We start from the raw sequence: 144,179 nt of genomic DNA, 5'->3' as shown, positions 1-144,179 counted from the left end.
TAGTTTGGAATGGAAAAAAAATTCAAATTAATCTAAATTAATCTATAATTAATCTAATCCTAATTCAAAAATTGATTTTAATTTGGAAAAAATTTGAATGGGCCCATTTTATATAATCAGATCAATTACTTTATCTATTTTTTATAAAGTGAATAAAAATATTTTTTTATACTAATATATACTGTATTTATAATAAAGATAAAAATAATTTTTAATAATAAATATTATGTTATTATAGGATGTATGTGATTACATGAACTGGAATTATTAGAACAATTTGGTAAAATTTGAAGGTGATAATTTTTTTATAATTATCATTTATATATTATTTTAATCATCCTTGATTATTTTAAAAAATATTATATTGTGAACAGGAATTGTTAGAACAATTTGATAAAATTTCAAGGAGATATTAGTATAATTTAATTACTGTAGTATTTTTTTTTTTATGATAATAAGGGGCTACAAGCCCAAATTTACTGTAGTATTTATATAATGTCACACTGACCGCACTGCATTGCTTTACGCAAGATAATCAATGCACAACATAAGCATATATTGTTGTGCATATGCATTAGAAAAAGAGTAAAGATGATATGAAAAATTTTCTGTAATTTTATTCATGAAGGAGAAATAGTGCTATCTTCAATATATATACAAGGGGAGACAATTAATCTAACAGAATTTATTATATATTGACCAATAAAAATAAAACAGTTATAGAGAAGAAAGAGAAAAGAATAAAAAGGAATTATCCTGATTGTAAAAGATTGTTACCCACTTTCTATGCACAAGATTGTAAAAGATTGTTGTGCACCCTCTACGCACATGATTGCAAAGGATTGTTACACACCTTTTATACACAAGATTGCAAAAGATTGTTACGCATCCCTACGCACAGAATTGTAAAAGATTGCTACGCACTCTCTAGAGTCTCCTCCTTTTTCTCTAATAATATGAAGTTAATATTTGATCAGAGGGAAAGAACAAAAGGAACCCATTTGCATATCTTGTGTGAATCTCTCTAATTTGACATTTTGACTTTGTTGTGTAAGTCTCAATCGTTGACTTTTTCCAAAGAAAGAAGATAAACTTACCAAACCTATTTTGTAATTAATTAAGCTGGTGGGGACTTTGAAAAAAGAAATGTGTATTAAATTTCACTGTTTTAAAATATTATGAAGCATGAAACATGTAAGTCCAAACATAAACCAAATTAAGAAAGCCTAATGACGGTCCTATATGGGAATAAGATACACAGTGTCCTAAATATGGACAAATTCTAGAATGACATCAAAGTCCTAATCACAGCTCATCTGAATCATTCTATATATCTATATATATAGGTAATAAATGAGCCTCTAAATGCTGCATTGAAAATTCATATTGATTTCTATATACATCTCTTCAGCTTTTTCCTCTGTAGGGGCACCTTTAATTAGTGTGGTGCATTTTCAAAGACCCTTACATCACACATGAAGAGTTAAGGAAAATATTAGAAGCGAGACTCTTCTAAACAGATTTCTACAAAAACTAGAGTTTGTCAATATTTTCATCATCAATAAACAACACCTATTTCTTGTAAACAGATTCCTACAAAAGTATAGAGTTTGACAATATTTTCTTCATCAATAAACAACGGCTATTTCTTGTAAGAATATTATTCATAACATATTTTTAGTGTTATCATTATTATTCTCTAATAGTGTGAAAACACTTGTAATCATTTGACACATCATTAAATATGACATCTATTTGTTAATACTGTAAGTAAATTTTTATAACTTATTGATAACTTTTTTAACTTTTATCTTAACTTTTCTTTTTCAAATGTTTTCTGATCCTTTTGAATATCCATACAAAATTTAAATAATTTTTTCTCAATTGAATTTTTTTAATAACTATTTTTTAATTTTTAAAATATTAATAATTTTTTTAAATAAAAATAGTTATTTAAAAAAATTAGGAGAAAATATCATTTTAAGAAAATAAATGATAAAGATAAGAACTAAAAAGAGTTATCAAGATTGTAAAATATTACAGTTGTAATTTTTATATGAGTTCAAAAGGAGAAAATATCATTTTTTAAAAAAATAAAGATAAAAATTTAAAGAATTATGGACATGTAAAGATTTTAAGTTTTAATTTAATAAATAAATAAACATTAAATGACACATTTACTATTTAATGATGTGTTAACTAATAGATAAATATATGTGGTATACATTGATGGATCAATAATAAGGAGGATACTTAAAAACATGTTTATATATGAAGAGAAATTCGTTTATTTTAAGAATAAATTTATTTAAATTTATTTTATTCAATAATTCATATTTAAAGATTCAGTCGATAAATTTAAAATTTTTAATGCATAAATCAAATCTATAAAAATTTAAATATTATTTAATATTTTGTTTTATTTATTCATATTAACATATAGTATTTTTATGATTCTTTGTTAATTTTAATCAATAAAACAAAATATCAAATAATTTATAAAAATTTTAAAAATTTATAAATTAATTTATATATTAAAAATTTTAAATTCAATGATTAAATCGTTAAAATTAGAAGAAAAATATAATTTATTAACGAAGTAAATTTAAATAAACTTATCTTCATAATAAACAAATCTTATATATATATATAAAGAAAAAGGAATAGACGAACAACATAAGGTAAAAATTGGTGAGCAATAGTGAAATCCTTGCACAGGTAACTGAAAACGCGAAAATCAATCTGAATCAAACCATTTTAGCTATAAAACAGAACGCTATAACCTAATGGTTGTTAAATGATTAAAAGTGGCTGACAAAAAGAAACATAAGTGAAGTAAAAAAAGATGAGAACATTCAGAAAGGTTGAGATTTTCCAGTAAAGCATGGAAATGTACTCAAAATACCAAAATTTCCAACTCTCAAAATACACAAAAATTAACAACTACTATTAACTATTTATCTTTAACATAAATAGTAGGTGTTTTAGCATATGACCATACTCAGATCTTTACTTTGTAAACGGGTTTTTATACCCTTGTACCAATTCAATATATATTAATCTTTCTTTATTGATTAAAAAAAACAAAAATCAAGAAGTCTCCCTTCCGAAAAAAAAAAGGATCTCAAAGGAAAACCCCACTTCTTTTGTTTGCTACATTTCATTTCCTTCTGCTTTTTTTTTTTTTTTTTTTGAGACTTCTCTTAACTCCTCTTGGCCATTGAAAAGAATGGTTTGCTTTACTTTTTTGTGCGACTTCTTTTTTTGAAACACTTTCTAGAATGAGCCTTGACCTTGTGGGAGAAGAAAACCAATCGTGGCAAAGCCCTGATCCACATTTTTAATTCTTTCCACTTTTGTGCTTTGATTCACTTTTTCCTTCCAATTAGAGATTTTGTCGTGACTATCAACTTTTAACTTTTAAACGTAGGGTATGGAGGTTGTGTGTTCCTTTGCAATGGCAGTGGATTACTTAGATACGCTTCAAATCTCCACACGTTAAGTAAAGGAGAACCATTTTACCTTGACCATGTGATGTGCCTTAATTCACATTAAAAAACAGTGCAAATTAAATCTTGTCTTGCATATAAGATGCTTGGGCTTCATCTCATGTTTGGCACAGGTTCAGTTATAAATTAATTGTGGGTCATGTTGGTCATTGGGTTTTCATAACTTTGTTGGGTAAATCACAATTTGGGCTGAATTTTCTTTTTACTTCCTTCAATTTTCTATTTCTTCTTTCATTTTATCAATTTCTTCATCATTTTAATAAGATTAAAATTGTTTTTTAATGATAATAAGACCAAATAAATACTCAGATAAAAAGTTTAATTCATATGACACAAGTGAATTCCATATTTAACTGACAAGAAGGTAGCAGGTACCACGGGGTGTGACGGACCGAAAAAAGTAGGATACGAGAGATATTTTGTCACATCTACTTTCAATGATTTTTAATTAATTTATAATAAATATTTAGAATATTAGTTATAAAATTATAAATATAATAAATTTTTATTTACATTTATCATTTTACATTTTTCAAATTACAAAATATGTAAATTTAAAATTTGTTATTTTATAAAAATTTAAAATAAAATTTTTATATCGTAAAAAAATATTATATTTTTATAAATATTTTATAAATAAGTTTTCAACTCACGTTATTAAGTAAGATCAAATATGATAAGATAGGACATGACAAATTGATGGAGTATGACATTTGGTTTTTGTCAATTCATAATTTTATTTGATATAATAAATATAATTCATATTTTTTTAGTTATTAGTTTATTAAGTTTTAAATTCAATTCCGTTATGAAATTTACATTTTTTTTTATAGATTCATAAACGCATTTGAACGCGTAATTAACAACGATTGGAGTTTTCTAATCACATTTTGATCGTTTTCAGCTTTGCATATGAAATAATTTTAATCAAAGTTGAGATCTGCGTAACTGCGTTGAATAGCTGATTTGTCTTTTTGTGAGAATGATATCCGCGAAGGTGTGGATAAAAAAGAATTGTACATATTGTATTAACCGATCTTATAATAATTAATAACAATATCTTTTTTTTTTTGGACCTTTTTAAAGAGAAAAAAACAAAATGAAGTGTTGTACTTCCAAAAATATGTCATGCACTCAGTTAAGAATTTGCTTAATAAATTTCTTCCTAAGTACCTACAAGAGAAAAATTAAGTTAAATTTTTTGAAAAAACCAAAATTAGCGATTTGTAAAAGTTTTTATATTAATTTTTTAGAATTTATTTTTAATTTTTATACTAATTAATTTTAGCTGATGACTTTTTTTTATTTCTTTTTCTTTTAGAACTACTTATAGAAAAAGAAGTTTCAAATAAATTCTAATTAAATTAAAAGGACAAAAATAATATGAAAATTCAAGTTTGATTTTAACAAGGTCAAAATCTATTAGCGAACACGTGAATTAAATGGTATAAGATTATCAATATTTAAGCAATAGTCCTAAGTTCAAATCTCAAATATGTATTTATCATAAATAATCAAAATAACTTTGACTCTCATAATAATATCTGACTCGAACGAAAATTTCTCTAATTATGCCTCTTAAACCTAGAAGCCTCCTCCTTTTAAATTTTCTTCTACCTTATCCTTCTTAGGTTGTTAACAATGTATTCATCGTGTTCTCCTATTTTCCCACATTGTTCTCGTTGTAAAAAATTAACTTCCATATTGGCCTTAAGAATTAGGATATACTGATTTGATAACTATTGTTATTATGACCCTAAAATCTTGCACCATATAATGTGTAGAACTAGGGATGACAAATAAGTTTATACTTGTAAGTAATGTATAAATCTATCTCAATTTTGATGAGGAATACCTGATTTGTATGTGTATTCAATTTATTAGATCCTGTAGGGGATGGATGTATACTTAACCCCCCCCCCCCACACACACACACTCATCCCAGCTTTAAATTTTTAGAAACTTAATTTAAATTTTTTTTATAATTTATTTGAGGTTTATGTAATTTTTACTCTATTTTTGAATTTATATTAGATAAAACTAAATTAATGTAATTTTATAATTGCTACTTTATTTTAGAATAATTATTTTTTTTTGTAATAAAAATATTTAATTAATTTTTTGGTAGGTACGGGATGGGGAAGGGTATGTCTGATACTTAGCAAGAATAAGATAAGACACAAATTTCATACTTATCAGATATCGATGATGAAAATGAGTGTAGCGTACAAACTCGTGGATAGGAACGTAGATATTGAAACCTGGACCTACCTCAATCACAACTCGTTGTCATCCTTGTGTAAAACATTCCATCTGCATATTTATCTAAATGCCATACACCTTCACATGTTGATGGAATGTTCTACGCAAGGATGATACAACCGATAAGTTTGAGACTACTTAGCGTACATTTAGTAAACAAGTGAGTTGTGTGTTCTTATTTGGAAAAATTGTACTCACTTTCTCTCAGATTTATTTAAATGACATACACCTTCTCTTTAGTTTTTAACAATCACTCACTTCCTTTAGAATAAGATCATTAGTTAAAGTGAGAGAAGGAGAAAAAAATAAAAAATAAAAATAAAAACCAAATTATATTTTGCCAATTGTATATGCATCTATCCCTTGTTTCTAAATAACGTATAATGTCTCATGTATGAAAATTTTTATTGTTATTCAATTTTGAAAATAATAATTTCTCAATCCAATCTTTGAAATTATTCTTTAAAGTTGATATATTTTTTAAATTACAACACATATCATATTTATGATATAATTTAAGAGTTAAAATTGAGTAAGAAATCAAGTTTCATTCAATTATTGAGACTTACATTAATAATTTATTTTCTTTTAACGGTGCACATATAATGTTATCTTATAAAATTTATATGTGTCACTTAAATAAATAAATAAAGAAATTAATATTCACTTAAAAAAAATTAGAGAAGTGCATATCATTTAAAAAGATTTGAAAGGTGAATGCAATTGTTTTTTAATCAAATTTGTAACTTTAATTCAAGAGGAGTTAAAAGCCAGAAAGAGTGAGATAATTGTCGAGAAGGTTTGATCGATTCCAATGTTCTTTAAAATATTCACAACCACCCACTAACATAGTAACTTGTAACATGATAAAAGAACAAGCAGAATTCAATTGGAAGCAGAAAATGCAACAGAAAAAGGGGGAACTATGTCTGTAAAATCAAAATTGGCTTTGTTATTACTAGACATTCAACTTTATCTTGTTCTTTTGGTGTACACCTACTGCTTTATCTTCAGTGCAAGCCAATACGTCCGATCCACCAACAGTTTGGTATTAATACATTAATCCAAATGATATAATATATACACTAAGTGATGTTTATTTATTAATATTTTTTGTACATAGCTCATTATCCGTACGTTTTGCCACTTAACACATAATATGTTATTCATTAATTCTAATTTGCATGCCTTTAATTTATTGCAGTAATATTTTATATTGCTTACCACATTAATGATAAACTCGTTAGTCATTAATCACATAATTATACTAACCTTCAAATTTTATGTCACTTTTAAAGGGAAATTTTTTAATCTATTATATTAATGTCATATAATACTACATGAATTTTTTTAATTATATTCTATGAAAAAAGAGAACAATATACTATATGAAATTTCAAAGTAATGTACAAAATAAGTAAAAGGATATATTAAGAAATTATAAATGATTTTAATAATAAATAAAAAAGATTAATTGTTTATTTTAATCTAGAGAAGAAACGAACTGAAACAGTGATGGAGTATCTCATGTTGTGTTATTTACATTCATTTACTGATTAATATATATGAATTAATGATGTGTATATAGCATAAGGGCATACGCAACAAAGGTTGATAATCAGAACACAAGCTATTTATCTCCATTTAAACAATTTATCACAACTTTCACCAAAGTCACCACGTTTTGTTAGAAAGAATCATCACTCATTCAACATCCATTTTTTTTTTCTCTTTTAAACCTTGATTTATAATAGCTTCAAGACAAAAGAATGACATAATAGGCATCGTACATTTTATGCAATTATAACGAAAACCTTTCTAATACTCAAATTTAGAAAATGCTATATATAGCTATATATATATATATATATATATATATATATATATATATATATATATATATATATATATATATAATATCTTCAGTAGATTAAGGATTTAAAAAAAATGTTTATTAACACGTATAACAATTGTAATTTTAATATACTTTTACTATAATTTTAGTAAAATTTTCAATTTATTAATATTTGGTCTCTAAAATATTGTTTTTTTTAGTTCATTTAATATTTTTGTCCCTAATTTAATTTTTGTCAATGATTTTAGTTTTGGGTGTTGAGATTATCAAGTGTTGACTAGTTCACCCAAATTACATAAGGTATCTATGTGATATTCATGTGGATGTGTCACGGGTCAATTACATAAGAAAGACTTATTAGAATTAACAATAAAAAAAATTATATATTTATAAAAGCTAAATGACAAGTTTTAGTTTTTTTTTCAATTAAGATTGTTTGCAGCTATTTAAAAACAACTACAAACAGTCCATTTTTTTTCAACTTAAGTAAACTAATCAGTAATTAATCTAAGTTAAATAAAATATTGGTTTCTATATATAAATATGCATATTTCTCATTTAGTCCAAATGTGAATGACTCATTTTGGTCTTAAATAACTATCGTGAGTATTTTTCACAGGACATTAATAAATTTATAAGCACTTTTTTTAAAAATAAATTTATTTGATACAAAATCTTATTTTAGGATTTTTTTCCCTTATATTTATAGAGTTTATTTAGTAAAATTAGTTAAAAATTTTTAAATTAGCTAAAAATTTATTAGTTATAAGTTAAGGTTTGAAAAGTTAAAAATTTATACACTAGTTGATTAAAACAAAAATGTTTGATAAAATTAGTTGATTAATTAACTAGTTGTAAAATGACATAAAATAGTTTTTACAAATGAGAGTGAGAAAACTACAACATAGATAAAATACTTTATAAATTAAAAAGGCAAAAAAAATATTCAAGTAACTTAATGATGATAAAAATGGAGAAAGAAAAAAAAACTTATAAATTGTAAATTATTTGAATTAGCTTATAAAAATAAGCTATAAATTTTTAAAATAAACTCATATAATTCTCGGATAAAATAATTTTATTTTGATTAAACTAACTTTTAAGTTAGTCAAAAAAAATTTATAAACTTTTGAAATGTTTTACTAAACACACTCATAAATTATTTGAAGACATTTATCTTATAAACTCTTATCTTTTTTCTTCTTTTTATCTTCATTAATTTACTTGTAATATTTCTTTTTTTTTTTTTTTTTAATTAGAAACCATTTATTAGATAGCTTATAAACTAAACTTATCAAATATTTTAAATTCAATAAACTAACTTATAAATTAATTTCACTAGCTAAAGACACCTCATAGTGTTTTTTTCGGCTAGTTTACATTCTAGTCATGAAACTTTGATTATATCATGATCTTCCTCTTAAAAAATTGTTTGCCCACGACCCTTGAGACAATTGGAAAATATTCCAAACCCGGAAATTGAACTCATGTCGACTCTTTATCAAACAGTATAACCAATAGCACTTGTGTATCACCATATGGTACCATACTAAAAACTTAATTTGTTATGGACTATGGATTGAATCCAACATGCATTATGCAATTCTTTGGTTATATCATTTTGTCTCTCAAAGAATGTTCGTGCTCAAACCATACATGATAAATAGTTGAAAACAAATTGAACTTATATAAAATATGAATTCATGTGGACATTGATACTAAATGATATGATCAAGTGCATTTACTATATGTGGGTAACAAAAACTTCTCGCGCACACAAAAAGAAATACAATTAAAAAATGGAAGAAAAAAAAAAGTTACCCAAATTTATTTAGGATGGCAATCTACACCGGAGACAGAGTGATTTTTCTGATTAAAAAAATCTCCATTTATTGACTTTGCATCATAATACTATAAGAGAAAGAAAATATATAAAATAAAAATAATATTTCTAATTCAAAACAACATCCTTAAAAGATATCATATCTGTACAAATTTAAACAATGTGTTAGATATTTAAAATTTGAAACAATATTCCAAAACTATCGTAAAAACGTAATCTATTAAAAGAGGCATAACGGGCCGTCACTTGGAGAATTGGGGTGTATTTGCTCATATAACATAATCAACCTACGCCCCAAGATAAACATGCTGAATATTTGGTTGAAAAATCATACTGTCACCTTAATTTTAATTGGCCCATATTAGTAACTTATCAAAAAAAGTTTGGACCAAATAAAAAACTCATTTATTCTCTAATTCTTTCTCCTTTTTCATTCATTTCTCCCTTTTCTATGATTGTTCTTTTTCCATTGATAGAGAGGGGAAAGAATGAATTGACAGGAGAGACAAATGAGTGAGTAATAAGGAGAAGAGAGAACGAGTTGGCAAAAACGAAAAATTAGTTAGTGATGAAAAGGAGAGAGAATGAGTGAATAAGAGAGAAAAATGATTTTTAAAAAAAAAATAATAAATTACTATAATATCTCTTAATTAAATTTATTGAAATAAAAGAGTTGATTGTTTTTTTTATTTAAAAGTTTTGATAGAAGTTAATATATTCCAACTAAAATTAATGTAAAAATATGTTAACAATTCATATATATATATATATATATATATATATATATATTATTTTTAAAAACTATATTGACACATTTTTTAATACATCCCATCCAACATACTATTTTTCATTAATTTAAAATTATAAAATTAAGATACAGATTAATTAAATAAAATGAGAGGCTTATAAATATTTTTAATAAAATTTTAACTAATTAAAAGGAATGCGTTCAAAAATTTATTTCAAATAATGTATTTCTCTTGATACTTTTTTTATTGTTAAATTATTTTGCAGAGCAAACTTGATTATTCTCCACTTGGACGTTGCTCATTAAATTCTTTTATAAAGTTTTATGGAGTTGCGATGATAATAGGATGAATTTAATTTGAAGGAACGGCTCAATCAAGGATTACTTTTGATTAGATATAATTCATCACGGCGAGTTAATCTCAAAATAAGCTAGCAGTTAAAACAACAAACTAATTGTACGAACACACGAGTTAAATAACAATGTGGATCTCAAAGTGATGTAATTAATCATAGATATTCCCATCTCTTGTCTATCATGAAGGTGGTTTTCAAGATATAAGCATCTCATGCATTTTCTTCATCCAAAACCATCCAAACCACATAATCCTTTTATGTTTCGTCAAAAGTTTTTAAATTTTGTTAAACTACATCCATGCTAGACTTGAATGAAATATAAACAAGATTTAATCGAGTTCAATATTAAACAAATAGATTGTTTTTTTTTCTTCTAATTTAATACATTGGATTGATTACACTTATTACGTGGCACTTACTCAATGCATCAAGGATATATTTATTTTGAAAGAAGAGTTAACAATACGTGTACTTGTTTAAATATACTTTTTTTAATAATTAAAATTCATTAGAGCTATAAAATCATAATTGAGCCATTAAATAAGATATAAGGTGTAAGAGTTATCGAATTTTGCAATTTCTTTTAGTAAATTTTAACATGTTGGTGTTGTAATAAATCTTAGATGGAACTAATGGCGGAACCAAAAGCCTATGCGCACTGTCTAAATGAACACAATGAAGACCAGCCATGTGATTAGGAATGAACACCAACCTTTCCAGTTTTATAAGTTCTTTGTCCTATAACATGCCTATGTCTTTTAGTGGCACTTGCAAGCATGCATGCACATGCTTATATCACCATCAACATGATTCCAATTAATTGGAAGCACGTCAGAAGCTGCAGAAGACAACACTTGCAAACTTGTCATCCTCTTTTGATTCTTAGACGAATTAATTGAAATCTAACTCCACTTACCAGAACCTTTCTGCAACTAATTGTGTCGATATTTCTAGAGTGTTAACCAAATATACAAAATGGTATTTGCTTCTCAAATTCTTCTATAGATTAAGCCGTAAAGGACAAACTATAAATTCTGAAAATATATACTCAAAGGCACTAATAAAGTAATGTTTATTTTGTTTTATATTAATTATAGGTTTCCTCGAGTGTTTTGTTTTGTTTTTTCAAAATATTTAATTTGTCATCTTTAAAAAATACGAAAATCTTAATTTTTTACATACCACTTTTATTTATTTATTTATTTATTTATTGATATTTCATGTAAATATTAATTAAACAAATTTATAATCATATTTTAACTTTTAATATAATAATAATAACTTTGTGAAATAAAGTTATTATTATTAATATTTAAAAAGTAAATAAATAAAAAAATTTAGTAGTAGTAAGTTATAACACGCAAGAAGACAAGTTCTACACTAGTACACCGATACTAAGGCATGTTAGTAGCAGAAGGGGAGGAGGGTGGAAATTGAGTATTGCCCCACGAAGACGCTTTTGGCACGTGTCAAGCGTGTGGTATTTGGAGAGGGTGACGTGGGAGTTAACTCTGGAATTTGCCTGGCGCATAAATACCCCTCTCTGGCTTCCACTAGTCGCAATTTGTGCAACACTCTCTTCATTAATTCCTCTAAAACATTAATTCTCTCATGTCTAATCATATACCTATAATAACCCAGACCCAAACACTTTGATTATAGAATTCTGCAGAATTCAATTGGACGCTGCCATACGCGTGGGTGTGGTGGTAGCGTTGGCTCATAAATAAGAATGAAGAAATTGTGCAATGTGGTGCAGGGCCTTAGGCCTGTGCTTCTAATGATAGTGGTGCAGATAGCATTTGCTGGGGTCAATATCTTCTATAAGATTGTCGTAAACGATGGCATGAGTTTGAGGATTATTGTTGCCTATCGTTTTTTATTCGCCACAGCTTTTGTCGCGCCACTTGCCCTTATTCTTGAAAGGTTCATTCATTCATTCATTAATCATCACTAACCTTGCTTAATTTAATTCTTGATTGTTATTACTCTTTCCTATACTACAACACTGGCACGTAATGTAATATTAAACACCAAATACCAAACTAACACACTTTTTTGATTGGCACTTGGCAGGAACAAGAGGACAAATTTGAACATGACTTGGACAGTACTGTTTCAGTCATTTCTTTGCGGTTTATTTGGGTACGTAATTAATTAATTAACACATGTCTTAATTAATTCTTTATTTACATGCTCTTCTTTCGGCTTAGTTTTAATCAATTTGGTAATTCTTCTGTACACATGGACTCTTAATTAAGCATGCGCGACTCTTTCTGCACCATCACCTACCTATACTTTCGTGATCTTTCTAGATCTACATTTTCAATATCAATCCATCTATGACGTCCCAACTTTTTAGGAATTTTCTACAAACAAAACGCTATTTATTATTACAATGTAAAATACAACAACATTTTCATAGGTTCAGATGTGCGCGTGGGATTTTGATAGTTCAAAGAGAATGTTATTTTCAAGTTCAAATTCTTTGTCATCTTTTAGGGTAATACTTTGTTTAATTGCGATTTTTTGATAAAAGAATTATTGAAATGGTTGATAAATAGAAAGTATATATATTAGAGATATGTATTTTATAAAATTCTATTTTTATTTCATAAATAAAATATAATTTTAGGTAATTACTACAATAATTTAAAAATATTTTGATATAGTCATAGTTTAATTTTTTCATTAATTCTAAATTAAAATTAACCTATTTTAAGGATTAAATATTTATTAAAACTTAACATAATACGGAGATCTTTTAAAATAGACAAGGAAATGTATTGAAATCAGTGTTTTGAAACCCGGACCGACCCGGCCGGTCGGACCGGTTGGACCGGGAACCGGTGGTCCAGCCGGTCCGAATCTGAAGTTGGATCGGTTATGCAGTCGACCCGTTTCAAACCGGATTGAACCGGTCAATTTTCCGGTTCAACCGGTGAACCGGTCGGTCAAACCGGTTCAACCACTTTTTTTAAATATTTTTTTTAAAATTTTTTTAAGGGACCATAAATCACAAAAATAATAATGAAAATTAAATCTCTTAATGAAAAAGCAAGAAGTCTTATTAAATATAACAATGACTACTTGTTCTAATATATTTGTTTGCAATATATACAACTTAAATAACTTTTATAGTATATTATTAATTTTAAATTATATATTTAATAATGCAATATCTATGTAAATATTACATATATTATTTTGTGATATTAATTGCAAGCATATTATATATGTACATATTGTTTATATTTTTAATTTGTATTAATATACTGTTTAACATGTAATTTTTTTATGTATTTTTTTACAAAATAAAAATAAAAATAATTTTAAATAATATAGAAAAATTAAAATTTAAAATAAGATATGAATTTATTAAAATTTATAAGTATAAAATATATTTAATATGAATATTTTTTAATAAAAATAAATAAAAATCGAGTCATGCGATTCAACCAGTGACCCACCGGTTCAACCTTTGACCCACTGACCCAGTACCTTAACCGGTTCGATGACCGGTCCGGTTTTTAAAACTATGATTGAAATAGTTAAAAGAATGTACCATAAAAATGATTAAGAAAGAAAATATATTAAAATAGTAAGGATAAAGTTACAAACTTATCAAACATTTGTAATATATTAGTAAATAGGTTTATATACTAAAGTAATGTATAAGTTATAAATAAATAAAACAAACTTTCTCACCGTGAAGATTTCGGACACATCAAATAAATGAAATAGTTTTTTAAAATTCAGAATTTCTCTTTATCTCTGTATTCTCGTAAATTATTTATATTTGATTTCTTCTGATCTATCTTAAGGAACCTCTAGAGTGTCTAATTTTAACATTCTTTTTTTCATTTTTTAACAGTGATTGAATTGTTTTGGTTATAATTTGTGTTGAACATTAATATGCAGGGGAACATTAGCTCAAAATTTCTACTTACAAGCCCTGTCTTTAACTTCCGCAACGTTTGCATCCGCAATGGCTAACCTTGTACCCGCCATAACCTTTATATTGGCCGTTTCCTTCGGGTATACCCTCCACCTCTTCCAATTTCTTTTCTGTTCATTTTTTTTTCTCTCAGTCCATTAAATAATAATTATAAGAAAAGAAAAAAAAAAACAAATTGAATGATTAAATAAAATAATTAAACTGTTTTGCAGTTTGGAAAGATTAAATTTGGGAACAGCAGCAGGGAAGGCGAAAATAGTAGGTACATTAATTGGAATCAGTGGTGCAATGGTACTTACTTTCGTTAAAGGAAAGGAAATCAATTTTGGGACCTTCCACTTAAACCTTTTGCATCACCAAAACGGTGCGCACACTGCAACAAGTTCTAAACACATCTTGGGTGCTCTATTCGCCCTAGCCAGTGGCATCAGCTATGCATTGTGGCTCATCACTCAGGTCCTTTTTGCTTTTGCTAATTTAACCCTCATTTTCTTACGCCTTCTCGTACATCTCATTTATTATTTATTTTTTCTTTCTCTTACTTATCTCACTACCTTCATTCGAGTGGCTGTTTGTCAGGTGTCATTGAAATAGTTTAATTTTGATAAACATATTTTATATTCATAATTAATATATATCTTGAATTATTTCTGCTCAGGCGAAGATGAGTGAAAGATACCCTTGTATTTACTCAAGTACGGCATTGATGTCACTGTGGGGAGCAATACAGTCCACTGTGTTCGCACTTTGCCTTGAGAGAGACTGGAGTCAGTGGAGGTTGGGTTGGAATATTAGACTTTTTACTGCAGCTTATTCGGTATATATATATATATATGTATATATAATTATATATGCTATTCACTATTATTCTATGACATTATATTTTTCCATGAATATAATTAAATAAATTTCACATGGTGTAGGGTGTGGTGGTTTCTGGGGTGATGGTGGTTGTGATTTCGTGGTGCATCAAGATGAGAGGCCCATTGTTTGCCTCTGTTTTTAACCCCCTAATGCTTGTCATGGTGGCCTTGGCTGGTACTACCATGTTGAACGAGAAGCTACACCTTGGAAGGTACTATATATATATATATATACGTTTCACAAATATAATTATCATATTGTAATAAGGTTTCTAAAGTGCATTATAACTTCAATATTTATCGCCCACAATCTGTAGTTAGGTAAGCTTGATAATTATTCATTTAATGCTGCTAAACGATCTAGTGACGCACAACTTAACACTGCATAAAATATCTTTAGTGTAACTTCAACTGAAGATGTGGGCCATATACACTAATTAATGTTCCGTATTACATATATATTACATAAAATATTCGTTTGTTGCTTAACTTAAACCAATTAACTTGTATGTTTTTGTTAATTTCAGCATCATTGGAGCAGTGCTGATTGTGAGTGGGTTATATGTGGTTATATGGGGCAAAAGTAAAGAGATGCAGAAGAAGAATCAATTAATGCCAGCAGAAAGTCCGAACGAATCTAATACGGTGGAAATAGTGGTTAGTTCTCAAGTAGAAGATAAAAGCAACAGAAACGAAACCCATGAAAATGGTGCACAAGTAGATAGGGATATTAACGACGATGGACACGAAGAGCATAATTCACATTGACACGATTAAGGAAACGAAGGAGGTGAAGAAGAAAATTCTAATCATACTTCACGTGCCTAAATTTTCAACATATTTGTGCTCTAACTTCTACAATAGATATTAGTTTAGATAAAACAACGTGCGACGGCCGTTTTTGGTAGCTAGTGCTGGAAAACTGAAAAGCACGTACGTTTTAGCAAGTTTAAGTGTCATCATTGCTCATATATGCACACTTGTTAGGTGCACTGACCCAAAAATATTCACACCTTTTTTTTTTCTTAAGGGGTTCAGTATTTTAGCAAGTTCAAATCTGTGGTTGTTACTAAATCTCAATACTAATATCTGACAAATACAATTACGAGTAGTTATGAGATTTCAGCTCTAAAAAAAGAATTTATTTACTCAATTCAAAATAATAAAAGCGTATTTTGCATAAGTGATAGCCTCATAGGCATATAAGTTAGAAGGTAGATAGTAGGTAAAAGACTTCGATATTAAGGTTATAACTTAACAAATTGAATTAAGTGTTTACTGAGATTAATTAATTAATACATTAGATAGCAAATGTAAATTAACAAAAAAATTATTATATATATATCGCTTTTAATAGTTGAATACATTTTTTATTAGTATTATTCTATTACAAAAAAATTATTTTTCTTAGTAATTTTTGAATTTTTTTTTTACCAATTTCTGTTTAGTAACAAAATCTTGAAAATAAACAATGCAATAATCAATAAAAAAAATGTTTTTCTTTTCATATGATGTTAATCGTATAATTTATTCCTAAATTATATTGCGGACATATTTAATATCCAAACCAAAAGAGAATTTAGAGAAAAAAGGAAGAAGAATACATGTGGGAGACAAATTTGGCACTTAAGTGACTTAAAATATGATATTGTTCAATTTGGTACCCGCTACTTTGTCAATTAAATATCGAATTCTCTTGTGCCATATGAATACTCAACTTTTTATCTAAGTATTTATTTCGTCTTATTATCATTTAAAAAATCAATTTTAATCTTATTAAAAATGAAGAGGAAATTGATAAATTAAAAAAAAAATACAAGAAAGAAGAAATAGAAAATTGAACGAAGTAAAAGGAAAATTCAGCCCAATTTCTGATTTAGGCAACAAAGTTGTCAAAACCCAATGACCAACATGACCCACAATTAATTTATGGTTGGTGATAAACACACCTCCATTTTTATATAAATACACCCTTTTTTTTTTAAATATATGAAATCCCTAAATTACCCTTATTTGCACCTATCTTCTTCTTTTTCCTTCATGCACCTCTCTTCTTTTTTTTCCTCCGCACCCACACCTCTCTTCATCCTCCTCCTCTGCTCACCTCTCTTCTTGTTTTTCCTCCACACGCGCACCTCTCTTCTTCTTTCTCCTCCGCGCACCTCCTCATAGACTAGAATATACTAGAATGTGAATTTAGGAGATGACAGCTGTTTCCTCATAGATTCAAAATCAAAATTGACCTGCGAAATTTCAATCATGGAGTAAGAAAGGATTCAATCAGTGGAAGCACTAGTGAACATATAACATTTGATTATCTATTAAAATCAAGATTGCTTGTAGTAAGAAGAACTGCCTCATATGCGACTCTAAACTGAATACTCCAGATGGAAAAGGCAGGAAAATCTATTAAAACACTTTTGCAGTTTGACCAATTTAAACATTTTCTTCCTTCAATGTTCTCCAGTTTTGCAGGTCAATTGGCATCATGACATGATATAAATAAATCCTCTTGCGTAAAACTTCTTTGCATAAATGCAGAGCGTAAGATAAAGTTGTAAAAAAGTCTTTTCATCAATTTAGTATAGTCACTTGTTGAATCAAAAACCTCAACATCAAATGGTCCTTCAGGGCCTGTAAAGTTTGTAATACCAGTTTTGGTGATATCGACCTGGGAAAACATACAGAATGGAGAAACAAGGTTTAGGTTGATGAAACACATTGCAGGCTTATCTAAAAACTGAAACAAGGTGGTAAAGAAAAGGGTAACATTTGTGGCCAGGTTACGAGCAGTACATCTGACAGATCTTCAACAATCAAGTACTCCTTAATTGTTGTTGTGAATTCATTTATCTTGTTACATCTGGCAGATCCTCAGCTACCTTTTGTAATTCCACCATAAAAGTATGGACTATCTACGAGGAAACAAACGAATTCTAAGCATGACAGAGAGAAGCAAGGACAACGAGAAGCAAACTGCAGAAAACAAGTTCTAATGGTTTGGAGAAGAAAGTGACGAAGAAGAGAAGAAGAGAAGAAGGGAGGTGCAGAAACAAGAAGGGAGGTGCGCGTGCGGAGGAGAAACAAGAAGAGAGTTGTGCGTGCGGAGGAGGAAGAAAAACAGAGGTGCGCGGAGGAGGAGGAAGAAGAGAGGTGTGCGTGCGGAGGAAAAAAAAAAAAGAAGAGAGGTGCAGAGAGGAAAAAGAAGAAAAGAGGTACAAACAAGGGTAATTTAGGAATTTCATATATTTAAAAAAAAAAGGAGGTGTATTTATATAAAAATGGAGGTGTGTTTATCACCAGCCTTAATTTATAACCGAACCTGTGCCGAACTTGAGATGAAGCCCAAGCAGCCCATATGCAAGACATGATTTAATTTGCACCGAGTTTTTTTATGTCAACAAGAACGACCCCGTACATTTACTCTCGGTTTTACGTATGTTAAAATAAATTTGTCTATAATTTTTATATTAAAATAATATAATTAATTATTTGATTTTTAAAAAGATATAGAAAAAATTTATGTTTGCATTTTATTTAAAAATAAAACTAAAACGAAAAAATATTATATTATAATTTCTTTAAAAAGATGGTAAGGTGATTACCAAAAGTTAGATTAAACTAAATTATTGTACAGATGAATTTAACTTAAATTTGACTAACGGATTCTAAGGTGGAAAAGTTAAGCATATCTTCCACCATGGGAAACATTTTGCAGCCATCAGATGTATTTCTTTAAACTTTGATGGTGTATAATCAACCACTCTATGTTCTATTTTTTTATTAATTTTTATTTTACGTGAATGATGTCAAATTGTCAATGCCGTACGTGCTACACTCTATGCATAAGAAAAAGTAAAGTAGGCACCAAAAAAAAGAGATTGCCTGTGCCAAATGTCAAAATGTAAAATTCTTTTATTAAATAAAAATAACGAATCAAGAATAATAAATTTTCATAATAAAATTTGCATGTAAAGAAAAGAAAGAAGTTATACTCTTTATATATACTATAGATAGAGATAGATATGTTCACATAAAAATTAGCATAAGAAGCAATTACTATTAGTGGTATTACTTTTTTTTTATTAACATAGATTACCTAGATATATAGTAACGTAGATTTGTTAGGATCTCTCCTTAATTGGAGAGGTTCTAGAAAATTCTAGAGCTTTCTAGAGAAGTATAGAATTTTCTAGAATATTCTAGAGAATTCTAGAGAATTGTAGAATTCTCTAGAAGCTTGTGGAATGTTGTGGAACCCTCTGGAACATTCTAGAGATGTGTGGAGCCTTCCGGAACCTTATGGAAGAGTATAGAAGGATATAGAAGGGAGTAGAAATTCCTGGAATGTGTGGAGCATTCTAGAGAACCAATCTCAACCCTTGATCCCCACCATTCATTTTGAAGGTGGAGTAGTATAAATAGGGGTAGGAGGCTTCATTCCTAACCAAGCCAAGAGTGAATCCACTTCTTAGAGTGAGAAAGTGAGAAAGCCTCTTTGTGAGAGAAGAGAGATAGTCTCAAGTTTGAGAGTGTCACCATAGAGTGAGTCAATTTTGTAATTACATTCTTGTAATCTTACTATTCTTTTGTATAGTGGAAGAATCTCCATATTGGAGAATTTAACTCGTGTGCTCCCATTACTACCTTTAATTTCTAAGTGCCTATCTTAACTTCACGAAGCAAGAAAGTCCGAGTTTTCCCAACAGTGGTATCAAGAGCCAGGTTCATCAAAAGCTGTCATTAGCTCGTGCAGTTCAAGATGGAGGACAACGTTGCTCATGATGAAGACATGTTCAAGCTTACTGCCAATAATTATTCATATTGGAAGCCAATGATGGAGGATCATTTATACTGCAAGGATTTGCATGAGCCCATCATCTATAAAGAGAAGGTGGAAGGCAAGAGCGATGCTCAGTGGGAGCTATTGAATCGGAAGGTCGTTGCTATGATCCGTAAGTACATCGACAAATCTCTCTTTGAGCATGTTTCTACATACACAAATGCTTATGAATTATGGGCAAAGCTTGAGTCCATGATTCAAAAGAAAACACCTCGTAACAAAGCCAATTTAGTTCGTCGATTGGTGAAGTTGGAGTATAAGGATGGTCATAGTATGATTGAGCACTTGAATAACTTCAAGGGGCTTGTAAATCAATTAACCAAAATTGAGATGAAGATTGATGATGAGTTGCAAGCCCTTCTACTCCTTAGTTCCTTACCGGAAAGCTGGGATACGCTAGTAGTTACACTTAGTAACTCTGCTCCTGAAGGAAAGCTCACTATGGATGCTGTCAGTGATAGCCTTCTTGGAGAAGAATCGAGGAGAATGGAACGAGGTGAGTCTATCCATCCCGAGGCTAATATCATTGAAAACCGGAGAAAGAAGGAGACTCGTGGACGTAGTAAGAGCCGAGATCAGTATCAATCTCGAGGTAGATCCAAATCACGCTCGAAGATTACATGCTATTACTGCGGAAGAATGGGTCATAGGAAAATGGAGTGTCGGTCTTTCAAAAGAGATCAGAAGGCAGGTATTGTAACATCCCAGTTTTCAAAATGGTTATTATTACTATTATTATTATTATTATTATTTAGTCATAATTTGGTGATTATATTTTACTTCAATTGTAACTAATTCACACTCCATTTATGCTTAATTATAGGCTTTAGAAACATATGTATATTGTTGGGCTTAATTAGATAGTTGTAAACTTTCTTTTTGTTAAAATCGTTTTCGCTGGGCTGACTGGCAAGCCTCGGTTTTTGGGGCATAACTCGGTCTGTGGTTGTCCAAATGATACAAACTTTATATCAATGGAAAGCTAAGATAAAATACTATAACTTTTATGAAGAAACCATTTTCAAATTCCTTCATCTACCATGTTGAATATTCTAAAAACCGCAACATATTTAACTCACGCTGGCAGCCTGACCCCTGTTCACTAAAACAGTCATATCTGGAGTTATAGATCTCCTTTTTCGGTGATTCCAAAACGATTGAAAAGATAACATCCTAAGCTACAACTTTCATGAAGACCTCGTGACCAAATTCAGTCGTCTAGAAGGTCAAAATGGGAGTGCCAAAGGACGTGTCCACTAAACTCCACTAACCATCCACCATCACCACTAACTCCTCCACTACCACCACTAACTCATCCACTAAACCTAATTTCCTTATATTTTAATGTCTTTTGAAGGCTATAAATAGCCCCTCAATTCTTCATTTCAGAACCTCCCTAAAACACTTCTCATTTCTCTTCTCTTGTAATTTTTCTCTCTACGTTCTGCTTAGACTGAAGGAGCCTAGGGGAAGAAGTTCTGCTCTAAGTTTTAGCGAGATTCTGCCCCAACATAATTTCTTAATAAGCATTAACTATATTAAAAAAATATATTAGAGTGATAATAAATATCATAAGGTAGAAGATGCACATTCGTAATTAACATTTATACCAAACTCAAGAAGTCATAATAAAACAAAGATTATAAATTAATCCCAGTAAAGGTGGCAGTGCCTCCTAGTTAGGAATCAATTTATAATCTTTTTTATATCATACAAATATATTTAAATTTCAAAAGAAGGAAAATAAAACATTATTATCCCAGAAAGAAGCCTAGCTAAGCCCGATGTCACATCCTATCAGAGCATGCCCACTTAAGCCTCTAGACTTCATTACCAACATCCTCATGATTAAGATTACCTGCAACATAAATTTAAACATATACAAGAATAACAAGAGGAGTGAGAAACTTCTCACTTAGTTGCAGGTATAGAAATAAAAGTTAAATAGCACACACACATACAATATAATCAATATCATATATATATATATATGTACATTTATAAATCATGCAATGATTTTATTGACTCGACTCACAAAATGCATGCATGTGGCGCCATACGGAAGTTTCAGAATTTATCACTGGTGACCCAAAGGTACACCTATCACTGGTGTTCATACACCTCGTTAGCATGTTACATCACTGGTGTCCCGAAGGCACACCTATCACTGGTGTTCATACACCTTGTTAGCATCACTGGTATGCGGCCTCAGCGGCACACCTGGAATAATATATGCATATGATGCATGTCATACATTCATAGACTCAACATTTAGCATATTACACATATAAGATTCATATTTCATAATTATGATTTATTTTATTAATCCAACTTTAATAGTCCAATAGTCCAACGGTCCAATGGTCCAATCAGTCCAATAGTCCTACGGTCCAATAGTTCAACAGTTCAATGGTCCATTCATGGATCATAGGTCACAAGTCATGAGTACATATTTCATACAGTCATATCCTCATAGGTCCGCACAGGTCTCATATATACTTCATATACTCAAGTCATAATAAGATCTTCATAAGTTCGTATAGGTATTTTTATTTTAAAACTTATTCATTTTTAACATCAATTACATATTTATTAATTAATAGGAGGCTTAGCCTTCCATATCTTTATTAATAAACAATTTATTTATTTTTCTTTTATAAAAATAGTATAGTTATTATTTACTACAGACAAGAAATCAAGTAATATAAAAAGCAAAGCACATTAATAACAATATTTCATACAAACAACAGACATAAGATCGGGAGCCAATCTACAAACAACTATTTAACGATTACTCCCACACCCCCAAGCGAGGTTTCCCACTCCCCCCCTTACCTGGATATACAGAAATTTGGGCAGAATCTCGCTAAAACTTAGAGCAGAACTTCTTCCCCTAGGCTCCTTCAGTCTAAGCAGAACGTAGAGAGAAAAATTACAAGAGAAGAGAAATGAGAAGTGTTTTAGGGAGGTTCTGAAATGAAGAATTGAGGGGCTATTTATAGCCTTCAAAAGACATTAAAATATAAGGAAATTAGGTTTAGTGGATGAGTTAGTGGTGGTAGTGGAGGAGTTAGTGGTGATGGTGGATGGTTAGTGGAGTTTAGTGGACACGTCCTTTGGCACTCCCATTTTGACCTTCTAGACGACTGAATTTGGTCACGAGGTCTTCATGAAAGTTGTAGCTTAGGATGTTATCTTTTCAATCGTTTTGGAATCACCGAAAAAGGAGATATATAACTCCAGATATGACTGTTTTAGTGAACAGGGGTCAGGCTGCCAGCGTGAGTTAAATATGTTGCGGTTTTTAGAATATTCAACATGGTAGATGAAGGAATTTGAAAATGGTTTCTTCATCAAAGTTATAGTATTTTATCTTAGCTTTCCATTGATATAAATTTTGTATCATTTGGACAACCACAGACCGAGTTATGCCCCAAAAACCGAGGCTTGCCAGTCAGCCCAGCGAAAACGATTTTAACAAAAAGAAAGTTTACAACTATCTAATTAAGCCCAACAATATACATATGTTTCTAAAGCCTATAATTAAGCATAAATGGAGTGTGAATTAGTTACAATTGAAGTAAAATATAATCACCAAATTATGACTAAATAATAATAATAATAATAATAGTAATAATAACCATTTTGAAAACTGGGATGTTACAAATTGTAACATCCCAGTTTTCAAAATGGTTATTATTACTATTATTATTATTATTATTATTATTTGGTCATAATTTTGTGATTATATTTTACTTCAATTGTAGCTAATTCACATTCCATTTATGCTTAATTATAGGCTTTAGAAACATATGTATATTGTTGGGCTTAATTAGATAGTTGTAAACTTTCTTTTTGTTAAAATCGTTTTCGCTGGGCTGACTGGCAAGCCTCGGTTTTTGGGGCATAACTCGGTCTGTGGTTGTCCAAATGATACAAACTTTATATCAATAGAAAGCTAAGATAAAGTAATATAACTTTTATGAAGAAACCATTTTGAAATTCCTTCATCTACCATGTTGAATATTCTAAAAACCGCAACATATTTAACTCACGCTGGCAGCCTGACCCCTGTTCACTAAAACAGTCATATCTGGAGTTATAGATCTCCTTTTTCGGTGATTCCAAAACGATTGAAAAGATAATATCCTAAGCTACAACTTTCATGAAGACCTCGTGACCAAATTCAGTCGTCTAGAAGGTCAAAATGGGAGTGCCAAAGGACGTGTCCACTAAACTCCACTAACCATCCACCATCACCACTAACTCCTCCACTACCACCACTAACTCCTCCACTACCACCACTAACTCATCCACTAAACCTAATTTCCTTATATTTTAATGTCTTTTGAAGGCTATAAATAGCCCCTCAATTCTTCATTTCAGAACCTCCCTAAAACACTTCTCATTTCTCTTCTCTTGTAATTTTTCTCTCTACGTTCTGCTTAGACTGAAGGAGCCTAGGGGAAGAAGTTCTGCTCTAAGTTTTAGCGAGATTCTGCCCAAATTTCTGTATATCCAGGTAAGGGGGGGGGAGTGGGAAACCTCGCTTGGGGGTGTGGGAGTAATCGTTAAATAGTTGTTTGTAGATTGGCTCCCGATCTTATGTCTGTTGTTTGTATGAAATATTGTTATTAATGTGCTTTGCTTTTTATATTACTTGATTTCTTGTCTGTAGTAAATAATAACTATACTATTTTTATAAAATAAAAATAAATAAATTGTTTATTAATAAAGATATGGAAGGCTAAGCCTCCTATTAATTAATAAATATGTAATTGATGTTAAAAATGAATAAGTTTTAAAATAAAAATACCTATACGAACTTATGAAGATCTTATTATGACTTGAGTATATGAAGTATATATGAGACCTGTGCGGACCTATGAGGATATGACTGTATGAAATATGTACTCATGACTTGTGACCTATGATCCATGAATGGACCATTGAACTGTTGAACTATTGGACCGTTGGACTATTGGACTGATTGGACCATTGGACCGTTGGACTATTGGACTATTAAAGTTGGATTAATAAAATAAATCATAATTATGAAATATGAATCTTATATGTGTAATATGCTAAATGTTGAGTCTATGAATGTATGACATGCATCATATGCATATATTATTCCAGGTGTGCCGCTGAGGCCGCATACCAGTGATGCTAACAAGGTGTATGAACACCAGTGATAGGTGTGCCTTCGGGACACCAGTGATGTAACATGCTAACGAGGTGTATGAACACCAGTGATAGGTGTACCTTTGGGTCACCAGTGATAAATTCTGAAACTTCCGTATGGCGCCACATGCATGCATTTTGTGAGTCGAGTCAATAAAATCATTGCATGATTTATAAATGTACATATATATATATATATGATATTGATTATATTGTATGTGTGTGTGCTATTTAACTTTTATTTCTATACCTGCAACTAAGTGAGAAGTTTCTCACTCCTCTTGTTATTCTTGTATATGTTTAAATTTATGTTGCAGGTAATCTTAATCATGAGGATGTTGGTAATGAAGTCTAGAGGCTTAAGTGAGCATGCTCTGATAGGATGTGACATCGGGCTTAGCTAGGCTTCTTTCTGGGATAATAATGTTTTATTTTCCTTCTTTTGAAATTTAAATATATTTGTATGATATAAACAAAAATTATAAATTGATTCCTAACTAGGAGGCACTGCCACCTTTACTGGGATTAATTTATAATCTTTGTTTTATTATGACTTCTTGAGTTTGGTATAAATGTTAATTACGAATGTGCATCTTCTACCTTATGATATTTATTATCACTCTAATATATTTTTTTAATATAGTTAATGCTTATTAAGTAATTATGTTGGGGTAGAGGGTGTCACATTTAGTTTACTAATTGAATTAGGTATCTCTCACTTAAGAACAACTTCTACCTTAGATAGCTCTATGTTATACCTTCGCAAGAAATTACATAGCCTAGAACACTCACCTCATACAATCAAAATCATAATCTAGCTAAGTTTATCTTAGATATATCTTCACACTTAACTCTAATATGATGGTATCACATCCTAAGGTCAAAACCTCTCATTAACACACAAATATCCACTAATTGATCCATAAGGTCACATACTTGCATATCAATTCATATTAGAATACCTCTTTCACATATATCATCCCTAAATATGTATGAATTTATCACCATGAACCAATCATATCATTTGAATCAACCTTTCAGTGACCAGACCTTAAAACATCATCAAATCTATTTTTATCCTTGTTATGCCTAAAATCTCAAAAATATCATGATAGCATATATCTACCTGACACACAGAGTTATACTCATCCAAACTCACTCCTTTCCACCTTAAACTCATATTCAAGCTTTCCATTACAATCCTAGACCAAAACAGCTCACATATTTAGTGCAAAGAACTTAGAGAATAATATTCACATATTACCTAAACCATAAAAGTTAACATGAAGCACCAATACTCAAGGAACGTTTCAACCTCTCATCAAAATATCAAAACTCCAATTCTCATATACAACCTCCTTGGATTCAATCGCTACTACTATAGATTCCTAAATTTCATTAATCGTAAACTTTTGACAAATTAATGTCTCTCCTAATTCTAAGGTCTCAATAGGCTTTATCCGTACTATTGGTACATAAGCTCACCATACGAGTGATACTACTCAACCACTACTTCTTACGTAAGCAAGAAGTATCAAACAAATAAGCAATTATGAAAAGAGCAATCAAAAATAGCATCATCAAATTATATCATGTCTATCAAACAAATCCTGAGAACACAATGCACACAACATAATCAATCATCATATTAGCACATCAATCAACTCATCACATTATTAATCTACCAAACAAGCATAGTAGACTCATAACTCACGGTCGATTAGATCGACCTGCTCTGATACCACTAAATGTGACACCCTCTACCCCAACATAATTACTTAATAAGCATTAACTATATTAAAAAAATATATTAGAGTGATAATAAATATCATAAGGTAGAAGATGCACATTCGTAATTAACATTTATACCAAACTCAAGAAGTCATAATAAAACAAAGATTATAAATTAATCCCAGTAAAGGTGGCAGTGCCTCCTAGTTAGGAATCAATTTATAATCTTTTTTATATCATACAAATATATTTAAATTTCAAAAGAAGGAAAATAAAACATTATTATCCCAGAAAGAAGCCTAGCTAAGCCCGATGTCACATCCTATCAGAGCATGCCCACTTAAGCCTCTAGACTTCATTACCAACATCCTCATGATTAAGATTACCTGCAACATAAATTTAAACATATACAAGAATAACAAGAGGAGTGAGAAACTTCTCACTTAGTTGCAGGTATAGAAATAAAAGTTAAATAGCACACACACATACAATATAATCAATATCATATATATATATATGTACATTTATAAATCATGCAATGATTTTATTGACTCGACTCACAAAATGCATGCATGTGGCGCCATACGGAAGTTTCAGAATTTATCACTGGTGACCCAAAGGTACACCTATCACTGGTGTTCATACACCTCGTTAGCATGTTACATCACTGGTGTCCCGAAGGCACACCTATCACTGGTGTTCATACACCTTGTTAGCATCACTGGTATGCGGTCTCAGCGGCACACCTGGAATAATATATGCATATGATGCATGTCATACATTCATAGACTCAACATTTAGCATATTACACATATAAGATTCATATTTCATAATTATGATTTATTTTATTAATCCAACTTTAATAGTCCAATAGTCCAACGGTCCAATGGTCCAATCAGTCCAATAGTCCTACGGTCCAATAGTTCAACAGTTCAATGGTCCATTCATGGATCATAGGTCACAAGTCATGAGTACATATTTCATACAGTCATATCCTCATAGGTCCGCACAGGTCTCATATATACTTCATATACTCAAGTCATAATAAGATCTTCATAAGTTCGTATAGGTATTTTTATTTTAAAACTTATTCATTTTTAACATCAATTACATATTTATTAATTAATAGGAGGCTTAGCCTTCCATATCTTTATTAATAAACAATTTATTTATTTTTCTTTTATAAAAATAGTATAGTTATTATTTACTACAGACAAGAAATCAAGTAATATAAAAAGCAAAGCACCTTAATAACAATATTTCATACAAACAACAGACATAAGATCGGGAGCCAATCTACAAACAACTATTTAACGATTACTCCCACACCCCCAAGCGAGGTTTCCCACTCCCCCCCCTTACCTGGATATACAGAAATTTGGGCAGAATCTCGCTAAAACTTAGAGCAGAACTTCTTCCCCTAGGCTCCTTCAGTCTAAGCAGAACGTAGAGAGAAAAATTACAAGAGAAGAGAAATGAGAAGTGTTTTTGGGAGGTTCTGAAATGAAGAATTGAGGGGCTATTTATAGCCTTCAAAAGACATTAAAATATAAGGAAATTAGGTTTAGTGGATGAGTTAGTGGTGGTAGTGGAGGAGTTAGTGGTGATGGTGGATGGTTAGTGGAGTTTAGTGGACACGTCCTTTGGCACTCCCATTTTGACCTTCTAGACGACTGAATGTGGTCACGAGGTCTTCATGAAAGTTGTATCTTAGGATGTTATCTTTTCAATCGTTTTGGAATCACCGAAAAAGGAGATCTATAACTCCAGATATGACTGTTTTAGTGAACAGGGGTCAGGCTGCCAGCGTGAGTTAAATATGTTGCGGTTTTTAGAATATTAAACATGGTAGATGAAGGAATTTGAAAATGGTTTCTTCATAAAAGTTATAGTATTTTATCTTAGCTTTCTATTGATATAAAGTTTGTATCATTTGGACAACCACAGACCGAGTTATGCCCCAAAAACCGAGGCTTGCCAGTCAGCCCAGCGAAAACGATTTTAACAAAAAGAAAGTTTACAACTATCTAATTAAGCCCAACAATATACATATGTTTCTAAAGCCTATAATTAAGCATAAATGGAGTGTGAATTAGTTACAATTGAAGTAAAATATAATCACCAAATTATGACTAAATAATAATAATAATAATAATAGTAATAATAACCATTTTGAAAACTGGGATGTTACAGGTATTGTCAAGCCAGACCAAGTCATCCCAATGAAGAAGCAAGAAGAAAAGACTACCACTGCCGTAGCATCTAAAGAAGATATGTTATATATCATTGGAGAAGGTAACATCCTAAACATTGCTTATAATGATAGCTTTTGGATTGTGGATTCTGGTGCTTCCTTCCATGTTACTCCTCATGGAAGTTTCTTCTCATCCTACCAAAGTGGTGACTTTGGTAGCGTTCAAATGGGAAATCAAGATAGAAGCAAGATTGTCGGGATAGGAGACATCATCCTGACAACGAGCACCGGATGTAGGCTAGTCTTGAAAGATGTGAGGCATGTCCCGGCCATGCGCCTCAATCTTATCTCTGCTGGAAAGTTAGATGATGCTGGTCTGATGAATTACTTTGGTGATGGAAAGTGGAAGCTCACCAAAGGTAGTCTAGTTATGGCTCGAGGAAAGAAAGAAGGATCCTTATACGTAATGCAAGCTAAGCTTTGCAAAGGAGAGGTAAACATAACCACTGATGACATAGAGGTTTGGCATAAACGACTTGGACACATCAGTGAGAAGGGTCTTCACATACTCACTAGTAAGCAACTCCTCTCTAATGTGAAAGGTAAATCACTTGATCCTTGTGCTCACTGTTTAGCTGGAAAACAACATAGAGTTACATTTCAAAGATCTTCTCCGCCCGCAAGGAGAAATAACATTCTCGACCTTGTACACACTGATGTGTGCTCAATGTCTGAGAAATCCATTGGGGGTGCACTGTACTTTGTGACCTTCATTGACGATCATTCAAGGAAGGTGTGGTTGCATTTGCTAAAATCAAAGGATCAAGTACTTGATGCCTTCAAGGAATTCCACGCTCTGGTAGAACGTGAGATTGGACGAAAGATCAAGTGTGTACGATCTGACAATGGAGGTGAATATAGAGGTCCATTTGAAACCTATTGCAAGAAACATGGCATTAGGTTAGAGAAGACTCCACCCAAGACACCGCAATTAAATGGGCTAGCTAAGAGAATGAATAGAACAATCGAAGAAAGAGTTCGCTGCGTGCTCTCTCATGCTAAGTTACCCAAGTCATTTTGGGGAGAAGCTATAATGGCTGTAGTTGACATTGTCAACCTCACACCATCAGTCCCTTTGGGTGGTACCATCCCAGACGAAGTTTGGATGGGCAAAAGAGCATCATACAATCATCTCAAAGTGTTCGAGTGCAGGGCATTTGTTCATATCCTCAAAGATGAGCGAGCAAAGCTTGATGCAAAGACGAAGGAGTGCATCTATCTCCGCTCACCCAAGGATGAATTCGGCTATCGGCTATGGGATCCAATAAATAAGAAGGTGGTCCGTAGTAGAGACGTTGTATTCTTTGAAGACCAAACAATCGAAGACATTAAAAACTCAGAGAAGCCAAGATTGAAAAAGAGTACCGAACTCACTCCAGTTCAACATGAGAATAATGAGACACATCAAGATAATGATCCTGAAGAAGATGAGCCTGTGTTAGAGCAAAACAACCAGGAGACTCATGATGAACCAGCTCAAGAAGATCCTCAATCTAGTTCTCTACCAGCACCAGAGCCGAGGCGTTCCTCAAGCGAAAGAAGACCATTCACTTGGTATAACACTGAGGAGTATGTTATGCTCACTGATGAGGGGGAGCCTCAAAGCTATAAAGAAGCAATCAAGGATATTCATAAAGAAGAGTGGAGGAAAGCCATGCAAGAAGAAATGCAATCCTTGCATGAGAATCACACTTATGAACTCGTAGAGCTGCCAAAGGGGAGAAGAGCCTTAAAGAACAAGTGGGTGTACCGGATCAAAACCGAAGATAACAACACAAAGCCTCGTTATAAAGCTCGGTTGGTCGTTAAAGGATTCAGTCAAGAAAAAAGTATTGACTTTGAAAAAATATTCTCACCCGTGGTAAAGATGTCATCCATTCGAGTTATCCTTGGCATAGCAGCAACTCAAGATTTAGAGATTGAACAACTCGATGTCAAGACGGCGTTCCTACATGGTGACCTAGAGGAAGAGATCTGCATGGAGCAACCCGAAGGATTCAAAGTTCCGGGCAAACAAAATTTGGTGTGTCGCCTCACGAAGAGTTTATATGGCCTTAAGCAAGCACCTAGGCAATGGTACAAGAAGTTTGAATTCTTCATGGCAGAACATGAATTCAAAAGGACAGAAAGCGATCATTGTGTATTCATAAAGAGGTATGCAAGTGGCGACTTCCTCATACTTCTACTCTATGTTGATGATATGTTGATTGTTGGACAAGATCGCATAAAGATAGATGCTTTGAAGAAAGATCTAAGCAAGAGTTTTGCCATGAAAGATTTGGGACCGGCTAAACAAATCCTTGGGATGAGAATAACTCGTGATAGATCAAAGAGACTGTTGTGGCTATCCCAAGAGAGATACATAGAGAAAGTGTTGGAACAATTTAACATGGACAAATGTAAGCCAATTAACACACCACTTGCTAGACACTTCAGGTTGAGTTCGAAGCAAAGTCCCACAAGTGAGAGAGAAATGGAGGAGATGAAGAAGATTCCATATTCATCTGTAGTAGGCAGTCTCATGTATGCGATGATATGCACAAGACCAGATATCGCCTATGCAGTTGGAGTCGTCAGCTGCTTCTTAGCCAACCCCGGGAATGAACATTGGCTAGCGGTCAAATGGATCCTTCGATACTTACGTGGAACTTCCAAAAGATGCTTATGCTTTAGAAAAGGGAAACATGTGTTAGAGGGATACACAGATGCAAACTTGGCTGGTGATATTGATTCAAGGAAATCAACATCTGGATACCTAACTACTTTTGTAGGGGGAGCCGTTTCTTGGCAATCAAAATTGCAAAAAGTGTGTCGCATTATCCACCACAGAGGCGGAGTACATTGCAGCTACTGAAGCTTGCAAAGAGATGCTGTGGATGAAGAACATGCTTCTTGAGCTAGGAGTAGATCAAGAAAGGTATGTGTTAAAGTGTGATAATCAAAGCGCAATATACTTAGCAAAGAACTCAACATTTCATTCCTGCACGAAGCATATTGACACAAGATATCATTGGATCCGAGAAGTCCTCGAGGAAAAGAAATTGCATCTTGACAAGGTTCACACAGACGAGAACTGGTCAGACATGATGACCAAGGTAATACCGACAAAGAAGTTTGAAGATTGCTGTCAAGGTGCAGGTCTACTACTGCCCCCCAATTAAGTCGGGAGGGGGAGATTTGTTAGGATCCCTCCTTAATTGGAGAGGTTCTAGAAAATTCTAGAGCTTTCTAGAGAAGTATAGAATTTTCTAGAACATTCTAGAGAATCCTAGAGAATTGTAGAATTCTCTAGAAGCTTGTGGAATGGTGTGGAACCCTCTGGAACATTCTAGAGATGTGTGGAGCCTTCCGGAACCTTATGGAAGAGTATAGAAGGATATAGAAGGGAGTAGAGATTCCTGGAATGTGTGGAGCATTCTAGAGAATTAATCTCAACCCTTGATCCCCATCATTCATTTTGAAGGTGGAGTAGTATAAATAGGGGTAGGAGGCTTCATTCCTAACCAAGCCAAGAGTGAATCCACTTCTTAGAGTGAGAAAGTGAGAAAGCCTCTTTGTGAGAGAAGAGAGATAGTCTCAAGTTTGAGAGTGTCACCATAGAGTGAGTCAATTTTGTAATTACATTCTTGTAATCCTACTATTCTTTTGTATAGTGGAAGAATCTCCATATTGGAGAATTTAACTCGTGTGCTCCCATTACTACCTTTAATTTCTAAGTGCCTATCTTAACTTCACGAAGCAGGAAAGTCCGAGTTTTCCCAACACTAACGTAGATTTTATATACTAACATTGTTTATTATGATAAGTTTTAAAATTAAATAAAAATAAGGAATTAAGAATAATGAATTTGAATAATAAAATTTAATGAATGATCTCTAAGCACAAAATGGAAAAATGAAACTCCATAATCCTTGACTAACAACATTTGAACGAGTTTCTCTTCCTTGATTTCAGGGTTTGCCTCCTCTACTGGGCTTGGGCCTTCAACTCCTTGGTCATGGCTGCCAGCCACATCGGCCACACCTTGCTCTTAAGTCTGTCCAAACATTATATACGAGAATCTCGTGACCAGAATATAAACTATTTTCATGCATTTGAAAATTAACAATTTGTAAAAAAAATCTATATTGATTTTTTAAAATGTATCTTTAATTTTTATATCAATTAATTTTAGCTTATGACTTTTTTTTTATAATTTTTTTTTCTTTTAGAACTATTTATAGAAAAAGAAGTTTCAAATAAATTCTAATTAAATTAAAAAGACAAAAATATTATGGGAATTCAAGTTTGATTTTAACAAAGTCAAAATCTACTACCAAACACGTCAATTAAATGGTATAAGATTATCAATATTTAATTAATGGTCCTAAGTTCAAATCTCAAATATAATTTATTTGATGTTTATGTAATTTAAAGTTGGGATAAGTATGGGAGAGTAAGTTCACACTCTTGAGTAATGTCTGAATTTATCTCAACTTTGATGAGGAATACTTGGTTTGTACGTGTATTTAGTTTATTATATTATGTATGGGATGGATATATACTTTCTCTCCCATACTTATCCCAACTTTAAATTTTATAAACTTAATTTACCTTTTTTTTATAATTTATTTGATGTTTATGTAATTTTTACTTTATTTTAAATTTATATTAGATAAAATTAAATTAATGTAATTTTATAATTGTTACTCTATTTTAGAATAATTGTTGTTTTTTTTGTAAAAAATATTTAATTAATTTTTGGGTGGGAATGGGATGGGGAAGGGTATGCCTAATATTTAGCAAGAATAGGATGAGACACAAATTTCTTACTTATCAGATATCGAGGATGAAAATGAGTAAAGGGTACAAACTCATGGATAGGAACGTAGATATTGAAACTTGGACCTACCCTAGTCACACCTCGTTGTCATCCTTGTGTAGAACATTTCATCAACATATTTATCTAAATGACATACACCTTCACATGCTGATGGAATGTTCTACACAAGGATGATACTACCGATAGGTTTGAGACTGTGTAGGGTACATTTAGTAAACAAGTGAGTTGTGTGTTCTTATTTGGAAAAATTGTACTCACCTCCTCTAAGATTTATTTAAATGATATACACCTTCTCTCTAGTTTTTAAAAATCACTCACCTCTTTTAGAATAAGATCATTAGTTAAAGTGAAAGAAAGAGAAAAAATAAAAGTCAAAAATTAAAAACCAAATTATATTTTGCTAATTGTATATGCATTTATCCCTGGTTTCTGAATCACGTACAATGTCTCATGTATGGAAATTTTTATTGTTCTTCAATTTTGAAAATAATAATTTCTCAATCCAATCTTTGAAATTATTCTTTAAAGTTGATATATTTTTTAAATTACAACACATCATATTTATGGTATAATTTACGAGTTAAAATTGAGTAAGAAATCAAGTTTCATTTAATTATTGAGACTTACATTAATAATTTGTTTTCTTTTAACGGTGCACACATAATGTTACCTTATAAAATTTATATGTATCACTTAAATAAATAAATAATGAGATTAGTGTTCACGAGTGCATATCATTTAAAAAGATTTGAAAGGTGAATGCAATTGTTTTTTAATCAAATTTGTAACTTTAATTCAAGAGGAGTTAAAAGCCAGAAAGAGTGAGATAATTGTCGAGAAGGTTTGATCGATTCCAATGTTCTTTAAAATATTCACAACCACCCACTAACATAGTAACTTGTAACATGATAAAAGAACAAGCAGAATTCAATTGGAAGCAGAAAATGCAACAGAAAAAGGGGGAACTATGTCTGTAAAATCAAAATTGGCTTTGTTATTACTAGACATTCAACTTTATCTTGTTCTTTTGGTGTACACCTACTGCTTTATCTTCAGTGCAAGCCAATACGTCCGATCCACCAATAGTTTGGTATTAATACATTAATCCAAATGATATAATATATACACTAATAAGTGATGTTTATTTATTAATATTTTTTGTACACAGCTCATTATCCGTACGTTTTGCCACTTAACACATAATATGTTATTCATTAATTCTAATTTGCAAGCCTTTAATTTGTTGCAGTAATATTTTATATTGCTTACCACACTAATGATAAACTCGTTAGTGATTAATCACATAATCACATAATAATATTTTAAAATAAATTATCAATAAATTAAAATATTCTTTTTACAATATAAACTATTTATCATAAATCTTAAATATTATTATATATTTAAAATATTTATGTGTATTAATTTTAAATATAATATATACATAATAAATATATATATATATATATATATAATTTATTATAAATGTTAATCAACTCCTATACTAAATACGACTAGAATATTTTTAAGGATTTTTGTTCGACGAGAGAATTTTTAGATTCGATTTTATTTAACCTAATTATTTATGAATTAAATTTTAATATTTTTAAAATATATTATAATTAAATAAAAATAATATTATGAAATAATATAAATTATTTATCATAAATCTTAACTATAATTTATACATCTAAAGTTATCTATTTATATAAATGTTAAATATGATTTATATATTTAAACATAATATTTATTTTTATATTTTATTTATTATAAAATTTAATACATATAATAAATATTTAACATGTGCATTGTACATGCTTAAATATTAGTTTGATTATAAATGGAAATGGAAAAACTAATATTTGTTTATATTCACTCTTCTATTTCTAAATAAAATAATCAATATAATAATTATTATATATGTTAATCAATTGCCTAATTAAGATAGTGCCTAAATAAAATAAAATAATTAAGATAGCACCTATATTTTTTGATTAATTATTTTAATATATTTTTATACAATAATGCAAATATACAATATAAAATAAATTATTATATTAAATAATATATACTAATATTATATTATTTATTTTATATTGCATTTTGTGTTATAGTTTATTTTAGATTATGTAACAAATATATTAAATAATAAATTAACCATATAACTAATTTATTTAAAAAGTATTATTTTTTTTCTTGAATAAATGTATTATTTATTTATTTAAACTGGATTAACATTAAATAAGTAATTTAAAAATAACAATTAATACGAGCAATAATGTTATATGTAATATACTATCAACCTATAATTATAAAGGCTAAGTAGTTTAGTCGTCTAAATTATTTTTTGTAATGATGATTCTGATTTCTAATTTTTATTAGGCCAATTTGTTTAATTATTTTCTAAACTATAATGTATGACTACTATGCAAATCAACATTAGCGTCACAATTTACTTGACAAAAGAGACTAAACTTGTATAATTTTAAAACTTGAAGGATTGAAATTACATAATTAACAAGAGTGAAACTAAAATTGTGGATAAAAGATTGTAAAGGAACCAAAAGTTTAATTATATATATATAGACAATTGGTTTAGTCATTTAGTACCCTGTGTTTTCTCGAGAGGTTGAGATGTATCTCCATCAAGGTCATTTTTTTCATTTCCAAACTATTAAATGATTTTAATAATGGCTTGTTCCTTCTTGGATATAATTTTAATATTAATTTAAAGTTTCTTTCTTTAAAAATAAATTTAGCAACCGAAAATTATTTGGTGCTAAATTTCAAATCTTGTTGCGATCGAATTAATATCGGTGGCTAATGTTGAATATTTTCGCTACTGAAATTATATTCAATCGTTATTAGACATAAAGTTCTTAATTCTGGTAACCGATTCGTCATTAGTCGCTAACCGCTTCTAAAAATTCATATTTAGCGATTGATATGATTTCGGTCGATACCTTATTTTTCAATTCAATCACATATTCGTTGCTATTTCGGTCACAAACTTTAATTCTGAATAAATAAATAAACAGTGACGAATTTAACGACTGAAGAAATTGTGACAGATTATTTCAGTTTCTATTTCAGATGCTAAAAAAATAAATGACCAAATTTCACATTGGTTGCTGATTAGAGACGGATTATTTTCGGTCGCTATTTTACATGAATCTTTTTAATTATGTTCTTTGAAAAAAGAGAACAATATAATATATGAAATTTCAAAGTAATATAAAAAATAAATAAAAGGATATATTAAGAAATTATAAATTATTTTAATAAAAAAAATTAAGAGTTTAATTATTTATTTTAATCTAGAGAAGAAACAAACTGAAACAGTGTTGGAGTATCTCATGTGTGTTATTTACATTCATTTACTAATTAATATATATATATAAATTAATGATGTGTATATAGCATAAGGGCATACGCAACAAAGTTTGATAATCAGAACACAAGCTATTTATCTCCATTTAAACAATTTATCACAACTTTCACCAAAGTCACCACGTTTTGTTAGAAAGAATCATCACTCATTCAGTCATTCAACATCCATTTTTTTTTTCTCTTTTAAACCTTGATTTATAATAGCTTCAAGACAAAAGAATGACATAACAGGCATCGTACATTTTATGCAATTATAACGAAAACCTTTCTAATACTCACATTTAGAAAATGCTATATATAGCTATAGCTATATAAAAAAAATATCTTTAGTAGATTAAGGATTTTTAAAAAATGTTTATTAATACGTACAACAATTGTAATTTTAATATACTTTTACTATAATTTTAGTAACTTTTTTAATTTATTAATTTTTGGCCTCTAAAATATTGTTTTTTTTTTTAATTTTAGTTCATTTAATATTTTTGTCCCTAATTTAATTATTATCAACGATTTTAGTTTTTGGTGTTGAAACTATCAAGTGTAGACTAGTTAACCAAAATTACATAAGGTATCTATGTGATATTCACGTGGATGTGCCATAGGTCAATTACATAAGAAATATTTATTAGAATTAACAATCAAAAAATTACATATTTATAAAAGCTAAATGACAAGTTTTAGTTTTTTTTTTTTTGAAATTAAGATTGTCTGCAGCTATTTAAAAACAACTACAAACAGTCCATTTTTTAAACTTAAGTAAACTAATCAGTAATTAATCTAAGTTAAATAAAATATTGGTTTCTATATATAAATATGCATATTTCTCATTTAGTCCAAATGTGAATGACTCATTTTGGTCTTAAATAACTATCGTGAGTATTTCTCACAGGACATTAATAAATTTATAAGCACTTTTATTAAAAATAAATTTATTTGATACAAAATCTTATTTTAGGATTTTTTTTTATATTTATAGAATGTATTTTTAAAATTAGTTAAAAGTTTTTAAATTAGCTAAAAATTTATTAGTTATAAGTTAAGGTTTGAAAAGTTAAAAATTTATACACTAGTTGATTAAAACAAAAGTGTTTGATAAAATTAGTTGATTAATTAACTAGTTGTAAAATGACATAAAATAGTTTTTACAAATGAGAGTGAGAAAACTACAACATAGATAAAATACTTTATAAATTAAAAAGGCAAAAAAATATTCAAGTAACTTAATGATGATAAAAATGAAGAAAGAAAAAAAACTTATAAATTGTAAATTATTTGAATTAGCTTATGAAAATAAGCTATAAATTTTTAAAATAAACTCATATGATTCTCGGATAAAATAATTTTATTTTGATTAAACTAACTTTTAAGTTAGTCAAAAAATTTTTATAAACTTTTGAAATGTTTTACTAAACACACTCATAAATTATTTGAAGACATTTATCTTATAAACTCTTATCTTTTTTCTTCTTTTTATCTTCATTAATTTACTTGTAATATTTCTTTCTTTCTTTTTTTTAATTAGAAACCATTTATTAGATAGCTTATAAACTAAACTTATCAAATATTTTAAATTCAATAAACTAACTTATAAATTAATTTCACTAGCTAAAAACACCTCATAGTGTTTTTTTTCGGCTAGTTTTACATTCTAGTCATGAAACTTTGATTATATCATGATCTTCCTCTTAAAAAATTGTTTGCCCACGACCCTTGAGACAATTGGAAAATATTCCAAACCCGGAAATTGAACTCATGTCGACTCTTTATCAAACAGTATAACCAATAGCACTTGTGTATCACCATATGGTACCATACTAAAAACTTAATTTGTTATGGACTATGGATTGAATCCAACATGCATTATGCAATTCTTTGGTTATATCATTTTGTCTCTCAAAGAATGTTCGTGCTCAAACCATACATGATAAATAGTTGAAAACAAATTGAACTTATATAAAATATGAATTCATGTGGACATTGATACTAAATGATATGATCAAGTGCATTTACTATATGTGGGTAACAAAAACTTCTCGCGCACACAAAAAGAAATACAATTAAAAAATGGAAGAAAAAAAAAAGTTACCCAAATTTATTTAGGATGGCAATCTACACCGGAGACAGAGTGATTTTTCTGATTTAAAAAATCTCCATTTATTGACTTTGCATCATAATATTATAAGAGAAAGAAAATATATAAAATAAAAATAATATTTCTAATTCAAAACAACATCCTTAAAAGATATCATATCTGTACAAATTTAAACAATGTGTTAGATATTTAAAATTTGAAACAATATTCCAAAACTATCGTAAAAACGTAATCTATTAAAAGAGGCATAACGGGCCGTCACTTGGAGAATTGGGGTGTATTTGCTCATAGGCAGATGATAAACACACATCCACTCTCGTATAAATACACCCTCTTTTTAAAAAAATATATATATATAATGTTTAAATTACCCTTAAAAAAAATAAAATTTCTAAATTTACACCCTCCTTCCCGCACCCCACAGCCCCTTCCCCGTACCCCCACACCCCACACCCCCTTCTTCCTAAAGCCCCCCTTCTTTGTAGTCCGCAATTCGCAATTGCACCCTCAAATTTTCTACAGTGGCCAGTCTCTATTGTTCCCAGAAGCACGAGGCCCCTCAATTGCGGCGAGCCTCGTGACTCAGAAGCTAGTGGTGTCGGTGGAAGCGTTCCCACTCTCATTCCGAGAGTTGCAGAGTAACTGAAGATCCACAACCGCGGAGTTCAGTGCGGTAATGTCTTGCTTAATAACCGCCGTAAGCTCTTGGATTTCCATGGTAGGGTCGTCAAAAATCGAAGTCCTCTTAGCCATTGCGAGATCAAAACGAATTAAAAGTTCAATATCGTATGATTCTAAAAATCAATTCAAATAGGTTTGTAATTCGCTTACACTTGGCGAGCTTGGCGAGTTTCTGAGACGTTTGGTGAATCCCGAAGCCGACCTTGGAAGCTCTTTTATTGAACTCTGGTTGATTTGCGATCGCGGATCGTTGTTCCTTGAATCTGGATGAGCTACTGCTTTGTCTATTTGGTGCTGGTACTGTCTGCTTTAGCCTCTCCGCAATGCTCTGGAATTCGTGCGTTCGATCTCGAAATGATGACTGCGCGCGATTTGATGTGCATTTTTCCGGAATGTTAGACGGTGATGCTAGATCCGTGAAGCCGGCGCCGGAAACTGGTGTTTTTTTTCCGGATTAACTTTTTCTGTGCAATGCGTGTGCCAGCAGCCACGCTCACCGCAATTGGGGCGGGCCTCATGCTTCTGGGGAACAATAGAGACCTGACCACTGTAGAGAAACTGGGAGTGCAATTACGGACTACAATGTTTGTCACTTTAGGAAGAAGGGGGGTGTGGGGTGTGGGGTGCGGGGAAGGGGGTGTGGAGTGCCGGGAAGGGGGTGTAAATTTAAGAATTTTATTTTTTTTAAGGGTAATTTAAACATTTTATATATTTTTTTTTAAAAAAGGGGTATGTTTATACAAGAATGGAGGTGTGTTTATCATCTGCCTTGCTCATATAACATAATCAACCTACGCCCCAAGATAAACATGCTGAATATTTGGTCCAAAAATCATACTGTCACCTTAATTTTAATTGGCCCATATTAGTAACTTATCAAAAAAAGTTTGGACCAAAACCCAATCAACTTTTTTTCTTTAATAAAATTACTTGAAGAATATTATAATAATTTATTATTTATTTATTTTTAAATGAAAAAACTCATTTATTCTTTAATTCTTTCTCTTTTTTCATTCATTTCTCCCTTTTCTTATTTTTAAGGTGATTGTTCTTTTTCCATTGATAGAGAGGGGAAAAAAAGAATTGACAGGAGAAACAAATGAGTGAGTAATAAGGAGAAGAGAGAACCAGTTGGCAAAAACGAAAAATTAGTAAGTGATGAAAAGAAGAGAGAATGAGTGAATAAGAGAGAAAAATGATTTTTTTTAAAAAGAAATAAGTAATAAGTTACTATAATATCCCTTAATTAAATTTATTAAAATAAAAGAGTTGATTGATTTTTTGATTTAAAAGTTTTGATAGAAGTTGTTAATATATTCCAACTAAAATTAATGTGAAAATATGTTAACAATTCATATATATATATATATATATATATATATATATATATATATATATATATTATTTTAAAAAACTATAGTGGCACATTTTTTAATACATCCCATCCAACATACTATTTTTCATTAATTTAAAATTATAAAATTAAGATAGAGATTAATTAAATAAAATGAGAGGCTTATAAATATTTTTAATAAATTTTTAACTAATTAAAAGGAATGCGTTCAAAAATTTATTTAAAATAATGTATTTCTCTTGATACTTTTTTTTATTGTTAAATTATTTTGCAGAGCAAACTTGATTATTCTCCACTTGGACGTTGCTCATCAAATTCTTTTATAAAGTTTCATGGAGTTGCGATGATAATAGGATGAATTTAATTTGAAGGAACGGCTCAATCAAGGATTACTTTTGATTAGATATAATTCATCACGGCGAGTTAATCTCAAAACAAGCTAGCAATTAAAACAACGAACTAATTGTACGAACACACGAGTTAAATAACAATGTGGATCTCAAAGTGATGTAATTAATCATAAATATTCCCATTTCTTGCATATCATGAAGGTGGTTTTCAAGATATAAACATCTCATGCATTTTCTTCATCCAAAACCTTCCAAACCACATAATCCTTTTATGTTTCGTCAAAAGTTTTTAAATTTTGTTAAACTACATCCATGTTAGACTTGAATGAAATATAAACAAGATTTAATCGAGCTCAATATTGAACAAATAGATTGTTTTTTTTTCTTCTAATTAAATACATTGGATTGATTACACTTATTACACGTGACACTTAGCTCGACGCATCAAGGATATATTTATTTTGAAAGGAGAGTTAACAATAAGTGTACTTGTTTAAATATATTTTTTTTAATAATTAAAATTCATTAGAGCTAAAAAATCATAATTGAGTCATTAAATAAGATATAAGGTGTAAGAGTTATCGAATTTTGCATCTTTTTTTAGTAAATTTTAACATGTTAGCGTTGTAATAAATCTAAGATGGAACTAATGGCGGAACCAAAAGCCTATGCGCACTGTCTAAATGAACACAATGAAGACCAGCCATGTGATTAGGAATGAACACCAACCTTTCCAGTTTTATACGTTTTGTGTCCTATAAACGCCTATGTCTTTTAGTGGCACTTGCAAGCATGCATACACATGTTAAGTCTCAATTATATCTCTTTTTGAATGAGACTTAGTGAACACTTCCACTCATCTTCTGAACTATTGCAATATAATTGTTCTCTTTTTGGTTCATTTTGTGTGCAGATATAACTAACCCAAATTTAGCTAACAATACCTTAATACACCTCATTTTTGTGCAGGTATTGAGCTAGAGATTTGAGGATTGAAGACCCATAGGATTTGAAACTAAAGAAGCTAAGGAGCAGAGAAGAGTGACTGCGCCGGGCGCAAGATGACCCGCGCCGGGCGTGACCGAAACAGAGTATCTCCTCTCTGCAAGTTATATTGCGCCGGGCGCAAAAGGAATTGCGCCGGGCTTGTGTTGAGGCAGAGAGTCTCTGAAAGACCCTGCGCCGGGCATGGAGACTTACGCGCCGAGCGCGAAACCCTAATCTGATCTCCTAGGCTCGTATTTGAAGTCATTTTCAGGGGAGAAACCCTCATTCACACATTGGGCGAACTCTAGGAGCTGTGGAAGGGATTCTCGGAGCTTGGAGCCATTCGTGTGTGGGTCTTTCCTTCGGTTCTTCATTTCTCCCTTCATCTCTATTTTGCTTTTACCCTCTTTGTTGAGTGGTTCCACCCATTTTGTGGGGTTAGATATAACCAATGAATTCTATTGTAATCTTACGTTTTTAATGATATATATGCATGTTGTTTCATTCATTGTTGTGTATGTTTCTATTCTTAATGCTTGCTTTGGATTGAATCTCATTGCATGATATAGGTTCCATTGGGTATTGGAAAATAACCTTTGAAACTAGCTCTGAAACAAATGCCTAGTGGGAAATGTATCTAGGAATGGAGCTTGGCCCATTAGTAGTCTTAAACTCTAGCCCGTAATGCGGGTGTAGATATTGGATACTCAAGGGATTGATATTCAATATCCGCATCTAGGCTCTTGCTCTAAGGGATTAGGTTTGAGTAAACTATTGGGTTGACTAAGCAATGAGTTTAACAATAGATTAAGGATTCATTAGTTGACGTTGGTGAAATCTGACCCCACAATCTCACAAAAACAAAAAATCATTTCTACCTTTTTCACTCTCAAACCAATATTTATTTATAGCTTTCATTCCAATAGTCTTAACTTTGAATTCACTTCACAAACTATGAAAATTGGAATTATTCTTTAATCACAAATAGTCATTAAATGCTTATGTTACCTTCTAATCCCTGTGGATACGATAATTTTACTACTTGAACGGCCGGTATACTTGTCGTGTTTGAGATCGTTAACAAAAAAAAATGGTAATTCAAAGTGATAACAAAAGTGACTTTAACGGAAAACTCAACAAGTTTTTGGCGCCGTTGCCGGGGATTAGCAAGGCAATTTAGTATTTATAACTATTTGTGATTTAATCCTTTATTGTTTTTGTTATTCTTTATGTTAGCAATGAATTGTTGAAGCTAACTTGTGTACTCTAGTCTTCAGCTTCCTCTTGTATGCAAGGTACTGTTCAAACTAGATTGACCAATCCTTCTGAGCCGTTGTTGAGCAATCATGGGGTTGAGCACGGGGCAAAGGGGAACAAGAGCTAGAGCTGTCAAAACGGGCCAACCCGGCCCATGTGGGCCGGCCCACCTTGACCCACTTTAAAAACGAGCCAACCCAACCCGGCCCACTTGTAATTTTTTCAAAAAAAATTTGGCCTGGCCCGGCCCACCACGGGTTGGTGGGTTATACGGGCCAACCCACCAACCCACCAAAAATTAAAAAAAAATTATTAACAAAATTCAAAATTTTAAATTAATTATAAATTAACATAATAGTCATAAAATTAACATCATTAATAGTTATAAGTCATAATTCATCATACAAAATTAAATACAAATCATGATAAAAGTTTAAAATAAAAATTTTCAATATATCATCATACAAAATAAACTACAAATCATATTCAAATTTTTATTGAAAAAAAAAATGGTGGGTTGGTGGGCCACCCGGCCCACCACGGGTTTAGCCCGGGTGGGCCGGGTTGAAATATACCCACCTACTATAAAACTTCAATTTTTTTGGCCCGGCCCGGCCCGTTTTCAAGGTGGGCCGGGTTGGCCCACGAGTCCCGGCCCACTTTGACAGCTCTAACAAGAGCAACAGGAGGAGTAGGAGAATCAGAGCACTTCAAGTTGGTCACTGTCAGGCTCGGGACAGTAAACAAGCGCTTCCTGGGAGGCAACCCAGAGATCTGAACTGTGTTTTAAATTTTGTGTTGCATGTTGTTCTGCACCATGTGTGTTGTTTTGTATTATGTGTTGTTTTGTGTTACATGTTATTTTGTGATATATGTTGTTTTGTGTTATGTGCTAATTGTTAGAATCATGCTTGAGTGGGTAAATATAGGGTATCTATCGTTGTGAGTGTGAGGAATGAGGTAACTCTGGTTCTGGGTAGAAATAAGGCCTTCCCTTAAAGAAAATTTAGGCAAATTGACACCACCACGCCGGACGCGTTTACTTCACGCCCGGCGCGATATCAGATTTTGCAACCTCGTGATTTTTACTGATACGAAGCCCGGCGCACCTATGTTGCGCCCGGCGCACACCACCCCTGATAACCAATATTTACCTGTTTTCAATCATGTTTCTTTGTGTCCTGTTTGTGTTGCATTGTCATCGTCCAATTCCGTGTGCATGCATGTTGTGCTTAATTTTGGTTTAAGGATATTCTCCATTTTGCTATATTTGCTTGGTCATCACTGTGTATAATTTTTGTGCTCATCATATTTTTTCATGATTATACTCCGCAACCACTTTTGGTTACCAGGACTTTCAGGCATATACTGGTTGGCCTGGGGACCAGGCTCCTAAGTTTGGGGGAGTAGAGCTACTGATGCTGACGGAGCTGATGATGGTGGAGCAGCTACTGATGATGATGACCAGACCCCATAGATGGAAGCAAATGGAGCTTACCTTAGTTTGCCTTAGTTTATTGCAATTTATTTTTCTGTATTTTATTTTCAGTATTTTAACTGTTTTATTATCTAGTTTCTTTTTGATGATTACTCTGGTTGGTTCAAATTTTTTGTGAATATTCTGCTTTAGCACGGTTTTCAATTTTGTTGATACTTGTTTTGCGGGTGATTGATTCTGGATTGTGGTTTGCTTGATGTTTATGGTGCGTGTACCTTAGACATTTTCAAGTCTCATTAGAACTTTAGTCCATGATTAGTTGCATACGTGTTTTAATGTTGATCATAGGACTGAGCTGAGTTTGATAATTTGTGGATGCATAGCTGGGTGAGGTTTGAGCCTAAATAGAGAAGAGTGAACTACGCTTATGTTGCATGATAACTTTGCTTGAGTTTCCCTGGTGGTTTGCTTATGTTGTGCATTTATATGACCAAGGCATTCATACTTTCCTTATTTTGTTAACCTTCTAAGCCAAAAAGCCATCTCCACTTTCACTTGACCCATACTTTCCTAAGCCTAAACACCACACCTTCCACTTGTCCCAAACCATGAAAAATTAACCATGACCTTTGCTTTGGTTAAGAGAGCAAATTGATGACATCAAATAAGTTTGGGGGAGTTGAAGAATGAGAAATTTTGGGAAAAAGAAAGTATGTGGTCAGCCATTCAAATTTAAAAAAAAAAAAAAAGAGCAAAACAAATGCAAAAATATTAAGATGCAAAAGTGTAAATATGCATCTCATAAAGGCTAATGGCTTGGATCCGGTTAAGGGCATGTGCTAATTTGTTGTTGGGGTGTAGAGAGGGATATCATTGTAGAAATCTCAATTGCTCTCTTAAGCCATAGCACCTTCAATTCTTGAAAAACCATAAGATTGCTACTGCTTGACCCTGCTTAACCCAGATTGCCCTAATAAAGACCTTGTGATAAGTGTTTGCATTAGTTTTACCATTGGTTCCAATTGAAAATGAAGAGCAAAGTTGAATCAGGTGGCGTGAGTAGTAGATATGAGAGAAACACTCACCCTGATACACTAGTGTGCATAGAGAGAAACACTTTCCTAGTGAGAATGCAATCACAGATAGTCATTAACTTTTCTCAGCTTTTTGATCTCTTTTGAAACCTTTGTTTGCACCTTGTCATGTTTTATTGCAATAATTGTGACTGGAAATCCATCTTAGATTCATGCTTGCGAAAAGAAAATACAAGTGAACTAGGATGTAGAATTTGACACACTTGCATTGCTTGTTATCTGCTAGATTAATTACCTTTTGCTTGAGGACAAGCAAGGTTCTAAGTTTGGGGGAGTTGTTAAGTCTCAATTATACCTCTTTTTGAATGAGACTTAGTGAACACTTCCGCTCATCTTCTGAACCATTGCAATATAATTGTTCTCTTTTTGGTTCATTTTGTGTGCAGATATAACTAACCCAAATTTAGCTAACAATACCTTAATACACCTCATTTTTGTGCAGGTATTGAGCTAGAGATTTGAGGATTGAAGACCCATAGGATTTGAAACTAAAGAAGCTAAGGAGCAGAGAAGAGTGACTGCGCCGGGCGCAAGATGACCCGCGCCGGGCGTGACCGAAACAGAGTATCTCCTCTCTGCAAGTTATATTGCGCCGGACGCAAAAGGAATTGCGCCGGGCTTGTGTTGAGGTAGAGAGTCTCTGAAAGACCCTGCGCCGGGCGTAGAGACTTACGCGTCGGGCGCGAAACCCTAATCTGATCTCCCAGGCTCGTATTTAAAGCCATTTTCGGGGGAGAAACCTTCATTCACACATTAGGCGAACTCTAGGAGCTGTGGAAGGGATTCTCGGAGCTTGGAGCCGTTCATGTGTGGGTCTTTTCTTCGGTTCTTCATTTCTCCCTTCATCTCTATTTTGCTTTTACCCTCTTTGTTGAGTGGTTCCACCCATTTTGTGGGGTTAGATGTAACCAATGAATTCTATTGTAATCTTACATTTTTAATGATATATATGCATGTTGTTTCATTCATTGTTGTGTATGTTTCTATTCTTAATGCTTGCTTTGGATTGAATCTCATTGCATGATATAGGTTCCATTGGGTATTGGAAAATAACCTTTGAAACTAGCTCTGAAACAAATGCCTAGTGGGAAATGTATCTAGGAATGGAGCTTGGCCCATTAGTAGTCTTAAACCCTAGTCCGTAATGCGGGTGTAGATATTGGATACTCAAGGGATTGATATTCAATATCCGCATCTAGGCTCTTGCTCTAAGGGATTAGGTTTGAGTAAACTATTGGGTTGACTAAGCAATGAGTTTAACAATAGATTAAGGATTCATTAGTTGACGTTGGTGAAATCTGACCCCACAATCTCACAAAAACAAAAAATCATTTCTACCTTTTCCACTCTCAAACCAATATTTATTTATAGCTTTCATTCTAATAGTCTTAACTTTGAATTCACTTCACAAACTATGAAAATTGGAATTATTCTTTAATCACAAATAGTCATTAAATGCTTATGTTACCTTCTAATTCCTGTGGATACGATAATTTTACTACTTGAACGGCCGGTATACTTGCCGTGTTTGAAACCGTTAACAAAAAAAAAATGGTAATTCAAAGTGATAACAAAAATGACTTTAACGGAAAATTCAACAATGCACATGCTTATATCATCATCCACATGATTCCAATTAATTGGAAGCACGTCAGAAGCTGCAGAAGACAACACTTCCAAACTTGCCATCCTCTTTTGATTCTTCGACGAATTAATTGAAATCTAACTCCACTAACCAGAACGTTTCTGCAACTATTTGTGTTGATATTTCTAGAGTGTCTTCATTGATGTTAACCAAATCTGTGTACATGACATCCAAAATGGTATTTGCTTCTCAAATTAAGTTGTAAAGGACAAACTATAAATTCTCAAAATACTCAAAGGCACTAATAAAGTAATGTTTATTTTGTTTTATATTAATTATAGGTTAATTTCCTCGAGTGTTTTGTTTTGTTTCAAAATATTTTTCATCTTTAAAAAATACGAAAATCTTAATTCTTTTACATATCACTTTTATTTATTTATTGATATTTCATGTAAATATTAATTAAACAAATTTATAATCATATTTTAACTTTTAAATAATAATAATAACTGTCAAATAAAGATATTTTACCATAATAATTTGTGTAAGATTTAAATATGTTTTTAGTTTTTATAAAATAAATAAAATTTAACTTTGATCTTTGTAATTTTTATTTATTTAATATTTGAAATTTACTAATTTAGTGTTACTATCGTTAATGTCTTTATATATTTATTACAAAGTTAATTGACTATCTTACATGACACTTTTTACTGTTTATAATATCATGTGGTATTTTTGAATTTGTTTGAAAAATTCATATTTTTCTATTACATTCATCAATAATTTTTTTAATATTTATAAAGTAAATATAATTTTTTATTAGTAATAAGTTGTAACACGCAAGAAGACAAGTTCTACACTAGTACACCGATAGGCATGTGAAACAGTAACTTGATATATTGAGAAAAAAAAACAGAACATATTACACGTAGCAGCAATAGGAACAGTGGAAGCTAGAGAAATTAGAATTCATTATCAGAAATAGCTACAAATTACGTTGAACCATGATCCATCATCCCGATCGTTCAGCAAACTGTTAAGAGAATAGAGAATACAGACAGAGAAGAATCAGGGAGAATTTTTCATACCACATGTATAATGACTATTTAGCAAAGCCGTATTCATCTTCCTCAGTCTAATACTTCTTCTCGTTTCTCTTTCATCCGATTCAATTGACATGTGACTCTTTGCATAACAAATTTTTTCATCTCTTTCACGTCATTTTGGCTCCATGTTACAGCATGTTAGTACATAGCAGAAGGGGAGGAGGGTGGAAATTAACCCAAGAAGACCAAGCGTGTGGTATTTGGAAAGGAGCATAGAGGGTGATACGTGAGAAACTCTGGAATTTGCCTCACCCATAAATACCCCCCTCTCACTTCCACTAGTCTGCAATTTGTGCAACTCAGTGGGTTACAAATAACAGAACAGAATTGGGTTTTGGATTGGGTTGTCCTCTTCTTCTTCCTTCCATTCGTCTTTCTGTATGCCCTCAGCCCCCTCTTCAGTTTCTCCCACTGCAGAAGACAACACTTCCAAACTTGCCATCCTCTTTTGATTCTTAGACGAATTAATTGAAATCTAACTCCACTAACCAGAACGTTTCTGCAACTATTTGTGTTGATATTTCTAGAGTGTCTTCATTGATGTTAACCAAATCTGTGTACATGACATCCAAAATGGTATTTGCTTCTCAAATTCTTCTATAGATTAGGTTAATATAAAATATTTTGAGTATATTACTTTATTACTTTATTAGTGCCTTTGAGTATTTTGAGAATTTATAGAGTTAATATAAAACATTTTGAGTATATTACTTTATTACTTTATTAGTGCCTTTGAGTATTTTGAGAATTTATAGTAAACATTTTGAGTATATTACTTTATTACTTTATTAGTGCCTTTGAGTATTTTGAGAATTTATAGTTTGTCCTTTACAACTTAATCTATAGAAGAATTTGAGAAGCAAATACCATTTTGGATGTCATGTACACAGATTTGGTTAACATCAATGAAGACACTCTAGAAATATCAACACAAATAGTTGCAGAAACGTTCTGGTTAGTGGAGTTAGATTTCAATTAATTCGTCTAAGAATCAAAAGAGGATGGCAAGTTTGGAAGTGTTGTCTTCTGCAGTGGGAGAAACTGAAGAGGGGGCTGAGGGCATACAGAAAGACGAATGGAAGGAAGAAGAAGAGGACAACCCAATCCAAAACCCAATTCTGTTCTGTTATTTGTAACCCACTGAGTTGCACAAATTGCAGACTAGTGGAAGTGAGAGGGGGTATTTATGGGTGAGGCAAATTCCAGAGTTTCTCACGTATCACCCTCTATGCTCCTTTCCAAATACCACACCCTTGGTCTTCTTGGGTTAATTTCCACCCTCCTCCCCTTCTGCTATGTACTAACATGCTGTAACATGGAGCCAAAATGACGTGAAAGAGATGAAAAAATTTGTTATGCAAAGAGTCACATGTCAATTGAATCGGATGAAAGAGAAACGAGAAGAAGTATTAGACTGAGGAAGATGAATACGGCTTTGCTAAATAGTCATTATACATGTGGTATGAAAAATTCTCCCTGATTCTTCTCTGTCTGTATTCTCTATTCTCTTAACAGTTTGCTGAACGATCGGGATGATGGATCATGGTTCAATGTAATTTGTAGCTATTTCTTTAAAAAGATGGTAAGGTGATTAGCAAAAGTTAGATTAAACTAAATTATTGTGCAGATGAATTTAACTTAAATTTGACTATAGAGAAACAAACAAGTTCAAACTCGCATGACAAGGGATTCTAAGGTGGAAAAGTTAAGCATATCTTCCACCATGGGAAACATTTTGCAGCCATCAGATGTATTTCTTTAAACTTTGATGGTGTATAATCAACCACTCTATGTTCTATTTTTTTATTAATTTTTATTTTACGTGAATGATGTCAAATTGTCAATGCCGTTCGTGCTACACTCTATGCATAAGAAAAAGTAAAGTAGGCACCAAAACAAAGAGATTGCCTGTGCCAAATGTCAAAATGTAAAATTCTTTTATTAAATAAAAATAACGAATCAAGAATAATAAATTTTCATAATAAAATTTGCATATAAAGAAAAGAAATAAGTTATACTCTTTATATATACTATAGATAGAGATAGATATGTTCACATAAAAATGAGCATAAGAAACAATTATAATTAGTGGTATCACTTTTTTTTTATTAACATAGATTACCTAGTTATATAGTAACGTAGATTTTATATACTAACATTGTTTATTATGATAAGTTTTAAAATTAAATAAAAATAAGGAATTAAGAATAATGAATTTGAATAATAAAATTTAATGAATGATCTCTAAGCACAAAATGGAAAAATGAAACTCCAGAATCCTTGACTAACAACATTTGAACGAGTTTCTCTTCCTTGATTTCAGGGTTTGCCTCCTCTACTGGGCTTTCTGTTCCTATTCCTTGCTCTTAATTCTGTGGAAACATTATATATGAGAATCTGGTGACATGAATATAAACTATTTTGATGCATTTGAAAATGAATGTGAATGATTAAAAAGATGCAAGTAATGTGAAATGTGCGTACCTCATTGAGCAAGGTGGCTAGAGAGTGGGTATGAGTGGAGACAGGGATTTCCTCTGTTGTGGGATGGTGAACCTCAACCTTGTTCTCTTGCTGCTCAACCTTCTGGGGCGCTGGCATCTCACCTTCATCGGTCTTAGGTGCGCTACCACAGTTTCCCATATTTTACTTTTTATTACAACTAGAATGGAAGAACAAAACAATGATTGTGTTGTTCTCCCTCCGAGCAACCAAGAGAATCACTTTCCATCTTAATTCCTACATCACTTTTGTAACCTTCATTTCGGTATTTTTGGCTCCTCCAATTCCTCTGGCATGCAAAATTTTAAGGACGCCCATTACTTTAATTCCTACCTTATATTTAGCAAATGCTATTCACTCTTTTTTTAATCAATCTCGTAAGTTGGAACCAAACGTTTATCTTATTTTATAATCATGATATTGATACAATTATTTATTAGTGTTCCGGTCAAAGAATAACGGTCAGATAAATCCTAGTGATACGAACTTTAAGAAAACTTAGCCGTTGTCCTGACCTAGAACATTTGATGCGTGTAATCTACCATTAGTAAAACCCTTCTTCCTTTATATATATGGGTGTCATATTTAAGGATACAAACTTTTTCTCCAATCTCAATCCTTTGAAATAAGCCTTCATTTTATTTCTCATAATGAGCCTATAAATAACATTTATAACCGTAATTAAATATATGCAAGAATCATGAAAATTACTGCTTTAATCAGTCTTAGAAAATCCGTGAGTGATCTTGAATTCGACCTGCTCGGTCGGATGGGGAGTTGGAGGATACATAACTTTCTAGGCTCGAGCGTCAAGAGCACGAAAAGTCTTTGCTCAGTCAATTCGATCAATTAGGAATTTGGAGGGTACAATTAGTATTTTTATTTAATTATATTTTTTTATACACAAGACATGTATCCAATATTTTATTTAAATAGATCGAATTCGGTACTACTTAAATTCACAATTTATTAATTAAATTTGCCTCGTTTGATCCGTGGAAATTAAACATGATACCAAAAAATAATTGTACGACAATCACAAGTCTATTCAACTAAATGAAATAAATCTCCTTAATGAGTTGGGAGATTAGTTATATGGTTTGGGTGAATTCTACCACTCAGGATTTGTAAATTAGTTATTAGCTATATTATTTGAATAATAGTACTTTTAAGGGTATTAAAAAAAATTTCTTTTTTTTTTTTCACTATATAATGGATCACACATTGATGCGTCTAATTCAATTAGTCAATCAGAGTTATTGTAAACCCTTAGCAGCTAGTTGAATGGATTAAAATAGAATTAAACAAATTGAGTTATATCTCTCTAGAGGCTAAGGTGATTTTGGGGGCTTGATCCAGTAATGCAAATTGAGTTATATCTTCAACCTATAATTGCAGCTTAATGAAGTATTAAAGGAAAAAAAAATGTCCTTCACCCATTTATTCTTTTCTCTGTAACTCCTTCGAATAAGCACAATGTTCTACCGAAACAAATGTTGTCCTGCTCAATTAACTGCCAAGAGGCCAATAATTTAACATATACATCTTAACAAATGAAAAGGCACATATAATTAGATTGAAAGAGAATATTCATGCACCATCTGCGGCATAAAGCTCTTTCATTTGCTCGATGTCATCGTAACTGCCAAGGAATATTGATGATCGTTCATGTATTTGTTTTGGAACCAAGTCAAGAGCCTGCAATTCGCAATCCATTCAGAAACAAGGAATGTATGCATAATGCTCCAATAGCTCCTAAGTAAGATTTGATTCTAGTTGCTTAAAAATCTTATTGTAAAGTAAAGGAAGAAGCAGAAATGCATGCAAGGAAACCTTTTTAAGTCACTTAGTTTTTGCCATTTGGGAGAAACTGTTGGTAACTTAATACATTACATTTTTCTAGAGTTAATGCAATAATAAAGCACGAATCAGATGAAAGAAAAAAGAAAATCATACCCGTTGTTTTCCTGTGAAAGCCTGACCTCCTGCTTGCTCCATCAAAAATGACATTGGAAAGACTTCGTAGAGAAGTCTGTTTTCACAGTGAAATTCCATAAATAAGTCACGAGAAATCTTAACAACACTTTTTCTAATACTTTTATTACTACTAATTCTACTATTAGTTAAATTTAAAAATTACAAATTTTAATGAATTTTATCATTAAATTAAGAGAGACTTGTTAAATAAATTGTAAAATTCATAAAATTTATGATTTCAGTTAATAACGATGAGAGTGTTAGAGAGAATTTCAATTATCATATAACTCAAAAATAAAAGTCATGAGATGAAAAATTTATGTCGTAGATGCTAATTCAAAGTACATCATACCGTAGCTTTCCGTTTGGACTCTTTATATCAGCAGGGTACATGAAGATACCACCATAAAGCAAAGTTCGATGGATATCAGCAACCATACTGCATCACTCGCCACTGTTAGAATTTAAATGAAGACATTTGAAAGAAAGCCAAGAACTACACCAAGTTCAGAATCAAAAAATACCTTCCGATGTACCTAAGAGATTTAGGTGGTAAACCATCTTGAGGAAACTTGCATTTTTGTACATATCTGGAGTGGAAAGTGTCAAGAACTTTGCCATTTATAAATTAAATCAATTATTTCACGTTCAATTAGATTCCAAAGACTAGGTAAGAGAATCCGCAAAATTACTTGGTGGTCGGTTCATCCCAGTTTTTGGCATTTCCTTCATTCACCGAATAAATCTTTCCTTTCCTTGGTATCTATGCAAGTAACACATTGTAATTAAACATAGCTGAAAGCTTGCTTTAATAGGGAAATGGATTCTCTCATGTAAGATGTTCATTGAATTCTCTCATATGAAAATTTTCACTATCAAAATCTCGTGTCTTCTTTTTTTAGTATTTAAATCTTCGTCTCTTACTTTTACTTAAAGACGGAGACTTCATTGAACAAAAATGACACATTAGAGAATCCAAACCCGTCTGCAGAGCAAGGGTATAGGACTCAAGGGTCACATCATGTACACACATTTAGATGCTACTATACGCCTGATTATTACATTGAACTATTGTAGAATATTTAGAATTTCCTGTAAAAAAATTCTAACAACTTGATATGCCAGTTTGAGTGCCACTAATGTATACCTTGATGTTTGGGTGAGTCAATATGAACTCCCCCAGGCTAGGATCAAGTGTAAAACCATTCACACCATTTCCTGTGCTAAGCACAAACTGCAATTCCAGAGTTTGTTTAATCAATCAGCATCAGATATTCGTGACTTGAAAAATAGACAACTTCCATTTTAAAAGAATTAGTTATATAAGACATGCTGAAATGTGTTTTTACCGTGCAAGAGCTTCCATACATGCAGTAACCAGCTGCTAACAATTTGTTCCCAGGTTGCAATGCATCTTCAAGACTAACTTTAGTCTCATCCTTCACCATGTAAATACCAAAGATCTATATGCAACAGGGAAAATGGTAGTAACTATTAAAATTTTCTGTTTTCAAGTTTTCAAGTTCAGCAATTATGTTTGGCAATTGAAATTGAAAATTCATACAGTTCCAATAGAAACCCCGCAGTCAATGTTTGAGGATCCATCCAAAGGATCAAACACAACAATGTATCTGCAAAATAATTATAAAAAAAAATGTTACTTTGATAAGAAAATGTATTTTAACAACCACTAAAGGATGGAGCGTTGGTTGGTTCTAGAGCCTCGAACTGACTTGCCACGATGTGATGGTGGCACAAATATAGCCTCTTCAACCTCTTCAGAAACAAGTAGGCACTGACAAGACAACAAATTGCATTTTACGATAATCAGGGAAGGATAGATGCCAAAAGGTGTTGCATAATGCTTATAAATCAAACTCATTCATATCAAGAAAAGGAGAACAAAGAAAGAAAAAAAACAACTACTAAAAACAGACTTACTGTGCGTCCACTGCTGATTAAGGCTTTCACAAATACTTCATTTGAAAGCACATCCAATTTCTTTTGCTCCTCACCCTACAAAATGTACTTTACTCCGAAGATTAAAAAACACCAAAAATACCAGTATAATTAAAAAAAAACAGATCATATTATTTTATAATCGGATCATCCAAAAAATGCTAGCTCAATAGATGAGAGTTACTCCTACTTGTATACACTGTTTTAGCCATATATCATTGGTCAATATGACATCATGAGTGTAAAATTTGTAAGTTTTAACATTTAAGAATATCCTAATAAACCTAATAATAATCACAAGAATAAACTCTGATATTATCTTAAAATTTGGGATTTGACCTTACTTGAAAGTAAGAATTGCCTCAGACTTATAAATATTATTTTAGCTATATCAAATAAAAACAGAACTCACTTGAACATTGGTGTCTCCAGCAAGTCCTAAGAGTTTTGCCAGTCCTGCCTGCCAATAAAAAAGGGTCATCAAAATATGAAAAAAATAATGACCCAAAAGGACAACTGGCAAAAAAACATAGCATGGTTTTCCATAGTCCAGTGTTTACGAAAATGATGTTTTGATGGGCATAGTGGAAGAATACCTTGTTAACAGCAGAACAAACGAATTTGCAGCCAAGAACGACATGACTGAGAAGGATGGTGAAATCGCCACGTGATTCAGGATACTTTGACTGTTCATTCAGAACAAAGCGTGTGATAGTCATCAAATCAGTCATGTTAGTGTCAGCTTCGTAATTCATTCTTCTTCCTGTGATTCTCTCTAATGTTCAAAGAAACTATGAATTCCCACTTGTCCTTCTTCTCTTCTGGGATCACCAGCAAAATATACAAATTCAAAGACAGAAAAAAGTTCCTTTTTTAAGACAAAGAATTTCTTAGAATGAAAGAAGATGATAAGAGTCTAACACTTATCCCAATATTTCGGGATTAAAAATTCTAATAGGTGCGTTTCTTAAGAAAACAGTGAACAAAGTGTGAATTTGGGAATAAGAATTTTTTGTCAACGAGATGATAGGGGTGGCACATGGTATCCAAACTGTTATGTACCAATTATTATTCTCATAAGATATTTTTACAATATCTTGTGGAATACTTTAATAATTTTAAAAATGAATATTAAATATTTTTATTTTTTAATATAATAAACAAATTTTTAATAAATATCTTCTATTTTTATTTTTTATCCAATTCTATCATCAGCATTTTTTTTAATTTCTATATTTTTTAAATATCGTATCTTTCTTTTGGAGTCTTGGACGTAAAAATAAACAACAAAAAAAAAAACAATATATTTTTATATAAATTAATTTTATTGTATAAAGGGTAATAAAATATTAATGATTATTTATTTTTCTAATTCTTCTTATAAAACAAATAAAAGAAAAGAGTTTTTCTTTTCAATTAAATAGCACTAAAGAAAGATAGTAAAACTTCTATGTATTTAGTATTTCCTATTCCAATTCAGGATGAGGATGACAACAACCTCGTCTTGTCTGACTCACCCCACTTTCATGAAAAAATTAAGGAAAAAAATTTGTTAGAATCTAACAAATCTCATAAGGAAAGGTTAGATGCTAGTTGATAAAAACATACATCAAATTTGAAGAAGTCAAAAAAAACACTCTTGTCATCTTACCCAAATCAACTTCCTTTTATCTGTTTATCATCTTCATTTATGTCCAAACTCTAACAGCCAATTTGTAAACATGTATTACACTAAAAAACAAACCAATAGTTCAGAAAAGCTTAGACTTACATTTGAAAAAAAAATGTGTACTTACGGAAAAGTAAATAAAAATAATATTAATTGAATTTTTTAAAATTAAAATTAGTATGAAAAATTAGGTGCGTAACTAATTTTAGTTTATGAAAAAAAGCTCAATTTGTTTATATTTTTTTTATTTGTTCTTCTATAAATATTCATGAAAAAAATTATTTCAACAGCCATAAACAAAATAATTTTCCCCTTTAATTTTAAGTTATTTATTTTACTGTTTTTTTTTTTTCAAGCAGCGCTACTGTAAGCCTCTAACATGTGTAGAGTGTTGTTCAAGGAATATTTGATATTTTCTTTGACAAAAAAATTACAAAATAATTTATCATTTCTTATGCCATCTTTTAAAAGTCATTTTCGATGTTCATAATGGTCTTCGATAGAGGCAGAGTCGGTCCTGCGGTTGTTTAGAGATGTAACTGTTTACAAGAGGAGTCTAATTTAATATATATATATATATATATATATATATATATATATATATATATATAAATAATGAGGATTATAATAATATTGATGTAACTTTTATTAAGTATTATTTCATTTAATAATTTTATATTAAATATGAATTTTGTAAATTTAGCCGTTAAATTGAAAGTTCTTTACTCTTAGATCATATATATAAAATTTTAAATTAATTCAAAATGATTTGATACTTTATTTTTATAAAACAAAATTGTCGTAATATATATTTGAAAATATACTAAAATATAAATACTTTGATTACTTTCAAGTTGTTGTTCAATTTTAACAAAATTTGATATAAATATATAAAGTGATATAAACTTTCAATCTAATAATTAGATTTAAAAAATTCACATTTAATATAAAGTTATTAAGCAGTGTAATATTTAGTAAAAGTTATACCGATATTATTATAATCCTCCTCTATATAAATATTAAAGACCTCAAATTTTATCGATAATAAACGAATCTCAAACATCAAGATTAAAGTATAAAAATATAAAAGATTAGGATCAAATTATAATTTGTTTAGTTTAAAAATTTTATAAAAATATAAGCACCAAATAATATATTAAATTTTAATTAAATCACACATGTATATATATATATATATATATAATTTTATGAATATTTATATATAGAGATTCACATTTATTATTTTGCTTATGATTTATTAAATGTCAGAATTACAAATTTTTTTTTAGTTTAGAGACCTAATCAAAATTTTCAAAAAAAATTAAAGGACTAAATGATATATTAAACTTTAATTAAATCACATGTTTTTGTGTGCACATCCTTATATATAGAGGCTAGGATGATAAATGGATGGACTAGATAATTTTTTAGGTGAATCATAATGGATCAGATAAAAATAATTCATCAATTCATTTAAACTCATTAAAAGATTAAAAAAAAATCAATCCATCCAATCCATTTAAATAAAAAAAAAATTCATTCAATTCATCCATTAATAATGTTTTCATAGATGGATATCTAATTCATCCATACAAGTAATATTTAAAAATAAATAATTTTTAAAATATTTTATTTCTTTCACTTTTTTTATAAGTTATTATATTCTTATATAGTCTTAAAATTAACGAAACATTCTTTTTTATGTTAAAATAGTCTTTTAAAAATTCAATTGATTAAATATCTCATATTGTAATTCAATGGATTGTAAAAAGTAATAGATGGATCACTAACCATCCATAAAATTAAATGGGTAGATTGGATCTGATCCATTATTTATTTTTATTGTAATTGATGAATTTGATGATCTACTTGTGGATGAATCAGATAGATAATGAATAAATGGATTTATTTATCACCCCTAATAAAGACCTATATTTATCATTTTGTCTAAGACCCATAAAATACTAATAAATATCATAACTAACTCTTGCATTTAATAACGAATATATGACATCACTTATTAAAAGTATAAAATATAAAATAAAATAATTTATATTGTATTTTTATATATAAAACTTAATTCATTAAGAAAATAATTTTTTCTATCTCACAATAATGACAGTTTTAATATTTTAAAAATGTCTCAAAATGAATGATGTTTTTTATTTTTTAATATAACATTATTATTTTTTCTAATTTGTCCATTCATAAATCATTCAACCACTATAATTAAAAGTAATACATTTATTAAAAGATTACATTATTTTAGTAAAAGTATATTAAAAAAATGATATATTTATTATTGTCTTTGATTTGTGTCTAAAAAGCTTAAAGTGTAGTTAGGGGACATAGTGAGTATTAACAATAAATTTATCCATCCTATTTTCGTATGGTATTTTTTTTCTTCTAAAATTATTTTTTTTCTTTTAATTAATAATAATATCTCCATCAATTAAAATATATGTCTTATATTACTCTTTTTTATTAATTAATATTATTTTCTCTTAATTAACTAAAATTTGTCTTTTAAAGAGTTTCTAATTAACATATTTCACCAAATTAATTAAACATATTTTAATTAAAAATATTTTAGTAAAAAATAATTAATATATAAAAAAGATAGGGTCGTTTTATATAAAGAAAAATGATTGTTCCAAATTAGACATTACATATAAAAAAAAATGGAAGTACCATCATTTTATAAAAGTTAAATTTTATCATTTAAATTGTTAAATTATGTTATAATATTCTAATGATTATAATATTTAAATTTAAATGATTAAAAAATTAGATGTTTACTTTAATAATAAAAAAATCATTCATATTTAAATATCATATTATTTAAGTAAAGTTATTATCTCCGGTAAAAAAAATAAAGTGATGCGTATCAATTAATTTATAAATCACTTTAAACTTACTAAGCGGATTTAGGATACGTTTTAAATAAATAACTTAATTACATGTTTATTGAATAAAGATTTATCTTTATGAATAAATTATTTTCATAATCGAAGAAAAATATGATTAAGCTATTTTTATACAAATTTTAGACTCTTTCCATAATTTTTTGTTGGCTGCTCATAATTTATCTTAAAGAGCTATTAAAGTAAGCTAATATAATGTTCAAACATCCTAAACTATTACACCTTACAGGATAAATTTAAATAAGCTTTAAATAAATTTTCTTGAATTTGTCCTTAATTTATTTTATTAGATCGACAAACAGTTGAATTGAAAGAAGAAGAAAAAAAGCAACTAATAATATTATTAATACGCCATTTTACAAAGTTTAACATTTATTATAATAATACATTGACAATGTAAATATTTTCTACACTATTATTTAATGTATGTACGATGACTTTATACTACTTTAATTTCTTATTGACGGCTTAAGATTTGTGCTAATAATCCATGAAAGTCTAATTCTTTAAGCAATGGAATTATATGATAAAAACATTAATATTTTCTATCAATATTCTCGGGACAATAAATTTGTACAATTTTTTTTAACACGACACTTCCGGAATAAACCCGACCGGATTATTCCCGACCGGATAATACGTCAGGCCTCAACAAATTAATTAAATTTTGCATGTGAATTAACTGCCGATCAAATTTTCTTTAATTCGGAAGCATTAAAAAAATAATTATGAATAAAGCCTAAAAATACATTTAACAAACGAAGCCCCATTCAAGTACATGTCACGGACGTATAACAAATAAAAATTGATTTCACCCATGGTGTATAAACGATTAATCATCTCGAACAATAAAAAGATTCTGAGAGTACTGCAAACATAAAAACCAATTAAGCATATAATAAATATAAACAGAAACTGACTCAAAAATCCCTCCTCTGGGAGAAAAGATGCTTAAACTTATGGTCCTCCTAACTCGATGCACCTAACTCATGACCACAGCATGAAAAAACGAATAAAAGGAAAATCAAGCCAAACAGAACCTACAAAGTTCCAATATCATCCGCCAATTGCATAAAATAGTCTGGCTTCCAAGGACCTAACGGAGAAACATAAAACATACTCAACTTACAAATCCATTCATTAAACTAGATATATCTATTAAAACCCAAAGCATCAAATAAGTCAACCAAACTTGACTGAAATATGGCACAGGACTGGGTGCATGAAGAACTTGATCACCATCCAGCTACAAGCTTGACCCAACTTAGAAGCACTTCCGGTGAACGATGGCTGGCCCAGATTCGTCATATTCACCCTTAGAGATCCACATCTGCAAATAAGAAAACAAAATAAATACCCAAAGACTTCGATAAACTGATCCATTATGCTGGTAATTAAACATAAGAGGGGGGAACTGTTGATTAGAGAAGAGCATCAGTATAAACCTGTTGAAAGGTGCTAAGTGATGCCAAGATAGAACCACCAATCCAGACACTGTACTTTCTCTCAGGGGGTGCAACAACCTTGATTTTCATGCTGCTTGGTGCAAGAGCACTAATTTCCTTGCTCATACGATCAGCAATTCCCGGAAACATAGTAGAACCTCCACTAAGCACGATGTTTCCATACAGATCCTTCCTAATATCAACATCACATTTCATGATGGAGTTGTACGTTGTTTCATGAATTCCAGTAGCCTCCATACCAATTAGTGAAGGCTGGAATAGTACTTCTGGGCAACGGAATCTCTCAGAGCCTATTGTAATAACCTGGCCATCAGGCAATTCATAACTCTTCTCCACGGCAGAACTACTCTTGGTAGTCTCCATTTCTTGTTCAAAATCAAGGGCAACATATGCTAATTTCTCCTTCACATCACGGACAATTTCCTTCTCGGCAGAGGTGCTGAAGGAATACCCTCTCTCAGTAAGGATTTTCACCAAGTACTCCGTTAAATCACGGCCAGCAAGGTCCAACCGAAGAATTGCGTGAGGAAGAGCATACCCTTCATATATGGGCACGGTGTGGCTCACACCATCACCGGAATCAAGCACAATACCTAAAATGTAACCAATAATTCAATACCAACATAACAAGAAATAAAAGAAGGAAATAATGCTAGTCATGAAGAATTAGTTTAGAAATGCATGTATCCCACCCTTGTCCATATGGAATTGTACCTGGTGTATATAATTCAACTAAACTTGGTATAAACAAAAGCAATGCACACAAAATTTCAATCAGCTTCCCAAAGTTTCCAACTAATGTGCCACATATAACATTGATGATTGCCCCCATAATCATCAAATCATCAGAACTTAGCCAACTTACAGCATTAGCCACATGATGATGTGAACTAATCAACTGAAGCCACGTGATCACAAAATTAGTTAATCCAAAATCAACCACAGAAACAAACCTGTAGTACGTCCACTGGCATACAGAGACAAGACAGCCTGAATTGCAACATACATGGCGGGCACATTGAAAGTCTCAAACATAATTTGAGTCATCTTCTCTCTGTTGGCCTTGGGATTGAGTGGTGCCTCGGTAAGAAGTACAGGGTGTTCTTCAGGAGCAACACGAAGCTCATTGTAAAACGTGTGATGCCAAATCTTCTCCATATCATCCCAGTTGCTGACTATGCCATGCTCTATGGGATACTTCAAGGTGAGTATACCCCTTTTTGACTGGGCTTCATCACCAACGTAAGCGTCCTTCTGACCCATCCCAACCATTACACCAGTATGGCGCGGTCGCCCAATAATACTGGGGAACACAGCCCTAGGAGCATCATCACCTGCAAAACCAGCCTGCAAACACCAGAAAAAACTATATAATAATATTATAGCAACGAATACTAAGCAAGCACTACGCAAATTGCGTTTTCAATAGCACATGAAACACTCAACAATTGGAAGAAGGAAAACATATTCTAACCTTGACCATTCCGGTTCCATTATCAACAACAAGAGGTTGAATGTCCTCGGCATCAGCCATCTTTTAAATCCTGTTGCGGAGAACGGGAAAGACATTGTTTAAGAAAACATAAAAAAAACAAAAACCAAAGAGAATAATATGCAACGATAACAAGTTTAAACTACTATAGAGGCATTTTCATAATCTTATTATTACTCAATTATGCAAAATTAATCAATTACTACGCACAATGATTTCATTTTCCGTACAATCAAGAAAAGAAAAAAGTAATTCCTTCATTTTCATGCAAACACAATGAAAATCATCAACAGAGGCAAAAGATCGGAAGCATGCATAGCATAAAAAATAATAAATAAAAAAAAGACACAGATATAATTAACACGCTAAGCAAGAGTATCATCCAAAAATATGATCACTTATAAATCGCATCAGAGCAAACAGAAAATCAAAACCGATGCATTAGAAACCATCTCACAACAAAATTAAGCAAAAGCCGAAACCTACACACACAAGACGCAGCTACGAAGTAGATCCAGATCAGCAAGAGCAAACGAAGTCAGAAAAATTCGATCCAGAAGACACAACAGAAGTTTATGGATCCAGTAACCAAAAACACCATGTAAACACAAAATTCATAAAAAAAAATCACATGAAAACACAAATCGCGGAAACGGTTGTCGAAACGCACCTTGTGCGAGCGAAACGCGGTTTGCAGGAGAAGTGGTTCGGAGGTGGAGCAACGGCAGAAGAAGCAGCAGCAACAGCAGCAGATGAAGTGTTTCGCGAAAGAACGTTAGAGAAGAAGCTTTATATTCAATGAAGAAAGCTAAATGACAGTGAAATGAAACTCAAATGCAAATGAAGTTTCGACTTGGACAACGCCGTTTCGGGTGCGTTTGGTTCGGGGATAATAAACTTATCCCGAGTAAAAATAAAGAATAAAAATATGCGAGACCATTGTGGAAAATGTTGGGAAAGAAAAACGGACTCTTCCGGACACCAAACAACGAACATAAAAACACTGCCGTGACTTTTTTCTGTATACACCGAATCATTGTTCTTGGACTTATTTGGAATACTAAAAATTAAGTATTTTAAAATTCAACTAAAATGTTTTAAATTATTAAATTAAATCGTTAAAAATTAAAATTTCATCAATTGATAATTAAAAATAATAATTGATATATTATTTTTATTTTAGTTTTATTTTTTATTATTATTCACCTTAAAATATTAATAATATTCTTTCTATTATATTTTAAATAAAAATGCATATATTTTTCTTTAACTTTATCATACCTAATGTAATAATTTTAAAAGATTACTTATAATGATACACAATTTTATGTGTTAAATTATTCAACGATAATGTCCACTAAGATTAGACTAATAGTTAAAAGAAAAAGAGTTGAAATAATCGAAGTGTGAAAACTAATAATTTTCAATTTTGATAGTGATTATTATTGTAATTATTTTTATTTTTTTTATAAAATTTATCAGTTGATAATACTAATCATATACACGATTCTATGACTAAAAATATTATTAGTACGTACACTCTTTTATAAATAAAAAAAAATTGTAATGTGTTTATTACTATCAAGTAACAAATTATGCACTTTTTTGGAATAATAAATTATGTTTATTTAATATTTTATTACATACATGATTATAAAGTATTGTTATATACTTCCACTACTTGTAAGTTGTGATGCAAATAGAGCTTGGGCATGTAATTTGACCTGAACGAATGTCTTAAATTTTGTATACGTCAAAGATTTAGTTATATGTTTTTTAATGTAAAATTTTTTATCATGTTATTGTTTATGATAAGTAAATATAATTTTCAATATTAAAGTTCAAGTAATTGTTAATTGAGTTTAATGGTTTAAATATTTTTTTTTACTGTCATTATAAATTTTCATTACACAAACCTATGAACCTGATTTACATTGTTAGTGTATTATCATTAATTTTTGATAAATTTTTGCATCATGTTAATTGACTTGATTAATTGTTAAATTAGAAAAAATGAAAAGTCATATAAAAAAACAATATAAAGTAAAAAATTGGTAATGGGAGGAAAGTTTTGGTATTTAAGTGAAATTAATACTATATTAAAAACTCAACTATACGGAACCATAGGACCAAGTTCTGAGCCGTCCATTGTTTGTGTGGTTCATTTGGACGGTGTGTTTGGTCTGCAGCCACGTTAGCATGGGTGGCTACGATGGGCTTGTGGACCCTATTAGTGCCGACCAATTCTTGAAACTTTTGCTGTGCCCATCAGATCTACCTCCTCCTTTATCAAACTATGATTCCACTCTCATATCCAATTATTCAAACCAAAATCAAATTTTGAAATTAAGAATAAACAACGGATTAATGTTGCATTGATAAATTCAGCACACGGGCTCGAAGAAGAAAGCAATAGTTAAAAAAAGGAAAACAGCATTGAATGAAATTGAAAAGGATTGAATTCCAAGTCCCACATGGAAATTTTTTCAAATCACAAGATCATTACAATTTCTTTACGTTTACTTCGCCTTTAAGATTAAAATTTTAAATAAGAAATCTCAATTTCTCGTATTTGATACTCATTTTAAAAAAATTATAAAAATATTATTTTTTATCTCATTTTATTATAAAAATATTTTCATGAGAAAGTATAAATTCATTTTTTTAAAGAGAAAAACTTAGTACATATAAGAAAAATTACAATATTTCTTTTTAAAATAAAATATCACACACATTCTCTCTCTTTTCCTTTCACTCCTCTCTTCTTTCTCTCTCTCCTCTATCTCACTTTCCTATATCTATTTCTTTCTCTTGTATTTCATTATCTCTTAAAATCTTTTTTGTTTCTATAATTTAATGATATTTATTAATATTTATTTATTTATTTGAATTATATTTTTATCTTTTTTAATTATTATATGGTATTTTTTAATTCTTTATTTAAATAATTTTAATTATAAGTTTTCAACTTTTTAAATAGTTTAGTATCATATTTATAATAAGATTTGGGGAAATAAATTTATCTAATGAAATTATTTTAATAAAATATATTTTTGTAAAGAGTATTTATATACTTAAGAATATACTATTATAACCAAACATAAAAATCTTTAATTCATAAAAATCTGATATAAATATTTTTCAGAAATTTTTATGAATAACCAAATATATTTTAGTTATTTTTAAGAATTGTAATTTTTAGAATTTGTAATTCTCAAAAATCATAATTATTGAATATGAAAAAACTCGTATCTAATTGTCTTAATGTCAGGCAGATTAATTTTTTCATTTGTTTCACTATAATCTTTATTGGAAAGATTTGCAAGAATGATAGATTTTTTTTTCCTTTTCTTATACAAGTTAAAAGTTGTTTTTTTAATTTGTGACACATGTAAATAGAAATAAAAAAAATATGAATTTCAATTATTGTCTTAGAAGTTTCTATAATAAAAATTATTCAAAAAGTACAACTTTGTAAGCACAATTTAAATATACAGTATCGTGTAAATACTTGAATCGTATTAAAATTATGTGCCGAGAGTATGATATTACTTAATAATAAGTTGTCTAGTAACTTTAATATTTATTTGTATTGTTCTCTTTGTATTCTGTTTTAATGTGTATTATACCCATAAATTACTTAAATTTTGTATTACTTTTGAGAGGGAACTTAGGAGACATGATCTGTGAGACCCGTGGCTGCCCCCTTTTTTCTCCCTCTCAACTCTCTATTTCCAACTCTCACTCTCTACTCACTCAAATCCTCTCTTCTCCTCACTAACCCTGCTGATTTTAGGGATTCTTTTTCTCTTCTTCAAATTGAAGTTGTGGGTGATCAAGGAGGTGCATTCTCTCCCACTTGAAGCTGTTCGAAGCAAGTCGTGTGCAGATCCTCTTTTCTTCTCCTTCCTCTTCCCGGAGCTCGGATTTCTTCACCGAGGTAAGGGAAGCTAGTTTCTTCGCTGTTTTTGGATGCCACTAAGTTCAAGTAACTCAATAGTTGTTGAAGAGATTGATTCTTGGCTATGATTGAAGGAAATTTTCGTTTTCGGGTTTCCGGGGTTTGGGTGCAAATCTTGGGGATTTCACTTGTTTGATGGTTGCATGTCAGAAATGAAGTGTTTTTCTTAATGCTTGATGAAAATGCTGGCTTTTGCTTGGTTTGCATGTTGGTTTCCTGGTGTTTTTCGTAGGTTTTGATGAAATTTTCGAAGTAGGTGAAGGTTCCTGTTTGAATTTGCGTCGGGCGCAGTTCTTCGCGCTGGGCGTGAGTTGAAATGGGAAATCCCTAGGTGAATCGCCGGGCATGGGGAGAACCACGCCGGGCGCAATAGACCTCTGTAGGTCTCTGGTTGAGAATTGCGCTGAGCTCGATTTTAACGCGCCGGGCGTGAATTTAATTTTCATAATTTGACTTTATAGCCTTCATGAAAGTTGTAGTCTTAGATGTTAGCTTTCCAATGACGCTGGAATCACTCAAAAAGGAGTTATATAACTCTAGATATGGCTGTTTTAGTGAAGAGGGGTCGAGTTGCTAGCTTTGTTTATAGCTGTTGCGGTTTTTATCATTTTTAACATGGTAGATGAAGGAATTAGGACTTGGTATCTTCATGAGAGTTGTAGGAAATCCTCTTATCTTTCATATGAGATAAGGATGAGTATGGTAGGAGTAGTATAACTCCTGATGCGTTGTTTCCTATGAAGGTTGCCATTTCACATTTAGTGATTTGGTTAAGTCGAAGTTGTTTTAGGTGCTTGGGTTGATTGGTGTTGTTTGGGTGGGTAATTTGACAAGATAGATGAGTTGTAAACAAGGTGGATGAGTCGTATTATGTGTAGAATATGTTGTATGTTGTATATGCTGCTAATGATGTAATGCTACGCTGTAATAGATATATATTGTTGTGCTGAGCTGGGCTGTCATGAATAATTTTCATGTTGAATTAAAAAATTATTGTACTATAGATTGTTGAGCTGAGTTGTGAGTAGTAAGTTGTGTTGTATACTACCTAGCTGTGCTGGATGCTGATATTGATGTGCTGCGCTGAGCGCGGCCCTTGTCGTGCTGGGCGTGAGGCTCCTTGGGAGTCTCTGCCTTGTGGGCGCTGGGCGCAATTTGAATTGCGTTGGGCGCGAGACCAAGGGGAGGCCTCTGCCTTCCCCGCGCTGGGCGCGGGTTTGGGAACGCCAGGCGCGTGAGACTCCTTGGAGTCTTTGTCTGGCAGGCGCTGGGCGCAATTGGTATTACGCTAGGTGTGGGTGAGCCTTGGGCTCTCTGGCTGAGTTCTGCCGGGCGCAGGCATGCCTGCACTGGGCGCGCTGGCCCCTTGGTGCTCTCGGGTTGCACTGCGCTGGGCGCAACTACGAGTGCGCCGGGCGCGGAGATGAGAAATTATTATGTACTGATTTATGTTGTTTTATGCTGAGTTGAGTTGAAATGGATGAATATAACGTGATGACTAGTAGATGATGTTGCAAGTTGATGTTGAGTTGTATAGTTGTGTTGTGTTGCAAGTTGATGTTGAGTTGTATAGTTGTGTTGTGTTGCAAGTTGATATGTTGAGTTGTATAGTTGTGTTGTGTTGCAAGTTGATGTTGAGTTGTATAGTTGTGTTGTGTTGCAAGTTGATGTTGAGTTGTACAGTTGTGTTGTGTTGCAAGTTTATATGTTGAGTTGTAAAAGTTGTGTTGTGTTGAATGTTGATTGTTGTAGGCCATAATGGCTGAGTTGTTGTAGGTCATAATGGCTGAGTTGCTGTAGGAGATCTTCGAGTTGATATGCGTGACGACGCATTAATTGCCAAAGTGCTGGTGTGTTGTACAATCGATAAAATGTTGACTGATGATGTGTTGATAGTTGTAGTTGTTTATATTACTTAAATTTTGTTGCCCGTTGATTAATTTTTATATACTAGCTTACCCTTTGTTGTTTTCATGTGGTTGGACTGCTATGATCGTATTATGTACGGGAGCAGAGCAGGGATAGGATGGGTGGCTAGTGGTGAGTCTGCAGCTGGCAGGCGGTGTTGACCTTTGTAGATGTTTTGTTGATTCAGCTACTTGGTGTAGCATTTTATGATGTATTTTGTTGTTTTTGCACACTCTAACTCTAGTCGGATTGAGACTTTGTATATATTTATATTCTATATCCTATAATTATATACTCGTTCTTTCTGCCTGGTGTTTCCGGTGTACAGTAGTGTGTGTAGTGACCTGTCGGGTCGTTACATGATCACACAATGTAAGTACCAAAATATTAGGTTATAAAAAGATATCTCATTTCTTTTTACTTTAAAGAAACATTACATATAAGTTATTTAAAATTGAGAAAAATATTGACTATATCAATTTGACTATTGATTCAAAGGAGGCACAAAATTTAATTAAGGTTGGCTAAACATATGTCTACTAATAATAATCACTAATTATGTGTTCGAATGAGAACTTTTAGAATTTTAAAGAATTTAAAATTTTTGTATTGGAATTATTTTGATTTTAATTTTTATTATTTTAAAAATATTTTATTTAATTAAGTCAATTCAAAATTTTTAAATTTTTAAATTTTAATTTGGATATGGTAATTTGATTCTATCATGATAAAATTGATTTTAAAAATATATTCATATGTTAAAATTTTTAAATTTAATTTAATAAAAATAAATATTAACCAAATTTTAAATATTTGATTATTTTAAAAATATTATATAATATTTAAAATTTTAAAAATTATTTTTAAATATTTAGTAATTAAAAATATGAACAAATAAGATAAAAATATAAATAAAATTAAAAAAATCAAAATCTTACTTTTTCTTTTTAAAGAATTTAAAATTAATTTCAAAAATACTTAAATTTATAATTCTTTTATAAATTTTATCCAAATAAAATATTTCACTTTTAAAATTTTAAAATTTTTAAATAAATAAATTACTCTATTTAAATTTTGATACAAACATACTCTGTGCACGTTGGTGGATTGACATTTCGTCTGGGCTTGTTTTATTGGGCTTTTATCACCCTTCGTAACATCAAAAAAGTGAAAGTTTGAGAAAATCGTCATGCATGTTTTTTTTCTTCTTTCCTTTTCTCCAAAAGGATGTGGACCAGATTCAATTTTCACTTCTTTTTCCTTTATATTTAATTAAATAAAGAAAATGGAAAATAAATAAAGATTCGGATAAAATTAAAATGTTAAAAATAATTTAAGTTATCAATTTAATGCATCATTACTTTCATTTTTTTGATATATCACTTCTAAAGAATGTTTCTATTTTTAGTTATGTGTAGTTTTAAAATTTTAAGATGACATTAATTACTGTTATTTAAATTATATCATTTTTACGGAAATTACATCCTTATTAAAAAAGAGGAAAACTGGCAATATTGAATGAAATGTCAAAATAATAAAAATTGAAAAACAAATGACATACTAAGAAATTATAAGTAAAATTAATAAAAACTAAGAAATTAATCAATTTTTATTAATTTATGTGATGTATTTTTAAGCAATAGATAAAGGAAAAACTTAGTATATCTTGTGAATATTAATTATGTTGAAAATTATGATAAGAATATATCAATAATATTTCTAATTAAATTTTTTATTATTTAATTACAATGCTATAAGAGTTAATCACTTATATACTGTCAGTGTAAAATTTTTTCACTGAAAATTAATTATATCTCTTAATTGTATCATATCACTTTAAACACATTTATTTTTAACAGTGATATGACACAATTAAGAGATATAGAATAAAAAAAATTTATACTGAGAGTATATAAGTAATTAACTCATATCATAATACATTTGTTTGTATTTCCCTTATCCAAATTATTATCTTCCCTTTGAAACAGAAAACTTCCAAAATCAAGTCATGCCGTGATCGGGTCCCATATGGACCATATATACCGTGGAAATGAGTAACGACAAATCTATAGCTACATATGTAAGGTTGAGTTTTAAATAGTGTTTTTCAAAGGAAATATATATATGTATATATAGAAGGGAGGAATTTACTTACTTAAAAAAAAGTTTATTTAGATTTATTTTATGATCTATATTAAATTTTAATTATTCAACTGTTAAAATTAAAAGATTTTAAATTAAATTTATATAATTTTTTAAAATTTAAAAGTTATTTGATTCTATATTATCAATTCAAATTAAAAAATAATCATAAAATATTTTATTTATTGATTAAAATTAATAAAATTGAGTATTAAATAATTTTAAAATTTTAAAAATTTTATAAACTTGATTTATATATTAAAAAAATTATTTAATAATTAAATTATTAAAATTTAATATAAAACTGTTCCGGCCAAGGGGTGGATTAGGGTTTCTTACTAGATCAAGTCTCAAAGCCAGAGCATTCAAAAGTGTAATCTGCCTTCTCAACTTTAGGGTTTTAAGTTTTATAGTTTCTTGTTCGTGGGCCTCGTGGGCCCCGAGAATGTAGGAATTTCCTTAACCGTTCTTATTCGTAAGACACTTGATGAACAAAGGTGGGGCCGTACCCTTGCCATGGGATGGTATCTATGTAGGGAGACCGGATCGGTTCTCGACCGACTAGAGCCATTCGGGGGGCCTAGTCGGTTATTGACCGAATAGGTTGTTAGGCGGGCGGGATCGGTATATGACCGGCCAGGCTCCTGTGGAGAGTGCCAGTCGGACGTAGGCCAAATGCCTCTAAAAGAGGGAGTCGGTCTGGGTTCTAATCGATCTGTCGTATGCGGTGAGGTCAGGTCGGACTATGTTCACCAGTCGGATCCCGACCGGGACGGTCCAAAAACATAATTATTAAGTGAAATAAATTTTGATAAACTTATTTTTAAACTAAATAGATTTTTCCGTATATATATATATACACTTTATCTAAAAATTTATTTCACTTAATAATTTATATTTTACATCAAATTTTAACGATCAAATTAATTATTAAATAAAAATTTATTAATACATAAGTTAAGTCTATAAATTTTTTAAAATTTAAAAATTTAATAAAAATTATTTGATACTTCATTTCATTTATTCAAATTAACGGATAGTCAAAAAAATATTTTACATGTTGATTCGAATTTATATAACGAAATATTATATGATTTTCAATTTTTTAAAAAATTTACAAACTTAATATATATATTAAAAAATTTAATTAAATAATTAAATAATTAAAATTTAATATAAAATATAAATTATTGAATATAATAAACCTATCAAAATTTACTCTTAAAATAAGAAAATAATATTATTTCATAAACAAACATTATATTTTGTTAAAAAAAATAATATTTAAACATTATATCATATTATCATCTTATAATTTTCAAAATTAAAAAATAATATCATTTCAAAAACAGACAACATTATGTTATATTTTCGTAAATTTTAAACGGTAAAATGTGTTGATAATGACTTTTTGGTTCAGCATAGCCAAACAGTGTGATTACCGGGGCCCAGGTATTGAAATCGTGTTGCCTGTTTCTCGCTAAAAGTTAAAAGCTATTATTTGGTACATCATGCGCCCATGGAGTGGTCATCGTTATCCTTTCCTTTCTGGAAGACTCCAAGTCTCCAAAACCGCAAGTTCAGTTACATTATCCTTCCATTACCATATATACACGTAAGTCCTTAAATGTAGTAGCTAGGTGCCTTCATCTGTCATCTGTGTATACATTATTTTTGTTTTCACGGTTTCTCCTAGTCCTAGGACGTCATGGAGGAGCTTCAAAATCAAAACCACAACACTTTCTCCATGTACTTCATCACCTCCATTCTCTTTTTTCTCTTGGTGTTCTTGAAATTAGTTCAACGATCAGGCTCCAACAAGAATTTACCCCCAGGACCAAGGCCACTTCCTCTCATAGGGAACATACACCAGTTACTTGGGTCACTTCCTCAAGTATGCTTAAAAAAATTGGCAGACAAATATGGTCCACTGATGCATCTAAAACTAGGAGAGGTATCCAACATCATAGTCACTTCACCAGAAACAGCCCAGCAGATTATGAAAACACACGGCCTCAACTTCTCCGACAGACCAAACCTATTATCATCCAGAATAGTTTCTTACAACGGCGCTGACATTGCCTTCTCTCAACTCGGAGACTACTGGAGGCAACTCCGAAAGATATGCACCGTAGAGCTACTCACAACAAAGCGCGTGCAATCTTTTCGGTCCATACGAGAAGGAGAGGTGTCGGAGCTGGTTGAAAAAATAAGGGCAAGTGAAGGCTCCGTTTTCAACCTCTCTCACCACATTTACCTCATGACTTTCGGCATAGCGGCACGTGCGGCTTTTGGTAAGAAGAGCCGATACCAGCAAGTGTTCGTGGCGAAGATTAAGGAACAGTTGAAGCTTCTAGGAGGGTTTTCTTTGGCTGATCTGTATCCTTCTAGCCGAGTGCTTCAGCTGATGGCCAAGGGCAAAATTGAAAAGGTGCATGGAGAGATTGATAGGCTCTTGCAAGACATCATCCAGGAACACAGGAATAGAGAGGGTGTTGAAGCACTGGAAGATCTAGTCGATGTTCTTCTCAAGTTTCAACGGGAAAATGAATCGGAATTTTCCTTGACCGATGAAAACATTAAAGCAGTTATCCAGGTTAGTACTACTATAAATTCAACATCTATATTAAGAAACTGGTCTTTTTTTCGGATCCAAAAGTGAAAACAAAAATAACAAGTTCTCTATATCAAACTAGTAATTTATGCATTAGTTACGACTAAAATTTTAGCCATCATAAAAAGAAGAGGAAATTAAATGACATTCACCCACCACCACCCACAAGGCCATTCGCCACCAAATAAACAGTGATAAGCTTAATTTTTCTCTTTCTTTCATTACACATCACGCTAGTCACATGTCACTATTTGTTTGAGGAGATATTTTTTTTGTCTGAGGAGATATTTTATAAGAGTTATTTTTTTTAGGCTAAAAATCTATTTTAATCCCTTATAATAATTGTTTATTTCAATTTAGTCACAGTTTTATTTTTTGTCTCAATTTGGTCCCTAATAAATTAATTAGTTTCAATGTGGGACCTCCGTCTAAATTATTTAAACGGAGTTAACTGTAGGCCACGTAACATGCACGTGGATGCCACGTAGATGCATAAGTGGATGCCAATTTTTTAAAAACACCTGGAACCAGAACGGCCCGTTCTGAAACCAGAACAGGCCGTTCTGGGTGCACTCTTGGTGTGTTAATTTTGCATCCGGAACGGCCCGTTCCAGGTGCAAAATTAACACACTAAAAGTGCAACCAGAACGGGCCGTTCTGGTTCCAGACTGTTAAACACAAACTGTCAATGATTATAGTTCACGGTTGTGAATCGTCGAAGGAAAAAGACCCAAGGTACAAAACATTTCAAACACTGGATTTGGTATAATATTGTCAATGAAAATTGATAACTTCAATTGCTAAATAGTTGGACTATACAGTGTATCATTAAGAACAATGCAGTGTATCACTAAAGACAATGTAACAAATTTTATTTCATTGTTAGTCAAACTAGAGTGAACCACTTACTACCAAATTGACACTATACAGAAAAGGATGAAACGACATGGTATTTTTTCTTGAAGTTAATAACGATATACCCCAACAACAACAACCTGTTCTTGAAGAGGTAGAACCTGAAGTAAAGGAAGAGGATACACAAGATTAACATTTCACCACACAACCACATGCAGGGACGGATCTAAGTTAATCATAATGGGGGCACTTGCCCCCACTAAAATTGTTTTCATTCTTTTTTTATATATAAAATATTAATAATTTTATAAAATATATATTATTAATTATATTTTAATTATCTTGTTATATCTAATATAATAAATACATTAATATATTTTTTTATATTTTATTTTATTGTTTAATTATTTTTTATTTTGTCGTAAAATTATCTTCATTTTTAATAAAGAAAAAATTTACTTACTTCAAGATTAAGTCCACTTGGCGGGAACCACTAACTTTAACTTTACACCTACTACTACTAGGAAAACAAATTGGGAAAGATTATTGCTTTTTAATGGTGATTTGTGACTTTGTATAGAATATCAAATAATTTATTATGACTAGATTATGTGGAAGAAATTGTATAGCACTCTAGATAAACAATATTAATCCATTAATTTGCAGGACATATTCATTGGTGGAGGCGAAACATCATCTTCTGTTGTGGAATGGGGGATGTCAGAATTGATAAGAAACCCAAGAGTGATGGAAGAAGCACAAGCTGAGGTGAGAAGGGTGTTTGATAGCAGGGGATATGTGGATGAGACAGAATTGCACCAATTGACATACTTAAAGTGTATCATCAAAGAAACCATGAGATTACACCCACCTGTGCCATTGTTGATTCCTAGAGAAGGTAGAGAGAGGTGCCAAATCAATGGATATGAGATACCAGCTAAGACCAGGGTCATTATCAATGCTTGGGCAATTGGAAGGGATCCTAAGTATTGGCCTGAAGCTGAGAGTTTTAAACCTGAAAGGTTTCTTAATAACTCCATTGATTTCAAGGGCTCAGACTTTGAATTTATCCCATTTGGTGCTGGAAGGAGAATATGTCCAGGCATTTCATTTGCCATACCCAACATAGAGTTGCCACTTGCTCAATTGCTTTACCATTTTGATTGGAAGCTTCCTAACATCATAAAAAATGAAGAACTTGACATGACTGACTCACATGGAATTACTTCAACAAGAAAAAATGATCTCTGCTTGATTGCCATTACTCGCAAGCCTTAAAATCTATTTGCCTAAATAATCCATGTTTTAAACTATTTCTCTTTTATCCTTCACTACTTTCAGCATTCTATAACTGGACAATGGCTATAGGCTATATAAAAATAAATAAAGTGCTTGTGTTATTTATTTATTTTTCTTCTGAATAAGTGCTTATGGGATAGAATATTCATGCATCTTATAGGATCATGTATTGATTTTCATCTCCTTCATATTCACTTATTTCATATGGATTAAGTACATCGTTAAAAAAATTTGAGTTGTTGAGATTTTTTTTTTCATCTTTTGTTAATTACTTTCTATATATATATAAACTTTTGTCTTATGTAAAAATATTTTTAGAAACTTTTTTTTAACGAGATGGTTTGTAGAATTTTCTTTATATATTAAACATAAACCTCTAAAATATTTTTAAAGACTTTTCTCTCATTAGAAAATTTTTATAAATTTTTATCTAGTTCAATTTTTATTTATCTTATTACTTATAAATTATATTTTAATATTTTTAAAATAAATTATCAATAAATAAAAATAATATTATATTATAATATAAATTAATTATTATAAATATGAAAATATAATTTATGTATTTATACAAATTTTAAATATAATTTATGTATTCAACATAATATTTATTTATATATTTTATTTATTATAAAATTTAATATACATAATAAATATTTAATATATACATTGCAAATGTTAAAATACTAATTGTAAAAAACATTTAAATTGTATCTTCAATTCGGAACAATCGACGTATTTTCCTCAAATTTTAAAACTAGTTTGTACTTCAAATTTATCCAAAAGTTATAAATAAATAAAAAAGTAAAAAATGCGAATTTTTTACACAAATATTATTATTTTTTAAAAAATTACTGAATTAACCACTGTGCAACTTTATTTACAGGGATAGAACCATTCACTGTTTAAGCTCATAATTCGGTTCCCGGGGAACCGAATTCTGAGCACCAACATGTATTTTTTTTTATTTTTTCAACTCAGAATTCGGTTCAATTCGGTTCCCTTGGAACCGAATTCTGAGTTGTTTTTATATTTTTTTTTTCGTGTTTGCAGGGGAGACGTGAGCAGATGTTGGAAGCGGAACGGCCCGTTCCGAAATCAGAACGGGTCGTTCTGCTTAAAGGAACAGAGTGGTATTTGTTAAAGTAAAACGGGCCAAGAACGGGCCGTTCCAACGTTAAGAATTAACGTTGAAATAGATGTTGGAAGCGGCCCGTTTTAAACAAATTTTTTGGTAGTTTTTTTTAACGTGGAACGAGCCGTTCTTGTTTTAGAACAGCCCGTTCCAAAATAGAAATTTACACATTTTTTTACTCCTGGAATGGCCTCGGAACGGCCCGTTCCAGGAGCTGTTTTAACAAAGGGTTTGTGATTCGGAACGGGCCGTTCTGGTTTTGGAACGGCCCGTTCTGGGTAAACAGTAAAACTTGCGTTTTTCTATAAATAGACCCCCTCCCCTTCATTTTTTAATGCAATTTCAGCTGAGTTTGTCTCCTTTACTCCTTTCCTGTACTGCTTCTGATTCACCTTGATAGTAAGAAAATTTTTTTTTGTTCAATTTTCATTAACTAAATATCAAAAATGTTGTTGTGGAAGCAAAATGAGCATAGGTCTACTTTCATTGGTAGAACGGTAAGTTTAACACTTTCGTTATTTACTTTAAATTTCAATTAACTTGTAACAAATTAGTACTAATTTTGGTAATTATTGCAGGAGACTGAGAATATTATTTGTTCTTACTGTCATTCAATGCCAGAACCTCACCCTCTAATTGTTCCTATACTAGAGGAAGTGGGTTTTTCTGGGGTTGCAAAGCTCAGACATCTAAAAGTGGATCACGCATTAATCACAGCTTTGGTTGAAAGATGGAGACCTGAGACTCATACATTCCATTTTCCAACTGGAGAGTGCACCATAACACTGGAGGATGTTGCACTTCAACTTGGCTTAAGAGTTGATGGTTTACCAGTCATTGGCCCAACATTATATGACTGGGAGGAAATGTGCTCCACCTATCTCGGAATCATGCCAGTTAAAGGTGAGTCACTAATTGGCTCTATGATTAAGTTAAAGTGGTTAAGAGATAATATGTTAGAATTACCAGAGGAGCCATCTCAAGAACAACTTGATGCACATTGTAGATCATATATATTAGGTTTAATAGGAGGTGTTTTGATGCCTGACAAAACAGGCAATAAGGTACATCTTATGTATTTATCTTTATTAATAAATCTTAGAAGAACAAGACGATATAGTTGGGGGTCGGCTTGTTTAGCTATGTTATATAGGGAAATGTGTAGAGCTACAAATGTTAGTAGCAAAATAATGGGTGGTTGTGCATCTCTGTTACAATCTTGGGCATGGCATCGCATGCCATATATTGCGCCTATTTCCAGGTTACCAGCATCATTCCCTCTAGTCTGTAAATGGAGCGGGGGCAGAGTTTTAAACTTTCAAAATATACCTCATAATGATGTTGTTGGATATAGATCAAGGTTTGATCACATTCAGAATGATCAGGTAACTCTTTAAAATCAAAGTTTTATTATTTTTTTTATTTTCTTTTGTTTAGCATAATATGTTAACTAAAGAAGTTTAATTTTTTTTGTAGTTTTTATGGGCGTCATATGGAGTATTGCAAACAGCAATACCGATGCAAGCATATAGAGATGCTCTGCTATGGACATCATGCACCTCCATTATTTGTTTTGCAATTGTTGAATGACACCAATCTGATAGAGTGAAATTGCAATTTCGTCTCTTCCAGGATGTCCCTTCTCCACCGAATAATTTGGATAACCTACACAACATTGACATGAGGGGAAGACAAGATGAAAATTGGGTTACAAGACATGCTCAGTGGATCAACATATGGAACAATAGACGTGAGCACACATTGATGGGTCATCCAATGCAAGGCCCACTGTTTCACACACGAGAATACATGGAATGGTACATGGCCAATTCCATCTATTTTTTATCTGTGCCACGACTACTACAAGATTCAAGGACCCATCAACAACGAAGGACTTCCACAACATTTGAGACTGGTCGAACTTCCATGCGATCGCATGAAGAGACTGGTCAGCATGTATCAAATCCTCAGTACGTCACTCCTGAACAAAACATAATTGACAGACGACATTCATTTGCAACAACTTCAGAGGATTTTTTTACAAATTTATTTGGAGTAGATTTTAGAACTCCATCTTCAGCACAATCATACATGCAATCTCTTTACCGTCCACAATTCGGTAATGAACCTGGAAGTTCTTCAGCACCATTTCAACATCCGGTGGTTGATGATGAAGCAAATCCTTCTGAGCAACAACCTTCACGGCGTAATCCAGGCCGTAATAGACGTCGCCCTCATTGTGGAACTGGACACCATTACGGAGATTGAAAAATGTATATAAATCACTCTATGTTAATGTTATTGTTTTTTTTATTCTAATGTACTATGTGTCTTTATCAATGTAATATGAATTTTAATATTATGCATTTTTACATTTACTGCACTAAGAAGGTTATAAACTATTATAATTATAAGTATTGTAGCGAACACAATATACAATTTCAACACAAACACAACGTACTATCCGATACTAACACAAAGTAATTAACTTTAATATTACATAACTAAATAAATTTATTACAACTGATTACAACAATAATGATCATTGGTGGCGGGAACTACATCCATGACTAATATTCGGACATGTCTTCCTAGTTTGACCAGGAGTGTGACAATAAGAACAATTTTTTACATGAGTATGTTGTTCTCTAATATCCATCTCTGTTCTAATCCTGGTGGACTTTGGTCGACCCTTCGAAGTTCTCTTCAGTTCTGGATTTGGCCACAAAGTTAGACCAGTGTGAGTAGGCCAATAATCTTCATGTCGAAGCTCTCCAAACTGTCCTTCGTATACCTTTGCAACTTGTTGTAAGGTATATATGGGAGATATGTACCTTTCATAGTCATGATGTGCATGTAAGCATGAAGCAAGCACATGTGAGCAAGGGATATGAACTTTTTGGAACTTGCCACAATCACACCACAATTCATCAAGCCTTACCGCAAATCTCCCAACTGGTCGAACTTCTCTCGAATGTTGCGTTTCTTCCACTAGAAATCTACTGCTTGATCTGTCAAAGCTGATAACTCTATGAGTATTTGCCTTATATTGTGCATCTTGAATAGTTTTATTTGCAATTTTCGAATAGACATGTCCTGCATTAATCATTGCGCCCACTTCCGTACCTCTTTGAACGAAAAACTTGTTGCAACGAGTGTATGTGGCCATTACCATGGAACATTGACTCAGCTAGGTTTGTTGTCATGTGTCCCCAACGTCGTCCATTGTCCCATGCTAGTGGCCATTTTTCCCTAGGAATGTTGTCTAATCATTGAGCTGCTTCAACATTAGTATCTCTTACTATGTTGTAATAGTAAAAGAATTTAGGTTCAGTCATCCCGTAGGCTGCAAAAAAAAAATATTAAATAATTAAAAGTAATAATCAAATGCTTTAAAAAAAGTAATGATAAACTTACCCATATTGACGACATCCTTCTTTAGTGCTGCATTTTTGAATCGTCGCATGAAATTTTGTGCAATATGTCGAATACAATAGACATGAACAGAATTGTCTTCTGTCCAGCCACTTCCATTCCTTGAGTATGCACTTCGAATAGCTTCATGACGATCAGAAATAAGGCACAACTCATCTTGCGGTGTTACATACCGCCTCAAGTTCTTCAGAAAAAAAAAAACATGCATCGCTAGTTTCACCTTCAACAACAGCAAATGCAATAGGAATTATGTTGTTGCGACCATCTTGCGCAACTGCGACCAATAGTGTACCTTTGTATCTCCCATATAAAAAGGTACCATCCACTTGTACAATTGGTTTGCAGAAGGCAAAACCATCAATGCATGGTTTAAAGATTTATTTTAATTAATAATTAATATTCTATATCAAATTTTTAAAATTTAATTGTTAAATTAAAAAGCTTTTCAGATATAGGTCAAATTTATAAATTTTTTTAAAAAATTAAAAATCATGATACTTCGTTAAATTAATTCAAAATAACATATAAAATATTTTTGTTTTAAATGAGTGTAAAAATTTATAGGACACTAAAATAAAACAAATTAATAATTTTATTATGTTTATCCTATTAATTTTTATCATTTTATTCCTCTAATTTTAAATAAGTTGCAAAAAATTATTAAGTGACACTTAAATATTTATTTAGACAGAAAGAGAAAAAGGAAAAGTTATCACTATTTTATTTTATAAAAATAAGTAATTTTAAAATTTTTATAATAAAAAAATACTTTTCAAAATTATTATAGTTTTGGAACGGGTTGTTCTTCATCCAGAACAGCCCGTTTTGAAACCAGAACGGGCCGTTCTTTTGTACTCGTGGTGTGTTAATTTTGCATATGGAACGACCCATTTTAGATGCAAAATTAACACACCAAGTGTGCACCTAGAACGGCCCGTTCTGGTTTCAGAATGGGCCGTTCTGGTTCAAGGTATTTTCAATAAATCTGGCATCCACGTGGCCAAAAGTTAACTCCGTTTAAATAATTTTGACGGAAGTCCCACATTGAAACCAATTAATTTATTAGGGACCAAATTAAGACAAAAAATAAAAGTGGGACTAAATTGAAACAAACAATTATTATAAGGGACTAAAATAGGTTTTTAGCCTTTTTTTTATAAGGTTATTATACAAGCATACCCCACAATGATGAGATATTGTCCGTTTTGGGCCTAAGCCCTCGCGGTTTTGCTTTTGGTCATCACCCAAAAAGTCTCTCAATCGTTGAAGTATGTTTGTGCTATATAAGTTATTATTTCTTGTCTTATTTTATCGATGTGGGACTTGTTATTATTTCTTGTCTTATTTTATCGTTTTATCGATGTAGGACTCTAATACTCTGAGGGGATTTTTATAAGGGTTATGATTATTACACAAGCATACTATTGTCGGCTTTAGACCTAAGTCCTCACGGTTTTGCTTTTGGTCATCACTCAAAAGGTCTCTAAATCATTGAAGTATGTTTGTGCTATATAAGTTGTTATTTCTTGTCTTATTTTATCGATGTGGGACTTGTTTATATCCCAACACTTGCATGGTTAATGATGCAATGCAATGTATCCATATAATACACTATTTCAAGATAAATAAGGATAAAGTAAATGGTAAAGAAAAAAATACAATCAAAATATATACTTTTCACTATTTATTAAAGAGGGAAAATAAGAAGGATTTTTCCTCGAATATGCAAGAAAAAAACTCCGCCCTAGATTGGCATGAAATGGGAAGATAGGGGATCTCTCTCTTTTTCATTTTTTTTATTCTCTAAAAAATAAAAAAAACTTTTTAAAATAAAAATAATAAATAATTTATTGTTAAAGAAAAAATAACAATATAAAAATTAGTTTGCTGGGTTAAATTTATATTTTAATCAAGTAAAATATTTTTATACAATTTATTTATTCCTTTATATTGTTTCTTTCACCCATTCAAACAAGTGGAGAGAATTTTTTTTCTTCTTCTATTTCTTCTTATTTCTATTCATTTAAATAACGCATTTTATATTTCATTTCTATATTTATTATTTTTACTTTGTGTTTTCAATATAAATCTCGCTATCAAAGAATTAATTAATTGATAATTAAAAATGTTTATATAGTTTAATGAATAATATTTTTCACAAAATAGACAAGTTGAATTGAAGGCATGGATGGCTCGACCTTAATTAGCAAAGAATTATTAGCTAGATTCCATAAAGTTAAACTCAGTGTACCCAATACTTTGTTTTATATATGCAGGGAAGATAACACTCCCCTCGTCCAATAATTCACCTTGGTAAGCCGGTTGCGTATTTAATTTCCAAATAAAACCTGGAACATACATTTGCATTACTTGCAACATACCTGGTAATTTGTTGTACGACTCCTCCCAGTTTCCAAAGATATTCTCAATGGCATGTTGCTTGGCCAACCATCCCTTTCTGTAACTAATTGTATAACCCATGGTGGACTTGATGTGGGCTATGATGGTTGAAATGGATGCCGATGGATCAACCTCAATAATTTCACCAATGCTTTGAGCAATCATTTGTGATCCCAATTTATTATGATATTGGGAGATAAGTGGGGAAACACATGTGTGGGGGCCCTCAAGGATCATGATTTCCCAATGTTGTTCCCTGGTGCGCAATATACCACGACATCTCCAAGAACAGTCGTGGTGAACGCATTCCGTAACAAGCCTACTACTGCTTGAGTTTTTAACCTTGTAAGTGCAATGGTTGACAATGTGAAATCTATTTATGACATCCTGCATTTGTTCTTTTGTTTGGAAGCGTTGGCCAACAAATAGTGTTCCAGGTGGATACACAACCATATCACGCTCCAACAAATGGCTATACTCACTGTCTTGTTGGATTTCATTGGGAAACTCTAAAAAGTGTGGAGGTGGGTTGTATATGGCTACTGGTTGTGGTTGTAGTGGTGGATTATTTGGAATTGGGAGGGTTTCTTCATCATCATGTTCATGTGCAGAGAGAATTTCGTCTTCGTCCTCGCTAAAAGGATCAAAGACATTTTCTGTTGGGAGACCAACAACAACATCATCTTCAATGTTGGTTTCAACATTGGGTTGAGAAGCAGAAGGTCTAGCTTGCTCAAATGGCTGAGAAGGTATTTGATTAAGGTCCATGATTGGACCACTTAAAAGTTGTGTGTATGACTCAATATTGTAGTTGGAGGGGATATCATAAGAAGGGCTAGATGGGTTAGTGTACTGATAACTTTGATAAACTTCGTAAGGTGAACGTGAAGGTGAAACTTGTGGTGCATGTGATTCAACTGTAGTAAATGTAGCATATAATTCAATACCTGATTGAAGTTGATTAGAATCGTGAACATTGAAAAGTGCCTCAACGTCTTCATCATTCGTCAACTCAACACAGGTATAGTTACTAACCCCTGGGCCAAGTCTAATAGGGTACCGAAAATGTATGCTAGTCACCCTCTCAGAATCTTGTCGATGTAGCTTTCTGTGGATGACTCTTTGAAGCCTTTCTAGAGTAATTCCTCTGTTGATACGAACTAATTTTGCAGATGGAGAAGAGAAGGTGATTCCTTCATTCGGACATTGGTTAATGGAACCATCAGAATGAACAATAACGTAGATTGAAGAAGTCATTTTATGAAAGGTTTAAAGGAAATGAACGTGATTCTAAGAAACTGATTCAAAAGGGGTACACGGAAGGAATAAAGGAGAGAAGCTAATCTGAAATCGTGTGAAAAAAATGAAGGGGAGAGGGTCTATTTATAGAAAAACGCAAGTTTTTACTGTTTACCCAGAACGGGCCGTTCCAAAACCAGAACAGCCCGTTCCAAATCAAAAAAACTTTGTAAAAACAGCTCCTGGAACGGGCCGTTCCGAAGCCGTTCCAAGAGTAAAATAATGTGTAAATTTCTATTTTGGAACGGGCAGTTCTAAAACAAAAACGGCCCGTTCCACGTTAAAAAAATTACCACAAAAATTTGTTTAAAACGGGCCGCTTCCAACATCTATTTCAACGTTAATTCTTAACGTCGGAACGGCCTATTCTTGGCCCGTTTCACTTTAACAAATGCCACTCTGTTCCTTTAAGCAGAACGGCCCGTTCTGATTTCGGAACGGGCTGTTCCGCTTCCAACATCTGCCCACGTCACCCCTGCAAACGCGAAAAAAAAAAAAAAATATTAAAGCAACTCAGAATTCGGTTCCCGGGGAACCGAATTCTGAGTTGAAAAAACAAAAAAAAATACATGTTGGTGCTCATAATTCGGTTTCCCGGAAACCGAATTCTGAGCTTAAACAGTAAATGGTTCTATCCCTGTAAATAAAGTTGCACAGTGGTTAATTTAGTAATTTTTTTAAAAAAAAATAATATGTGTAAAAAATTCAAAAAATGCCCGTCCCATGAACTTGGGTACATCACAGCACAGAGCAAAATTCCGTAAAGTGGGCCTCAACAGTGTGAGAAGATTTCGAGTCCAGATAGTCAATAAGCTTTGACTTTGGACGATTAATATTTAATGTTTAAATTTGAGGTGATCTATATTTAAAACAATTTAAATAACTCTGGGATCAAATCATTTGTTGATAAGAATCTATAGGAGAATTTGCTTGTGGAATCTGATTAGCAATTGAGTTCCTAAATGAAAAATGTTACAGGGGTCATATAGTTTATGCACTTGTTACCATAATTAAACAGTCGGTGCAGGTTGCACATGGATTTCTGAAGCAAGCTCTCATGTCTTAGGAAATCTCAATAGTCTTTAATAGAACTCCCCTTAGACTCAGTTTTGTTGGTTGATATTTCTTTTTTTTTTTTTTTTTTTTTGGTTTTAGTTTGAGCTCTTAACATTATCTTTATATATATATATATATATATATATATATATATATATATATATAATAGTATAAATTAAAATAATTATTTTGAACGAAAATAATTTTAGAAATTATTCTTCAGTAAGAACATTCTTAACTATTTTTCTTTAATAAAAATCATTTTGAAAATTTTATTTTAAACTCTGATGTTTTTAATTTATTATTTTATTTTTTTATAAATTAAACTTAAATATTTTCAAATAATTTATCAATAATTAAAATACTTTCCTACAATAATACAAAAATATTTACTTAATATTACTTTTAGTTGATATATTCATATGCTAAAAATATTTATTATAAATTTTGAGTGCATGAAATAAACATTTTTCATGTTCAAAAATTTTAAATTTGGTTTTCATTATAATATATAACCAGTTTTTAAATAAAATCGATAATAAAAAAAATTATAGTTAATAACCATTTAATATATATGATTAATTTTTATAATTATTTTTAAAATAATCAATTATTAAAAAATCGGTTTTTTTTATAATTTTTTAGTTATTGTTGTTTTGATCATCTCTAGTTCTTACGTTTACCTTATTCCAAGACAATGACTCATTTTTAGTTTCTATTAATTTATGTCATTTATTTATTTATTTATATTTTTAAGCACGCTAATCAAATGACTTATTTTGAAAAGAGAATGTGAATTGATGCTTGCTTTTGCACTTTTCTTTTTTACTTATGCGCTTCTCTTTCCGCTTGTTTTTTCCAAACATTTTTTTAAATTTGTTTTTGGGACATTTTTTTATTTTTTTATTAGCAAAAAATATTTTCTATTGAGGATAATTTTTTTCAAAAGTTTGATAAATACTAAATACATCAATATTTTCTCTTAACTTAAATTTTTTATATTCGTATGAATCAATATTCAGATTGTGATCACTTAATTAAATAATATAAATTTTTCATTATTCATGTCAACCTAAATTGATATATTTTTTATTATTTATATAACTTTTAGAAAATACGTTCTAAATACTAATTTTTGAATTATTAGAATTAAATCTAATGAGTTTTGATAAGAGTTATTACTTATAAGATGATATAAGTAGTGTGAGAGATGGACACAAGAATAGAGTGATAAAAAAGGTGTGTTTTCAAATCATCCAACTATCATAACTTACTAACATTTATCTATAAAAAGAAATTGAGTTTTCATAAATTTTTTATTTCTTTGGATTATTTGAAGTGTCTACTTTTATCCATAGCCAAATTAGATTAAAAAATAAAAATATATGTTTATAATCAAATTACAGTGAATAATAAAGAAAATTGGTCATGATAAAATGATTTTTTATGTTTGAATATATTAACTGAAATTAATATAAATTCAATAAAAATTACTTTTAAATAATAAAATATTTAAAGTTATGAAATAATATTTGCAAATAACATTTGGTGTTTCATTTTAATAAAATTCCAGGGATGGATTTGTAAAATTCTCTCACAATGTAAACCAATCCACAATATTATGAGAAAAGTGCTAATTTTTTTTTAGTGTTTTCCTAGTGGAAGAAATTATAATATTTGATTATAAGCATTTTGATCCATTGTAGATTTTAAAATAATTCTCAAAAGGATTTTTTTAAAATAACATAAAATAATAATAAATAAAAAAATATACAAGGTGAACCACCGTAACTCACCTTGAATTATAAGTGAATCGGGTCAAGTTTTTCTTTTAATTAGAATGGATCAAAATTTTTCTAGTCTAACCCAACTCAAATTCATGATAGACCAAATTAACTTTTGAATTTTGATTCACTTTGACAACTCTAATGTTTTATTGTTAATTTTGTAGAAAATTTCTTATGTTTTCAATTTTTAAATTTAATTTTTATTTAAATTTTAAATTAAATAATATTCATAATTAATAAATTTGTATAATTAGTAATTAGTAATGAAACGTAAATATAACATTCATTAATATTTAATTATATTAAAAATATTAAATACATATTTTTATCTAATTCTTTAGTTATTTACTTTTTAAAATAAAATGTTTAATTTTATATGTTTTAACGAAAAATTATGGAGAGAAAAAAGATTGTGACAAAACTATACGTACGTTTTGCATATTTTAAAAATGATATTAAATATACTAAATATATTAATTTGTTGTATAAATCTACAATAATTTACATGTTAAAAATAGTAAATATAAATTCATAATAATTTATATAAAATTTCTTATTTACATTTTTGAAATCATATATATTTTTAAAATAGACATAAAAATATAAATATTTTAGAAGAATATGATTTAATTAACATAAAATTTTAAAGGTAGTTTTTGAGAAAAAATTTTAATGGAAGAAGTTGTTCGATTTTTAGAGGAAAAAAATTGTTCCCTTTTTGTTGGAGGAAAGTTCTAATTGAAAACTATTTCTACAAAACTTATTCCCATTTATTTATATATATAGAGATATTTGTAATTCACGGTTCACAACACCCGGTTTAAAAAAACCCGACACCAAATTTTTTTGACGAGACAAAGTGAGCAGGGAGATGCTAAAGCAGTAAAGGTTGGAGTGGACAGAACTTAAGAATCTGTCTCTTATTTCTTTATTAGATTATCATTATCATATAACGCATTCATAATTTCCGTATAGTACACTCCCTCAGCTTTTTTTTTTTTTTTTTTTTTTTAAAGTCGTTTTCACACTATTTTTTTCTCTTTTTTTATTGTTATTTTTTTTAAATCAATAATTTTTTTTTCATCCTTAATAATTAATATGTATTTATTGTATAATGTATTTATTCATTTTTAATATACATATTTTTTTGTCTAATTACCTAAAGGTATAATAAAAAATAAGTAATAAATAATTTTAAAAATTAAAATATTAATCATTTTCTTAATTATTATATATAATTATTGAATATTAAAAAATAAAAAAAGGAGTACCTATTGTAGTTCGGTTCTTCCTTCCAACATCCAAATATGAACGTATTAGATTCGAAACTTACTTTAATTTGTCCCACCTGTCAGCCACTAGCCTATAAATTTCTTTATCCGAAGGCGTGTGTCCTCCACACTCCCATTTTCCATCTCTTGCTTTTGCCATGGCACACAATTATATTCAACCATGCCATGACCCTGATGAAGCCAAAAACCCTTCAAAGACGCCAAGCTTGGACGTGGAAGCACAAAGAGAGGAGAAGGGTTTTGACTATGCGAAGAGGGCACAGTGGCTTAGAGCTGCGGTTTTGGGTGCCAATGATGGGTTGCTCTCAACAGCGTCTCTCATGATGGGAGTTGGAGCTGTGAGTAAAGATGTCAAGACCATGATGCTCACTGGCGTTGCAGGCTTGGTGGCTGGAGCTTGCAGCATGGCCATAGGAGAGTTTGTTTCTGTGTACTCACAGTATGATATTGAGTTGAGTCAGATGAAGAGAGAGGGAAGGATGGATGAGAGAGAGAAATTGCCTAACCCTTAGTACGCTGCTTTTGCCTCTGCCCTTGCGTTTGCCCTTGGGGCAGGGGTCCCTCTTCTTGGTGCTGCCTTTGTCAAGAGTTATAAGCTGAGGTTGGGGGTGCTGCTGGCTGTTGTCACCCTTGCCTTGCTTCTCTTTGGAGATTTGGCTGCTATTTTAGGGAAAGCACCAAGGGTGAAGTCTACTTTGAGGGTCTTGATTGGAGGCTGGATGGCCATGGCAATTACTTTTGGTTTAACAAAGCTTGTCGATCATGTTGGTGTTTGATCTCATATATATATCCATATCATTTCTTTTTTCTTTTTTTTTTAGCCTCTGACTTGTTTGGTTGATCTGGTTTAATTAATCAGATAACCTTTTACTTTTCCTTCTGTTACATATATATGTATGTTTATGAAATATGATGATTGGTCGTCTCAACTAAGCATATATACAAGAAAGTGATATCGTTATGATTTTCATCAAACAATACTTGCACTCCAGTTGTTCAACTTTGGTATATATGCCTTAGATTCCATTTTCCAAATAATACGTACATGCATGTTTTGTTTATCTTTAGTTGAACTTCAAATGAGGCCAGGGAAGGCTAGTAAAAGAATGTACTTTTATTTTCTTTCTTTCTCATTTTTATCTTATGTTAATATCATTTTTCTCTCCCATTTTCACACGAATCTATCCAAAAATGAAGGGAATGAATATCGATACTAACTAGACCCCGTAAAAAGAAAACTCGCACCAACCACTCCATTCCTATGGGAGAAACACGTACAGTACGTAGCTTTTTTAGCAAGTTTTTTCTAAATAATTTTTTTACTCTTGTATTTGACAAAGTCACAAAATATTGTAATAAGCAGTTTTTAAAACAAAGAAGCGCATGCAATTTAAAATTGCACATTGTTGGCTAAAGAAAAAGGTGGGTGGCATGTCAGAACTAAAAAAAGATAATTTGCTAATAGTTTTGAGAACCGTCAATTTAACAAAATAACCCATAGAATAATGAATAATCTCCTGGGGCGCGAGTCTGTGTGATCCAGGCCGCTCCTGGGATCGCTTTCAGGTGTGTCACTATATGCATGGTTAAAAGATTCAAAAAATTTTAAATAAATATATAATTATAGGATAATTTTTATATTGTTTTATATTTCTTTAAAATAATTTATTATTTCTTAAATATTTTTATATTTATATATAAAACCGTGATATGATTATAAAGTCATTATTTTTATTATAATTTTTTATGTATTATATTCATATATAAAAAAGGTAAATATGTTTTTTGTCTGTTTTGAATTTTTAAAATTTGATTTTAGTCTTTCAAAAAATTTATCTTATGTTGGTCCTTCAAATTTTGGCATGCTCCAATTTTAGTGTTCATAGGTATTTATATAGTACTTTATAATAAGCGACAATATAAAAGTAAATTCAAAGAAAAATATGATACATGTTTTTGAGAATTGTTAAAGTTGTGTTAATATATTATTTAATATAATAAACATGTTATTTTCAACTAAATCATGCATTTATTTGTATGTTATTAATTTTATATTTTTTAAATGTTTATATATAATGACTCATACGTAAGAAGTTGTTAGTTTGAATATTGATACTTGAATGGTAATGAATTTAATACTCTTAAGGTACTAATGTAACTAGTCAAATTTTATAATAAAAATTAGTTACTGACGAAATCAATGGTACTTCTTACTTATAACTTTGTTATAAAAAAAAGTATATAAAAACTCATTTAGCGTTTCATTCTAGGGTCCAAAAAATGTTAGGTCTCATCCTGGGTGATGATAACATTTTTCTTCATTTCTTAATCAGAATAAATAACTCATGCGATTGGTTCTTTTATTTATACATGCATATTAATTTTTTTTGATTCATTGCTATATTGATTTGCGTAAAATAATCTCGTTGGATGATAGCTAGTTATGTTATTAAAAAAATATATTAACAGATAAATTACTGTCCCTATAATCAAAGCTTTTACCAAAAATTCTTTGCTCATTTAAAAACTAACGACGGTTTGTAAATTCATTTGTTTTTAGATCATAAATGTCTTTCATAAAATATTTGTGCTTGAATCGGATAAGATATTATGGAAGAAAAAGGTTTTCTCTTCAAAAAATTAACTAACTACACAGTTATAGAACTCAAACTCAACAATCCAACATCACGTTGATATGTTACATTAGTGGATGATAAATATCACTGCTTTAAAATGATGAAATTTAATGTCTTCCATAAGTTTGTACAAGAGGTGATATACCATTTAGTTCGAAGAAGGATTTTCAATTTTTTCTTTAAATTTTTTTTATCTTATTTTATAATAGTGAATAATTTTTTTAATATGTTAAGGTAAACACAGCAAGTGATGTCAAACCACGTAAATTCCATTTGCTGTATTTCTCTGTGTTCTCATTCAATACTTTGTATGCCCTTTTAAGTAACAACTTACAATGTGTTTTCACATACTACTATATGAAATAACACATTATATATGATTCATTACGTTCCTATTTTTATCCTCAACATTTTAATAAATTTTTTTATGAATATTACACTCTATCCCAACTCAATCTGTTTTTTTTGTTTGTTTGTTAAGTTAGCCTCCTAAATATTTCCATTTTTAATATTACACTAGTTATTTTAAATATATATATTATATCATTTACTTTATATTTTAGACAAAACAGTTGATCTTTAGAGGTAAAAAAAAAAATATTGTTATTTCAATAATCAGAAAAATATATGATTTTTCTAATGTGTTTTTGTTTCTATCATATAAAATCATATAGTGTGTGTATAAGATTGAAAAATAAATGTAAATTACTTTTATGTATTGTCTCTCTTTTATATAAAAAAACAATAAAATTGAAGAAATTTTTTTTATTAATATTACGACGTAGCATATCAGTAAATTTGTAATAATATACATGTCAATTAATCAAACCCCTAATCTTTAAAAGTGAAAAAAAAAAAAAGTTTGTGACTATGGACGGAGCCAGATCACGTCGCAAGAGCCAAAATAAAAAAATCATTTTAATAAAAACAAATTTATAAATTTACTAAAAAAATTATCTATAAATAAAATATATATTAATATATTATTAAAAAATAACGCATAATATATATTATTAAATATTATTTAAAATTAATATTAAAATTATGTATAATTATATGTCAAATAAATTTATATACACATATATATATATTGATAAGACTTCTTTTGTAACATTTCTTAAATGAGTATATTAATTATGTTTATAAATAATTATTAAATCCAATAAATTATGATATTCAATAAATTATCTTTTGCCGCAATAATAGTTAATAGCCATTGAAAAAGAATTTAACTTTATTATTAGACAATGGAAGAAGAAAGATATTGTATCATTTGATTAAATTTGACAAATATGATACGAGAAATACCGATAATATTGAAAAAAAATGGTATAAAAACATAAATATGATATTTATTTTAATAAGGAAAAAGAATGTTATTAATTATTTTCACAATAAAAACTATAAATAAAATAGCTTTATATCTTAGATAAATAATAATTAAATGTTTTTATTTTCACGACTAAACCTTTAAGCTCTTCTTAAAAATAGTAATCTTTCATAAAACATATATAATAATAAAATAATAATAATTCTTAAAAAAGTATAATAACATTGATGCAAATTTTTAAGGGGGAAGGCCCCCACTCACACAAGTTGGTCCATTCGGGTTTGTGGCGATAAATAATAATTATAATAGTATAAGCACTCTAAAAAAACAAATAGGTTATATTTGCAGAGGGATAAGTGATTTCTTCTTTTTATCAAGGAATCCGGCGAGATGAAAAAAAATTATATATATAACCTTATATTAAAAAGGAAATTAAAGATAATCGAAAGAAAAAGTTTTATACAATTGCCTTGAAAATATATTCTTCTTTGGTGGTGGAGTGTCCAAAGTGCCTTTTCACAAAATAAATAACACGGGAGCCCACAATAAACTTATTTTTACACTTCTTTTTCTTTTTCTTTTTTTTTTTTTGTGTGTGAAAAGTAATGCTAACTTTAAAGGTTACTGCTTATAAAACTGCTCAACAAGCACTTTTTTTTCTTCCTATATCATTGTGCGAAAAGTAATGGCAAATTAATTCCATTTATATATAAAAAAATATATAATAAAAAAAAACCTGTTTTTCTTCATTATTGTGATTGGATGAACCTCTGTTTATAAGTATGACTAACCATATTTATACATAACAAAAATGGGAAATTAATCCCATTTGATGTGCTTTCTATAAGTATTACTTATTAAATGTGGTTTTTGAGGAAGATGATGAGGAATTTGGAATAGAGGCAATAACAAAAGAAAGGAATATGCACAGGGAACCACAAGCCATTGTGTTAAATAATTAAGATATTGATCTGTATCGTCAGAGTCTGTCAAAATATAATGGTATAATTAATGACAGAAACAACAGTTGTATATAGTAGGTATAATTGGGGAGGAAGGTATATGGGGAAAATTAGATTAATATGATTTACGTTTCTTAAGATTAAGGTAGGAATTAGTCTACTTGTTTACTCTTATTTATATATGGGCATTTAAGCCTAGTTACAAATCATGACATATGTGTATTTTACTAGTTATTGTATTGATAAATTTTAGAATCTTGTTAGATCTAAGATAGAAAAGGAAGATGTTGATGTTGAGAGTAAAAATATAAACTATACAGATGAAAGTGGAATAAATAGTAAATTTTTTGATAAAGGACTTTAATTTAGAGTTAGAGTTTAAGTATTATCTTAAATTATCATTAAGAGAATCACGATTCTCATAGGATAGATTATTTATTTGCGTGTGATATGATTGAAATTTATTTGTTTTGGTATTTTTTTTGGTTTAAACTTGAATGAAGGGCACTTAAAAGGGAAAAAAAATAGTTTTTTTTATTTAATGGTATATTTGATTTGCTAAAATTTATGGTATTAGATATGAAAAAAATAATTATTTTGTATTTGATTTAGAAAAAAGTCATTGGATACGATAAAAAAAGATAAAGAATAATAGAAGAAAAAAAATATATTTTATTGTCATTCACCGCTATATTCTTATTATTATTGTTAGTTAGGTTTATGGTTTATGATTTAGAGTTTTATTTAAGATAATAACAATTTATTATTATTAAAGGTATCAAATTGAACTTCAACTTGGTGAATCAACTTAACTCATCTATCATGAGTCTATGTCAGGTCATGTTATAAAATAAAAATTTGTATCATTTTTTGTTAAATTTCAACTTGATTTACTTAACTCGTGAGCCACTCAAGTGAGTCGGATTAACTCACTTACATCCCTATTTATGATGATCAATATTAAAAAGATATTGTAATGAATTTAATATTATTTTATTTATGTTGTCCATCATTTATCAAATAATGTACAAAATAAAAAGTTGTCTAGTGACTTTAGCATGTATCCTATGTTATTTTTCTTGCTCTATATCTTAATGTGTATCAAACTCACCTTAAGAGAAACAAAATTTTGGAGTAGTAATAATTTATTAGATTATTTAATTTTTTAATATTATTTTTAGGATATTTTATGACTTATTCCGTAGTCAATATATGATAGGGAAAAACTATCTTTAATGTTATAATTAGTTATTTGGTGCACCAAAAAAATATGCCACTTTTCGTATGCCCTATTCTGTATTATTCTATCATATCCTATTGATAAAATATATTTCTTATCCTAAGAAAAACTATAGATGAATTTTAAATATTAAAATGAAATTTATCTTATATATACCTCATTAATTAGCTATATTTTTGTTATTCTTATACATTGAGATTGAGTCTAATTTTAGACTAATTGTTATATTATTTTAATAATTTCACCTAAATTCGAGGTGTGTGTGCAAGATATAAATGCTAAAAAAACTCATTAAAAAAACCCAAAATTAAGTCATCCAAAAAGAACATTTAAGACAAAAGCTCGAATGTGCTAACTAAAGCATAATTGTGCTAGATGATAAAGAGGTCTAAATCAGACATGCAAGATGACACGATTGTACTCAAATCTCAAAGCTATGTATCATAAAAAAAAAAAGAATGATCATGCTTAAACAAGCATAATATATTGTGTTCTAAAATTAGATTTTCGCACTGAATTGATAAGCATTTTGTGCTTAATACAAGAATGGTCCTGGTCAATATCAATCCACATCCAATACTTGTAGAAAAAAGGGTTGTCACATTACCTATCATCGAGTTTTGACATTTTTTTTCTTCTTTTTAGTTCAAGACTCCTTTTTTAACTTTGAATGACCTTTTTGGCTCAAACTTCAAATATTAACATCTTGGATCATGAGTATAACACCTCGTTGACCCATTGTAAAGCATTTTATACACTTTAAAGTTTTTATTGTTATTATTATATATTTTCTAATGTAAGCGATTTCCTCTTTTAAGATGAGATACCAATTTATTAGTCTAAGATTGTGATAATCATGTATTATTGAGATGAAATTTTGACTTAATTATTGATTGTTGTTTTATTTATTTATTTATTAATTGAACTATCATTCTACACTTATTTTTAATTGAGGTATGATGAATTTTTTTTTTTATCTTAATTAGTTAGTGATCATAATACAATTAACTATTAGACCTAAAAGACATTTGAAGTTAATGAATGTTGAATGACCAAACAACTAAATTATTCTTTTAACCCTTTAAATTTCACAAAACTTGTTCTTTTTTCCTAAAATAAATCTCTATGTGATCAATTAGGGGCTGTTTTAGGGAAAAAAGTTTTTATGCATGACTAAACTTTGAAAACACTAAGGATGAATTTGTGATTTTTAACTAAAATTTCAATTAATAATTGAATTTGAGAAAAAGTGATTAAATACATAGATGAATTATAATTACTGCTTATTTTAAATCTCTTTTTGCATTGCCAAAAACCAAATGCTTATTTTAATTCTCTTGTTTTTTTTCATTCCTAAAATCCAAATAATTATTCTGTTTTGACTACGACGTAAGAAAGTTACTACAACTGATTATTTGGGTTCGATATCCTGACTCAGTCCTTCATTTGGTTGCATTTATGATGAAATTTTATTTTTACCAGTGAGAAAGAGGCACAAAGTGCCTGTTAATATTTTAAATTAAAAATAAATAAATAAAAAATGCTTGAGTGAGTGGCTGTGGCCTTCTGAGTGATTGTTCATAGAGCCTGAAAAGTTTTAATGTGAAAAAAAAATTTAATTTTAATTTTTTTTTTAATTTTTTTATTAACAATTAAAGAGTATAATAATATGTTAACCTATATTTTTGTTTCCTCAATTTTTATTAATTCATAATTTTGATTCTTATATTTTAAAATAGAAATATTTAATCTCTATAATTTTAAAAATAAGAAATTTTAATCATTTCATCAAATTAATATTAATCATACTTAAATAATGTATCGTTCACTAACATGTTACCAAAAAAAAATAATCTCCTTATATATAATATAGATTTAAAAAATATATTTAAATATTATATAATGACACAAATTTCAAAAAGTAAAAAACAAAAAATTTGTCCAAAAGTTAAAAAGCAATTTAAAAAGTTATATCATATTTGAAAAAATAAAAAATAAAAACACTCCTTAAAGCTCAATTAAACAAATATTTCGTACTACACTGATATATACAAAAATACTTAAATTTACACACATTAAAAAATAGTTAAATTTATTTAATTTTATTATTTTCAAATAAAAAATAAACCTTACTTCTTAAACTACTTTTAATAATATTTTTTAAAACAATAATTACATTTAATTTAATTATAATTTATCAAATAATAAAATTATATAGAATGAAGTAAATTAAAATTTGTTATATTTAAATTTAAAAAAATTATATTTATTTTTTGTTTATATATAAATTTAGAAGCAGTACTATGTTGTAATAAAAAGACGAAGAGGAGTAAGATGCATCTTTTTTTAATTCAAAGCTATATATATATATATATATATATATATATATATATATATATATGTTATTTTATTTTATTTTTTTCTTTCTGGGCTATCTATTTTATTTGATGAGCATGAAAGCTATTGTAATCGAATCAAATAATTAAAAGTAAAATTAAAAAAAAAAAAGGCACAAAAATGTAATTGTGCTGTAATTTGACCAACACTGGGAAGGTGGATGGAACCCTAATTTAATAGAATGGAAGGAGGGTGGGACTCGAACAACTATTTGATCCGAAATACAAGCTTTTGAAAAAGCCCAAAACAACAACATCAACACCACTGCCCAACACCACCTCCAACGCTCTGCAACCTCTCTGCAATGTACGTCTCCAACCTTCTCTCCTTCTTTCATTTCTCATCTGCTAGATCTATTCTTGCAAACCCATCTTTTATGCCCCCGCTTTTTAAATCTAGGGTTTCGAAACTTCGCTGCAATTCATTTCATTTTTATTTGGGGCTTTCATTTGGAAAGCGCATGGAGAACCGATTGCGATAATGAGATTCTTAGCACACGCTTGATTGCCGCAGAAATTTTGGGGATTGGAATGTGATTTGGGGTTTCTCTTTGAATTTGATGCAGAAGTTCGATTTTTTTTTATGCTGGGTTTATTGGGGTATTGTGCGAATTCAAAATGGGGGTTGTTGGTTTCCAGCATTACTGTCGTGATCCCTTGAGAGATTGGGATCATCCAATGCTAGAATTTTTTTTTTTGGGGTGTTTGTTAGCTGTATGTCACTAACTAATTATGTTTGATGCTACTTTGATAGTGATAAATACTCCATATTCAGTGTTGGTGTTGAAATGATTGCTTCCGTTTCGAGTTGCCTTGTGTTCTGTTATGTGTGAGATAAATTACTTCGAAAATGATGTTTTGAATGAATTTGATGATGGACTTGTGCTCGATTTATTAAACAGAATCACTAAGGACCCATATAAGTATGTGCTGTTTTAGCCCTTTTTTCGTTTATAGGTTTCGTTTTATCATTTTGATATGCCTGGTTCCCTTCACTTCGTTGCGAAAGCTTTCAGTTTTTTCTTTATATTAATGGCTTTGCTAGTGCTGATTTTAATTTGCCTCATTAATCAAGGTGTCATAATGTTAGCTTGGCTGCTTTTGAAAATTGTAGAGTATGGCGTATATTAGAATTTGGTTTGTTTTTATTTAGTAATTCAGTATAATTGTGGTGTTAGGTGTTTCTGAGCTTTTCTGCTTGTTTTTTTCATTTCATTTTATTTTTTCTTCTATTTATTGCATTTCATTTATCTTTGAATTTTATTATGAATTTAGGGCTGACGAGGAACCTGTTGATCAGAAGAGATATCTTGAAGAGTCTTGCAAACCAAAATGTGTAAAACCATTACTGGAATATCAGGTGTGTTTTCTTAAAGTGTAGAATTGTAACCTGGAACATTTGAAGATGAGATTTATTCTTAATTTAGTGTGTTTGGTTTCCCGTTGAAAACACATGTAATCATAATTTTCACATCAAAAGTATACAAAGACAGAAGCTACTTCTATTGGCTTCAGAGGGACTATCATCAATCTTCATTCAACGTGCTCCCAAATGCCATCTAGATTTTGAAATCAATAATAGATTTGCTCTGTAAATGAATTTTAGAGTTATTGGTTAATTATATTGTCCCTTATGGACCAGTAAAATTTATGACATGATCCACTAAACTTACTAAAGTTTATAAATAGAGAGTAAACAATTCTATAGTGATGAGTGTATAAGAAAAAAAACGATGAAGCGGGGTGCTAGCAAGAGTCAAGAAATGAAGAGAGGGGTGGACTTGTCAAAGCCAACTCCAGACAAGTGGCCAAAAGGCATAGGTCCTAGGCAGAGAGTTGACAGGCTCATCTCACTTGTGTGCCTTGTTGGAATAGACTGACATCTAGGGAAAGTGTACTTTATTTCTATTCCTCTCTTTCCTAGAACAAAGAAATGCCATGTAGTGAAGAAAATATTGGAATTTTCTGGTGTCTTTGGCCAAGGTTTTATGATCTTATTATCTGAATGTTTTATAGTTAATGAGTGGGTCAGATAGTGACGAAACTGGGCTATTGTGTTAAGCTACACAATGATAATCCAGCTACTTTTCCTTTACTCTCGTGTTTTGCACTTCACTCGTACTCTATTGAGAATGGCACAATTATGCTGTAGTCTTTAGTAGGAGCGGATGTTTTTGGGGTTCATTCCAAGTGAAGAAAGTTTGTACAGAACTGCTAGTTGATGGATTACTAGCTTAGCATGTGAATAAGTATTTGCACGTACTGTTGGAGAGTTGACACAATAACAAAAGGAACTTCATGAGGAACAAACGCCTCAAACTCACAGTCTTAAGGACTCAGGCTAGGGTGAAGACCTTTAGCTCACATGAGTGTGGACTTCCTCTTACATCCCCTCCCCTCTTTCTAGTTGAGAGAACAAATGCTCGTATATTTCTGGGCACCTTAGATTTTGATTTGTTAGTTGAATAGATACTCAAAAGTCAGTGTTAACTTGGCATATTTTTGTTCTGCCTCATTTTTTATTCCTTCAAATTAAGTTCTTGCTTGGCCAAGAAAAGTAATGTTTAAAATTGCTACAGGCATGCATTAAAAGGATACACGGTGACGAGTCTGGGCAGAAACACTGCACTGGACAATATTTTGATTATTGGTCTTGTATTGACAAATGTGTAAGTATCACTGTTTAGTAGTAATTAAGAGTCGTATGGTTTGCTTGTGTATTCTCTGATTGATCATGATCCTGTGATGCAGGTTGCACCGAAGCTATTCACCAAACTGAAGTAATAGGAAGAATTTGATGGCTTATTATCATTGCATTCTGTTCTATTTTCATTCCCAAATAACTTCTTCTAAACATTCGATGTTATAATAACCAGATTATATGCCCTGTATGGTTAGTATTGTGTTTATTGTGAAGTTTTGAGCCTATGGAGACCATAGATTGTGATTAATAAGAAACATTATGCCAAATTTTAACTGAGATTTGGTAGGATGTATTTTGGAGAATGGATCGAGCATTTTTATTCAGTTTTGAAATGTTTTGATGTGCCCTGCACCGAAAATAGTCTTCCTTTATATCAAATCTAATCAATGTTTAGGTGGCATTCATCTGATATTCTGATTGCCTCATTAATTTTTTCCAAAATAATTTGCCTTTTTGGAATTCTCGTTCTGTAATGACTAATATGTATTCGTGGTGCATGTGGGAGTTTGAAGATTTCAGCTCGGGTTATTTCAGTTTTTTTTTAACGTCAAAGGAGATTATTGGATTTCCAATCTTAACAGAAAAAAAAAGGGAATCAAACACATAATTAAGTGGGCAACCAAATTTTATAGTCGATATCGTAGACGCATAAAATTCTGTTGAAAGCCGTAAATTATTAAATGTTTAGTATTAATAACATGGTTATAAAAAAAGTTAATTTTCTAATTCAATAAAGAAACTTTTTTTTTTCATTTTAGATTGTTACAGCGAAGAAATTTTCTTCTAATTAGTACTCACTACCTATTTTAAATTTTTTTTATAATTATGTTTTTATCTTCAAGTATTGCAATTTTGTGAATTTAATTTTTTAAGCTTTTTTTTAGTTTTTTTTAGATGGTCTCTAAAGTTTTGATTGATCAATGTTAGTTCCTTTAAGTATTGCAGTTATTTTTTTTTTTTTAATTTTAATTAAATAATTTTAATTTATAAAGTGTTATAATTATACAATTTTAGTCCTCTCAATTAAAGTCTAATAATTTTAAAAAATTATATTAGAATATAAATGTATTAGAAGAAAATATATATTAATTTACTTTCACTAAAATATAAATATATTAGATAAGATAATATAAATGTATTAGACGAAAATTAATTATAAATATTCGGTATATCATGTTACTCCTTAGTTTTAAATCAACAAAAATTATTAAATTTATAATGAAAGAAATTAAAATCAACAAAAGTTATTAAATTTATAATGAAAGAAATTAAAATCGTATAATGATAATACTTGAAAAATTAGAATTATTCAATTAAAAATTGATAAACTAATATTATATAATTTTAATATTTGAAGAATTAAAATTATTCAATTAAAATTTTGAATCTAAAATCGAATAAGTACTATATTGGAGGACATAAATGCAAGAAAAAAATTAGGATGAGAATGTTAATAAGCGCTAAGAACACTAAAATTTCTTTTACCAAAACAAAAGACTAAAGAATTAAAAATGTTTTTTTTTTATATGTGAAAATACCGCTAACACCCTCCAAAATCCTCGTCATTTCTAATGCGATTCCATCCGTAACTTTTAATAATAAGAATGTTCTGTAAGTTTTGATAAATAAAAAAAAAATCTATTACCAATTTCTTCACGTTTAGACCAACAAACCCCTTTCAAAAACATCACACTTCCGGATTTTAAAATGTATTGCCAAAAGAAAATTGTGAAATAATAAAAACTTACAGGTCTGTGGCCTCCGTAAGAATAATTTTGGTTGGGGAAAACTTATTAACATGTGTTGAATTTAAAAAAAAAAAAAAAAACGTGCTAAAAAGTTTCAATATCTCAATAATACTGCAATACCACTGCATATACAAGTTATAGAATGGAACCCAAGAGACAAGATATTATAACAAGTTCTAATAAGATTTTCTCGTCTTTATAGTTGCTTTTTCTGATTTAAAAACAGGAAAGGAAACGAGATAAATCAGAGCACATCATCATCTACGACGCAAGCCTTCTTTTCGCAAATTTTCATCCGTTTGTTTTAGCATACTTTGGGAACAATTGCTTTCAATCGGGAAATCGAACAATACGTTAATAACAAGCAAATTAGTGGGGCAAAATAATAGCAATAAAGCAAGTGAACATGGACAGCAAAGAAGATTCTAAATGTTATTAACTGCATCAAAATCCTGATAGAACTTAGTCACGTACACTGCATAATAAACACTCCAAAAACCAACTAGAGCGGTAAACTCGAGATTGGATGCTACAATTACTTATGCAAAGCACAAAGACAATTCTTTTCACCTACATCTGATGCTATACAATAAGGTTGATCCTTTCCATCTTGAAACCAGGTAGTACGCTTCTGCAGAAGCTCGTTCAGAAAATCATCAAGCTTCTCAATAGTGATGTTTGGCATCACCACCACATGTGCGATATTCCCCTTGCATGCCAACTGCCACTTGCGTATAAATTCCTCATCATGTGGCCTCTCAAACACAACCGTGCTGCTCAGCTCATTAAGCATTGCACCAATCCCTGCGTCAACAAGGCGGTCTTTGAAGTAGTGTGCATTTCGCAAGCATTTCTGTACTTCTTTCTGAAAACCTCTATATCCTTTCCGATTCAAGGTATACCAAAGGAATATGGGAGCATGGCCATTCCGACTACCCATGATTGTGGCATCCCTAGAAGCAAGGTATTCCACATCCCTAGCGAGAGCATTAACATATTCCAATCTTGTTATCTGCACACCACAAGGCATGGGACACCCTACAAATTTGTGGCCAGAAACGCTGACACTGCCAATAGGCTTCTTAAAAGTGACTTTTGGAGCCTGAAAGCAAATACAAAATAATATAGAATATGGTCAGGTTCACATAACTACAGGAATAGCTCTCAAATTCTTATTTTACCAACTGCTCAGATAAATTGTCCAGCAAAAGATGAGATGGCCAAGAAGCATGGAATTTTAACATTAAATATAACCAGTTTATAACAAAAGTAACATTCCCAGACTGAAATTGGAAGAAAAAAAAAGTGGTCCAGTTTCATGGGCATGTAAATGATCAATGATAGTTAAGTGTATACTTGACATAAAGTGGGTTGATGAACAACCATCAAAACACACGTTTCTACTATCATTTAAAAATTACTTTATAGCAAGCAAGCAAATAAATGACAAAATGAGCCACCATAAAATTGACAGGTTATGCATGGAAGAACCAAAATGATGTTTGCTAATTCAAAATTTACACAACCAGAACAAAATTGGAACAAATGAAGATAGCAGATTAAAATTTCATCATTCTATCTCATACAAGTTAAACGAGTCTGGTCACATTTGCACATACTTTTTTCACGAAAGGCATCATGAGACCAAACAATGCCCCATCACAATGGATGTAGAATCTGTCTTGCGAAAATCCAGCTTCTTCAAGTTTCTTTATGACCATATCAAGATCATCCACAGCTCCTTTCACAGTTGTACCTGCAATTGTTTCAGTTGTATGAGCAAGAATCAACAAAGTGAAGAGGAGGGGGGCCACAAGATGTGTGAGAGAAACAGTGAAGAAACTTACCAATGTTCACATTTATAATTGCTGGCTTATCCTTGTGCCTAAGAAGCTTGGCCTCAAAATCATCACAATCAATCTCTCCAGACCAAAGAGTATCAATCTTCACACATTCCATTCTGTACATTCGAGCAGCTTTAAAAATAGAATAATGTGACTCCCGTGAGGCATACAAAATCCCATCTGGAAAGACCTCTCTCCTGTACAAGTCATATAACCATATTAGATGTTCTTTAAAGGCTTACGAAATGTTGAAGTTGAACTAAATAAGACTAGCTGAAACTAACCCAACTAGGATGCCATGGAGATTTCCCTCTGTACCACAGTTTGTTATATAGCCCCAGTACTCATTTTTCTCCAGTTCCCACAATCGGGCAAACCAATCCAAAACACCAACTTCAAACTGCCGGGAATGGACACCATAGTTGCTTTCGATAAATGGATCTCCCAGGTTGTTAATGGAAAAGTGCTGAAGTTGTGAGAGCGCACCATAATCAAAATCCAAATTATAGGGGTACCCTGGAATAAATTTTTCATAAATTAAATTCAATAATTGAAGAAATACGTTGGCATAAAACATTATGCAAAATCCTGATAAACTCATTCTAAGCTTAAGATAAGAAAATAATAAGCAAGGACAGAGTCTATTAAAAGTGTCAAATGCATCACTTGGTGTCAACAAGGAGACTTCAAAATCAGGTGCTATTCAGCTCCAGAAGAATCTAGATTGCTTAGTAATGAAGGCACAAAAAGTATCAAAGACTGCAATTTCACGCAGACACAACCAAGCTTCGTTCCTAGAACTTGGAAATCAAAGATTATTGACCCAGGTATAAAATGATGAGGGAAATAAAAATGTGAGTGAAAGATCAAACTAAATTGATATGCATCCATGAAACTGGAATCTTCTATCCAAATATCTCCCACAAATTGAAAAAACAGGATTTGAATTTATGTCCATGCATTGAAAGCTCTCCTAAATTGCATTGATTTAAACAAAATATTTTATTGGTTTACATATGTTTTTAGTCCCCCAAATTTAGGATAAATTTGATTTTGGTTCCTCAAATTTAAAATTACTGTTTTTAGTCCTTGTAATTTTCAAAAATCTTGTTTTAGTCCCTTAGATCACCATATTTGAAACTAATAATTTGAGACAGTTATACAATATCCACCAGGTTTAATGTGATGATTTTATTGACAAGGACACTAGTAGTAGATTCTATACAATATTTAATAAATTTCTTAACAAAATTTGAGTATAAAGACTAAAACAAGATTTTTTGAAATTACAGAAATTAAAAAGACCAATTTTAAATTTGAGGAACTAAAAACAAATTTACCTAAAATTTGAGGAATTAAAAATTTATTTAAGCCTATTTTATTTCAATTCAAATTTGAAGGGTTACAAAACCATGACGGCCATCAGCAGTTTTGGATTTTCAAAGTCAGGACCAACAGGTAAGTCCAGATTCCAGAACACACATTAGGAGTTTGGTTGAGATGACTCTAATTCTAAGGGGATCCTTTTCGTGGTTATGCCAATTACCACGAAATTTCTAGTACAAAATTGTTTTTTATGGACTAGCATATTGTGAGTTGTAGCATATTTTAATAGGTGAAAACAGAAACACATACTTTATTCAGCGTTATAAATATTTTTTAATGCTTATACAATAGATTTTAGATTTGTTATATTTACCCACCTTGAATTATGCAGGTAGGTTAAATGCGTCCCACAAAGTTACAACCAAAACTTGCTGGGGTTCACACAACAAATATAGGAGGAACATGAGTCAAACAGAAGATGACAGTGATGTGGGTGAGCTAAAGAATGAAGAACAAGTGCAATGCTAAGTGGTAAGTGCTGGTGCTGAGTTCGGTAACTTGGGTTGACACAACCAATGCAGCATAGCAATTATGAAAAATCCCAAGGGAAGAAATAAAAGCAGTATCATGATCTGAATAATTTGGTTGACTTCCCGCATACAACACAACAAGATTAAACAAGCAAATATTGTCAAACCTAAATGATGCTTTGTCCTTTCAGTCAAAGCTCTTTTGTATCTGGCCAACACACTTGCCATATGAGCTTCCCGATCCCCAGTAACCTCGTCATCTGCTTCAGGCTCCGTGACTTCTAGACACATGGTATGAATATTTCTTCCCAGTACTATTTCCCTTTTCGCTTTGTCCTTGATCCGCGCCTCCTCCTTGACAATGCCTATGTCTGCAACTGCAGCAGGCACGGGATCTATGATTACAGCAGTTGCATCAAAATCCTCGGGCAACGGCTCAACTCCGTTGATTCTCAACTCCTCATTTAAAGCCTCAACACTTCCATCCATTTTGTTACCAGCAACACAAGAACAGCTGGCATAGATGGATTGCAAGAGTGAATCATCAAAATAGAAACCCAGCCACCGGGTAAATTTAAGAAGCACAACACGCACACATACAAAAAAAAAAAAATGCACAATTATTTTCGCCATTTTATCAAATACTTTGCGTGCACGCGAGACTACACAAAAGGAAACAACACCTCGGCCGGAAACAGCACTTCACACACAGATCCATTTAATTTTCCTTTAAATCTATATTTATTTATATTAAATTAGTTCATCATATGAACTCAGCCACCAAAAAACAAAGATCTAGTTCAGAAAGCTAAATTTGCAGAAGAAAAAGTAAGGATCCTCATTCTACAGCCAAAACCAGAGCAGTTAGTATTCCTCAAGCACGTGCAAGAAAATATCGATGCGTTTTCGCAATAACATAAGATACGAATGACATGCACAAAATACGTATCAATGTTAAGAGAAGTGCGACCTAAGCAACGAGATGCAGCGAAATCCACAAGTACGAAAAGAAGAATAAGTTATGCATAATAATTATCGATGGAACCTGGTTGAAAGACAGATCTGAAGGAATAGGAAGAAGAGAAGCTAACCGCTAGAAGTAGCGTTTGAATCGACGAAGGAAAGAGAGTGAGGGCGAAAGACTCGGCCTCTGGCACGAGAGAGATGCAACAAATGGGGAAAAGAGAATGGCGGAACTGAACATGCCTCCTTTTATAGGAGCGTCAGATTCCATCACGCGCTTAAGCAAAAGAAATATTCACACACGGAACATGTGATGTGATTGTGATTCCATGAGGTGGAACGATCCTCCGCCGCAGAGCAGTCCCCACAAAGATTTCGGAATCTAGAAAACTCACGTAGAATCTCTTACCTTTCTCTCTGTAAATAATAATGATATAGTAATAAAATAATGTGGAGAGATCGAATTCTTCGGGAAGATTTAATTTATTCAACAACTTATTTTTTTAATGCGTAAATTCTACAAATTAAAAAATAAATAAATATTATTTTATACTTTATTTTACTAATTTTGAATTAATAAACAACCATAAAAATATTTTAACCGCTAAATTTAACCTAATGATTAGAGATTATAATAGAATACACAAAATTTTATGTTTAACCCTTATGTCCTCATAATTAATGTATAATTAATGTAATGTCATCATAGTTAATGTAAGGAAAAATATAAAAGAACAAATAACTTTGAAGTAATTTACTTTTAAATTTAATGTAAACTAGTAATTAACCTTTTTTAATATATATGTTATATTATAGTTAACATCTACAATAAATACAAATATTTCAAATTTATAATGAACAACCTATATTATAGAATAAAATAATATTTATTTAATAGTAACATTTAATAAAATATTATAATTTAATTCAAAAAATAATAAAAAAAAAATTATTAGGTTATAAGATAGTCAAATAAGACCAAACATGCATAACAATTTAATCTGTGATATAAAAGTAAGAAAGGTAAGTAAATTTGTATACACGAAACCTGTCATAATTTTGATAAAAAATATCTAGTTTGATTAGACATGAGTGTGAATAATATCCAAATTATTAAATTGGATATAGAGGTGGGGATAAATATATATACTCGTCTCGTATCCATACTTGTTTTAAATTTTTATAAATTTAATTTATTTTAAAAAAAAATTATTTGACATTTATATAACTTTACTCTATTTTAAATTTATGACAAATAAAACTTAATTAATGTAATTTTATAAATATTAATTTATGCCAAAATTATTATTTTTAATATATTTTTTAAAAATATTCATTTAATTTTTGTTAAAATACGAGACAAGTACATATATACTTGATATCTGATGAGGACAAAAATAGAAACACAAATTTTATACCCATATGATATAAAGATAATAATAGGTATAGGATATGAGAACGAGGACATAGACAAAAATAATAAAATTCATATCCATTCCATCTTGTTACCATTCTTGCATAAAAGATAGTATAAAATGCTCTTTCAATGAAAAGAAAGGAAAAATTATTAAGAATATACAGGTCAAATAGAGTAAAAATATATACAAATAAATGTACCAATGATTTGATGTAAAAATATTTTTTAATTCTTTTAATCAACAGTAGACTACTAAGTATAATAATATTGTTGACTTTAATAATAAAAAGAATGTTATACATTTCGACACTAAATTAAAAAAAAAACCAACAAAATTGTGATTTTAAATAAATTTTAGACAAAACAAAGATGAAAAAAAGTATTAGAGAGTGTAACTAATAACTTTATTATGATAATTACATGAAAAACATTACACCCGTATTAGTTTCTAATTGGTTGATTGGCTATTTTTTTTACCCTAATAATGCCTATAAATTCAAATTTTTGGTTTTCTAATTTTAATATTTTTAGTTTTAATAACAGTTTAAAAAATATTTTATTAACCAAATTATCATTTTAAAACCTAAACATAAAAACATATATATTAGTAAATTTCATAGACATTTGCTAACTTACGTACAATTTTTTTTTAAATGAGTAAGTTAATAAGTTACACTTAGATGCATTTAAACAAAAATTATAGTTGTAACTTATTAACTCACTTTTTTTTTTAAAATAAGTAAATTTGCAAATATCATATTCACTTTATTTATTATATTATAAATGAATCAAAATAATAAAAAAAATTAATTTGGTTTAAATTTGAAGATACTTGCAATAATATTTTCAAGACAACAACATTTTAACTTAAAATAATTAAATATAATAATAATAATAGTTATATTTTAAGTAAAATATAATTTAAAATTAAATTCATAAATAATAGCACACTAATAATATTAACTTAATATTATAAAAAAAACCCTCACTTTCTTAGGTGATGTGGATAATCATATAGTTAATTTAATGGTCAGGGAAGAAGAAGTTTTGGTAGTAAAAGCAATGTGAACCTAAATTTGATTTTAATGTAACTATTTCTGTAATATTCTTATACTTTTAAAAAAATATAAAGAGAAAAAGGATACTCCCTTTAATTCTGAATATAAACAAAAAAAAATCTCATATTTTTTTCCTAAAATATATGTAAATTTAAGTTAATTTCATTTTATTTAATGTTGTCATCTCAATATTATTTCATTTAATTTAGATTATATTTTTAATATATTTTTTTTCATTCTGGATTTTGAGTTTAAAGAAATAATAGTTTAGAAAAATAAATTATTTTTTATATAATATTAAAAAGATTAAATAATGTTAACAAGTTTTTTTAGCTAACGTGAAATGCTTTTTTATCCCCCTAATATTCAGAATTAGAGATAGTAATGTAAAAAGTGAATTAATCGAAAGAGTGACGAGAGACTATTTTTTAATAATAATAGTTATATGTATAATTTTAATTTTACTTAAAATATATATTATAAATTTCAATCATAAATGAAAAAATATTATTAATTTAGTGGTTTATGGTCATGTATCCCGTCAATAAAAAAAATTAACATTTTTTTTTTACAGAAGAATCAAAATCATATATTTGTATCAAGGAGATTTCTTTATTTAGTAGAGTACGGTGCATGTCACTTGTAGAAGTAATTAATTATATACAATAGTAGCTAGACCTTATTTGGTCCGAGTGGGCTGCTCCTATTTTATTTTATTTTATTTTATTTATAATAATTACAGTATTTATACGAATTATGTACTATCAAAAGTGCTTATTATTTTTTATTAAAGACAATAAATATATATAAGATAAATATGTTTTTAATATAATTCATTTTATTTAATGTCGATTAAAAGTTGTTAGCATATATAGAATAAATATAACTTTCTCAATATAATATATTTTATATTTAGGATCAAAATTATAATTTTAGAAATCCACTTAAAAAATATAAATTACTATCACTCATGTTGATATTGATTACTTATTATTTTAATTATGCTGGACTTTAAATTATTTTTGAAAAAGATCCTAGTTTTTTTATCCAGTAAAATATTATACTATTTCATTCTTATAAATATTTTTAATACTTTATAAAAAATATTAAATAATATTCTCTATCTAATACTAAATAAGAGGATTAGCAGGAAGATTTAACAAGAGAGTTTAAAATTAAAATTAATTATCAATATACTGTTAATATAAATTTTTTTACATTAATAATCAATCATATTTTTTAAATTATTTTATTTTATTTTTATTTAATTAAATAAATAAATGACATGTTATTATTAAAAAATATGATTAATTATTAATATTAATTGTATCTTTTAAATTATTTTATTTTTATTTAATTAAATAAATAAATAATATATTATTATTAAAAAATATGATTGATTGTTAATATAAAAATATTTTTGGATTAACTCTTAAAATTATTTAAAAAAGATAAAACACATAAATACATCTAAATGTGGTACTCGCAATGCTAGCGCGTAGCCTTTGAACGAGAATACCGAAGGAAGTCCCAAATGTCCAAAATGTGAAAACCCTTGACATTTGATCTTCCAAATCAAAAGGTTGAATCGGCGATGAAGGTCCTCGAATCCAAGAAGGTGACAGAGGCACGGGAAGAGTCACCGGAAAAGCCTTTGCAGAAGAAAACTAGGGATTTGCCCAACCTAACCGAATGTCACGCCTGTGATTTCAAATTCGACGTCTGCACAGGTAAGAACAGACTCCGACCCCTTTATAGCGAATGGCGCGTTGTTCTTCTTTGCAAAAATTGTTTTTCTTCAGTCCAATCTTCCCAAATTTGCTCCTATTGTTTTTCCGGAGCGTCTGCCGAATCATTTCGTTGCAGTCAGTGTCACCATTCTGTGCACAAATCTTGTTTCTTCAAGCACAGAAACGCCCCTCCGTGGTCCTATGCTTCTGACTTTTCTGTCTGTGTCGATTGTTGGATTCCTAAACACGTGGCAATTTCAAGAAGAAGAAAATCAAAACTTAAGGGTGGGGAAAATGGTAGGGTTATGTTAGAGAAGGGAAATTCTAGGGTTTTGCAGTCAATGGAGGAGAATGTTGAGGTTGCTGCTAGGGCTAGAGAGGGGGCAACGAAGAATGCTTTGAGTTTAGTAACAAATAGGGAAGAGCCTTTCAAGATTGATGCTGTTAAAGTTCTTGATGGTTCTGAGTTGACTTTTGAGTTGCATCCACGTTTGAATAGCTTGCCCAAGAGTTGCTGCATAAGTTACTTGGATACTCCAAGGAGGGGTGCTTCTACTTCGAGTGTCAACTCAAGGAATGATGGTGGTGGTCATCAACATAATAATACTTGTAAATATGTAGGATCTCTGGATAGTGGTTCTTCAACTGATCTGAATCTTCTCTGCATTGGCATAAGTGACATGGAAACTGGTTCAAAAGATGGAGAAGAGCCGGTGAAGGAAGGGGAGGGAAGCTGTTCTGGTCGTCTGATAAACTTCACTGAAGATAATAGTGTGGAACTTAATCGCAAGCAAGCAGATTCTGCATTGCATAGGGAAGAACAACGATGCAAGGATCGCTATTTCTTCAAGTATAGTAGGAGAAATTCCAGTTTGAAACCAAATCTAGGTAGTAAGCCCAAAGGCTGTTAGAAAGAATTTATCTTGAGTTAGGATTTAGAACTCGATTTTTGGGATTGCATATCAATGCTTGTTTGCAAGCATCAGCTTATTTTCTCTTCTGCTTTCTGTTTTATCTATGGATGAATGAATAAAGTTCTTCTAAAAGAAAAATAAAGTTATGTAGACCGGAAACAGGAATAATGTTAAGAAAGTATTACTAATAATTTCATTGATTAAAATGATAAGCTATACTGGCTTTCTATAATGCTGGAGGCAGTTTTTCATATTGCTCCTGTTCACAAATTTACAGGCATTTGAAAGACTCAATTCCATGACGAGTTATTCTCTTGATTTTATCTATCCTATTGAAGTTTGATTCTATGATCTATCAAATCTTTTATTTATGTTTTTACTTGTTTTAATGCTTGGGAAATATTTCAGACTTTACCCTGTAATAGCCTTCTGGGCAACCTTATAAATGTCCAGGTTGGATTTTAGATGGATAAGGCTCAAGGTGATTGCAATGTGTTAGAAGTTGTATCATTTTTGATTGGTAGTTTTACGATATATAGAAGTGGTTTAGTAGTTCTTCTGTAGCCTGTTTGTTGTAAGGTGATATCTTCATCTTTAGAAGTTTTCATCTTGCTAGGAACAGAATGCTTCACATTTAATGAGATCTTCATAGCATAATTTATTTTTGTAAACTCTTTGGCTTCCCTTCCCAGTTACGGTAACTGCATTACGTTTTATCCCACGAACTTCTTTGGCTTCTCCTTCCTCTCTAATATGCTTGCATTATTTATTTTTCTCAAGTTTGATTTTTGACTGTGTTAAACTAATGTTTGGTCTTTAATAAAACTAAAATCATATATTGTTGAGTGGAAGCATTTCACATATCTTGAACATGGCTACAGCTCTCGATAAAATGGATTTGCACCACCACCTGTCAATGGGAATCTGAAAAAGCCAAAATAGCAAAAAGACAAGGCAAACTAGAGTCTGAAAAACTAGACTCTCGTTGCACCTCCAAGCAAATAATTTGACTCCTCAAACACAGGTCAGAGGTTCCAACAACACTACCAAGTGTGTATATATGTAAACTGCAGGAGATGCAACGGTAACTCTTTTGCAACAACGTGGTGGTTCCCCTTTCGCAGCATGTGATCTTCTACACCATCCATCTTCGAATTGAACGTAACTCATCATCAAAGTGATGGCAAGAAGTCACTTTCTTATGCACTGATCCAACAGTGTTGTTTGAGTCAGAATAGCAACCAAAGTTACGACGAGACCTACGATATCAGCACATTTACAATCTTTTGTGCAATGCCAGAATTTTTCAAGTAGTGATCAATTTACCCATAAGCCAAAAGTTTGCGGGAAAAACGTTTCAGCAGTAGAACAATTATCGTAACACAGAAGGAAGGCCAAAGAGTTTACGAAAACAAAAGTTTCACAAAAGTTAAACAGTGCATGAGGTGGCAAGATCAGGGCCATTTATGTAATCTAACCGTGTATTTTACTTAAACTGGCCACTTCTCAGTTACGTTAAACTTGAGAGTATTCGTTTCCAATTTGAAGAGTAACAAGATGTCAAAATTAAAAGTACAAAGAAAAAGACAAAATCTCCTCATTTATAGCAGCAGGAACGTAAAAATAAGATGAAGGAAGAAAAAAATCAACCTTAATTAGGGTCCTCTATTCTATATTGTAACCAAACATTCACATTAAAGAAAGACGAAGAGAAAGAGAGTCTACAAATGAATTTTCATTTTCATTTTCCTTTTTGTTTATTCGGTAATAATTTTTTTCGTATGATTTGCAAAGCCAGTAGTAGTTGTAAGATCAAGAAGGTATAATATGAGTGGTCTTGGTGTCATAAGTTTTAACACACCCTACCCTCTTATTCATCAAATTTATTAAAATTTGCAAAATCAAAAAGTTAAATAGAGTGATAGACTTCCAAGTTCTGAAGTTTTAAAATTTTCAATAAACTTGACTCCGAATATGTTGAAAAGAATATTTTTCTAACTTTTCTCATTTCATACACACAATTTCCATAAGCAGTTACTCTTCATATATATATATATATATATATATATATATATATATATATATATATATATATATATATATATATATATATTCAAATTCAAACATTACAAGGGAATAACCATTGATTTATTTCGACTTCGAAATCTCTGTCTTTAATTATTATTTATTTACAAGTATTACAATGATTTTTATCAGTATTTTTAATCGATAACTATATTTAAACATAATTTTATATATATATTAAACTCTTACTACTAGATTAAACTCGGTAGTTATTTATCATCACTCAATCATGCCTACGACATGAAAGGCTTTAAACTAAATTTACTGTGTCCCCGTTATTATTGTTTCAAATTCATGAAATAGTGTACAAAAAAAAAATCGTTGAATAATAATTCATAATATTTTTATAACAAAAACTGTGAATATTATTTCGGAATATTTCAATTAAATAGGTATAACAAAGTATAGTTATTCTAGAAGTTAGATGTGATGTAGCTAAAATGCAAAGTGATCCGTGCTTGCAAGTAAAATTATCCTTTTCAAAATTTTTTAAGTATTCAACTTGAAAATGATATTCTTTTTAGGATTAAGTATGTTTTTAGTTTTTGAATTTTTGTTTTTAGTTTTTGAACAAATTTTATTTAATTTTAGTTCCTAAACATTTTCCACATAAGCAAAAAAATTTGTTGATAGAAACCAAAATGTTGACAAAAAAAATTCAAGGACTAAAAGTGAAAATTAATAAAATTTAAGAAAATAAAAGTTATAAAAAAAAATTTGTTCAGGACTAAAAATAAAAATTGACAAAAATTTAAAAATTTAAAATATATTTAATTTTTAATTTTTTTTTATCATGTTAAATCATAAATATAACCGTTCTAATTACATATCAGTTAAAGTTAGTTTTTTCTTTTTTGAAAATTCATTTAGTAGTTTAAGCATCCTTAATTCCTCAAACATATATAACACACTCATCAAAGTTAAAACAAATTGTTTTTTTTCTTCTAAATTTTTTGTAAGTGTTATAATTAATGAATGACACAAATCTTCCTTATTATTTTTAATAAGAAAAATTCATACACACATGCATTTCTTTTATTGAATTATATATATTTGAAAGTGCAGAAGAATTGGAATTTTTTACCTAAATATTATTTTTTTAAAAAAAAAATACCCAAATAACCACTGTGCAGGTTTATTTACACAGATAGAACTATTCACTGTTCAAGCTCAGAATTCGGTTCCCGGGGAACCGAATTCTGAGCACCAAAATGTATTTTTTTTTTATTTTTCAACTCAGAATTCGATTCCCGGGGAACCGAATTCTGAGTTGCTTTTATATATATTTTTTTTTTCGTGTTTGCAGGGGAGATGTGGGCTGACGTTGGAAGCGGAACGGCCCGTTCTGAAATCAGAACGGGCCGTTCTGCTTAAAGAAACAGAGTGGCATTTGTTAACGTGAAACGGGACAAGAACGGGCCGTTCCGACGTTAAGAATTAACGTTGAAATAGATGTTGGAAGCGGCCCGTTTTAAACAAATTGTTGTGGCAATTTTTTTAACGTGGAACGGGCCGTTTTTGTTTTAGAACAGCCCGTTCCAAGATAGATATTTACACATTTTTTTAACTCCTGGAACGGCTTAGGAACGGCCCGTTCCAGGAGCTGTTTTTACAAAGGTTTTTTGATTTGGAACGGGCCGTTCCAAAACCAGAACGGCCCGTTCTAGGTAAACAGTAAAAACTTGCGTTTTTCTATAAATAGTCCCCCTCCCCTTCATTTTTTGATGCGATTTGTACTGCTTCTGATTCACCTTGATAGTAAGAAAATTTTTTTTTCTTCAATTTTTATTAACTATATCAAAAATGTTGTTGTGGAAGCAAAATGAGCATAGGTCTGCTTTCATTGGTAGAACTGTAAGTTCAGCACTTTCGTTATATACTTTAAATTTCAATTAACTTGTAACAAATTAGTACTAATTTTGGTAATTATTATTGCAGGAGACTGAGAATATTATTTGTTCTTACTGTCATTCAATGCCAGAACCTCACCCTCTAATTGTTCCTATACTAGAGGAAGTGGGTTTTTCTGGGGTTGCAAAGCTCAGACATCTAAAAGTGGATCACGCATTAATCACAGCTTTGGTTGAAAGATGGAGACCTGAGACTCATACATTCCATTTTCCAACTGGAGAGTGCACCATAACACTGGAGGATGTTGCACTTCAACTTGGCTTAAGAGTTGATGGTTTACCAGTCATTGGCCCAACATTATATGACTGGGAGGAAATGTGCTCCACCTATCTCGGAATCATGCCAGTTAAAGGTGAGTCACTAATTGGCTCTATGATTAAGTTAAAGTGGTTAAGAGATAATATGTTAGAATTACCAGAGGAGCCATCTCAAGAACAACTTGATGCACATTGTAGATCATATATATTAGGGTTAATAGGAGGTGTTTTGATGCCTGACAAAACAGGCAATAAGGTACATCTTATGTATTTATCTTTATTAATAAATCTTAGAAGAACAAGACGATATAGTTGGGGGTCGGCTTGTTTAGCTATGTTATATAGGGAAATGTGTAGAGCTACAAATGTTAGTAGCAAAACAATGGGTGGTTGTGCATCTCTGTTACAATCTTGGGCATGACATCGCATGCCATATATTGCGCCTATTTCCAGGTTACCAGCATCATTCCCTCTAGTCTGTAAATGGAGCGGGGGCAGAGTTTTAAACTTTCAAAATGTACCTCATAATGATGTTGTTGGATATAGATCAAGGTTTGATCACATTCAGAATGATCAGGTAACTCTTTAAAATCAAAGTTTTATTTATTTTTTCTTTTGTTTAGCATAATATGTTAACTAAAGAAGTTTAATTTTTTTTGTAGTTTTTATGGGCGCCATATGGAGTATTGCAAACAGCAATACCGATGCAAGCATATAGAGATGCTCTGCTATGGACATCATGCACCTCCATTATTTGTTTTGCAATTGTTGAATGGCACCAATCTGATAGAGTGAAATTGCAATTTCGTCTCTTCCAGGATGTCCCTTCTCCACCGAATAATTTGGATAACCTGCACAACATTGACATGAGGGGAAGACAAGATGAAAATTGGGTTACAAGACATGCTCAGTGGATCGACATATGGAACAATAGACGTGAGCACACATTGATGGGTCATCCAATGCAAGGCCCACTGTTTCACACACGAGAATACATGGAATGGTACATGGCCAATTCCATCTATTTTTTATCTGTGCCACGACTACTACAAGATCCAAGGACCCATCAACAACGAAGGACTTCCACAACATTTGAGACTGGTCGAACTTCCATGCGATCGCATGAAGAGACTGGTCAACATGTATCAAATCCTCAGTACGTCACTCCTGAACAAAACATAATTGACAGACGACATTCATTTGCAACAACTTCAGAGGATTTTTTTACAAATTTATTTGGAGTAGATTTTAGAACTCCATCTTCAGCACAATCATACATGCAATCTCTTTACCGTCCACAATTCGGTAATGAACCTGGAAGTTCTTCAGCACCATTTCAACATCCGGTGGTTGATGATGAAGCAAATCCTTCTGAGCAACAACCTCCACGGCGTAATCCAGGCCGTAATAGACGTCGCCCTCGTTGTGGAACTGGACACCATTACGGAGATTGAAAAATGTATATAAATCACTCTATGTTAATGTTATTGTTTTTTTATTCTAATGTACTATGTGTCTTTATCAATGTAATATGAATTTTAATATTATGCATTTTTACATGCGATCTAGACTAAGAAGGTTATAAACTATTATAATTATAAGTATTGTTGCGAACATAATATACGATTTCAACACAATATACGATTTCAACACAATATACGATTTCAACACAATATACGATTTCAACACAATATACGATTTCAACACAATATACGATTTTAACACAATATACGATTTTAACACAAACACAACTGATTACAACAATATTGATCATTGGTGGCGGGAACTACATCCATGACTAATATTCGGACATGTCTTCCTAGTGTGACCAGGAGTGTGACAATAAGAACAATTTTTGACATGAGTATGTTGTTCTCTAATATCCATCTCTGTTCTAATCCTGGTGGACTTTGGTCGACCCTTCGAAGTTCTCTTCAGTTCTGGATTTGGCCACAAAGTTGGACCAGTGTAAGTAGGCCAATAATCTTCATGTCGAAGCTCTCCAAACTGTCCTTCGTATACCTTTGCAACTTGTTGTAAGGTATATATGGGAGATATGTACCTTTCATAGTCATGATGTGCATGTAAGCATGAAGCAAGCACATGTGAGCAAGGGATATGAACTTTTTGGAACTTGCCACAATCACACCACAATTCATCAAGCCTTACCGCAAATCTCCCAGCTGGTCGAACTTCTCTCGAATGTTGCGTTTCTTCCACTAGAAATCTATTGCTTGATCTGTCAAAGCTGATAACTCTATGAGTATTTGCCTTAGACTGTGCATCTTGAATAGTTTTATTTGCAATTTCCGAGTAGACATGTCCTGCATTAATCATTGCGCCCACTTCCGTACCTCTTTGAACGAAAAACTTGTTGCAACGAGTGTATGTGGCCATTACCATGGAACAAATTGGCAAATTTCGTGTTTTCTTCAATACGGAATTAATTGACTCAGCTAGGTTTGTTGTCATGTGTCCCCAACGTCGTCCATTGTCCCATGCTAGTGTCCATTTTTCTCTAGGAATGTTGTCTAACCATTGAGCTGCTTCAACATTAGTATCTCTTACTATGTTGTAATAGTAAAAGAATCTAGGTTCAGTCATCCCGTAGGCTGCAAAATAATGAAATTATTAAATAATTAAAAGTAATAATCAAATGCTTTAAAAAAAGTAATGATAAACTTACCCATATTGACGACATCCTTCTTTAGTGCTGCATTTTTGAACCGTCGCATGAAATTTTGTGCAATATGTCGAATACAATAGACATGAACAGAATTATTTTCCGTCCAGCCACTTCCATTTCTTGAGTATGCACTTCGAATAGCTTCATGACGATCAGAAATAAGGCACAACCCATCTTGCGGTGTTACATACCGCCTCAAGTTCTTCAGAAAAAAAAACCATGCATCACTAGTTTCACCTTCAACAACAGCAAATGCAATAGGAATTATGTTGTTGCGACCATCTTGCGCAACTGCAACCAATAGTGTACCTTTATATCTCCCATATAAAAATGTAACCATCCACTTGTACAATTGGTTTGCAGAAGGCAAAACCATCAATGCATGGTTTAAAGGTCCAAAATAACCTTTTGAAGATAACACTCCCCTCGTCCAATAATTCACCTTGGTAAGCCGGTTGCGTATTTAATTTCCAAATAAAACCTGGAACATACATTTGCATTGCTTGCAACATACCTGGTAATTTGTTGTACGACTCCTCCCAGTTTCCAAAGATATTCTCAATGGCATGTTGCTTGGCTAACCATCCCTTTCTGTAACTAATTGTATAACCCATGGTGGACTTGATGTGGGCTATGATGGTTGAAATGGATGCCGATGGATCAACCTCAATAATTTCACCAATGCTTTGAGCAATCATTTGTGATCCCAATTTATTATGATCTTGGGAGATAAGTGGGGAAACACATGTGTGGGGGCCCTCAAGGATCATGATTTCCCAATGTTGTTCCCTGGTTCGCAATATACCACGACATCTCCAGGCACAGTTGTGGTGAACGCATTCCATAACAAGCCTACTACTGCTTGAATTTTTAACCTTGTAACTGCAATGGTTGACAATGTGAAATCTATTTATGGCATCCTGCATTTGTTCTTTTGTTTGGAAGCGTTGGCCAACAAATAGTGTTCCAGGTGGATACACAACCATATCACGCTCCAACAAATGGCTATACTCACTGTCTTGTTGGATTTCATTGGGAAACTCTCAAAAAGTGTGGAGGTGGGTTGTATATGGCTACTGGTTGTGGTTGTAGTGGTGGATTATTTGGAATTGGGAGGGTTTCTTCATCATCATGTTCATGTGCAGAGAGAATTTCGTCTTCGTCCTCGCTAAAAGGATCAAAGACATTTTCTGTTGGGAGACCAACAACAACATCATCTTCAATGTTGGTTTCAACATTGGGTTGAGAAGCAGAAGGTCTAGCTTGCTCAAATGGCTGAGAAGGTATTTGATTAAGGTCCATGATTGGACCACTTAAAAGCTGTGTGTATGACTCAATGTTGTAGTTGGAGGGGATATCATAAGAAGGGCCAGATGGGTTAGTGTACTGGTAACTTTGATAAACTTCGTAAGGTGAACGTGAAGGTGAAACTTGTGGTGCATGTGATTCAACTGTAGTAAATGTAGCATATAATTCAATACCTGATTGAAGTTGATTAGAATCGTGAACATTGAAAACTGCCTCAACGTCTTCATCATCCGTCAACTCAACACAGGTATAGTTACTAACCCCTGGGCCAAGTCTAATAGGGTACCGAAAATGTATGCTAGCCACCCTCTCAGAATCTTGTCGATGTAGCTTTCTGTGGATGACTCTTTGAAGCCTTTCTAGAGTAATTCCTCTGTTGATACGAACTAATTTTGCAGATGGAGAAGAGAAGGTGATTCCTTCATTCGGACATTGGTTAATGGAACCATCAGAATGAACAATAACGAACATTGAAGAAGCCATTTTATGAAAGGTTTAAAGGAAATTAACGTGATTCTAAGAAACTGATTCAAAAGGAGTACACGGAAGGAATAAAGGAGATAAGCTAATCTGAAATCGTGTGAAAAAAATGAAGGGGAGAGGGTCTATTTATAGAAAAACGCAAGTTTTTACTGTTTACCTAGAACGGGCCGTTCCAAAACCAGAACGGCCCGTTCCAAATCAAAAAACCTTTGTAAAAACAGCTCCTGGAACGGGCCGTTCCTAAGCCGTTCCAGGAGTAAAAAATATGTGTAAATTTCTATCTTGGAACGGGCTGTTCTAAAACAAAAACGGCCCGTTCCAGGTTAAAAAAATGGCCACAACAATTTGTTTAAAACGGGCCGCTTCCAACATCTATTTCAACGTTAATTCTTAACGTCGGAACGGCCCGTTCTTGTCCCGTTTCACGTTAACAAATGCCACTCTGTTTCTTTAAGCAGAACGGCCCGTTCTGATTTCGGAACGGGCCGTTCCGCTTCCAACGTCAGCCCACATCTCCCCTGCAAACACGAAAAAAAAAAATATATATAAAAGCAACTCAGAATTCGGTTCCCCGGGAACCGAATTCTGAGTTGAAAAATAAAAAAAAAATACATTTTGGTGCTCAGAATTCGGTTCCCCGGGAACCGAATTCTGAGCTTGAACAGTGAATAGTTCTATCTGTGTAAATAAACCTGCACAGTGGTTATTTGGGTATTTTTTTTTAAAAAAAATAATATTTAGGTAAAAAATTCGAAGAATTGTCGTAATACTTTTTTAATTTTGTTGTGATTTTTCTTTAACCCTTAATTTGAAAGGAAATTATCATTTCTTTAACTAATTATAATGTATACTAAATCTCCCGAAGACATTATTTGAGCTTATTTGGATAAAAAAATATTCACATAAAAGTACTCAAAAGAAAATATGAAAAAAAAATAAATTTTCAACTTAAAGTAAAGTAATGCATCTCATTCGGCAAAGCCGAATATCCTGGTGAGGCCAAATGTTATGGCCATAGCCATCTAACACAGGATTTGGTGACACAAGTTTTTCCAAGCACTGCTCCAAATACCAACAATGCCACACTAGCCACAGCAACATGTTATGGTTCTTTATGAATGCAGTTGCAAGCAGTGGTACCGCAACACCAACAGAAAATGCTAGTGCTGATGCTACAGCAGCCTCAAATGGATTTGGAAGTTTCTCTCTTTGAGCTTCTTCAACCACTATACCATTATTCTTATCTTTATCTCTTTTAATTTGACTCATCTCTATCTCATACTGAGCGTACACAGAGACAAACTCTCCAATTGCCATGCTACAAGCCCCAACATTTAAGCCTGCAAAGCCAGCAAGAAGCATGGCTGTGAATGTGATATTTTCCTTAACAACTCCAACACCCATCATCATTGATGCAACTGAGATCAACCCATCATTAGCTCCCAACACAGCTGCGCGGGGCCATTGAATTTTGCCTTCAACTTTTTGCTTGGTTTTGTATGGATAGGAATCTCAACATGGTTAAGTGAAATTTCAATAGCTTGATGATGCAATATAATATACTAAATTGTCTTTAATTTGGGTGGACTTTTTTGTTGGAATATTTTTTTTCTTCTAAATTTTAACGACTTCAAGTAATAAAAGATTTATTCACATATTCAATAAATTTGGGGGGACTTTTAATTGCTGTCTCATCTACAGAAAATAAAGTATTCCTTCTCAAAAAGAATATGGGAAATGACCAGTGAATTTCAGGCTTTGCAGGTCAGGGTAATGGAGGAGATTCCTTCTGAGCTGAGCTTTTGGCCACTAAACATGGTTTATTTAACTGCTGAGAATTGAGGAGGAGCTTGGTGTCCTGTGAATCCGACTGCATCAATGCGATAAGAGCCATTGAGAAGTTCGTGGAGTTTAAAGTAGTTGTTAGAGAAGCCAACAATACAGCTGATGAGAAGTTACAAATGTGTCAACATTCACAACATGAGGACAAACATCCTGAGTTTGCTTTAGAAACTTTGGAACTTGATTCACTTTACGTAATTTAGTTTCCTTTCTGTTTTCGCCGTTTAATTTCCTACTGTACCAAATTTTTAATTAAAATTAAATTTTACTTAATAATTTCTCCCTCTGAACCATAATTTTAATATTAAAAGATTTTTATGTATTTTTTTTAAAAATTAAATACTAATATATTAAGTTCAAAAGACTTTCATTTAATATATTTAACAAGAATAATTATGAAGAAGGAATAAATAATTGTTAAACAGGAGTATATCTAGACTTGATTAAGAGATAATTTTATTCTTTAAATATATGATTAAGGATTTTTTTTTAATCGATGTGCATAAAAAAATAATTTATTGACAAATATTAACTTTTAAAATAGATGTTTGTATGCTTTGAATGATTGGCTTTTTAAATAGATCTTTTATTACGCTGAATGTTGAAGAAAAAACTTTAATATGCAATTTATTACTACAATGAAAGCAATGAAGAAGTGTTTCCAAATAAAAATTGTAATTGGAAAATAGAGGTTGAAGTGCGTGAAGCTGACTCTTGCAGTTCTTGATAGAAAAAGAGAAATCAAAATCAAAGCGCGATGCAGAATTGACTTGGGAAAGTGAACAAAAGGAAAAGAAGGGACATCACAAGACTCATGCACTCGCAGTTGACACGTCGCCAACTAAATTGCAAGATGCCGTCTGCAATCTAAATTACTATGTCTATTTATTAATTCCAGCCCCACCACCTGCTGCTTGATATTTATTCAATCTTCACCTCTTCTTCCAAACACTATAGCAAGCATCGATCACTTTAAAATTACCATTTGGGTAGAGTAGACATATATCTATTAATATATATATATATATATATGTTAGTGTGCTACTGTTACTGCTAGCTTATATTTCATATAGTTCTGTTGCACTTGCAGTGATGGTGCCCGTTGTTTTGTCTCTCTTATTCTTCTCATTCTTTATTGGGGGTTCTGAGGGTCAGCTTCAAGTGGGTTTCTACTCCAACACATGTCCTCAAGTAGACTCCATTGTCAATGCCATTGTTAGAGACGCTGTTCTCTCTGACCCCAACATGGCTGCTGTCTTGCTCAGACTTCATTTTCATGACTGCTTTGTTGAGGCATGTATTTGTATACGAATTAACAATATAAATTATATGTTAATATTTCTTTTCACTATCTTTTGTTTTTATATATTCGGTGACATGCATGGATTGGATCATTTCAGGGATGTGATGGTTCGATTCTGATCGACAATGGTCCACAATCTGAGAGACATGCATTTGGACATCAAGGGGTTAGAGGGTTTGAAGTGATAGAAAGAGCCAAGGCACAGTTGGAAGGGTCTTGCCCCGGCGTGGTTTCTTGTGCAGACACAGTGGCATTGGCAGCCAGAGATGCCATAGTCATGGTCCTAATTATCTCCTTTCTATTTAACTTGATGCTTTTTCTCTTATTGCATGCTCATATCTCTATCATAGAGATTGAATGGTTATCGTTGATTCAAGTGTTCGTGCTTGCAATTTAATTAGCTGCTACACCATGTTTATGTTTGGAAAAACATTTGATGGTACTTCCATATATTTTATATATATGTAGGCAAATGGACCATCATATCAAGTTCCAACAGGGCGAAGAGATGGGTTGGTTTCCAATGTTTCGCTAGCAGATGACATGCCAGATGTTAGTGATTCAATTCAGCTACTCAAGACCAAGTTTATGAACAAGGGCCTCACAGTGAAAGACCTTGTTCTTCTCAGTGGTATGTACTCTCTCTCTCTCTCTCTCTCCCACACAACTTACACAAATAAACAAACACACATATCTTTGTCATGCCGATTAGGTGAGATCATGGTTGTTGAAGAGGTAAAGTAATATGAACCATGGCCGAAGGAAAGCGAATTACAACAAGACATGCAATTAATATGAGATAAATCTATTTTATTTATAGTTACATACACTCCTCTTTAAAATACAATGAAAGCAATGAAGAAGTTTTCTACCCAATTTGAGAAATTGACGGTGAAGTCCTGAGAGAATTATTCGAAGAGAAATTCTAATTATATAAGGAATTTATGATACTTTTTTCACAGATATGACAAGTATGAAAAGAAGAAAGATAAAGTGTGAGAGATGAGTGTGATGGAACAAGAAAATAAATATATTATTGTATTTGGTATGAAGCCATATTTTAACAAATCTCTTCCGATTTAGACAACTTTTCCGGATTCAAGAAACGCTGACTTAGTGACTGCTTTTTTTATTTATTGTGCATGATACAGGCCTAACAAAATTATAAAGTAACAGGGGTCTTAGTACGTACCTAGGATTCTGAACAGTGCCATATGTTTCATTTAATCATTTAGGATAATGTTTGTTAGAAGGATCTACCAGATTATCTATTTGATAAATGTGTATGCGTGTGATACCTGATAAACCTTTGATTCAATTCACAAATTTGTATCAAATTCGATCGGTTGTATGTCGTTGTTTTTGTTGTTTAGTAATAATGAATATTTATAATACGCGCAGTTGCTAAAAAAAATTAGGTGATATATTTTACTGATAAAAAGTTTAAAATATGGTAACAATAATTACTATGTGCGCTAGCTTTCGTTCCATTGGTTTGGTTTCACCTAATTCATTGACTGCCTAAAGTTTCGTGGCAGATGGCAGGTCTTATATTACAAATGGTGCACATGCAGCGTTACAGTTGTAATCCATATTGATAGAGATACTATCTGTTTGTTTGTCTCTTTCTCTTATTTGTTATTTTTCTCACTTTCTTGTGAGAATGGATGAAGAACCTATTTACTGGATTTATGGAAAAGTTGCTAGTAGAAGCTCACGAAAGTGAAAAATATAAGTTAACGTAATAAGCAAGAAGAGAAAACGTGTTTTCATACCAACACATTATTAATTTGGCATTACTAGTAAACTAGTCTTTTTCTTATATAAGAAGAAAAAACTTAATTATTAAGTGACAATGTGTCTTCTATTAGATTATACTGGTGCTTGGTAATTAAAAAGATTAAATTAATTCATTGATGATTATAAAACTTAAATGACTAATTATTATTTATTTATTTTTAACAATGTTGACATGTTACATTCCTGTGCAAAAATATATAATATTTCAGGTGCACATACTATTGGATCTACAGCGTGCTTCTTTATGACTAGAAGACTGTACAACTTTTTCCCAGGTGGTGGAGGATCAGACCCAGCAATTAGTCCAAACTTTCTTCCAAAGTTAAAGGCAAGGTGCCCTGTGAATGGAGACGTTAACGTTCGGTTAGCCATGGACGAAGGGAGTGAGCATAAATTTGACGTAAACATTCTGAAGAACATAAGGGAAGGTTTTGCTGTGCTAGAATCTGATGCCAGGCTCAATGATGACATAGCCACTAAGAATGTCATTGACTCATACTTTTCACCCTTTGGTCCATTGTTTGAACCTTCTTTTGAGGCTGATTTTGTTGAGTCTGTTGTGAATATGGGACAAATTGGTGTCAAGACAGGTTTTCTTGGAGAGATTAGACGTGTGTGCTCAGCATTCAATTGAACTAAATATGTACTGAACAATTGATCATATATTTATAATAAAATGTGTGATTTCGATCTGGTTATCTTATTTTTATTATATATATATATATATTTATATATTTTCCCCCTTCATTATATCTATTGTTATTGTGATTCAATGCGTGAATGAGTATCCTAACCGATAAAATGAATATGAATATATGAATATTTTATAAAAACTTAGATTCAGCCATATTTTTTATTTTCAATTAAAATTAGAGTTACATTTCACTCACTTGTATTCACCTTTGATACAAGGTTTAGTATCTAGATCTCCTTCCTTGCATGAGTAGAGACACTAACAATTATACGCTGCCAACAACAACTCAATATTTCGAATGTGAGACTTCGATCTATAAAATTATACTCCCTCATCTTTTATATCAAAAATAAAGAAAAAAGCTTAATTCTCTTAAATGTTACCACTTTTACAAATAGGTACTTTAATTTTATCTTAATTTATCTTATTAACAAATAGACCCCATAAGTTTTAATTGTGTTATAACTGATTTTTAAGTTTTATCATTTTTGTAAATAAGCACTTTAATTTTAATTTCATCTTAACTAGTGCTTAAAATTTATCTCACCTCTCTTATTTTCAAGAACGATCCTAATTTTTTTATTCAGTAATATCATACTATCTAACATTTCTTTCTTTTTAAATAATTTTAATACTTTATAAAAAAGAATTCTGAATAATATTGTCCATCTAATAATAAATAGGAGATTTAGTGGAAAGATTTGGCAAGAGGAATTAAAAAAAGGTTGAGTGGGCGATGAAGGTCGTGGAATCGAAGAAGCGAACAGAGGCAGGGGAAGAGTCAGCGGAAAAGCCTCTGCAGAAGAAAACTAGGGATTTGCCCAACTTAACCCAATGTCACGCTTGTGGTTTCAAATTCGACCTCTGTACAGGTAAGAACACACTCCGACTCCTTTATAGCGAATGGCGCGTTCTTCTTCTTTGCAAAAAGTGCTTTTCTTCAGTCCAATCTTCCCAAATTTGCTCCTATTGTTTTTCCGGAGCGTCTCCCGAATCATTTCGTTGCAGTCAGTGTCACCATTCTGTGCACAAATCTTGTTTCTTCAAGTACAGAAACGCCCCTCCGTGGTCCTATGCTCCTGACTTTTCTGTCTGTGTCGATTGTTGGATTCCTAAACACGTCGCAATTTCAAGAAGAAGAAAATCAAGACTTAAGGGTGGGGAAAATGGTAGCGGTATGTTAGAGAAGGGGAATTCTAGGGCTTTGCAGTCAATGGAGGAGAATGTTGAGGTTGCTGCTAGGGCTAGAGAGGGGGCAACCAAGACTTTAGTAGCAAATAGGGAAGAGCCTTCCAAGATTGATGCTGTTAAAGTTCTTGATGGTTCTGAGTTGACATTCGAGTTGCATCCACATTTGAATAGCTTGCCCAAGAGTTGCTGCATAAGTTACTCGGATGCTCCAAAGACGGGTGCTTCTACTTCTAGTGTCAACTCAAGGAATGATGGTGGTGGTCATCAACATAATGATACTTGTAAATCTTTATGCGAGCCTTCGGTTTCTGTAGGATCTCTGGATAGTGGTTCTTCAACTGATCTGAATCTTCTCTGCATTGGCTTAAGTGACATGGAAACTGGTTCAAAAGATGGAGAAGAGCTGGTGAAGGAAGGGGAGGGAAGCTGTTCTTGTCGGCCGATAAACTTCACTGAAGATAGTGGCGGGGAACTTAATCTCAAACAAGCAGATTCTGCATTGCATAGGGAAGAACAACGATGCAAGGATAGCTATTTCTTAAAGTATAGTAGGAGAAAATCTAGTTTGAAACCAAATCTAGGTAGCAAGCCCAAAAGCTGTTAGAAAGAATTTATATTGAGTTAGGATTTAGAACTCGGTTTTTTGGATTGCATATCAATTCTTGTTTGCAAGCATCACCTTATTTGCTCTTCTGCTTTCTGTTTGAGCTATGGATAAATGAATAAAGTTCTTCTAAAAGAAACATATAGCTATGTAGACTGGAAACAACAGAATAATGTTAAGAAGGTATTACTAATAATTTCATTGATGAAAATGATAAGCTATACAGTGCTTTCTATAATGCTGGAAGCAGTTTTTCATATTGCACCGGTTCACAATTTTTCTCTTGATTTTATCTATCCAATCTAAGTTGGATTGTATGATCTATCAAATCTTTTACTTGTTTTAATGTCTTGGGAAATATTTCAGACTTTACATTGCAATAGCCTTCTGGGCAACCTTATAAATGTTCAGGTAGGATTTTAGATGGATAAGACTCTAGGTGAATGCAATATTTTAGAAGTTGTATCATTTTTTATTGGTAGCATTACGATATATGGGAGTTTTTCAGTAGTTCTTCTGTAGCCTAAGGTGATATCTTCAACTTTTGAAGTTTTCATCCTGCTAGGAACAGAATGCTTCACATTTAATGAGATCTTCATAGTATAATTTTTTAATTTCAAAGGATTGATGGAGGAACACAGTTTCTAATACACACTTTTACAGTCTTTATAATAAATTAAAATTAATTAAAAATTACAAAATCAATAGGATTTATTAAATGTAAGACTTGCAAAATTTTGTAATTATCAATAAATTTAAGTTAATAATAAAGTGTGTTAAAAAAGTATTTGAGTGTGTTAAAAGAGTATATGAGTGTGTTATTAAAATTTATTCTTGAGAACTTGTAGGTTCAAACTTCATTAAAAAAAAAAAATGCTTTGTTATGCGATGATCACCTCAGATTGTGGTTATAATGTTGTTTTTAGTTGGGAATTTGACGACGAGGTGGAGTGTGGAGATCATCGTGCCTAGGGTGCTGAGGATGGGTTGTCCTATAATAGTAAATATTTGACATGCACTGACTTGGTGTGTTCGTCTTCCTCGAATTTAGCCAAGAGTTCTACGTAGTCTTGTGCGTTGATTGCGTGACCCGTGAATCCCAACAAGGATTTGCTATGCGACTTGATAATATTTTGGGGTAGTTGCATCTGGAAGAAAGTTCTCCAATACAAGATGTTAGTCGAGCCTCCTTAGTTTACAAGAGTTTTTTTGTACTTCCCAATTGACAACTTGGACTGAGATGACCACAACATTGTCGTGGTCTCTATCCATGAAAAATTGTCGTCAGTGAAAGTAATAGGGGGTAGCGATCTAAACGTTTTATTATGTGTGACGACCATACTATCGAGGGCCTTGAGATGTTTCTTTCGTGACAAGTTGGAGAGGCCATCATCGATAAATCCACTGGTGATGGTGTGTATGAAGGCTACATTGCCTTTCATTACTTGGTCTTGGGTGGAAGTCATGTGTGGTCAAATAATAGTTTCACTCTGGCCTCATGATGGACGCTAAATGTTCTTACTAGAATCTTACAAGTGCTTCCAAGGTGATTCGACGTCCTTGCTCCATTGTCTGAGACAGGGTGGGGGACTACTTTAAAAGACACTCTGATACTTAAGTTAGAGGGGAGTTTAGGTGAAGAATTAGGTTTGGGTAGTATGATATTTGGTGCCCCATATACATGTTTGATGGTGTTGCATGATATCTTGAAAATATCTTCTTGTGATTGTGTAGGGATATTGTCATTAATTAGCAAATATATTATTTTAGATAAGTAAAGATTATATTGTGTGATAATTATGTGCCAGAATACAATATTAAGGGGTATCCATGTTGAGATTCTTACTGGTCGTTAGGAATTAACTGTTTAGGGTTTTATTGTGTTATGACAAGCAGAAGACTTGTCATGTGCGGGTTTAAATAATTTAAAATCTATTATTAAATTAAAAATTTAAAATGTTTAAGATTTAAAAAATTGAGTCTTGGTTTGTTTGATTCGAGCTAATGAGTTACTTATAAACTTGAATTGAAGAAAAAATATATTAAGCTCAAGTCGAGTTAGAAGTTGAGTCGTGTTATCGAATTGAGTTAAGTCTAATTAAACTGAACTCATCTCACCTCAACTCATTTCCAATCCTAGGGAGAAGGCTTATGTTATTTATATATTCATGCTTCATTACATAGATTGTTATTGTGTAATTCAAACACATAAATGGAGATCTAGGCATCTAACGTAGTAAAATGAATATGATGATATGATGTGAAACTTTCTTTTCTACCCCCAATTAGAAAAGTTAAAATGAATATGATGATATGACGTGAAATTGTCTTTTTCACTCTCAATTAGAAAAGTTATTTCGATATGATAAATAATTGGATTGTGAAAAATTTTATAAAAAAAGTTAGAAATTTTAACATCCTCTAAAAAACTTTTGTTGGTTACCTTCGCGTTGAAAGGGTCAAAGGGTGAAAAAAATCTATAAAGCTAAACATTTCTCCTACCAAATATAGCAAAGCCAGGAATGTCATCATTAGAGATTTAGAATCAAATCCTTTCTAATGGATAATGCATAATTTATCAATGTCATTATAATTCCTTGGTTCCCACGTTTTTATGCGACGAAAACGGGCAATGTTTATCCAATTTGAGCTTACGTTGTAATGCTTGCATGAGAGAAGAACAGAAGAGAAAGAGGAATCCAAAGACAGATAGAAACAACTATCCATCTTTTCGTTCCTCGTCCAACTCTTTTCATTTCCGTCTAAAAACAGAAGGTATCGACAAAATACACTTTATATTTGCAGAAAAATCCGCAAACCATAACATTTGTGATTACACCACAATAACTATCCGTTCGGAAATCTTAATTACTATCCTCTGGTGCTCAACAAACAGGTATAATCCCCCTTTTCCATCATCCCTTATACTCACCTTTCTATTCAAGTTTTTTTAATGAAACTAAATATCTTCATAGATTTAAACTTTTTACCCACACCTAGTATGTTTATAACGAAGTTCATGTTAGAAATTTATGCAAGAATTTAAAGTTATCATATATAGTTTAAACACACTATGTTAAAATGATGACACTTACAAGCTAATTTAATAAAATTTGCAGTGTAGCAATATTGAACACATTTTATCATATTGAGCCAAGTTAAGAACATTGAGGTCCCAAACTCCTGAAGAAAATAAAAAGAAAAAAATGCCTCCAAGCTCCAAACTCAGAAGAGCCCTTGGGGCAGTGAAGGATCAAACGAGCATAGGCCTAGCCAAGGTTGGAAGCAGCACCTCACTCGCTGACCTTGACGTGGCCATTGTGAAGGCAACAAGGCACGATGAATACCCTGCTGAAGAGAAGCACATAAGAGAGATTCTGAGCCTAACATGTTACTCTCGAGCATTCATAAGTGCATGTGTTAACACACTCGCCAGGCGTCTCAACAAGACAAAAAGCTGGACAGTGGCTTTGAAAACACTTGTTTTGATTCAAAGGTTGTTGGTAGAGGGTGATCCTGCGTATGAGCAGGAAATTTTCTTTTCGACTCGACGTGGGACTCGCGTTTTGAACCTTTCTGATTTTCGTGACAACTCCAAAGCTGGTTCGTGGGACTTCTCTGCATTTGTGCGCACGTATGCATTGTATCTTGATGAAAGGCTTGAGTACAAGATGCAAAGCCGGCGTGGAAGACGTAGCATGTATAGTTTTGATGAGGAGGAGGAGGAAAGGGATATTGAAAAAGAAAAAGAAGTCATTGTCAGATCCACACCTTTACGTGACATGAAGTTAGATCAGATCTTTTCCAAAATGCAGCATTTGCAATTGCTTCTTGAGCGATTTTTAGCTTGCCGCCCCACAGGTTTGTCATTGTAATCGTAATTATACGTATAAGTTGAACTTTTATATATACAAGCTTTTATTATGTATGCATGTCACTCTAATTTTAATTAATAAATAACACTAAAACCACGTATGGAACTGTGTTTAAGTTTGTCCATATTTTTTCACCCAAAGTGCATCATTGTTATCTTTCATCTTGATTAAACATGTTTTACTAAATCAAATATCCTCATTCATGTACATCACATGCATGCATCACTATGATGAATATATTCTCATCACATGATTATTCCAATGCATCAGGAGAGGCAAAGAACCACCGAATTGTGACAGTGGCTCTCTACCCGATTGTGAAGGAGAGCATTCAGATATATTATGATATTGCAGAAATACTGTGTATCTTAGTTGATCGTTTCCCTGACATGGAAGTATCAGAGTGTGTTAAGGTGTACGACATTTTCTGTCGTGTTGGGAAGCAATTTGATGAGCTAGACCTCTTCTACGGATGGTCCAAGAACATTGGAATAGCACGTTCTTCCGAGTACCCCGAGATTGAAAGGGTCACAATGAAGAAGCTAGAGGTGATGGAAGAGTTCATCAAGGACAAGTCAGCCCTAGCACAAGGCTACATACCTGAAGCAATAGAATATAAACATGAAGAAGTTTATAACGAGCCAGAGCCGGAGCCGCAACCAGAAGCAGAGCCAGAAGCAGAAGAGGATACCAATGAAATGAAGGCACTGCCACCACCAGAGGAGACGAATGAGGAACCAGTTGAAGAAGTGAAGGAAGAAAAGGTGGTGCAGACAGAGGGTGATTTGTTGAATTTGGGAGATGACACGGTGACAAATGAAGCATATGGGGAGAAACTAGCGTTGGCTTTGTTTGATGGAGAGGCACCAGCAGCAACAGGAACGGGTGGTGGCACACAAGCACTTCCATGGCATGCATTTGATGATGGTGCAGATTGGGAAACAGCACTGGTGCAATCAGCCACCAACTTGGCGAACCAAAAGCCTACATATGGTGGTGGTTTTGACACCTTGTTGTTGGATGGCATGTATAAACAAGGGGAAATGAATAGGGCCATGCAAGGAGAAGGATATGGTGTGAGTGGAAGTGATAGCAGTGTGGCACTTGGTTCAGCTGGAAGGCCAGCAATGTTGGCATTGCCAGCACCACCTACATCAGGGACCGATTCTAACTCTTGCTCAAATTTAGATCCATTTGCAGCTTCATTGGCTGTGGCACCTCCTTCTTACGTGCAAATGTCTGAGATGGAGAAGAAACAGAGATTTTTGATTGAAGAACAGATGATGTGGCAGCAGTATGCACATGATGGCATGCAAGGACAAGCTGCACTCGCAAAGTTACACTCCAATAACAATAATAATTCTAACATGGGAGGGTATCCACAAAACTATGGCAACTATTATCGTTAACTAGGACATGTTTTTTTTAATTAGATGGGACCCTGTCCCTACTCTTTTTCCTTACTAGTATGAGTACCCTGTGCATTGCACGTCATGTAAAGATTTTATTTAAGAATTAGGAATTCTAATATTGATATGTGTCTATTAACATTCATAACAAACTAAATATGTATTCAAAAATAAAATTGAAGTATATAGTTAAATGACAAATTTATGAAAACTAAAATGAAAATAGAAATAAGCTAGCTTGAAGTATGGGTAAAGCAATAATGTTATAACTTTTATAGTTATAGAATAAGATACCAAATATTAAAATCATTAAATTAAATTTTTATCTCCTTATAATATTTAATACGTGATTTTGGATTTTCATTTTTAATTTCATAATTTTAGTATCTCAATTGTATAAAATTTTAATTTTTTTACCTCTATCATTTTACTATTAAAATTATAACATTGTTTGTGACTTTACATTCAATAAATAATATGTAATTAATATTTATGTTAAATTCTACTATTATCTTCTAACTATATCTCATAAAGTGGTAAAATAAATGAAATTGAGATAAAATGAGGACTACAAGTGTAATTTTATCTAAATATTATTAGATATTAATTCTAAAGTTATTAATTGAATGTAAAGTTATGGTTCACCTTATGATTATAATTTTATCGAATATTATTCGAGTTGCAAGAATATCAACGAGATTAATATATACAAAAGATAGTCTAATATTTAAGTAAGATTGATATACGACAATATTTATGATAATCGTGATGAGCTTTGTATCAATAAATTTTAGTCTTGAATTAGTGATAAGGGAATATTACCCTTAATCATGGGTTTATCTTTGTTAATCCTAATTACTTTGAAGTCAACGTTGTCCACTATGTTATGGCTTAAGTCTTTGTAGCCGAGGATGCCAAATAGTTTAGTTTCTTGACTTGCAATTAATTCTTTCATTTGTTCACCTAAAGGTCATCCACCTTTTACTTGTTTAGACGATCTTCAATTTCTTGAGTATCCTTATGATACAATAACAATTTTATTTGAAGAATTTTAATACTGTAATAATTTCTCATTATCAAGTTGGTTTATGCATACTTTCTCTTTTTTATAATATTTTTCCTTATAAATATTCTCCTTATTTTTGACCTTGTATTTTTTGTTAAGTAGTATATCAATTTATTTTCTTATAATTTTTATTTTAGGGACATAAATAGTATTGTAAGAGGATTGCAACTAGAAACAGACTATTTGAACTTATTGACTATTGAGTTTGAATGGCTCATGAGCACCCCTTAGTCTCATGAGTGGATATCCACTTGCTTGAGCAAGTGTGTTGCATATCCAACATGGAGGAGACAAGAGTGTCTTATAAGTTATTCAATAAGTCAACATGTCACATGACTTTGTCTAATCAAACTTTAGATACTATGTCAAGAGACAATCCCCATTGACTCATCTAGATCTACGATAGTGACATGAGTCACATTTTTCTTATCTTGATATGTAAAACACTATTATGACTTTCGTAGATTTAAGATAATGACACATTTGAAAAAAAAAATCGACTTTAGAATTTATTATTAGGATTGATAATCTTAAATTCAAGTTAACTTGACCTAAGTTACACTTAACCTAAGTTAATTTAACTTACCATAAACTATCAAACCTTATATATATACTTGTCTTCACATCATGGTCTAACACTTTTAAGACATTTGAGAAATAAACTTGAATTTTTCTCTTCCAAAAGTCTTAATTCTCTTTGTGGGAGAAATTCTCTCTTTATGAACTTTTATAAAAGATTTCTACCTTGTAACAAGTTCTTCATCATTCTTTCTTATATTTTCTAAGTGGTATGTCTCACCTTCTCACCTCATCTATCATTTTCAAGTTTTTTAAGCTTATAAGTTCATAGAAGATTGAAGAGAATTGGGCACATTAGAACTAGTTGAAGAGAAACTAGATTCACTTCCCCCACTAGTTTCATCAAAATCTAGCAAAGCTTTTTAAAATTATTCTCCTAAAAACACCGTCACTTGTGGGCTAAAGTATATATCTATATTATGAGCTCATTTAATATTTGAATGCACTGAGTTCAGCTGAAAGGCTAACAATGCTGGCTTGGCCAGCACCACCAACAAAAAGTGGTTATGATTCTAACTCAAATCATCAATATGATAGAATTCTTATATGATGAATTCTAGGGTGGACATCTTACTCAATGCTAGTATTCTATGGTGCACCAATTACCTCCACGGGATATAATTAGTTGCTACCATTTAACATTTTTTTAAATAACAATACACTTAAATTAGGCCAACAATTCATTAAGTTAAAATTCTAGAAATAATATGGATAGTTCCTCAACAGACGAGTTGCCTCTGAAAGCCATTTTGCGATCCTCTTATTTTAACAAATATTAACATTGCATTGCATCACTAATGATGCAATACTCGGCTTTTGCTGCATTAATTTGTCAACTTTTTAGATTTGAAACATTCGGGATTTAAAAAAAAAAATAGATCTTACGTATGTAGACACCATTCGTATTGAGATTTAAGAGGCATCTTGCGATTGCAGAAGGCGGCGAGATGGAGAGGATGCCACTTTAAATAACGATGGCAGGGAAGAGAACCATTTCCATTATCAATAAGCAATTATCGCACCCTTTCACCTCCATAGCTACCTTCAAGTGTAAGGCAAAGGCACAAGGAGCACAAACTAAAGGAGGAACATTCAATAATTTTAATTTTCTATTAAAAAATATATTTAACACAGGAAAAGTATCACCTTCTTTCCTAATTAGCCCCTAAACTGATAAAATTATGTATGCAAGTATTGAATAACCCAATATCCATCAATTTAGTCACTTGATTGATATATTTTACCAACATAGGCTAATTTGAAGAGTTTTTTAATACTTGAAAGACTATATAACATGATTTATAGTACTTTAAGAACTAATTGTATAATTTCAGTAGTTCAATGACTACTTCAGAAAGAGAGTAATATTTCAAGGACCAAATTAATGGATAATTCATTTTTTTGAAGTTCAAATTTCAAATAATAGCGCAATCGATATCTGTAGTATACGAACTTCATGGGATTATGTGTTTAACTAATGCATTAATCACAACTCTTCCAAACCAATAGCTATATATAAGGAGCTAGAAGCAACAACCAAAATATTCTAGTGATGATATAAATCCTACAGCTTTCTAATTGTATTTTCCACTGATTATTCTAATCTAAGAACAGCAACAACAAAGTGCAGCCAAGAGACAAGGGAGCATACCTAAAACGCCCCAAATAACTAGGTAACCCAGGAACAATAGAGTAGTATCAAGGTATAAAATAGACATGGCTGACCATTGAAGGAAGGGAAACAAGTACTCACTGATATTAGCAATAGTTTTCATTTCTCAAATCACATAATGTATTGCAAATAATAAGATATAACTAGCAGAAAAATCCTCATAGAAACAAAACATTCCAACATTGCGGAAATATAAAAAGCTGCAACTCCTAGTTCTCAACCTAAAACAGAGATGTTCCCTTGCCCTTCTTGTCACCACCAATCTCAAAGTGCTTGCATCTCTGCACAACATGAAAGATAATAACAAACCATTAGCCACACACCCCCCATGCAGAAAACAAACAAACCGAACCACAAAACACTAAGTGCTTCCCATACACTAACCTTAATAGGGTGTTGGGAGACATGTTTGCAACCCTGGCATTGCAACCTCAGGACAATCTTCTTGGTGGTCTTAGCCTATTCAGTTAAAATTAAAAACCTTATTTCTATTATGAAAAAAAAAAGGTTCACATGGGCTTATTAATAGGCTCATAAAGAGATATGAAAATAGGAAAAAAGGGTTACCTTCTTGTGGAAGACAGGCTTAGTTTGTCCACCATAACCAGATTGTTTGCGATCATAACGACGTTTTCCCTGTGCAGCAATGCTATCCTTACCCTTCTTATATTGGGTAACCTTGTGCAGAGTGTGCTTCCTGCACTCCTTGCTCTTGCAGTACGTCTTCTTCGTCTTTGGTACGTTCACCTGTTCATAACCAAAAAGGACAATTACTTTAACGTTTTTTCAGCATACCAAACATGACCTAATACAATTGACGCTGATTCCTCAATTTCTAAACCAATTTACTTAGCTAGGGCTATGGCACAGTTCAATTGACCTAATAAGAAGAAGAAAAAAAATGCCTAGGGCAGATGAGAAGGCGATAGCAGTGTTACCGCTTGCTAAACAATAACAATGGAAGAAAATAAACGGCTGAAAAGGTTACCATGGTGACGGCGCGTGCGATCGGAATCTGAAGAAGCACGGTTTTGTTGTGCGCCGCGAAAATGAAGCTACGAATGACAATGCTCTGCGTTTTAATGGCTTTGGGGTTTAGGGTTACAAGGAAACAAGCAAGAATGGGCTGGACCGGGTTTGTTTTCTTGAAAAGAAACATTAATAAGGCCCAATCTGATAGAATGCCATTTACCAAATACCCACTCTAGTTAATTGCAAAATATATATACATATACATATATATGTGTTCTATTAATATTATTTTTTTACACCTCTATTAATATTATGTTAACATGGTAGTTCTCGTATGTATTTTGTTAACAAATACCAAATATCATAAAGAAATTAAAAAATTTATCATATACTAGAGAAAATGAAAATATGGCACTTTGTGCTTCTATTTTGTTTTAAAAAATAAAATAATAATAAAATAATGAAATAAGAGTGTGTAGTGTGGTTAACTTTAATAGTAGATAGTTGTGTACATAAGTTAAGATATACAAAGAGTAAAAAAATAATCTAGATACTAAAATAATGTATCATTTTTATTAATTGTTATAGATAATAATAACAATTTGTAATATAAAAGTGTTAAATCTTTAAAAAAAATTTATCAAAAACAAACTTTATTAATGTTTGTGAACTCAAATTAAATTTATATTTTTAATTTTAAATATATTTTAAATTCGTATAAATATCTATTTAATTTCACTTTATAAAAAAAAATTGTTGCTTTTAAATACTTAGATCTATTTTATAATCTTTATTATTAATTCCAATAATTTAATATTCACATAAGCAATAAAATAAATAATGGATTAAGATCATCAAGAGATTAAAGACTACTTTATATTATGATAATTAAAATATTTTAAGTACTTAATTTAATTAGATAATATATTTATTATTAAACATATATATCAAACACAAATAGTTATTTTGTATGAGAGTAGTTTTTAGATTTTTTTTTAATTAGAGTATTTTTAGAGATTCTTTTTAATTTCTTATCAATGAATAAAAATAATTTTTTACTACAATATAAATTATTTATCATAAATCTAAAATATAATTTATGATTAAAAATATCTATTCATACAAATTTTGAATATGATTTATATATTTAACTCTAATTTTTTATATGTAATTTTTCTTTTTTGCTTAATAGGACTACCAATGACAAAAAAGAAACTGAACTATCCAATCCAACAAGTTTACACACTTTATAAGAGGAACATTGAACAAGGCAAATCCATAATATTGACATGAGAAAGCATGTCATATAATCAGCTAAAGCATTTGTTAGAAGTGATTAAAACATTATAAATACTACCCTTGTGCTAAAATGTAATACACTGAATAAGAAAGCATAATTTTCTCTCCCTTGCCTCTGTGAGTGTGTGTTTCGTGTTACATTTCACCTCTTTCCTCCAACAAAAGTGGTATCCAGAGCCAAGGTTTCGTTCAAGGGGTTCTCGAGACACACGATGGGTTCAACGGGTACGAATTTTCCGGCAAATCTTCCCGTTCTCAATGGAAAGAACTGGGATCGGTGGCGTGTGCAGATGAAGGCGATTTTGGGTTATCAAGAAGTTGCAGAAATCGTCGAAGAAGGTTATCCAACGCTCACTAAAGACTCAACAGATGCACAGAAGGCGCTTCACAGAGAAAACAAAAGGAAAGATTGTAAAGCGACCTTCTTGATTCATCAATGTGTTGATGAGGCGCACTTTGAGAAGATTGCAGGTGCTGCAACTTCGCAAGAAGCGTGGAAGATCCTGGAGAAATGCAGTGAAGGAGCAGAGCAATTGAAGAAGGTGAGATTGCAGACGATGAGGCGTCAATACTGTAACGACCCGCCATGGTCTCTACACTTACTGGAATCGCACTACTACTAGTGAACTAAGGAAAATATTAAATTGGATAACTCATACATACAGGTATAGATAAGAATAAAAATAACCAAATTCTTTAAATACAAAATAAAATGCCATATATGTACAGTCATCCCAAAAATAATATTCCCTAGTGCCGGTCAAACAGACAAAAATCGCTACCCAAAATGGTAACCCTAACACGAGGATCAAACTCCCCGTCTCGCAGCGGTCACCTCGACTCCAAGCTAGCCCTGATCTGCTCCCATACCAAGTATGATCATCGCAGTTCCACCACATGGAAACAGAAGGGTAAGCTAGAATTCACAAATGAATCATAATAATCTATACTACACAATCGTATTCATAGAGTCACACCATACACTCTATCCAATACTACTCATGCATAAAATACAATCCACCAATCATGAAGTCAAACACCACACTTCATCATATTAATAATCATGCAATAAATGCATCTCATGACAGATATCAATGCATATCAATCATCTAATGCGTCGTCACGCATACACCTAGGAGATCTCCACAACAATAGAGCTGTATAAGTGACATTCCATCCTACCGAAACCACCCCAACCGTTTTCACGCCCAAAGCGTCCGCTCGGTCACAACTAAACAGGATATATAATCCTCCCTCGGGTTTACTCGGATGATGTCACTTACACAATTGGAAGTCCAGATCCACCGTCAGGTATAGCACAGTTGGGTACGGGCTTACCACGACCTTGGCATGCATTAACCAAGTCAATTGTGGAGTTCGCCCACCGACTATCCGCAAGGATCCACGCACCTTCCCGAGTACTTGGTTAAGGGAATAACCCTCGACCTCATACCCCGCTCCAACACTAGCTAAGGACTTAGAGGAGACTCACCCAACCCAGTGGCCTATCTGAGCACCACTCTCCCAAATCCAGTGGCCTCCCAGAGCACCACTCTCATATATCAGTGGTCTATCCAAGCACCACTCTCAAGAAACTCTATGTGAGCTCTTCCAGTTCGAAAATATTTTTCCTCTCCTCAAGTCCTAGGCTAGACTCATGCCATAGGCATCACATGCAATCATGCATCATACATCATAATGGTCTGCCCACCATCATGATCAACAATCATACACATGTCATAAGACATCACATGCAATAATGCATCATACATCATAATGGTCTGCCCACCATCATGATCAACAATCATACACATGTCATAAGACATCACATGCAATAATGCATCATACATCATAATGGTCTGCCCACCATCATGATCAACAATCATACACGTGTCATAAGACATCACATGCAATAATGCATCATACATCATAATGGTCTGCCCACCATCATGATCAACAATCATACACATATGAACATATACACATGTCATATCATATTCAAACATTCATACGTATCATCACAAAGCATACATATGAATCACACCTCACCATACATCATATATCATACATACATAATCTAAAACTTTAACTTTAAACATGCATAAACATCAATTCATTCATAAACTTATTCACGCTCGGCGTAGCCTGAGCTCGCCCAGCCTAATCCCAGCCTGAGAGTCCCAAGACTCATCCACGCCTAGCGCATTCAACCTGCACCCGGCCTAAATTCCAATAACAGAGTTCACAAACTCTCATCCAAACCAACAAATCCAGTCACATGCAAACACAAAACACAATACATAGGCCCCATACAACTTAAATAAACCTAGAATCAACATGCACCCATCTGATGCATCAAATTCACCAGAAACCCCATTTTTTTTCCAAGACTTTGAACAATTAGCGAATTCTCCGATCCAGCCATGGATCCTCAACTTCCATGCATCAATTGAGTTTCTAAACTCACATGCAACTTAAATAACAAACATTCTAGCTTCCCTTACCTGAAGATTGGCTCAGATAGCCAAAGACTGAACAAAAGTAGAATTTCCCCTCGAGGCTCAACTCGGAACTTCAGTCCTCCCAAAACAAGTTTTCTAATCTGAATTTCAAGAAAAGTCAGAAGGAGTTAGTGATCTAGAGGAGAAAAGGAGTCAAACAGAGAAATTTGGGAGAGAAAGGAGCTCACTGACCCAGAGACCTTCTCTCTAAAACTTCTCTCTAAAAACTCCAAAACTCCTGAAGGCCCCCAACCCCCTATTTATAGACTTTCGGATTGGCCCAGAACGGCCCGTACCAAGTTCGGAACGGCCCGTTCCGAACTCCCAAATCACGCACAAAAATTAACGCCCAGAACGGCCGGTTCTGAAATCAGAACGGCCCGTTCCGGGACTCATCCGGAACGGCCCGTTCTCCCTCCAGAACGGCCCGTTCTCCCTCCAGAACTGCCCGTTCTCCCTCCAGAACGGCCCGTTCTCCCTCCAGAACGGTCCGTTCTCCTTCCCAGAACGGCCCGTTCTCAACTACAATATGTAGTTCAATTCAGTAGCTTGGAACGGCCCGTTCCAGTTTGGGAACGGCCCGTTCTGGGCTACTGAATCAACCTCTTCTTTTTCTTTTTTTTTTAACAATGTTACAAATACGAATTGATGCAAATGGAGAATAATGAAAAGATAGCTGAGTTCTTCAACAGAATCATCACCCACACGAATGCCATGAAGAATTGTGGTGAGAAAATCACAGATCAAACAATCGTAGAAAAGATTCTGAGAACACTCGATCCCAAATTTGACCACATTGTTGTGGCCATTGAAGAATCAAAGAAGCTCGAGGAATTGAAGGTAGAGGAACTTCAAGGTTCTCTTGAGGCACATGAGCAGAGACTCATTGAAAGAGGTTCAGTGAAGTCTGATAATCATCAAGCACTGCAAGCTCAAACCTCAAAAGGAGGACGTTACAACTCCAAAGGAAACTCCAGAGGACGAGGCCGTGGGAGAGGATTTAGAGGTGGCTTTGAAAAAAAAAATAATCAAAGTCAAGACCAAGGAAAGATTGAACAAGATCAACCAGAAAACTCAAATAGAAGAGGGAGTTTCAATAATTGGCGAGGAGGAAAGAAAAAGGTAATTGACAGGAAAAGAATTAAATGCTTTAATTGTGATCGAATTGGACATTTTTCTGCAGAATGTGAAGCTGCACCAGGTCGCACAGATCAACGGGGGAGTCAATCACATGGTGATTATCAAGCACACATGGCCAAAGAAGAAAATGAAGCGAATCTTGAAGAACAACCGTTGATGTTGATGATGATCACCAATCCAGAATCTTACAACAATGAAGAATGGTACATAGATTCCGGATGTTCCAATCATATGACCGGGCATCGAGTCAAAAGAGAAGATGGAAATGTACTAGTCAAAAGAGAAGATGGAAGACAAACAGTGATTACAGAAGTACTGTATGTTCCTGGAATGACCACGAATTTGATCAGTCTGGGTCAACTTCTGGAGAAAGGATGCTCAGTAAACTCAGTTAAAGGATTTCTAGAAATATATGATAAAGCAAAGAGATTGGTGATGAAAGCTCCATTGGCCAAGAACAGAACCTTCAAGGTAAGCCTAAACACCATTGAATCTCAATGTCTTTCCGCTGCTATGTTGTCAGATGATTCATGGTTATGGCACCTTAGATTAGGCCACTTAAATTTTAGAGATTTGAGTCTCTTGAAATCCAAGGAAATGTTAACTGGTCTCCCTTCAATTAAAATCCCTAAGAAAATGTGTGATAACTGTTTAATCAGCAAACAACCCAGGAATCCCTTCAGCAATTTTACTGCTTCTAAGGCTAGTGAAATACTGCATGTTGTTTACTCAGATGTTTGTGGACCTATTGACACTCCATCATTAGGTGGAAATAGATATTTTGTTTCTTTTGTTGATGACTTGAGCAGGAAGGTGTGGCTCTACCTAATCAAAGCCAAGAGTGATGTGTTCAGCATTTTTAAAGATTTCAAGGCCTTGGTGGAGAAGCAATCTGGAAAATGCATTAAAATTCTGAGGACAGATGGTGGAGGGGAATTCACATCTGGAGAATTTGAAGGCTTTTGCAAGGAGCATGGTATAGTCCATGAAGTAACTGCTCCTTACACTCCCCAACATAATGGCACTGCAGAAAGAAGGAACAGAACAATCTTGAACATGGTCAGAAGTATGCTTAAAGAGAAGAATCTTCCTCATAGTTTCTGGGGTGAAGCAGCCATGACAGCTGTGTATGTTCTGAATAGGTGTCCAACCAAGAGGCTTGGCTCCATGGTTCCAGAAGAAGCTTGGTCAGGAAGCAAACCTTCAGTCAAGCATCTCAGAATTTTTGGTTCTCTATGCTACAGACATGTTCCTGATCAAAGGAGAAAGAAGTTGGATGACAAGAGTGAGGCAATGATCTTTGTTGGATATAACTCCACTGGTTCATACAAGCTATTCAATCCCAAGAATCAGCAAGTTTTATTTAGTAGAGATGTCTACTTTGATGAATCAAGTTCATGGGCAGAGTTTCAGTCTACTTCTGATTTAATACCGAAGATTCAGTTTGAATGGAAAGATGAGGATCTAGTTGAAGAGACACATCAAGAAGTGGTCAACAGTGAACTTCAAACGGTGGCTGACAGACCTACAAGAGTCAGGAGCTTTCCTTTAAGACTTAGAGATTATCAGGTCTATCATGATTGTGCAATTACTGAGGAAGGTGATTTGGTTCAGCATATGGCACTTATGACAGACATGGAACCCATTACTTTTGAGGAAGCTATCTCTAAGGAAGTGTGGCGATTAGCAATGGAGGAAGAACTGAAGAGCATTGAGAAGAATGATACCTGGGAGATGGTGAATTTACCTCAGAATAAAAAGGCTATTGCTGTTAAATGGGTTTTCAAAACTAAATTCAAATCTGATGGGTCAATTGCTAAACACAAAGCTAGGTTGGTGGCAAAAGGCTTCATGCAGAAGGAAGGGATAGATTACTCAGAGGTGTTTGCTCCTGTAGCTAGATTGGAAACTGTGAGGCTGATTGTTGCTTTGGCTAGTTGGAGGAACTGGAAGCTGTGGCAGCTGGA

The 144,179-nt window shown here is 31.6% G+C and overlaps 12 protein-coding genes, 5 long non-coding RNA genes and 2 pseudogenes across 21 annotated transcripts; 8 read left to right on the top strand and 11 right to left on the bottom strand.

Moving 5' to 3' along the window:
* The first annotated feature begins 12,092 nt into the window (after positions 1 to 12,092).
* Positions 12,093 to 16,514, top strand: LOC109804278 (WAT1-related protein At1g25270). Its single transcript, XM_020366083.3, has 7 exons — positions 12,093 to 12,499; positions 12,650 to 12,718; positions 14,495 to 14,611; positions 14,744 to 14,987; positions 15,190 to 15,348; positions 15,455 to 15,606; positions 15,922 to 16,514. Exons 1-7 carry the CDS (start codon positions 12,306 to 12,308, stop codon positions 16,160 to 16,162), a joined length of 1,176 nt encoding a protein of 391 aa, XP_020221672.2. The 5' UTR covers positions 12,093 to 12,305; the 3' UTR covers positions 16,163 to 16,514.
* Positions 16,515 to 17,231: 717 nt separating this feature from the next.
* On the bottom strand, positions 17,232 to 18,902 carry LOC145953837 (uncharacterized). Its single transcript, XR_014431078.1, has 2 exons — positions 18,191 to 18,902; positions 17,232 to 18,065 (listed from the first exon to the last, which is right to left on the bottom strand). It is a non-coding gene; the product is annotated as an uncharacterized LOC145953837 (long non-coding RNA).
* A 2,925-nt stretch (positions 18,903 to 21,827) lies between these two features.
* On the bottom strand, positions 21,828 to 23,583 carry LOC145953836 (uncharacterized). Its single transcript, XR_014431077.1, has 2 exons — positions 23,073 to 23,583; positions 21,828 to 22,095 (listed from the first exon to the last, which is right to left on the bottom strand). It is a non-coding gene; the product is annotated as an uncharacterized LOC145953836 (long non-coding RNA).
* A 335-nt stretch (positions 23,584 to 23,918) lies between these two features.
* Positions 23,919 to 26,025, top strand: LOC145953835 (uncharacterized). Its single transcript, XR_014431076.1, has 2 exons — positions 23,919 to 24,759; positions 25,739 to 26,025. It is a non-coding gene; the product is annotated as an uncharacterized LOC145953835 (long non-coding RNA).
* Positions 26,026 to 27,270: 1,245 nt separating this feature from the next.
* Positions 27,271 to 29,335, bottom strand: LOC145953834 (uncharacterized). The gene is made up of 2 exons (XR_014431075.1): positions 28,515 to 29,335; positions 27,271 to 27,538 (listed from the first exon to the last, which is right to left on the bottom strand). It is a non-coding gene; the product is annotated as an uncharacterized LOC145953834 (long non-coding RNA).
* Positions 29,336 to 53,483: 24,148 nt separating this feature from the next.
* LOC109803600 (fructose-1,6-bisphosphatase, cytosolic) lies at positions 53,484 to 57,063 on the bottom strand. Its single transcript, XM_029272582.2, has 13 exons — positions 56,925 to 57,063; positions 56,600 to 56,824; positions 56,416 to 56,463; positions 55,986 to 56,060; positions 55,778 to 55,839; positions 55,609 to 55,675; positions 55,394 to 55,507; positions 55,192 to 55,278; positions 54,737 to 54,807; positions 54,569 to 54,634; positions 54,397 to 54,483; positions 54,024 to 54,099; positions 53,484 to 53,765 (listed from the first exon to the last, which is right to left on the bottom strand). The coding sequence occupies exons 2-13, from the start codon at positions 56,756 to 56,758 to the stop codon at positions 53,658 to 53,660; spliced, it is 1,020 nt and encodes a 339-aa protein (XP_029128415.1). The 5' UTR covers positions 56,759 to 56,824; positions 56,925 to 57,063; the 3' UTR covers positions 53,484 to 53,657.
* Positions 57,064 to 61,462: 4,399 nt separating this feature from the next.
* LOC109804543 (actin-101) lies at positions 61,463 to 64,381 on the bottom strand. The gene is made up of 5 exons (XM_020366392.3): positions 64,225 to 64,381; positions 63,537 to 63,606; positions 63,016 to 63,409; positions 62,042 to 62,655; positions 61,463 to 61,926 (listed from the first exon to the last, which is right to left on the bottom strand). Exons 2-5 carry the CDS (start codon positions 63,594 to 63,596, stop codon positions 61,861 to 61,863), a joined length of 1,134 nt encoding a protein of 377 aa, XP_020221981.1. The 5' UTR covers positions 63,597 to 63,606; positions 64,225 to 64,381; the 3' UTR covers positions 61,463 to 61,860.
* Positions 64,382 to 73,110: 8,729 nt separating this feature from the next.
* LOC109804510 (cytochrome P450 71D10) lies at positions 73,111 to 76,442 on the top strand. Its single transcript, XM_020366357.3, has 2 exons — positions 73,111 to 74,161; positions 75,701 to 76,442. Exons 1-2 carry the CDS (start codon positions 73,274 to 73,276, stop codon positions 76,310 to 76,312), a joined length of 1,500 nt encoding a protein of 499 aa, XP_020221946.1. The 5' UTR covers positions 73,111 to 73,273; the 3' UTR covers positions 76,313 to 76,442.
* A 4,295-nt stretch (positions 76,443 to 80,737) lies between these two features.
* On the bottom strand, positions 80,738 to 84,560 carry LOC145956213 (uncharacterized). The gene is made up of 4 exons (XM_083071780.1): positions 83,285 to 84,560; positions 81,124 to 81,177; positions 80,886 to 81,026; positions 80,738 to 80,814 (listed from the first exon to the last, which is right to left on the bottom strand). Exons 1-4 carry the CDS (start codon positions 84,558 to 84,560, stop codon positions 80,738 to 80,740), a joined length of 1,548 nt encoding a protein of 515 aa, XP_082927906.1.
* Positions 84,561 to 88,827: 4,267 nt separating this feature from the next.
* LOC109804337 (vacuolar iron transporter homolog 4 pseudogene) lies at positions 88,828 to 89,647 on the top strand (annotated as a pseudogene).
* A 7,800-nt stretch (positions 89,648 to 97,447) lies between these two features.
* Positions 97,448 to 100,328, top strand: LOC109803967 (cytochrome b-c1 complex subunit 6-1, mitochondrial). Its single transcript, XM_020365682.3, has 4 exons — positions 97,448 to 97,608; positions 98,577 to 98,661; positions 99,881 to 99,970; positions 100,053 to 100,328. Coding segments are annotated over exons 1-4 (210 nt in total). The 5' UTR covers positions 97,448 to 97,606; the 3' UTR covers positions 100,086 to 100,328.
* Positions 100,329 to 102,160: 1,832 nt separating this feature from the next.
* Positions 102,161 to 106,704, bottom strand: LOC109803568 (serine decarboxylase). 3 transcript variants are annotated; one of them, XM_020365194.3, is made up of 6 exons: positions 106,545 to 106,704; positions 105,621 to 105,967; positions 103,882 to 104,113; positions 103,601 to 103,794; positions 103,373 to 103,509; positions 102,161 to 102,855 (listed from the first exon to the last, which is right to left on the bottom strand). In XM_020365194.3, the coding sequence occupies exons 2-6, from the start codon at positions 105,940 to 105,942 to the stop codon at positions 102,289 to 102,291; spliced, it is 1,452 nt and encodes a 483-aa protein (XP_020220783.1). In that variant the 5' UTR covers positions 105,943 to 105,967; positions 106,545 to 106,704; the 3' UTR covers positions 102,161 to 102,288. The 3 variants fall into 3 exon arrangements, with proteins under 3 accessions (XP_020220783.1, XP_020220784.1, XP_082923723.1); XM_020365195.3 differs by having other exon boundaries at positions 106,499 to 106,650; XM_083067597.1 differs by lacking the exon at positions 106,545 to 106,704 and adding an exon at positions 106,424 to 106,544.
* An 8,701-nt stretch (positions 106,705 to 115,405) lies between these two features.
* Positions 115,406 to 117,375, top strand: LOC145953832 (uncharacterized). The gene is made up of 2 exons (XM_083067596.1): positions 115,406 to 116,365; positions 116,451 to 117,375. The coding sequence occupies exons 1-2, from the start codon at positions 116,216 to 116,218 to the stop codon at positions 117,240 to 117,242; spliced, it is 942 nt and encodes a 313-aa protein (XP_082923722.1). The 5' UTR covers positions 115,406 to 116,215; the 3' UTR covers positions 117,243 to 117,375.
* Positions 117,376 to 117,722: 347 nt separating this feature from the next.
* Positions 117,723 to 119,460, bottom strand: LOC145956206 (uncharacterized). The gene is made up of 4 exons (XM_083071773.1): positions 118,989 to 119,460; positions 118,475 to 118,765; positions 117,811 to 118,400; positions 117,723 to 117,728 (listed from the first exon to the last, which is right to left on the bottom strand). Exons 1-4 carry the CDS (start codon positions 119,458 to 119,460, stop codon positions 117,723 to 117,725), a joined length of 1,359 nt encoding a protein of 452 aa, XP_082927899.1.
* Positions 119,461 to 120,363: 903 nt separating this feature from the next.
* LOC109803876 (vacuolar iron transporter homolog 4 pseudogene) lies at positions 120,364 to 122,159 on the bottom strand (annotated as a pseudogene).
* Positions 122,160 to 122,865: 706 nt separating this feature from the next.
* Positions 122,866 to 125,908, top strand: LOC109804102 (peroxidase superfamily protein). 3 transcript variants are annotated; one of them, XM_083067595.1, is made up of 5 exons: positions 122,866 to 123,096; positions 123,181 to 123,400; positions 123,508 to 123,690; positions 123,879 to 124,041; positions 125,420 to 125,908. In XM_083067595.1, the coding sequence occupies exons 2-5, from the start codon at positions 123,200 to 123,202 to the stop codon at positions 125,842 to 125,844; spliced, it is 972 nt and encodes a 323-aa protein (XP_082923721.1). In that variant the 5' UTR covers positions 122,866 to 123,096; positions 123,181 to 123,199; the 3' UTR covers positions 125,845 to 125,908. The 3 variants fall into 3 exon arrangements, with proteins under 3 accessions (XP_082923721.1, XP_020221465.1, XP_020221464.1); XM_020365876.3 differs by having other exon boundaries at positions 122,869 to 123,096; positions 123,198 to 123,400; XM_020365875.3 differs by lacking the exon at positions 122,866 to 123,096 and having other exon boundaries at positions 123,103 to 123,400.
* A 3,753-nt stretch (positions 125,909 to 129,661) lies between these two features.
* Positions 129,662 to 133,104, top strand: LOC109804099 (ENTH/ANTH/VHS superfamily protein). Its single transcript, XM_020365873.3, has 3 exons — positions 129,662 to 130,595; positions 130,819 to 131,560; positions 131,845 to 133,104. The coding sequence occupies exons 2-3, from the start codon at positions 130,906 to 130,908 to the stop codon at positions 132,981 to 132,983; spliced, it is 1,794 nt and encodes a 597-aa protein (XP_020221462.1). The 5' UTR covers positions 129,662 to 130,595; positions 130,819 to 130,905; the 3' UTR covers positions 132,984 to 133,104.
* Positions 133,105 to 136,355: 3,251 nt separating this feature from the next.
* LOC109804105 (large ribosomal subunit protein eL42) lies at positions 136,356 to 137,474 on the bottom strand. Its single transcript, XM_020365880.3, has 4 exons — positions 137,289 to 137,474; positions 136,868 to 137,047; positions 136,685 to 136,759; positions 136,356 to 136,581 (listed from the first exon to the last, which is right to left on the bottom strand). The coding sequence occupies exons 1-4, from the start codon at positions 137,457 to 137,459 to the stop codon at positions 136,522 to 136,524; spliced, it is 486 nt and encodes a 161-aa protein (XP_020221469.2). The 5' UTR covers positions 137,460 to 137,474; the 3' UTR covers positions 136,356 to 136,521.
* A 1,775-nt stretch (positions 137,475 to 139,249) lies between these two features.
* Positions 139,250 to 142,416, bottom strand: LOC145954590 (uncharacterized). Its single transcript, XR_014431833.1, has 2 exons — positions 141,076 to 142,416; positions 139,250 to 139,429 (listed from the first exon to the last, which is right to left on the bottom strand). It is a non-coding gene; the product is annotated as an uncharacterized LOC145954590 (long non-coding RNA).
* Positions 142,417 to 144,179: the final 1,763 nt, after the last annotated feature.

Source organism: Cajanus cajan, chromosome 1, assembly GCF_000230855.2.
Source record: "Cajanus cajan strain Asha chromosome 1, NIPB_CcT2T_4, whole genome shotgun sequence".
Taxonomy (NCBI): Eukaryota; Viridiplantae; Streptophyta; class Magnoliopsida; order Fabales; family Fabaceae; genus Cajanus; species Cajanus cajan.
Note: the sequence above shows the minus strand (reverse complement) of the source record. Positions and strands in the feature narration are given on the sequence as shown.

Excerpts from the sequence above, each read along its gene's own strand:
- LOC109804278 (XM_020366083.3), top strand. The coding sequence starts at position 12,306 with ATGAAGAAATTGTGCAATGTGGTGCAGGGCCTTAGGCCTGTGCTTCTA. Across the intron at positions 14,612-14,743 it reads ATATTGGCCGTTTCCTTCGG|TTTGGAAAGATTAAATTTGG; the intron begins GTATACCCTCCA and ends ACTGTTTTGCAG. Across the intron at positions 14,988-15,189 it reads CATTGTGGCTCATCACTCAG|GCGAAGATGAGTGAAAGATA; the intron begins GTCCTTTTTGCT and ends ATTTCTGCTCAG.
- LOC109803600 (XM_029272582.2), bottom strand. The coding sequence starts at position 56,758 with ATGAATTACGAAGCTGACACTAACATGACTGATTTGATGACTATCACA. Across the intron at positions 56,061-56,415 it reads CTGGAGACACCAATGTTCAA|GGTGAGGAGCAAAAGAAATT; the intron begins GTGAGTTCTGTT and ends TACATTTTGTAG. Across the intron at positions 54,635-54,736 it reads TGGGATGAACCGACCACCAA|ATATGTACAAAAATGCAAGT; the intron begins GTAATTTTGCGG and ends TTTCCACTCCAG.
- LOC109804543 (XM_020366392.3), bottom strand. The coding sequence starts at position 63,596 with ATGGCTGATGCCGAGGACATTCAACCTCTTGTTGTTGATAATGGAACC. Across the intron at positions 63,410-63,536 it reads ATGGAACCGGAATGGTCAAG|GCTGGTTTTGCAGGTGATGA; the intron begins GTTAGAATATGT and ends TGGTGTTTGCAG. Across the intron at positions 62,656-63,015 it reads TGCCAGTGGACGTACTACAG|GTATTGTGCTTGATTCCGGT; the intron begins GTTTGTTTCTGT and ends GTTACATTTTAG.
- LOC109804510 (XM_020366357.3), top strand. The coding sequence starts at position 73,274 with ATGGAGGAGCTTCAAAATCAAAACCACAACACTTTCTCCATGTACTTC. Across the intron at positions 74,162-75,700 it reads ACATTAAAGCAGTTATCCAG|GACATATTCATTGGTGGAGG; the intron begins GTTAGTACTACT and ends ATTAATTTGCAG.
- LOC145956213 (XM_083071780.1), bottom strand. The coding sequence starts at position 84,560 with ATGACTTCTTCAATCTACGTTATTGTTCATTCTGATGGTTCCATTAAC. Across the intron at positions 81,178-83,284 it reads GTCGTACAACAAATTACCAG|TTGCGCAAGATGGTCGCAAC; the intron begins GTATGTTGCAAG and ends TATTGGTCGCAG. Across the intron at positions 81,027-81,123 it reads TGCATTTGCTGTTGTTGAAG|CTATTCGAAGTGCATACTCA; the intron begins GTGAAACTAGCG and ends ATCGTCATGAAG.
- LOC109803967 (XM_020365682.3), top strand. Across the intron at positions 98,662-99,880 it reads AACCATTACTGGAATATCAG|GCATGCATTAAAAGGATACA; the intron begins GTGTGTTTTCTT and ends AAATTGCTACAG. Across the intron at positions 99,971-100,052 it reads GGTCTTGTATTGACAAATGT|GTTGCACCGAAGCTATTCAC; the intron begins GTAAGTATCACT and ends CCTGTGATGCAG.
- LOC109803568 (XM_020365194.3), bottom strand. The coding sequence starts at position 105,942 with ATGGATGGAAGTGTTGAGGCTTTAAATGAGGAGTTGAGAATCAACGGA. Across the intron at positions 104,114-105,620 it reads AAGGACAAAGCATCATTTAG|GGTACCCCTATAATTTGGAT; the intron begins GTTTGACAATAT and ends AATTTATTCCAG. Across the intron at positions 103,795-103,881 it reads CTCCATGGCATCCTAGTTGG|GAGAGAGGTCTTTCCAGATG; the intron begins GTTAGTTTCAGC and ends TGACTTGTACAG.
- LOC145953832 (XM_083067596.1), top strand. The coding sequence starts at position 116,216 with ATGCCATATATTGCGCCTATTTCCAGGTTACCAGCATCATTCCCTCTA. Across the intron at positions 116,366-116,450 it reads ATCACATTCAGAATGATCAG|TTTTTATGGGCGCCATATGG; the intron begins GTAACTCTTTAA and ends TTTTTTTTGTAG.
- LOC145956206 (XM_083071773.1), bottom strand. The coding sequence starts at position 119,460 with ATGGTTGTGTATCCACCTGGAACACTATTTGTTGGCCAACGCTTCCAA. Across the intron at positions 118,766-118,988 it reads GTCGTACAACAAATTACCAG|TTGCGCAAGATGGTCGCAAC; the intron begins GTATGTTGCAAG and ends TATTGGTTGCAG. Across the intron at positions 118,401-118,474 it reads GAAGGATGTCGTCAATATGG|CCTACGGGATGACTGAACCT; the intron begins GTAAGTTTATCA and ends ATTATTTTGCAG.
- LOC109804102 (XM_083067595.1), top strand. The coding sequence starts at position 123,200 with ATGGTGCCCGTTGTTTTGTCTCTCTTATTCTTCTCATTCTTTATTGGG. Across the intron at positions 123,401-123,507 it reads TTCATGACTGCTTTGTTGAG|GGATGTGATGGTTCGATTCT; the intron begins GCATGTATTTGT and ends GGATCATTTCAG. Across the intron at positions 124,042-125,419 it reads AGACCTTGTTCTTCTCAGTG|GTGCACATACTATTGGATCT; the intron begins GTATGTACTCTC and ends ATAATATTTCAG.
- LOC109804099 (XM_020365873.3), top strand. The coding sequence starts at position 130,906 with ATGCCTCCAAGCTCCAAACTCAGAAGAGCCCTTGGGGCAGTGAAGGAT. Across the intron at positions 131,561-131,844 it reads TTTAGCTTGCCGCCCCACAG|GAGAGGCAAAGAACCACCGA; the intron begins GTTTGTCATTGT and ends CCAATGCATCAG.
- LOC109804105 (XM_020365880.3), bottom strand. The coding sequence starts at position 137,459 with ATGTTTCTTTTCAAGAAAACAAACCCGGTCCAGCCCATTCTTGCTTGT. Across the intron at positions 137,048-137,288 it reads TCGCACGCGCCGTCACCATG|GTGAACGTACCAAAGACGAA; the intron begins GTAACCTTTTCA and ends GGTTATGAACAG. Across the intron at positions 136,582-136,684 it reads TCTCCCAACACCCTATTAAG|AGATGCAAGCACTTTGAGAT; the intron begins GTTAGTGTATGG and ends CATGTTGTGCAG.